Source organism: Dryobates pubescens, chromosome 1 (genome assembly GCF_014839835.1).
Source record: "Dryobates pubescens isolate bDryPub1 chromosome 1, bDryPub1.pri, whole genome shotgun sequence".
NCBI classification, from domain to species: Eukaryota; Metazoa; Chordata; class Aves; order Piciformes; family Picidae; genus Dryobates; species Dryobates pubescens.
In genome coordinates this window covers 39,841,358-39,985,536 of record NC_071612.1, presented here as the reverse complement: position 1 = coordinate 39,985,536, position 144,179 = coordinate 39,841,358, and positions in this window count along the sequence as shown.

Below are 144,179 nucleotides of genomic sequence, written 5' to 3'. Positions count from 1 at the left end.
GTTTTGTTTGTTTGTTTGTTTGTTTTCATGCTGCATTTCCTCTGTTCCTGCAATCCCAGCAAGAATACACATTTTATCTACAGCTTCTTGAATCCCTGAGCACAAATTCTTTTTGTCATTTCTTTATGGTGTTACTCATATCTTGTCTGCCTTCATATACAGCAACAGGTCTTCAACAACTTCTTCTTTTATTCTCTTTTTATAGGAAATACCACATCAATATTTGAGTGTCTTTAACAATGTGAAATAGAAGTGAGAGTCACCCTTTTGAGTCATACTAAAGTGTGAATATCTTCCCAAATATTCCTTTTCTGAATACTGTTAGTAGTGGACATGGAAGGAAAAGCAGAACAAAGCTTCCACGCTGAGCCACCTCCACTGCCTCTCATCAAACAGTAATTTTGGATCTTCTTGACATGGAAGGAAAAGTAGAAGAACAAAGCTTCCACACTGAGCCACCTCCACTGCCTCTCATCAAACAGTAATTTTGGACCTTCTTGATCTATAAATTGCATTCAGGCTTTGATATTTCAGCCAGGGATGGATCTATCCTCCTTCAGTTTCTTGAAAAGCTTTTGAAATACATTTGTGCTGAAGGTTCTCACAATTTAAGTCAACACTGAAAAAAACACCCACAACAACCCTTACATCATTACCAAAGAAGAAACCACCCTCCCTGTGTTTATTTTTAGGGTACTTAGTGGCAATTTAACCAGGAAGACCATTCTTGTGAGAGGAAAGCACGTAATTGACAGAGATGAACAATGGGAATGGATTGGAGCTTGAGAAGGGGAGATTTAGGTTGGAGATTAGAAGGAAATTCTTTACAGTGAAGGTAGTGAGATACTGGAACAGATTGCCCAGGGAGGCTGTGGATGCCCCTTTCTGGAGGTGTTCAAAGCCAGGTTGGATGAGGCCTTGAGCAACCTGGTGTAGTGGGAGGTGACTCTGTCCCTGATGGGGAGGTGATGATCTTGAAGGTTCCTTCCAACCAAAAACATTCTATGACTCTATGAACAACAAACAGTCCATTTCATTAACTGCCATTCTGTCTTGTGTAGAAATGGAGATGCCAGTAATTGTTTCTACTGAGGTAAAAGATTAATACCAGTTAAGAACTAATTGGAGGAGAAAAAAAGAACTCTAAACATGCTTTTAGCTTTAGCAGGGAGAAAGAATTGATGGCTAATAACAACTGAGACTAAAATCTGACCATGTGCAGTCTTGGAGAGAAATGGTACAAGACATTATTTGGGGTCAGTCTCTTCTCCCTAGTATCTGGTGGCAGAACAAGAGGAAATGACCTCAAACTTGCTCCAGGGGAGGTTTAGGTTGGATATGAGAAGAAAATTCTTGACTGAGGGTTCTCAAAGACTGAAACAGGCTCCTCAGCATGGTGGTTGAATTTCTGTTCCTGGGTGTGTTTCAAAGAGACAGAGATGTGGTGTTGAGGGACATGGTTTAGCCCCAGATGTGGTAGAGAATGGTTGGTGTTGATGACCTTAAAGTTCTTTCCCAGCCTAAATGATTCTGTGATTCTAAGTTTGTGATGTGAATTTAATGGCTGTGATGCTGTTGGGTCAGTCGTTGGACTTTATGATCTTTCAGGTTGTTTCCAACTGAAACAATTCTCTGGTTGTATGATTCAGGATTTGGTTTGTTGCAAACCTCCTCACTGTTGGCTGAATCACCTGCATCTGGTGACACCTGGCCTGTCATCTATTTCTCTCTTTATGTTATCACATGGTGATAACAAAGATGATATCCTTCACAGCAATGTTGTGAAGATTAATTAGATTCCAGAGAGAGACAGGACTTCTGAAGTGTGAAGTAACATATACATACAGCACAGAAAGACTTAAATTTGTTGCTTTGTTTTTTTCCCTTTTTTAAGTTATTTTTCCCCCTCTGACACAGACTGTTAATTATCTGCAAAACTCTCCCTGGCAAATATTAGATCTAAAACTTTATAGATAAGGTTATGTAGGGGTTTTTTTACAATTCCCTTCTAAATGTTTTCTCTATTTTTTCCCTCTCCTCTCCTCGAGTCTCCTCTCCTCTCCTCGAGTCTCCTCTCCTCGAGTCTCCTCTCCTCGAGTCTCCTCTGCCTCTCCCCCTTCCCCTCCCCCTCCTCTCCTCCCTCTCCTCCCTCCACTTCCCTTCCCTTTAAACAAGGCAATTTCTAATGCTAAGTTTGCATGATTTTACATAACTTGAAATTAACTTTTAATTAGATCAGATATTGACCTGATGTCTGTGTTGTACCTTCATAATCTTTGTCTGCAATTTGCTAAACATTTATAGATTTCATGTAGGTGATTCAACATGGATTAATTCACAGAGTTCTGTGAGCTGGATAATGCAAGTGCAGATGTTTATAGTACAGTTAATTATCAAATTGTGCTGAGTGTGGGGACAAGAATTTTGCTGTATGCAAAGGAAAACGCAAAGGAAAATTGCTGTACTGGGAAGGATTGGTAACTGTCTGGTATGTTGCTATCTGTCTGGCTTAGTATCTGGAAGAGTTTACTTACATGATAGAATAAGAGAATGGCTTGGGTTGGAATGAACCTTGAAAGTCATTTAGTTCCAAATTTTCTGTCATGGGCAAGGCTCAAGGTGAGGATAAAGTTCCTCACAGAGAGAGTTGTTAGCCATTGGAATGTGCTGCCCAGGGAGATGGTGCAGTCACTGTCCCTGGAGGTATTCAAGAAGGGATTGGATGTGAAGAGACCAACCCCAACCTGGCTACAACTTCCCTTCAGGTAGTTGTAGACAGCAAGAAGGTCTCCTCTGAGCCTCCTCTTCTCCAGGATAAACAACCTCAGGTCCCTCAGCCTCTCCTCAAAGGGCTTGTGCTCCAAACCCCTCCCCAGCCTCGTTGCCCTTCTCTGGACACACTCAAGAGTCTCAATGTCCTTTTTAAACTGAGGGGCCCAGAAATGGACACATTATTCAAGGTGTGGCCTAACCAGTGCTGAGTACAGGGGCAGAATGACCTCCTTGTTCCTGCTGTCCACACTGTTCCTAATCCAGGCCAGGATGCTGTTGGCGTTCTTGGCCACCTGGGCACCCTATGGTGGAATTATGCTGAAAGTTTACAGAACTAAAATCCCAGGAAAAAACCTGTAAAGGGTTTTTTATTAATAAGAAATCTTCCATGAGGGTAAAGATTAATTAAATAACAATTCTTGATAGCCTTTATCTTAACATTATGCATTTCAACAGAATCACTCATAATTTCCTTGCTCTCAGTGAAGCCTTAGGGTCATTTATTAGATAATGATTTGCCATCTTTATCTTCTAACAATACATTTTTTCCTGCTCTCTTACCTTTGGCATTTTCATCCTGAATGATTTGATTATATTAATTAGCTTCTGCTTGAAAACAAGAAGAGCCCCAGAAATTCATCTAACATTTTGGTTTTCATTCTTCTCCAGTGAAATGTAAAACACAGTTCTGTGTTTACTGATGAATGGAGATAAATGTTGACAATTTCAGACTGACAGGAGACATTTGCAGAGAGTTCTGAGTGACTGAAGGGTGAGATCATGCTGGCTCCATTTGCCTGAAGTCAGCAAATAATTAGCAGAAATTAGAAAGAATGGGTCCAGTGAAAGTGTGCTGATGATGCTCTGACTTGACTCTGGCAGAAGACATACTGACATAACTAGTGTATAACTGGAGGATAAACAAAGGTTCATCCTATTTCCATGTGGGAAATTGCCTGATTATCTGCTTCCTGAACAAGAGCTGAATCATTCTGACCTGTTCTGACTTAGCTGACTCATACCTGAAAGGAAGTTGTAGTGAGGTGGGGGGTCAGTCTCATCTCTCTAGTATCAGGTGATAGGACAAGAGGAGGGGGGGCTGGACTCTATGATCTCCAGAGGTCTCTTCCAACCCCTACCATTCTGTGACTCTGTGAAATGGTCTGAAATTGCACCAGGAGAGGTTTAGGTCAGGTATTGGAGAAAATGTCTTTCCTACAAGAGTGGTCAAGAATTGGAACAGGGATTGCCCAGGGGTGTGGTGGAGTCGCTGTCCCAAGAGGTGTTAAAGAAATGTGTGGACATGGGACTTTGGCACATTTTAATGGCCATGGTGGTGTTGGTTCAGTGGATGGACTCGATAATCTTAAGGTTTTTTCCATCCAAAACAATTCTATGATTCTTCAGTTTCCCAACTCACCGGGACATTGAGCTACACTCAATGACATGTCCCAGAGACACCATTCAAATTTCCCCCTTAATCCCTCTAATACTTGAAGAGGGTCCCAGAAGAGGTGGAGAGGCACTTGAACAAAGGCAGGCAGTGACAAAGGCAGGGAGTGACCAAGGCAGGATGTGGGGAATAGGCTTCAAACTGAGAAGCAGGAGGGACATTGAGGTGCTGGAGTGTGTCTAGGGAGGATCAACTAAACTGGTGAAGGACCTTGAGCACAGGTGTTATGAGGAACAGCTGAGGGAACTGGGGTTGTTTAGTGTTCAAAAGAGGAGGCTGAGAGGAGACCTTGTTGCCATCTACAGCTACTACAAAGAAGGGTGAAGCAACTGGGGGTTAGTCTCTTCTCACATGCAACAAAGGACAGCATAAGAGGAAATTGTCTCAAGTTGTTCTGGGGGAGGTTCAGGTTGAATATCAGGAAAACTTTCTTCACAAAAAGAGTTATCAGGCACTGGAAAAGGCTGCCCAGGAAGGTGGTGCAGTATTTAAAAGATACATGGATGTGGTGCTGAGGGACGTAATTTGTAGTAGTGGCTTAACAACAGTGATTGGATTGTGAGCTCCTAGGTGAATGGCTGGACTTGATGATCTCCAAAGTATCTTCCAGCCTCAATAGTTCTATTATTCTAAGCTTGGTTGAAATGAGACATGAGGAGGAAATTCTTCCCCATGAGGATGGTGGAGCACTGGAACAGGTTGCTCAGAGAAAATGAGGAGGCTCCAAGGCTGTATGCGTTGAAAGCCAGGTGGGATAGACCCTTGAACAAGCTGGTCTTTTAGAAGGTGTCCCTGCTCATTTTAAGGGGTTGGAACTAGATGATCTTGAAAGTCCCTTCCAACCCAAACCATTCTATGATTCTTTGATTCATTGATTCTATTATTCTTTGACTCTATGAGTCCATGAGTCCGTGATATTCTCTCTCACCAACAAGCCACAATGTTCATTAACAACCACTTGCTAGCACAAATCAGAATTAACAGTAGGAAGACAGACAAGTCTTTGGCTCTTTGTTTTGTTTTGGTTTTGTTGTTTGCTAATTTACACTGCCTTAAAATTTTAGAGGAGCATGTAAAAAACCTACTCACTCTTGATATCTACCCTCAATCTATGAGCTGAGGCAATGGTCAGTGGAGAGATCTTAGGCTACATCATTCCTTGGGATAAATTCTGGCAAACCCCAGACTTTTCTTGCAGGCTGGGTGCTAATGGTGTATTCCTCTTTTAATTCTGCCAAACCCCAGCATCTGCTCCCATGGAGGGTGTTGACAGCTGAAGCATTTTCCCATTGTGTTGTAACTCTGCCGAGACCTGGCATCTGCTCACAGATAGAGGTGTTGACAGTTGGAGATCTAGCACCCTCCCTTTGTGCATCAACTCTGTGGAAATATGGCATCTGCTCACACACACAAGTTTTGACAGCACCAACTACAGTCTAACACTAAGTTACTCCAATGTAGGGGAACACATGTAGTCATAGTTTTGAAGGAACATGTACAGTCATAGCTTTGGAGGGAGACTTCTTTCTCCTGACATCAAATCCTGTGGGATTAGAAAAAGATGTAGATACAGGGTATGGAGGATTTTTTTATGCACCAGAAGTCTTCACAAGACAGACATATTGTGTCAATGAACTACACTTTTTTTTTCTTCGTCTTCATCATGGCCTGAAATTGTGCCAGGGAAGGTTTAGTTTGAGTATTAGGAAACATTTCTTTCCTGAAAGAATGGTCAGGCATGGGAACAGGCTGCCCAGGGAGGTGGTGGAGTCACCACAAATCAAGGTGTTGAAAAGCCACATAGTTCGGGAGCCCCTATTACAGGAAGGTTCTGGAGGTGCTGGAGCATGTCCAGAGAAGGGCCATGAGGATGATCAGAGTGCTGGAGCTCCTCTCCTATGAGGACAGATTGAGGGATTTGGGGCTGCTCAGTCTGGAGAAGAGAAGGCTCTGAGGAGACTGCATTGTGGCCTTCCAGTATCTGAAGGGAGCCTACAAGAAAGCTGGGGAGGGACTTTTTAGGGTGTCAGGTAATGATAGGCCTAGGGGGAATGGAACAAAACTAGAAATGGGTATTCAGATTGCATGTTAGGAAGAACTTCTTCCCCACAAAGGTGGTGAGACACTGGAACAGGATTTTAAGGCCAGGCTGGATGTGGCTGTGAGCAACCTGATCTAGTGTGAGGTGTCCCTGCCCATGGCAGGGGGATTGGAACTGGATGATCCTTGAGGTCCCTTCCAACCCTAACAATTCTATGATTCTATAGATGTGCTTGGGATATGGCTTAGGTGGACTTGGTAGGGTTAATGGTTAGACTCAATGCACTTGAAGGTCTCTTCCAACCTAAATGCTTCTGTGATTCTATGGTTGTTCAAGAGCCTTCATATAATTTTCTAAGCATATTAGGGGAAGGGAAAATTAATGTATCTTAATGGCACCTCACTCAACAGAACTCTCTTAAGAGCATCATGAAAAAAACCTGCTGACTTCATTGCCTGTAACATAATCTCCTAACACTTTTATTTTCTGCCAGCACTGCAGAGTCAGTAGGTGTGAAGCTGAAAGGTTAGATCTCATTTCCTCTTGTTCATTACCAACATAATCAGTGTGAATGCTACAAAATGAAAGGTAAGATAAGTTGTGATAGCTGATAAGTCAAGTCAAATCTCAGCTGATTAGGTGAAGATTATGTTTTATCTGTCAGTCATTTATCCAGAACAGAATATGTGGGGTTTAACCCTGCTATTTAATCACAGAAAACTGAATGGTAGGGGGTGGAAGGGATTTATTGTGATTATGGAGTCCAAACTCCCTGACAAGGCAGGGTCACTTAGACAAGGTCACACAGGAACGCATCCAGGTGGGTTGGGAATGTCTCCAGAGATGGAGAGTCCAACACCTCTCTGGAAAGCCTGTTCCAGTGCTCTGTCACCCTTAAATTAAAGAAATTAGTCCCTATGTTTAGATGGAACTTCTGATGTTTAAGTATGTGCCTGTTACCACTTGCCCTGTTACAGGGCACCATTTGAAAAAGACTGGTCCCATTCTCCTGCAGTTTACTCCTATGCATTGCACAGGAGATTTGGAAGCTTACAATGGGATTGGTAGGAATGAGAATGGTAGGACAAGAGGTAATAGGCACGAATGTGAATAGCAGAAGTTCCATCTAAACATGAGGAGGAGCTTTAGTTTTGTGGTGACAGGCTGTCCAGAGAGGTGGTGGGTTCTCCATTTCTGGAGACATTCCAAGCCCACCTGCATGTATTCCTGTGTGACCTTCTTTAGGTGACCCTCCCTTGGCAGGGGAGTTGGACTCAATGGTCTCCAGAGGTCCCCTCTGACCACTACCATTCTGTGATTCTGTGTGCTTGGGGAGCTAAGCAAGTATTTAACTAAGTTGAACTTTGCAGGAATGTCAAGGAAGTGGAGTAAAAGGTCAGTCAACATAAAAATAGACACTAGGATGTGGCCAGCTGCACCAGTTTGTTTATTTGGGATCCCCAGGTTGCCAGTTGGCTTATAGTTTGCAAAGGATCCAAGGAATATTGTTCAGAATTCGTACTCTGTGCAGAATTTGACTTCTGCCTGAGTTGCTCTGGTTTCCATGCGGAGGAGTCCTTCTCCCAGGATATTTTTTTTCAGTGTGTCTTTTCTTAACATAAATAATTAAAGAGCTAGAGAATGAGAACAAAATGACTCATCATCCCCCTGCTGAGGGAACCTACAGGAAATATGAATTAAAGCCTCTCCTCCAATGAGTTTTGTAACATCATGCATTTTTCTTCTCTACAAAGCTTACAAGATCTTTGTGAGGAAAAGATAGGCAGTCTTCAGGCACTTTGTTTCCAGCACTCATTGTAGTCTGAATTTAGGGTTAGAAGGAGTTTTATTCTGCTTTTCAGATTAGCCCTGTGGAGGGAAGGTATCACAGAATGGTAAGGGTTGAAAGGGACTTCTGGAGACCATCAAGTCCTATCCTCCTGCCAAGGGTCACACAGGAACACATCCAGGCCTGTTCCAGAGCTCCACTATCCTTACATTAAAGAGTTCCTCCTCATGTTTAGATGGAAATTCCTTTGTTCAAGTTTGTGCCTGTTACCCCTTGTCCTGTCACTGGGCATCACTGAACTTGATTGAACATAGGAAGTTCCAATCAAACACAAGGAGGAACTTCTTTAATTGAACTGTGGTGGAGCACTGCAGCAGGTTGCCCAGCGAGGTGGTGGGGTCTCCATATCTGGAGATATTCCAAATCCATGTGAATGTGTTCTTGCATGACCTTCTCTAGGTGACCCTGCCTTGGCAGGGAGGTTGGACTCAACCTTCAGAGATCCCTTCTGACCCCTACCTTCTGTGATTCCCAGGTATCCATAATGGAATTCAATTTATTGCACAGTAGAGTTCACGAGGAAAATCAGTGTTTATGATTTATGTCTTATTGCAGATTGTCATGGTTTGGGACAGACCAGCACTGATTCTGCTCAGTGGTTTCACTTCCCAGCTCAGTCTCTGCTCAAGGCTGGCACTTCCTGCAACTCAGGGCAGGTTTTCATAGACAGAGGCTGCTTTTAAGTAGTGAGAATCTGATAGTGAGAGCTAATGCCTAGGGCTGAGCTTCAGACCAAGGTCTGTACCTTGTCAGAGTGCAGGAAGTCAGAGATGGCATCTGCAGGGAGAAACTAACAGGATAGGTGACTGGCCTACAGGGATTCCATCCCATGGACAGATGAGGGATCACCAGGGTCAAGTTTCTTCTTCAGTGGCTGGTGTCCAAGGAGGACTTTCTGTTCTACCTTCAATACCAGTTCATGAGTTTCTGAATCCATTTCCAGAATCCAATTCCTAAATGTGTTTCCCATCTGCTGCTGAGTCCAGTGTGGGAGTTCTGCCGCAGCATCAGTGGTGATGGTGACTAATTGCTGTCAGGGGTTGGGTTCCATATGGTTTGTATCTTTTTGTATCTAGTTCATTTTATTGTTATTGTTTCCACTAGAGTAATTTCACTTTTCTTTCCCCAGCCACCAGTCTCTCTCTCTCTTCTTTTTTCCCGCCCTTCCCTTTGTGAAGGCAGCAAGGTTCATGTAGAGCCTCTGACACTCATTTAGTAGCCAGTCCAGTCCTGACCCTTGATGCAGATAGAAACACCTATAATTTTCAACAGACTGTACTTTACTATGAAAGAAGAATTCCTCCCCCCCTAAAATTATGATTTCAGTGCAGTCTTGAACAGACTCTTAAGTGTCTATCCTTGCCATAGAGTGGGTAGCTATGGAAGGTGGGTGGAACTCCTTCAACAAAAAATTTAATGGGTACCAGTGCCTTAGGGAACACCATGAAGAATTTGATAATTATCCTGATGACTTGTAGTTTAATATGTTGTGCTAAAGGGCTGTATTCTGAACTGCTGAAATCTAAGGAATATGTTGTGACTTTCAGTGTATTAAACAAGGAAAAAGTGTTTTACTTGTGAGGGTGCTGGAGCTCTGAATCAGGCTACCCAGAGAGGTTGTGGAGCCTTCTCTGGAGGCTTTCAAAATTGCAACTTGTCAGAAAGCCTCAGCACACAGGATTTAAGGTCTTGTTCCCTCTCTTCTCCCCCTAAAAATAAAAATATTTTCGCTACCCAGTCCTAGGATCTTCATCTGTCTGCATTTTACTCCTATGCATTGCACAGAAGATTTGGAAGCTTAAAATGGGATTGGTAGGACAAGAGGTAGTGGGCACAAATGTGGTCTAGTGGAAGGTGTCCCTGTCTATGGTATGGAGATTGGAAGTAGGTGATCTTTATTGTGCTTTCCAACCCAAACCTTCCTATGATTCTATGACCCCTGATGAACATTACCTGGTTTTTATTGCTGTGGCAATTCTTGGAAAAACACAGGCAGATAAACATATCTAGAAAGGAAAAGAATAAAGAGAAAGACACAATAACTAATATAAATCCTTCCTCTCCTGGCAGACAGCTTTTTTCCCAATTTCCAACTAACTTCTCTTTCTTTTAGGTATCCCTCTAGGCAATAACTCTGACAGATATTGACAGCCTGGGAAAGTCCAGGCACTGCTTTCAGTCTACTGATGTACATTTTATATATTTTTTTTTTCTCTCAGCAGAAATTCTAGGCAATTATGAAAGCTGCTCATAACATTTTATGAATAGTTCATTAAACTGAATTCCAGCAGAATTAATTTAAATATATCCTGTGAGACACATTTGCTGCAGGTCTGAGTCAATGGAACTGCTTCCTGCAAGCCTATCTTTCAAATAGAAAATGGAGGAAGTCAAACTCATTTTAGGTGTGTGGCATTGGCCAGTGCAAGTATTGACTAGTATAGATCTGAGACATCAGAACTCACAGTCTCCAGGAACAAAGTTCAAAGGAGAGACCGTCCAGCAGCATTGAAGTATGTGAAGAGGGCCACAAGTGATAGGATGAGGGGGAATGGCTTTGAGCTGGAAGAAGGGAGATTTAGACTGGAGATTAGGAAGGAATTCTTTATGGTGAGGGTGGTGAGAGAGGTTGCCTAGGGAGTTTGTAGATGCCCCCTCCTTGGAGGTGTTCAAAGCCAAGTTGGATGGGGCCTTGAGCAAGAGCCCTTCTTTAATAGAAGGCACCCCTGTCCAAAGTGGGGGTTTGGAACTAGATGATCTTGAAGGTCTATTCCAACCCAACAATTCTGTGATAGTTTTCATTAATACGTGTTTAGGAAAGATACTACTCTGACTAATTTGTCAAGATGTAACTGTCACTATCTTGTCTATGGACAAAAATAAAACACACCTTTTATTTAAAACCACACCCCTCAGCACTGCATCCACACTGTTGTAGACAGCAATAAGGTCTCCCCTGAGCCTCCTCCAGGCTAAGCAGCCCCAGCTCCCTCAGCCTCTCCTCATAGGGCTTGTGCTCCAAATCCCTCCCCAGCTTTGTTGCCCTTCTCTGGACACGTTCCAGCAAGTCAACAACTTTCCTAAACTGAGGGGCCCAGAACTGGACACAGAACAGAATTGAATTAACCAGGTTGGAAAAGACCTTTGAGATCACAGAGTCAAATCTATCACGCAACACCATCTAATCAACTAAACCATGGCACCAAGTGCCCCATCCAGTCTCTTCCTAAACACCTCCAGTGATGGTGACTCCACCACCTCCCTGGGCAGGCCATGCTCCAGCACATCAGTGTTCTACCAGTGGTCTCTAAAATTTTCTGCATATATCCCATCCTTTGCCATGATGAGAGCAGGGAAACATCAGTTATTGATAAATAACCAAAGAACTGGAATAGATTTTAAATAACCGTGGAACAGATTGGTTACATCCATATGAGTTTCAGAATTATCTTTTCTTTGCCAAGGGTTTTTGGAGCACCTCTTTTGTCCTCTCCATGTCGAGAGATAGTCCTGCCAAATTAATTTTAGAGATGCTCCTTTTTTTGGGATTAAATCCATACTTGAAAAGTGAGAACAATAACAACAACAGCAATGTATTATTTAAGAACAGTTTGGGCATCAAATTTAAAATCTTCCCTTCCTAAAAACCTTTCAACATTGTCCCTTTAATGTGAATTTTCTAAGCCCTGAGGGACAAAAATGATCAGTGATGAGGATGTTCTTTAAAGTAGCTTCTCCCTGTACAGCTGAAAAGGTATCTATCAGTGCCTTTTGCCAGAGTGGTTTTCTTTGATATGGTAATTTGGTCATTAGAATTGTATCACAAAATATTTACTGGGGGGGGAACAGAGCAAAACAGGGAACAAGCACAATTTTTGTAATCACAAATGCATGCAGAGGACTAAATCTTTTTGATGGGGATGTAAGGCCTATATGTGAATGGCACAGCTTTTCTCAGCAGTGCTGTTGTCAGTGGTGTCCTGTTTATAGAATCACAGAAATGTTTCAGTTGGAAAAGAGCTCTGAGATCATTGAGTCCAATCATAATTTAACTCTGTCAAGGCTGTGGCTAAACCATGTTCCTCAGCACCACATCTCTGACACTTTGAAACACCTTCAGTGATGGAGGTTCAGCTACCTCCCTTGGAAGAAACTCCTTCTAATAGTCCAATCTAAACCTCTCCTGGTTCAGCTTCAGGCCATTTTCTCTTCTTCTTTCATCTGATACTAAGGAGGAGAGTCCAACACCCACCTCACTTCAATTTCGTTTCGGGGAGTTGTAGAGAGCAGTGAGGTCTGCCCTTAGCCTCCTCTTTGCCAAACTAAGCAAGTCTAGTACCCTCAGCTGCTCCTCAGCAGACCTGTTCTCCAGACCCTTCACCAGCTTGGTTGCCCTTCTCTGAACATGCTGCAGCCCCTCAATGTCCTTCTTGGAGTGAGGGGTCCAAACCTGATCCCAGGACTTATGGTGTGGGCAGGTTATAGCTGACAAGCTAATACAATGCTGCTGTTTGGTCATGGATGGCAAAAATAAAAGATACAGAAAAGACAAAAAGTCAAATCAACATTTCAGCTGTAAAAGAATAAAAATAAATGGAAGCCAATCACACCAAGGCTGGAGAAACCTAGCTCAGTGTGTATTCTCTCCATGCATACACTGATAAAAGCCCATAGCACTTGACCAAATGAGCTGTGTACCAATTAGTGACAGCAAGCCAAGTCAAGTTTTAACTCAGAGGGAAGTAGCCAGATGGAAATAAATGTAGAAAAATCAATGGCAATGTCAAATGTCCAAAATAAAGGTCAAGATCCACAGTGCAACTGGGAAAGTGTAACAGTCCTTTGCCAATGAGTGGTTCAGATACTAGAACGCTGATGTGAATTCATTGACACATTGGTGCCCCTTCCCCCCAACCAGTGAAAAATCAATGATAATTTAAGTCCAAGGACTTAACTTTGGTTTATTTTGGTGTAATTGGGAGTAATATGCAGTCAGTTTTATTGCCAGCCATTTGATTATAAAGAGAAAAAAAGACCCATCACACTCAATCACTTCCCCAGACTCTCTGTCTCTCATTGTAACTATTACTACAGTGATTAAAGGGAAAACAGTCTCAAGAAGAAATGACCACTGAAGCTGAGAAGGAAAGAGGATTAAATGGACTCAGAAAAAATTATATGGTGTGATAGAGCTGTGGCAGAGCTTTCTTATTCTTGTTAAACAGCAAGAAACAAGGTAACCCCCTGGAGTTCCTCAATGCCATTCCTCACGATGAGATTTGATGCCTCCCAAAGAGTTTTGATGTCTCAGTAGTTCCTTGGGCAATTTAGTGTTGGTTTAGAAGCTGTCAGTCAAAAGAAGATACTCTTTAAGTACAGTGCTTGACTGACACTGAAGATTTTCCTTACTAGAGAAAAATTGTATGCTTGTCCAAAATGGGAAGCAAAAGTCTTCCTAAGGATAAAGCTCCACAGAGAAAAAAAAAAAAAACAGCTGACATGTGTCATTATCAGCAGTTCCCTGTTGAAAGGGATATCACACATCACAGAACAGTAGGGGCTGGCAGGGACCTCTGGAGGTCAGGGTGTCCAACCCCCCTGCCAAGGCAGGGTCACCTAGAGAAGGTCACACAGGAACACATCCAGGTGAGTTTGGAATGTCTCCAGAGATGGCAACACCACAGACCCTCTGGACAGGCTGCTCCAGGGATCCATAACCCTTAAATTAAAGATGATCCACAGCACCACATCTCTGACTTTTTGAAACACCTCCAGGGATGGGGATTCAACCACCTCCCTGGCCAGCCATAGAATCATAGAATTATTTGGGTTGGAAGGGACCTTAAAGGTCATATAGCTACAGCAGAAGTCAAAAAGTTTCCTCTCATATCCAACCTAAACCTCCTCTGGAGAAACTTGAGGCCATTTCCTCTTATCCTATCACTTGTTACTAGGGAGAAGAAACAAAAACCCACCTGGATCCAAGCTCCTTGCAGGGAGTTGTAGAGAGCCAGAAGGTTCCTCCTCAGATTCTTCTCCCTCAGCCTCTCCTGATAATAGTCTGCCATGTCTTAATACCCAAAGACATCCACAGACAACTTTTGGACTTGACTTTGATATCTCCATGGTCTTTGAGTTATTCTCTCACACAGAGCTTAGTGTTAAAATGCTTCTCTTTCAAACTTCTTTTTCAAAAACTTTCATGCATGTGTTTAATTGAATGGGCCTATTAAAGTTAATCAACTTTTAGAGCTACTGAAGAACATGTTCAAGTCTTTGCAGGGCTGTTGTTGCTGCCTATTCCATAGAATCATAGCTTTATAGAATAGTTTAGGTTGGAAGAGACCTGCAAGATCCAAACCCCTGCCAGGCAGGGACACCTTCCACTGGACCAGGCTTTACCTAACCCAGCCTTGAACACCTCCAAGGACTGAACATCCAAAATCTCCCTGGGCAACCTCTGGGCATCTTACCACCCCCACTCTAAAGAATTTCTTCCTAATCTCCAGTTCTAGTGGAAAAGAACAACTTCATCTCTGAAGAATATGTGGTATACAAATATGTGATTGCTTCTGCAATTCAGCTTGATAAATTCCCACCAATTTGCTTTTAATCAACACTGAAGCCTGATGTGATATCTTTCCTGGGAATTATAATCTGATAAATGGGCACATTCTGGTTCCATATTGAGGCCAGATGGTTACAGATCCCTCAATATATCTCCCCATGTGGCTTTGAATATTTGTGGATCTGAGTCTTCCTCTCATTTCCATTTAATGATGGATTGAATCCAAACAATGCAAGATGTTCTTCAGCATGTGAAGCTTCTGCTAAGAGGACTGATAGTCAGGTTGTTCTGCATAGTATCCTCTTTCCTTCAGCACACTCTCTTCAAAGACAATCAATCTTCATTTGAAGCAATTTTAATGATGCTGCTTCGTGTACACACAGATGAGAGCACAAAGAGCCTCCCATATTTCACAGCCTCCCAATTTTGTCAGCTGTCTGACTTGACAGTTGTGTGCAACATCCTTGGTGAGCCACCAGTTTTATCAGATGTCTGAACTGAACTTACAGTTTGGTAAATAGCCTTCTCTGTCCTGCATTTCATCATTAAACCAATCACAGATTCATAGAATCATAGAATGGTTTGGGCCAGAATGGACTTTAGAGATCATCTAGTTCCACCCCCCTGCCAATTATACCAGCTTGCTCAACACCCCATCTAACCTGGCTTTCAACACTTTTATCCTTGAAGACTCCGTAAGTTCTTTGGGCAGTGTGTTCCATGGCCTCCCAATCCTCATAATGAAGAATTGTTTCCTAAATGTCTCACCTTGATCCAGCTTCATCCAGTGTGAAGCCATTACCCATTGGCCAGTCACTTCATGCCTTTGTCAAAAGTCCCTCTCCAGCTCTCCTGGAGGCCCCTTCAAATCCTGGAAGGCTGCTAGAATATCTCCCTGGAGCCTTCTCTTCTATAGGCTGAACAGTGACAACTCTCCCAGCCTGTCTTCATAGCAGAGGTGCCCCACCCTCTGATCGTCTTTGTGGCCTCCTCTGGCCCTGCTGTAACAGTTCTATGTCCTTGTGTTGGAGGTTCCAGAGATGGACACGGGACTCCAGGTGGGGTCCCAGCAGAGTGGAGTAGAGGGGCAGAATCCCCTTCCTCCCCCTGCTGTCCACACTGCTGCAGATGCAGCCTAGGACACAGCTGGTTCCTGGGCTTCAAGCATACTTCGCTGGATCATGTTGAGCTTCCTATCCCCCAGCACCCAGCAGTGATTTCCATCCATTCCTGTCCATCCTGGTTTTGTGTTTGGGATTGCCCCTAGCCAACTGCAGGACCTTGCACTTGGTTTTGTTGAGCTTCATGAGGTTACTATTGACCTATCTCTTAATCTGCAATTTTCAATTCACTTGGAGTGCTCAGAGTATTGCAAAGGTTTTGTTTGATTTTCTTTTGGTTCAATTCTTTTGAGGGAGAGATGAAGAATTCCAGATTGTCCTACTGTTTCAATGTGTCTCATCCTCTCACCTCCATCACCCCTTATTTCTCATCCCCTGATAGCAGAGCTGTTTTCCTTTGGCTGAGGAAATACAAGACTAATTAATTGGATTCTCACCAAAGTATTCAATTAACTTAAATAACAACTTTTTCCCTCAGGTCAGGAAGTCTTTTGAGACATCAGCTGAACTTTGCTCTTCTAATGGAAGAAATATCATATTGGCTTACACCAAGATCTGAATTTGTTGGTAATCAGCAAAAGGAGAATTAGCAAACAATAGCTTTTGTTGTTGCTGTTGTTTTTCTTTGGTGTGTTTTCTTGCCTTGACAAATCAATGTTTCAGTGCTGGTGGGTTCCCAATATGTTATCATTTCCCCTGCTCATTAGACTTCTGCTGTGCAAACACAAGTAGACTCTGCAACCTTGAGTGATGAAGGAATATTTGTTATGTTGGCACTTGAACAATTATTTGTGGGTAGAATTTTTTTCTCCTCAAATATGTCTCAGTGTTGGTTTCTCACTTGAAGCATCCATCATTGCCATCCCACACATCTGTCACTACTCCTGACTTTATGATATTGTAAAGATGAAAAAAAAAAACAGGTTTGTGAAACAGCACTAGGGACAATTAATTTTTATTAATAAAATGTCAGATCTATTGCTAAATACATTTTTTCCCCCATCATGTATATATTTGGAACATGGTCTAGTGGTCATGGAGATGTTGTGTAGAAGGCTGGATTTTTATAAGATTCATAGAGTGATTTGGGTAGGAAGTGACCTTCAAGACCATCTAGTTCCAACTCCCTTGTCATGGTCAGGGTCACCTTCCATTAGACCAGGTTGCTCGAAGTCCTCTCACAGAATCAGTAAGGCTGGAAAAGACCTCAGAGATCATCAAGTCCAACCTGTCACCCAACACCTCATGACTACTTAACCATGGCACCAAGTGCCACATCCAATCCCCTCTTCAATATCTCTGGGGATGGTGACTCCACCACCTCCCTGGGCAGCCCATTCCAATGGCTAATGACTCTCTCTGTGAAGAACTTTCTCCTCACCTCCAGCCTAAACTTCCCCTGTCACAGCTTGAGACTGTGTCCTCTTGTTCTGGTGCTGGTTGCCTGGGAGAAGAGACCAACCCTCTCCTGGCTACAACCACTCTTCAGGTAGTTGTAGACAGCAATAAGGTCTCCCCTGAGCCTCCTCTTCTCCAGGCTAAACAATCCCAGCTCCCTCAGCCTCTCCTCACAGGACTTGTGCTCGAGGCCTCTTCCCAGCCTCGTTGCCCTTCTCTGGACATATTCAAGTATCTCAATGTCCTTTTACATTGAGGGGCCCAGAACCTGCTCTTAAATGCACCCAGATTCATTAATGCATTAAATGCACCCTGTACAACATGTTTCAGTGTCTCACCACCCTAGAGGTCTTCTCCAGCATAGATGATTCTATATGTTTCACTGTTCTTCATTAGGAGAGCATACATGTCCTCCCTGTTCAGAGTAGTCCCAGTTTCAGGTTGAACATCTCCAGCACTAGATCATTAAGTTATGTATCTGACTTAATTCATGCATTTGAGAATTTCAGTGCAAATTTGTGCTATTTTGAGGGAAGTTGCAACCATGTGATTTGTCTAGTTTTTAACCAGATTTAAATAAAAAAATTATATTGTCAGGCATCGTGGTCTGGAGAACAGCTCTGGTGAGAAGCAGCTGCAGGAACTGGGCTTATTCAGCCTGAAGGAGAGGAGGCTGAGACCTCATTGCTCTCTACAACCCCCTGAAAGGAGGTTGGAATGACATGAGGGCTGGTTTCTACTCATAGTACAAGTAACAGGGGGAGAGGAAATGGTCTCAAATTGCACCAGTGAATGTTTAGTTTGGACATAAGGAAATATTCTTTCCTGTAAAAATGATCAGGCAGTAGACCAGTCTTCCCAGGGAGGTGGTGGAGTCACCATCCCTGAAGGTATTAATACAATGAGTAGACGTGGCAGTTTGGGACATGGTCTAGTGGTCAGGAAGATATTGGGTAGAAAGGTGACCCTGATGATCAAGGCCCTGTCCAACCTTAATGATTCTCTGATTTTACGATTCATGTTCAGAAGGATCAGCATAACTCATCAGAAGACCATTGAGATGAAGAATTCAGGTTCCTTTGTGGAAGAGTCCCTTCTGTACTCCTATAGAAGAATTTGAAGGAAAACATTTTGCTCTAAAAACTTCAGTCTGTAATGCTGGAATCTTCTTATATTTTTTTCTCTAATTCCTTTAGGAGCTGACAGCTGTGGAAAAAAATGTCTGATTGACAACCAGTCTCAAAGTACCTTCCAGCTTTACACTGAGGACTTTGTCTCACCATTCCACAAGGTCTTTTATGTCATCTGTCTAAGACATGGGGTTTTATTCTTCTCCTTACAAAGACTGACACTCTACCTACACTCCTTATTCTCCCACTCAGTGGGAAGTCACCTGCATCTTGCCACCTCATGCTTTGTTTCATGGAGTTATGTCTCTCTTACAAGGACAGTTTTTCCTGCCAGAGAACCTTGTGTCAGTGATTGATGCAGAAAGTGCTATTACTGAGTAGGTCAGGGAAAGGAGGAGACATTTCAGTGAGACTATTTGGGTAGTTTGGGGTGTTATTTGAGAAAAACACAGGCCCCCTCCTTTCAGAGAATCATGGGATAATAGAATTGTTCTAGTTGGAGATGACCTCTAAGATCTTTGGGTTCAACTGTCAACCTAACACCACTGTGGCCATTAAACCATGTCCCAAACTGTAATGTCCATGTGTTTCTTGAACACTTTCAGGGATGATGACTCTACCACCTCTCTGGACAGACTGTTCCAATGCCTGAACACTCTTGCAGGAAAGAAATTGTACCTAATCTGCAACCTAACCTCCCCTGGCACAATTTGAGGCCATTTCCTCTTGTCCTATCACCTGATACTAGGGAGAAAAGAACAACTTCCACCTCACTCCAACCTCCTTTCAGGGAGTTGTAGAGAGCAATGAGGTCTGCCCTCAGCCTCCTCTTCTATGGGCTGAACAACCCCAGTTCCCTCAGCTGTTCTCACCAGACCTGTTCTCCAGAATCTTAACCAGCTCCCTTGCCCTTCTCTGGACATGCACCAGCACTTCTATGTCCTTATTTAAGTGAAGGACAAAAGTCCAACCTATCATCCAACACCATCTAATCAACTAAACCATGGCACCAAGAACCCCATCCAGTCTCTTCCTAAACACCTCCAGTGATGGTGACTCCACCACCTCCCTGGGCAGCCCATTCCAATGGCCAATCACTCTTTCTATGAAAAACTTCCTAACATCCAGCCTGAACCTCCCCTGGTGCAGCTTGAGACTGTGTCCTCTTGTTCTGGTGTTGGTTGCCTGGGAGAAGAGACCAACCCCCACCTGGCTACAACCTCCCTTCAGGTAGTTGTAGACAGCTATAAGGTCTCCTCTGGGCCTCCTCTTCTCCAGGCTAAGCAACCCCAGCTCCCTCAGCCTCTCCTCATAGGGCTTGTGCTCCAAAACCCTTAACAGCTTTTTTGCTCTTCTCTGGACAAGTTCCAGCAACTCAACATCTTTCCTAAAGTGAGGGGCCCTCTTTAGATTAAGGAAAAGATGATTGTAGTTCACAATATTTCTTACTGATAATAGAGATTGCTTGAAATAGTTTGCAGATGGTGATGGTGTTGAGTTGATGACTGGACTCAATGATCTTTGAGGCCTTTTCCAGCTGAAACAATTCTATGATTCTAATTCTTGTATTCTCCATCTATTACTTAGCACACATAGCAAGCAGAGCTAATTGACCTGACTAAAGAACATGAATAACAATGGGACAGAAAAACAGAAAAGGAAATTATGTTTATTTCTTATAAATAAATTATTAGCCACTATGTATTATTTATGTTACACAAATCCAAACACTCTATAATACATGAGGTTAAATTTACTATATTTGGAACAAAATTAAGCAAGTTGTCTCTTAGGACCTTTATTATTATTGGAAAATCAGTATTATATTCCTCTGTAATTGATTTTGGAAGATTATCTTGCATCTGTTTTCCTAAATCCAATCACTTAAGCTAGAAAATGTCACATTTCATGTTCTGGGCTGATAAAACCCATGACAAAGGTGTGTTGTGAAGCATGAGTGAGACACTGGAACAGGTTGCCCTGGGAGTTTCTTGATGCCCCCTCCCTGGAGGTGTTCAGAAACAGGTTGGGCGAGATCTTGAGCAACCTGGTCTAGTGGAGGGCCATCCTGCCCATGGCAGAGTGGCTAAAACAAGTGGCCTGGCCAAGTGCCAGATCCTGCACTTTGGTCACAATAACCCCATTGTAAGCTACAGACTTGGGGATGCATGGTTGGAAAGTTTCTAATTGGAGTGGGACCTGGAGGTATTGGTTGGCAGTTCCAGCTGGCCAAAAAAGCCAGGGCCATTGTGGCTTGTATTAGAAACAGTGGCCAGCAGGAACAGGGAGGTGACCATCCCCCTGTACTCAACATCTTGAGTATTGTGTTCAGTTCTGGGTCTCTTCTCGGCGTCAAATGACAGGACTAAGGGACATGATTACAAGCTGCACCAGGGGAGGTTTAGGCAGGATATCAGCCTTTGAAGGGGACTTGAGGAGAGTTGTAAGGGACTTTTGACAAAGACATGGAGTGACAGGCTTCAAAGTGGAAGAAGCTGGATTGAGATGAGACATCACAACCCTCCCCATGAAGGTGGTGAGGCACTGGAAAAGTTTGCCCAAAGAAGCTGTGGAAGTTCCAAACTTGGAGTTGTTGAAAACCAAATTGGACTGGGTCTTAAGCAAGATGGCCTAGTATGAGGTGTTCATGAGCATGGTAGGGGGGGTTGAAACTAGATGATCTTGAAGGTCCCTTCCAACCCAAACCATTCTATGACAATAACAACAAAATAGTTATCTCCTTAAAAGAGTAAGAACTTTGAGGGAAGACACTTACCAGTCTTTATGAAAAGCTTCCTAATGAAAAAATAAAACAAACAAACAAACAACCAACCCCAAAGAAACCATCAGCATGCAATGAAAAGTTGATGAAGGACCCACCTCCCATCTAGTCAGATTATTCATTACAAATTTAGACTCAATATGGCCTTCAGAAGGATCTAAGAGAAGCCTCTTCCTTGTACACGAGGGGTTTAAGTGTTAGACTGAAACATTTTGCTCTCACCACACCAGCTGTTGTTTGCTTTGCTATTCTCGGACCTCACACTGCCAACGTTAAACCATTTAAAGTCACCAGCTTAGCATTCATTTTAAGAACAGGGAAAAAAAAAAAAAGGGCAAGCACAGATGTTCAGTCCAGGTCACATTTGCCTGCAGCCTCTTTGGGGTTTTTTGTTGTTGTTTTTTTGGTTGGTTGGTTTGCTTTGTTTTTTGTTTGGTTTTTGCCTGCAGACTCCTTTTGCATGCCTGCCTTAAAAATAGAAAAAACCTGGTTGGGACATCAGTCTTCGTTGACATCACCTCTTTCTTAGGTTAACCTCCTGCTCCTCAGCTCTGCCAGCTGGACAACCTTGCACAAGAGAAGGCTCCAGGGAGAACTAATAGTGCTCTCCCAGTATCTGAAAGGGAACAGGGGAGAGCTGGGGAGGGACTTTTGACAAGGACTTGTAGTGACAGGACAAGAGGGAATGGCTTTGAGCTGGAAGAAAGGATATTTAGACTGGAGTTAAGAAGAAATTGTTTGCAGTGAGGGTGGTGAGACACTGAAATGGGTTGCCCATGGAGGTTGTGGAGGTGTTCGAGGTCAGGTTGAATGAGGCTTTGAGCAATCTGTTTTAGTGAAAGGTGTCCCTGCCCATGGCAGAGGGATTTGAACTAGATAGTCATAGAATTAGAGAATCATAGAATGGTAGGGGTTAGAAGGGACCTCTGGAGATCATTGAGTCCAACCCTCCCTATCAAAGCAGTATCACCTAGGGCAGGTCACACAGGAGCAAATCCAGATGGATCTTGAAATTCTCCAGAGAAAAATAGTCCACAACCTCTCTGGGCAGCCTGCTCTAGCACTCCAGCATCCTCACAGTAAAGAGGTTTTGCCTCATGTTGAGGTGGAACTTCCTGTGTTGCAGTTTGTATCCATTGCCCCTTACTCTATCACAGGGCACCATTGAAAAGAGCCTGGCCCCTTCTTCTTGACACCCACCCTTCAGATATTTATAAACAGAGATCAGATTCCCTATCAATCTGCTCTTCTTCAGACTGAACATCTCCAGGTCTCTCAACCTTTCTGATCATTATGGTCACTTCCAACCCAAACCATTCTAAAATTCTATAATCACAGAATCAGAGAATTTTTTTGTTGTTGGAAGAGATCCCTAAGATCATTGAGTCCAACCATCAACACAACACCACAATGCCCATTAAACCACTTCCTGAAGCACCAAGCCCACATATTACTTGATGGTAACTCCACCACCTCCCTGGGCAGCCTGCTAATGCCTGCCCAATCTGTGCAACCTCTTCTGATCTGTGCCTTTACATCCTTTATTTCCAAATTCCATCAGGGTTCCTTTCAGCAGTCAGACCATAACTCTAAAAACTGAAAGGCTGAAGCATGCTATCCAGATGCAGAGTACATCTAGGGTAGCTGGCTGTCTTCTCACCACCTCTGCTCGTCAAAGAAAAGGACTTTCTTGTCAGAGGTAATATGATAAGGCACCAAATAAGAGAAGTATGAGAGGAAGAAGTATCATTTTATTCCTACTTGAAGCCTTCAATCCTTCAATCAACCTTAAGAAGCTGACAAAGGTTTGGTTAATTATTTATGATGATGATGGTAGCTATAGCTGATTGACAACTCTTCATTTGAACTTTTGTTGAAATGTAGAAAAATATCTTTGTTCTTTCTCTCTTTTTTTTTTTTTTAAGAAATAGTAATTGCAAAAAAAAAAAAAAGGGAAAAAAAAGAGCTGCATTTTTTCTTTAGAAAATATTAGAAACAGAGAACTTCAGAAAGGGAAAGTTTAGAAGAGTGCAGGGTTCTTCTGGTTCTGTTCTATTTAAACTGCAAGGCAGATTGTGCCTGGAATTGCACATCTGAGAGGGGAATCATCTCAGTGCTGAGCAATATTCAGCCCAAATGCTCAAGTACCTCCCTCTTGCTAAAGAAAGAGAAAAGAGTCCTAAAATCATCAACTATGAACTCAACACTACCATGGGCATTAACCACGTCCCCAAGTGCCATGTCCTCACATTTCTTGACCCCCTCCATTGATGATGACTCCACCAGCTCCCTGGGTGGCCTGTTCCAATGCCTGACCAGTCCTGCAGGACAGGAATTTTTCCTGATATCCAAGCTAAGCCTCCCCTGGCACAAGGAGTGCCTGAAATGATATATAGATAAATAAGGCACTTCTTCTGGAAAGCCTCAAAGAATTACAATGAGCAGAGAACATGCAGGGAAGATAAACACATTAAGAAGAAGTCTCCAAAACTGCTTGTTATGAGCTGTCAATCACAACTGTCACCAGCTGGGGGACAGAAGAATTTTTTGTTCAAAATTCTCTTAAAAACCCTAAGTGCACTCAGACACCTACAGCACAGGATAAAGGATGCAGAAAATAATTGTGAGAATGAAAGAGGAAACTTGTGGGAAGGAGGAAATCAAGACTGTGTTTCTCAGGGGCTATGTCTGACATAAGTCTAATTTTACAAGTTGCTGTTTCCACTTGACATCTTTAACTGTAACCAGCTCTGTTGTTCTCTGTTATTCTGTCCCTACCCATGGCAGGGAGGTTGGAAGTGGATGATCTTGAAGGCCTCTTCCAACCCAAAACATTTTACAATTCTGTGCATGTCAGTCCTCACAGAAGCTTCAGAGACATCCATTGTCCCCCACTCTGTTCATGATGGGATTGTACACAGAAGATGGAGAGAGGCTGCTGTGAACACACTATGGCTTCAGCATTTTAGGGACCTAGAGGAGAGGGAACTAATGCTTAATGCTCTAAAACATTGCCAAAACTTGGTAGAATTGCCAGAGTGCCCTTAATGGACTGAAGATGTAGAAAGCTTCAATGTCTCAAGTTGATGTTTTATTCACAGAATCATAGAATTGTAGAATCATCAAAATATTGAATCATGGAATCACAGAATCATAGAATCATACAATGGTTTGTGTTGGAAGGGGCCTACAAGGTCATCTAGTTCCAACTGCCTTGCCACAGGCAAGGACACCTTCTATTATAGTGAGCAGCTTGCTCAAAGCCCCATCCTACCTGACTTTCAATACTTCCAGGCTTGGAATCTCCACAGCTTCTCAGGACAACTTGATCCAGTGTCTCATCACCCTCATGGGGAAGAATTTCTTCTTCATGTCTCATCTCAATCCAGCTTCTTCCAGTCTGCAGCCATTACCCCTCATTCTGTCACTCCAATCCTTAATCAGAATTCCCTGTCCAGCTCTCCTGGAACCCCCTTCAAATACTGTAGGGCTGCTAGAAGGTCTCCTCAGAGCCTTCTCTTCTCCAGACTGAACAAACCCAATTCTCTCAGCCTGTCCTTGGCAGAAGTGCTCTAATCCTCCCATCATTTTTGTGGCTTCCTCTGAACCCACTCCAGCAGTTTGATTTCCCTCTTGTGCTGGGGGCACCACGACTGGACACAATGCAGCCCAAAACATGGTTGCCTTCTGGGCTGCCAGAGACCATGACTGGCTCCTGTTCAGATTTTCATCAACCAACACATCGAAGCCTGACTGAAGGTGAAGCCAGTGATATTGCAAGGACAAGGAATGTCAGGAGTGACTTGTGAGGAGAAAGAAAGAGTGATTTGCCATTGAAATGGGCTGCCCAGGGAGGTGGTGGAGTCACCATCACTGGAGGTGTTTAGGAAGAGACTGGATGGGGTGCTTGGTGCCATGGTTTAGTTGATTAGATGGTGTCAGGTGATAGATTGGACTCAATGATCTCAAAGGTGTTTTCCAACCTGGTTAATTCTATTCTATTCTATTCTAAAACCAAATTTTGCTTTGTCCTTAAAATAAAAATACTAAAAACATCAAAGATTCCATCCTGGTTTGTTTTTTCTTTTTTCCACAGTTGGTTACCTTAGCTTCAGTTCTTCATCTATTGATTAAAACTTTATTTTAATGTTTTCTTTTTTTTTAATATGCTTTAGTAATTTTAAATGCATTTTCTAGGCATTTTAGCCTCATTGCCCCAAACTTGCAGTTTACTCTACTACATGGTAAGCAAGGGACACCTTGCTGAGTTACCTCGCTTGAAGCTGGGCCAAGTTCATCGAAAAGATTTCCAAAACCAATTAAAACTTTTAGTGAACTCTCTTCATTTTTCTTTCATCTTCTTTTGCACTTGATTATATCCCCAGACAAACCATATCTTCATAGCCAAGTAAAACCACACAGGTTATTTATCTCTGTTCAGACTCTAACTTTTCCACCTCATTTAGTCCCCCATGTCTAACACTACCACAGATAGATTATGCTGGATTAAATTGCACATTAGAATTGCCCAGCCTGGATATGTGCTTGGGATTGTCCCAACCCCGGTGTGAATAGACTAGAAGAGTGGAATGGAATGGAATGGAATGGAATGGAATGGAATGGAATGGAATGGAATGGAATGGAATGGAATAGACCAGACCAGGTTGGAAGAGACCTTAAAGATCATCAAGTCCAACCAATAATCCACTACTATCTAATCGATTAAACCATGGCACCAAGTGCCTCATCCAGTCTCTTCCTAAACACCTCCAATGACAATGACTCCACCACCTCCCTTGGCAGCCATTCAGAAAAGTAACATAGCTGACAAGCTGGAAATAAAAGCCCCCTCCTCTGACTACTTAGAATTTGTTCTCTAAGTGGATTACTGCTCAACTCTTTAATAACTTTGGAAATAGTAAAATCACTTTCTTCAATAATATCTCACACTTTAGGGCAGATGTTTCACACTGTGTTGTGGCACACTGCCACCCAAGCATTATTAACCAGATCTTTTTGTGCCTAATCCCATTACTTTGTGTTCTGTGACTAAGGAGGCTCAGATTTCTTCTACATCTTCCTGATTTCCAATGCATGGATGTTCTGCAGCCACTATGAATCTTTCAGATCCTTTTTTTTTGGAGGCTTCCCACTGTGCCACAGCAGTTTCACACATCATTACTCCATTAAAAGCTGCCTTAAAAATAATGAATTATAATTAGCTCTCAGACATTGAGATGGAGCTTTTGGAGCACATATCTGTGCATTTGAAGAGCACCATGGATGTTTCCTTCTTCAACCAAAGAATATGAGTGAGTTCAGTACCACAGTTAATGATCTTCAAGTAGCTGATGATTGAAGCAAAAAAAAAAAAGGAGGAATTTGGTATACGAAGACTAAAAGGAGATAACCAAAGGAAATGGTGGAGTAGTGGCCTCAGTAGAGTTATATCATGGTTAGATTTGATGATCTTGAAGGTCTCTTCCAACCAAAATGATTCTGTGATTCTGTGATTGTGTAATGACAGAATGGTTTGTGTTGAAAGGGACCACTTCTAAACCTCTCCAAGGATGGGTATTCAACAACCTTGCTGAGAAGCTATTCCACTCTTTGAGAACTTTTCTAATGATAACAGAAAATATCATAGAATCATAGAATGGTTTGGGTTGAAAAGGATCTCAAAAATCACCTAGTTCAATCCCCCCCTGCCACAGGCAGGGACACTTTCCACTAGACCAGGTTGCTCAAGGTCCCATCCAAGCTGGCCTTGAACACCTCCAGGGAGGTGGCATCCACAGCCTTCCTGGGCAGTCTGTTCCAGTACTTCACCACCTTCATGGGCAAGAATGTCATCCTCATGTCTCATCTGAATCCAGCTTCTTCCAGTTTGAAACCATTACCCCTCATCCTGTCACTTCATGCCTTTGTCAAAGGTGTTCTACTGGTCAAAAGAAGGCACCACAGCACCCAGATTCCCTTTCTGAGTAACTTGAGACTACATTCTAAATAGTTAAAATCCCTTATTAAAATACCTACAGCAGTTAAGCCCTAGTTAGTATGGTTTAAACAATTTCTTCCAACACCTTGTATGATATTTCAAAACAGAAATGAACCTTCTTAATTTTAGTACTTTAGTCATCAAACTGAAGTTTAGAAAGGTCCTCAAGTGATCACCTAGTTCTAGCTCCCTGAACTAATTAGGATCAAATTGTTATGGACTTTCCTAAGAAGTTTTATATTCTTTTGTAACGAACTTCCTCTCTTATAACAAAAGGGAAAAAATAATAATACTCACTCATCTGATTGAACAGCAGAATCACCAAGGGGGTGAGACAATGTTACAGGTTACCCAGGGAAGTTATGGATGCCCCCTCCCTGGAGGTCTTCAAGGCCAGGTTGGATGGAACCTTGAGCAACCTAGTCGTGGTGGGGGGGAGGTCCCTGTACAGGGCAGGGGTGTTGGAACTAGGTGATCTTGAAGATCCCTTTCATCCCAAATCATTCTATGATACCCTATGATATTCTAATAATGGGTTTGTCTAGATACACCCAGCCCCAGACCCTAATTCCATTGGAAGTGATAAAAACATGTTTAAGGGAAAAATAAGCATGGAAAGATCCATTTCTTCCCCCCTCCCCCCCTCCAGTTTCCTACTCGTTCCCAATTTGACCAAGGTCACTATGGATTTAGACACTGATGATGGGTTTCTCCTCCATGGATTTATATATAGCCTGTCTGCAACATCCTTTAGATACAAATTCTTGTCATTGTTCACAAAAAAAGGATTTATTTTTTTGAACCTGACTTGCATCTAGGAAGAAATTCTTTACTATGAGGGCTGTGAACACTGGAACAGGTTGCCCAGGGAGATTGTGGATGATTCCTCCCTAGAGGAATAGAATAGAATAGAATAGAATAGAATAGAATAGAATAGAATAGAATAGAATAGAATAGAATAGAATAGAATAGAATAGAATAGAATAGAATTAACCAGGCTGGAAGAGAACTTTGAGATCAAGTCGAACCTATCATCCAACACTCTCTAATCAACTAAACCAAGACACCAAGCACCCCATCCAGTCTCTTCCTGAGCACTTCCAGTGATGGTGACTCCACCACCTCCCTGGGCAGCCCATTCCAATGGCCAATCACTCTTTCTATGAAGAACTTCTTCCTAACATCCAGCCTAAACCTCCCCTGGCGCAGCTTGAGAATTAATATTTCTAGTCAGAGTTAAGGCTTGATGCACTGCAGAAACTTAACTGACATCTCTTTGGCTTCACACACCCATTTTATCACTCAGGAACAGTTTCTTCAGTTGTAACTGATGCTTAGAAGAGAATTGTGACAGAATTCTTGATGACCATCATTGTTTCTGGGTAGTTTGGCTTTATATCGAAAAACACTTTTCAAGCACATGAAAAATACCTTTTATTTTTTTTTTAACTATTTTTTTCTTTCCCTGGTGGCAAGTTTTGCTATCAGATGTCATTTCTGTTGCTAGAATGATGTGACTGTTAGAAATGGAAGCTGTGGCCATTAACTGAAGCCAACCTGCAGGAAGCATATGGCCTCGCTTTTGCAGACTTGTCTTGGCGATCTGCCAGTCTGGATTCTAAACACAGCACCCCACATGTCCTCTGCAGCAAGCCTCACCCTGCTTCCCACTCTGTGCTCCCCAGGCTTCCCTCTCAATGCCTCTCTTCTTCTGGTCCCAGGCTTGTAGAGAACAAAGCCTGTTCATCATGCCAGATTGTCATTAGTTATATCATAAGGCCTATGAGGAGAGGCTGAGGGAGCTGGGGTTGTTTAGCCTGGAGAAGAGAAGGCTCAGGGGAGAACTTATAGCTGTCTACAACTACCTGAAGGGAGGTTGTAGCCAGGTGGGGATTGGTCTCTTCTCCCAGACAGAACAAGAGGACCCAGTCTCAAGCTGTACCAGGGGAGGTTTATGATGGATGTTAGAAAGAAGTTCTTCGTAGAAAGAGTGATTGGCCATTGGAATGGGCTGCCCGGGGAGGTGGTGGAGTCACCACCACTAGAAGTGTTTAAAAAGAGACTGAATGAGGCACTTAGTGCCATGGTTTAGTTGCTTAGATGGTGTTGGGTGATAGATTTGACTTCATGCTCATGAAGGTCTTTTCTAACCTGGTTGATTCTGTATTGCTGTGTTTCTGTATAAGGACAAATGTCCACCAAAAATTTAGGATAGAGCCATGCAGTTGGCTTGAATTGACAGAAGGTTTGAATATTTTTACAATGATAGAATTGTTTTGGTTGGAAAAGACCTCTGAGAGCAAATCCAACTCTAACACAATGCCACCATAGCCATTAAACCATGTCCCAAAGTGCCATGTCCACACGTTTCTTGAACACCTCCAGGGATGGTGACTCCACCACCTCCCTGGACAGCCCATTCCAATGGCTAACCAGGAAAGAAATTGTACCTTGTATCCAACCTAAAACTCCCCTGGATCCAGCATTTGAACGTGGACAACTATTCTCCCGCACTTAAATTCATCCTGCCCAGCATGGCCACATCATTTCTGTTTTATTCCCTGAGGGTGAAGACACATTTGTGCTTTTGAAATTATGATCTTTGCTTGAACAGAACAGCTCCAGGGATGGTGACTCCACCTCCTCCCTGGGCAGCCTATTCCAGTGCCTGACCACTCTTTCTTGTGACCTTCTTAAAAGTCTTTCTTAAATTGCTGTTTAATGCATAGTAAGTAAATGTGAATAATTTGCAGATGTAAGTTACAGGGCTAAAACTTAATCTTGTAGTTTTTTACCAGTCCATCAACCCATAAATTGATCTGGTATCTCAGATATGAGGCTGATACATGACATTCTTCCTCAACTGCTTGACCTGCTTGAACGTTTTTAATGCTGTTCCAACAGCCATTTGAAATATTATCCACCAGACAGAAGTTTGATTCCCCTGTTCTCCATGGCTTGTTTGATCAATAAACTGATACAAATTACTCCTAACAAATTGCAAACACCTCCCCAGAAAGGACTCTTATGAGATTTGCTCTGCATTGTATCAGTGCTTCTCATTTTCCTGTGCTTTTGTGGTGTGCTCACAGCCTAGTTCACTTCAGACTCAGAGTAAAAGAAATTGACTTCTCCTGATTTGCATTTTCTGTCAGTCGATGCTGGTACACTACATTAAATAGTCCACCTCCAACAACCTGTACCCTTCTGACCCTACTACTACTACAGGTATTGATCACCTGCACTTCTCCACTCCAGAAAAATCTCACTTCGTTAAAATTTGTATTTTTTCAAACTAGCAGCTGTAGCCCAAACCCTGAAAAGTGCAGAGTTAACTAAAGAGCTGTGTTAGGTACAGAGGCCCTCAGCGCATGGGCATGGAACTGTTGGAGTGTGCTCCAACAGAGGAGGAAACAAAGGTGATCACAGGGTTGGAGCACCTCCTGTATGGGAACAGGATCAGAGAGTTGGGGTTGTTTAGTTTGGAGTAGAGAAGGGTACAGTGAGACCTTAGAGTAGCCTGCCAGTACCTGAAGAGCTACAAGAGCTACCAATGATAGGATGAAGGGCAAGAGCTTTGAGGTGGTAGAGGGGAAATTTAAACAGGATATCAGGAAGAAATTCTTTGTGGTGAGGGTGATGAAACATGAACAGCTTGCATAGGGAAGCTGTGGGTGGCCCCTCCCTGAAGGTGTTCAAAGCCAGACAGAGCAGGACCTTGAGAAACCTGGTCTTGTGGGATGTGATCCTGCCCATGGAGGGGTTGAAACCAGATGACTTGAGGGTCCCTTCCAACACAAACCATTCTATTAATCTATTATTATATAACCCTACTAAGTCTGATGCAAACCATATCCCTGTTCCAATCTTTGAGAGTCCTTTCAGTGAAGAATTTTCTTCTAAGATCCAACCTAAATCTCCCATAGGGCAATTCAAGCCTAACACTTGTTTTCTGGGAGAAGAGACCAACCCCCACTTCATTCTAATCTCCTTTCAGGGACTTGTAGAGAGCCATGAGGTCTCACATCAGCCTCCTTTTCTCTAGGCTGAACAACCCCAGTTCCCTCAGCTGTTCCTCACCAGACCTGTTCTCCAGACCCTTCACCAGCTTTGTTACCCTTCTCTGGACATGCTCCAGCCCCTCAAAGTCCCTCTTGAAGTGAGGATAACCACCATGAACCCTACAGAGGCATTTAAGGAGCAAAAATTTATATAGATGAGGAATTAACCAAATTCCAGCAGATGGGCTGAGTTATGAGCATATATTGAGAGAAAAGAATGAGTTCATGCAGTTTTTTCTGTCTTATATTAATAATTCTGTGGTTTGAATCTGATCTTTTAATAATTAAACTTAAATATTATGATGTTATTCTTAGCCCTATAAAAAGTTTATTCAATGTTCAGTGATTCCAATTATAAAAACCTTCAGTGTAGACTGAAATTTGTGCTCCCACCATGACTGAAAAAAATATGTTTCACTTTGCAAAATGTCTTCTGAAACCTCAAAGCATCATCAGACTTATCTTCCCATACTGTCACTGAAATGGTTGCACTGTATCAACATTCTGCAAAGCAGTCACATTCTTGTTTGTCCTGGGAGAAAAAACTCAGAATATTCAGGTAGCTCACCAGCAGTTTGGAGGTCTAGCAGTGTCTGAAATCATCCTCAGCAGCCCTAATGAGAAGGATTAACCAGTTGAGGAATAGTCAGGAGTCTGGTTGCAGCTCTCAGCTTAATCACACACCCTCTACTTCCCTGTTCTTGCTGCAAAAGTGAGGATAAGCTGTTAGTAAAGAGAATCAGAATCACAGAGTCACAGAATTGTTTCAGTAGGAAAAGACCTTTAAGATCATTGAGTCCAACTGTCAACACTACATTATCACAGATAATAAACCATGTCCCAAAGTGCCATGACCACAGGTTTCTTGAACACCTCCAGGGATGGTGACTCCAACACCTCCTTGGGCAGCCTGTTTCAGTGACTGATCGCTCTTGCAGGAAAAAAATTGTTTTTCCTCATGTTGAGGTGGAACTCCCTGGGTTCCAGTTTGCATCCACTGCCTTTTGCTCTGTCATAGGACACAACTGGAAAGAGAACATCCTCTTTTTCTTTACATTCACTCATCAGATATTTATTAACATCAGCAAGATCTCCTCTCAGGCTGCTCTTCTCCAGGCTAAACAGTCCCAGGTACCTCAGGCTTTACTCATCAGACAAATGTTACTACCCTATCACTGTCATCATAGCCTCTGTTAAATTCTCTCCAATATATCCCTCTCCCTCTTGAACTGGAGAGCCCAAAACTGGACACAATACTCCAGATGTGGTCTCACTAGGGCAGAATAGAAGGGGAGATGTTGACGATGGAGCTTGGAATCAATACAGATGACCAGTATGATCTAAGTATTGTTCAGTCTAATTAGGGAACCTCTACAGCTTATATAGACACACAGACTCACAGAGCATGGATAGCATAACTTCATTGGGTCCCCACAATTGTCCACATGCCCTACTGCTATAGATTATTGGTTAAACTACTAATATCACACAAAGTTGTTGATTGACGTATGCATCCTGTTATTCCAAGATAACTCTTTGTGTTTACAGCTACCAGTACTTTGTTTTAGTTACATGCTGCTAGCACAGCACTGCTTTGCTAAACTGCTAGTTACTTCTACACTTATGCTAAGCATGGCCTACCACTATATCAAGCTCGAAGCTTATATTACTAGATTGCTCACACTACTTATTGCTGTGATTGCAATGGGGAGAAGAACCTCTCTTGACCTGCTGGCCACACTCTTTTTAATGCATCCAGGAGACCACTGGCCTTTTTGGCCACGAGGGCACATCACTCTCCCATGGATAATTTATTAGTCACCAGCACTGTAAGGTCCTTCTTGGAATCTACATTCCAAGATCTGTATTCATTTCCACATTATTATTCCTTTATTTTAAATTTTGAGGGAACATCCTCCCTTGTTAAAGGAGTGATGATTATTTTCTAATTATAATATAACACAAAAATAAGATCCCCATCTATTATACAACACTAACAATATAATGAAAAATGTAAAATTATGACTGCAAAGCTTGTAGAATTATAACTAATTAAAGAGGGTGATTAAACTGCTATGCAGAATGAATGAAAACAATGCAGTTAAAATGACTACAGGAGATTAATTCAAAGAAAGAAGAATCTAAGGTGTTTGACAAGCTCCTTAAGAATAAAGAGTGAAATAGAGTTCTCAGTAATTATCTTGCATGAGTCTTTTTGGCTATATGAAGATATCAGTCCGCCCTTCCTCATTTATTGGTGTGGTTGTCATAGAATCATAGAATAACTTTGGTTGTAAGAGATCTTTAAGATCATTGAGTCCAATTATTCTCTAACACTACCAAGGCTGAGGCTAAACCATGTCCCTCAGCACATCACTGCATCTTTGAAATACCTCCAGGGATGGGGATTCAACCACTTCCCTGGGGAGCCTGTTCCAGTCTTTGAGAACCCTTTCAGTGAAGAATTTTCTTCTAAGATCCAACCAGACCTGTTCCTGACACATTTCACCAGCTTTGTTGCCCTTCTCTGGACGTGCTCCAGCACCGCCATGCCCTTCTCCAAGTGATGAGCCCAAAATTGAACCCGGACCTCAAGGTGTGGCCTCACCAATGCTGAGTCCAGGGAGAAAATTAATTTCTGGAGTGGGTCAGAGGAGGTGGTGAAGAGTCTGAAGAACAGATCTGGTGAGGAGTGGCTGAGGACACTGTGGTTGTTCAGTCCGGAGAAGAGGAGGCTGCAGGCAGACCTCATTGCTCTCTACAGCTCCCTGAAAGGAGGTTGAAGTAAGATGGGGACTGGTCTGGTTAATTCTATTCTATTATTCTACTCTACTCTACTCTACTCTACTCTACTCTACTCTACTCCAGTCCACTCCACCCCACTCCTATTCTATTCCTAGCAAAAACTTGACAAAAAGTTTGGTGTTTTTGTTTGGGGGTTTTTGGGTGTTTGGTTTTTTTTGGTCGACAAGAATACATTTTCCAGATTCACTTTATTGACAAAACTTTTTTGATTGTGCAGAGCCTTAGCAGCTTTCCATACACCACGGTTGTCTGGAACCACTACGGAGCGAGATAATTCATTAGGGAGAGAGGATGTAAACTGACCAGCTCAGCACATCCTTGGTGAAGATGTTGGCACTGTTGGATGTGTACAATTCTTTTGTTCTTCTTCCTCAGCAGATATCCTCACCCATAGCCTTGGCGTTTCATCTCAGCATGAAATCACATTTAGATAACATTGCATTTTGAGGAAGCAGGGGGAAAATAAAACAAAATAAAAAGGCTCCAGGAATGAAAATGAATTCAAAATGATCCTGCAGTAGAGACCCTGGAGCTGAAAACAAGAAACTGATGAATGTACTTAGGAAGGGACTTTACATAAAACCTTTCTGCTTCTATAAATTTCTGATTCTTCAGCATATTCTGGAGAGGAACAACCTCCTGCACCAGTACAGATTAGGAACTGACCTGCTGCAAGTAGCTCCATACAGAAGGGCCTTGAAGTCCTGGGGGACAATAAGTTATCCCTAGGACAGCAATATGCTCTTGTGGCCAAGAAGGCAAGTGGTATCCTGCAGTGCATCAAGAAGAGCATGTCTAGCATGTCAAGGGAAGTTTTCCTCCCCCTCTACTTTGCCATAGTAAGACCACAGCTAGAGCATTGCACCCAGTTCAAGAGGGACAGGGAGATATTGGAGACACTATGAGGATGATGAAGTAACAGGAATATCTATCTGATGAGGAAAGGCTGAAAGACCTGGGTCTATTTAGTTTAGAGAAGAGAAGCCTGAGAGGAGATCTTACTGATGTTTATTAATATCTGAAGGGTGGGTGTCAAGAAGGAGGGGGCAGCCTCTTTTCCATGGTGTTCTATGATAGGACAAAAGGCAATAGATGCATATTGGAATTGAGAAAGTTCCACCTGAACATGAGGATAAACTTCTTTGCTTTGAGGGTGAGAGAGCCTTGCATTAGGCCACCCAGAGAGGTTGTGAAATCTCCTTCTCTGGTGGCTTTCAAGACCCATCTGCATGTGTTCCTGTGTGATCTGCCCTAGGTGATTCTGCTTCGGCAAGGGAGTTGGACCTGGTGATCTCTCAAGGTCCCTTCCAAGCCCTCCCATTCTATGATTTGATGTTGAATAGTAAGGCATTTCTGCTGGTTTACTCCCCTAATCATTTATTTAGAAGAAAAAAAGAAAGGGAAAAAGTGAAACAAATATTACTAATAGCACAGAAAATGAAGATATGCTTCCTTCTAGTTGATACTGAAATGGCTGTGAAAGAATTTTTATTTTTTTTACTAAATAGAAAAAAAATTAGAGAGCGATTATAGAATAAGAAAAACAACCTCCAGTCTTAAAGATAAACTGGTCAGCCTCAAGCTGAATGAGGTTGCTCAACCCCCTAGTTGGATAGCTGGTTATTTCTTAATTTAATCCCCAGTTATAAAAGTAGAAGGAATTTTTGCTTTCATGTTTTCCTTCTCTCTTCACCTTAATTTTAAACTTAATTATCTGCAAATAATGAAAATTAAAGTTAAGACTGAATTATTTAAAGTAAATACCATGGAAAGTTTAAGATATTAAGATTTTATTTCTCTGTTGCCCAGAGACTTTGGGTAATGCAGAGCATTATTTCTTATTTTTCTCTCTTTTTGCAAATTAATTTTCTGTTAGAGAAGTGCTGGTTTGAGGCATCTCCACATGTTTCCATGAAGGCCACTATGTCATAGTTTCCCTACTGCACAATGGCTCCCAGCTTCTGCCATTTGTTTCCCATGCTGCCTACATTTGTGCCAATGTTTTTCAGGGGGGACAAGCCTTGATTTCTGCATGAACATCCTCAGGTGCTTCCATGTTTTCATAGAATTGTTTTGCTTCAAAGACACCTTCAAGATTATTGAGTCCAAACATCAACCCAACACCACCATTGGCACTAAACCACTTCCCAAAGTGCTATGTCTACAGGTTTCTTGAGCACCTCCAAAGATGGTGACTTCACTACCTCCCTGGGCAGCTTGTTCCAGTGCCTAACAACTGTTTCACGAATGATACTTTCTCTTATATCCAACCTAAACCTCCTCTGGTGCAACTGGAGGCTGCTTCCTCTCATCCTATCACCTGATAAGATCACCTGATAGCAGTGAGAAGAGACTGACTTCCACCTCACTCCAACCTCCTTTCAGGGAGTTGTAGAAAGCAATGAGGTCTCCCTTCAACCTCTTCTCCAGACTAAACAACCCAATTCCCTCAGCTGCTCCTCACCAGACCTGTTCTCCAAACCCTTCACCAGCTTCATTGCCCTTCTCTGGACGTGCTCTCCAGTCCCTCATTGTCCTTCTTGTAGTAAGGGGCTAAAAACTGAACCTGTTATTTGAGGTGTGGCCTCTCCAATGCCCAGTACAGTGACAGGATCACTTCCCTCGTCCTGCTGGCCACATTATTCCTGATCCAGGCCAGGGTGCTGTTGGCCTTCTTGGCCACCTGAGAACACTGTTGACTCATGTTCATGTTTAGGACATATTAGTAATCCTTCTGTCTTTGCTGTTGCATGGATGTCCAAGTCTTGCCTCCATCGAGACTGCAGACCAAAGGGCATTGCAAGCACACCACCCCTCAAAGGTTTGGGTAGTTCTGGACTTATCTCCAGCTTGGATTTCCCCCTTTTTCTCTTCAAATCTAGTTTAAAGCTCTTCCAATGAGCTCTGCCAGTTCCTCTAGCAGGGGCGTTAAACTTGATCTCCATAGGTCCTTTCCACCCCCTACCATTTTGTAGTTAGGAACTGGGTGTTGAAACTTAGCACTTTCATATCAAGACAAGGAGAAGTGGGGATTCACAGACCCGAGCTATTCTTGGCATTTACCTCCATTAGAAGGTAGAAATCAGGTAAAACAGTCATAACACCACAGTTCTGCTCTCAGCATAATAAATAGGTGCTCAAACAAGGTCTTTTTGCCTCACTCCCACTGAATTATCATCTTAGAGACATTTTTCTTGAACTTAAGAGGACAAAAATAAGCTTTAACTGTCCTTAAGTGAACAAAAGAAGCACAGTGCACAAAGCTTGAGGAGAAACACCCACATATTCTTGAGTTTGCTATGTTACAGTCACTTGCAAGCCTTGGTCTTTTCCTTTGTTCTCTTCTAAGCAGAAATTCTGTGATCTGAGGGCAAAGGTTCTCTGCTTTCAGACATGACTGGGTAAAACTGGTTATTAACTGGCTGCATCACATAAGCTTTTTATTTCTGGTGGAAAGGGGGGAAAAAAAGCCTTAAGAGACACACATATAGCACATTATTACCTACACCGCTCCTCAAGCTCTAGTTCTGATAGTCTTCTGGACCAGTGACTCAAAAAAGTTGAGCAGTTGACTGAGCAGAGAAGTAGCTCTTGTCTGTTACTAAATTCTGCTGAGTTTGTTTTCATTCAGTAATTTTTCAAATCCTTTCTTTGGTCATTTCAGTCCTGCTTGGTTGAAAATGGCCTCAGGTTGCTCCACAGATTCACAGATTTCACTGGGTTAGAAAGGACCCTCTAAGGCCATCTGGTGTAACCCCACTGCAATGAGCAGGAGCACTTTCAACTAAATCACTAAAGGAGGTTTTGATTGGATGTTAGAAGCAACTTCTTCAATGAGCTTTTGGCTCTCTACAACAGCTTGAAAGGAAGTTGGAGTCAGGTGGGTGTTGCTCTCTTCTCCCTAATAACAAGATATTGGAGGAGAAGGAATGAACTGTAGTTGCATCAGAGGAGTTTTAAGCTGGATATGAAAAAAAAACTCCTTCATTGAAAGTGTTCTCAAAGACTGGAACAGGCTTCTCATGGAGGTGGTTGAGTTCCCATCCATGGAGGTATTTTAAAGATGCCTGGAAGTGGTGCTGAAGGACATGGTTTAGCCCCAGCCTTGCTAGAGTTAAAGATTGTTTGGGCTTGATGACCTTTTTGCAACCAAAATGACTCCATGATATGGAGCAGATTTCATGCCAGAGACCAAGAAGACTTCACAAATCAAGACAAGAAACCAAACCAAGTCCCAGGAAGGAGCTTCCTTCAATAACCTGGTGGCATATTGTGAGTTAAGAAAATCCTAAAGGTCTTTCCCAGACAAAGTGAATCTAGGATTTTATGATTCTTGTGTTCAGAAAGATCAGTCCAGCCCATCATAAGTCTATTGAGAAGAAGGACCCAGAGTCTTCTATAGAAGAGCTCCTTCTGCATCCCCTATAGAAGAATATGACAGGAAATATTTTGCTCTAAAATCCTCATACTGTGATGCTGGATTGATTTATTTATTTTTATCCAGTTCCTTTAGGGACTCTAGGCTGTGAGAAATGTCCTGATTGACACATTGGTTGAATCCCTATCCCTGAAGGTGTTTCAAAGAGGCAGAGTTTCGGTGCTGAGGGACATGGTACAGCCCCAGATGTCAGAGTTAGAAAATGGTTGGACACAATCTTAAAGCTCTTTTCCTACCAAAACCATTCTGTGACTCTGTAACTTTTAGATTTAATGATTGTAAATTATATGGGACAAGGGGCAATGGTTTGCAACTGAAGCAGGGTAGATTTACATTGGACAAAAGGATGAAGTTCTTCTGAATGAGAGTAGTAAAACACTGGAGCAAGTTGCCCAGCAATGTGGTTGAGGTGACATCCCTAGAGACATTCAAGATCAGACTCAGTGTGGCCCTGGGCAGCCTGATCCAGCTGGAGATGTCTCTGTTGGCTGGACAAGATGACCTTTGAGGGTCCCTTCCAGCTTGATGCATGCTGTGAATCTGTGTTTCTATAAATGATGTCAACCAAGACACCCCATTGGTCACAAACTCAATTCAATTTAAAAGCAATTAAACATTTAAATAACTTTTACTTAAACATTAAGTCATGCCTGAACATCACAAGCCTCATGACCTTACTCCACTACGCTAAAGCCTTTGTGAACTTTAAGTATTGTGTTAACACCTTAATCATGGTTGACAAGGCAATTTCCTGACTGGTATTGGATAAAGCAGACAGAAAGCACCAGCCATGAACTTTTTAGCTGCCATGTTAATTCCTCTGATTATAACTGGCAGCATAATTAGCTAGAATGTGGCCCAAGGAAATAATTTGGTGTATGTATATACTATAGCAAAGGATTTTTTTTTTCATTTATTTGGATTGGTAAAAAATGTTCTTCAAGTTTTCAGTTAATAGAGGTTTTTGGTTTTGACTGTGCTCCATTTAAGTCTTTACGCCCCAATATGTGTATGGTTTACATCCCAACATCCCCATTTTGTCTATTATTTTCTTCTTTAAAAATATAAAAGATTTCAGAATCAAAAGTAAATAAACACAAACACCAGCTTTAGAATCATAACACTGTAGAATGGTAGAGGCTGAATGGGACCTAGGATTGCATCTAGGTAGGAAGAGACCTATGATTGTACCTAGGCTTGGGTAATCCTTGATCTCAGTCCAGGCTGGGGGATGCTGAGATTGAGAGCAGCCCTGCAGAAAAACACTTGGGGGCGCTGGTGGATGAGAAGCGAGATGTGAGTCAGCAAGTGGCACTTACATCCCATTAGGCCAATGGCATCTCAGGCTGCATCAAAAGAAGTGTGGCCAGAAAGTGGAGAGAGGTGATTCTGCCACTCTGCTATGTTGTGGTGAGATTTCACCTGGAGTGCTGTGCCCAGCTCTGGAGTCCCCAACACAACAGAGACACCAGCCTGATGGCATGGGTCTAGAGGGCCACAAAGATGATCACACTCTGGAGCACCTCCCCTGTGAGGACAGGCTGAAAGAATTTGGGCTGTTCATCCCAGACAAGAAAAAGCTCTGGGGAGATTAGAGAGCTACATTTCAATATCTGAATGCCTGAGCTGGGACTGTTTAGAAGGACCTGTGGTGATAGGACACTGGGCAATGGTTTGAAACTGGAGCAGGGTAGATTTAGGCTGGACATCAGGAGGAAGTTTTTCGCAGTGAGAATCGTGACATACTGGAACAGGTTACCCAGGGATGTAGTTGAATCCCTGCCCCTGGAGACGATGGGGCCTGGGGCAGACTGGTCTAGTTGGAGGTGCTCCTGCTGACTGCAAGGGGGTTGTAAAAGATGACCTTTGAAGCTTCCTTCCAGCCTGATGCAATCTGTGAACCTGTGACCTTTGGAGACTGAGTCCAGTAGCCCTGCCAAAACAGGATCACCTATGGCAGGTCACACAGGAATGCATCCAGATAGGTCCTGAAAGTCTCTAGAGAAGACGACTTCACCACCTCTCTGGGCAGCCTGTTTCACTGTCTCAACAGACTCACTGTAAACAATTTCTTCCTAATCTCCAGTCTAAATCTTCCCTCTTCCAGCTCAAAGCCATTGTCTCTCATCCCATCAATACAAGCCCTTGTCAAAACTCTATAATATGTCTGTATGGATCATATCCTTAAGTTTTTACTCAGCTTTCACTCAACCTTTGCTCAGTTAAACTCCTTTAGGCTTGTAATCACTGTAGGATTTCTACAAATGTGCAAACAACATCAGGTGGTTTGGTTTTTTTCTCCAGATATTTACCAATCTTGATTAAAAATTGATCTTCTAGGCCATAGCATGAATTGGACTTTATAGATCTCCCTCTTACCATGGACAATATTTGAATTTCTATATCAGAAGAGTTTGGAAGAAGGAAGGGTTTTAATGTAAGTTCTTTTTGACTGACAGCTTGACAAGAAATAGCAGCAATGTGGAATACTGAAGAAAACTGTCCCATCAGCTAGCTTTTTGTCAAGATAAGCAATGGGAATTTTAAAACAGAAGGGTCACTTAGCATTATTTGTGAAACTAGAACTCATCCAACAGCATCCCTGTGCCACCATGAAGGGCAAAAGGAATCTGTCACTGCTTCTCAGCATGCAGAGACAAAATGTTCATGCTGTCACTAACTGAACTTTAGGAAGAAAGGGGCCTACAAGAAAACTAGGGAGGGACTTTTTACAAGGGCTTGTAGTGACAGGACAATGGGCAACGGCTTTGAGGTGGAAGAGGGGAGATTTAGACTGGAGATTAGGAAGAAATTGTCTACAGTGAGGGTGGTGAGACACTGGAACAGGTTGCCCAGGGAGGCTGAGGATGCCCCCGCCCTGCATGGTGTTCAAGGCCATCTTGGATGAGACCTTAAGCAAGCTGGTCTAGTGGGAAGTGTCCCTGCCCATGGCAGGGGAAAGGAACTAGATGACCTTGAGGGTCCCTCTCAACCCAACACATTCTATGATTCTGTGAATTTATGAAGAAAGGAACTGGCTTATGGGTAAAAGCAGTTCTTTCCTCCTCACTTTCTTCAGCAGGGTTTGCTGCAGTAGCTTCCCAATGCTTCTCCAGGTCTGCCAGCATCAATCATTCAGCTGTCACCAGAGCACAACAATTTGATTGTATGATGGCATGATTCATACACTCATAGATTTAAAAAAAATTATCTAATTAAATTTTGCTCCCAGATGTGATTTTTACCCAAGACATGAAGTCAGTTAATTTACCTGATGAGTTTATATATTTGTAGAAGAATTTGAACTTATTTTTCAGTGATAAAAGAATTGTTAACTGACAGGACATTGGATCAATGGCTTCAATAATATTTTCTTTTTTATTGTTTTTGTTTTCACTGCAGTTCTTAAGATTCCTTCTATTGTTTAAATGAATCAGAAGCAGTTTTACTTAAGCAGACAACAATGGGCATTTCAAAGTCCATTCTTCAAGGATTTCCATATCTGCTAGCAGTGAATGATGGTAGCAAGCAGAGCACATGTGACAGAATAGGTGGTTGTGAGGAGAGACAAAGAGCCAACTAATCCTTATTAGTGATAATTATTCAGGAGCAGAACAAATTAGATTACCCTTGTAGTTTCAGGTTTGGTTTGGAAGCCGGGAAAAATAAACACAAAGCATTTAATGAAACAAATGGGGAAATTGCAGTCAGAGAGAGACCTTTTCTGCTGGCAGACATTTTTCAGATTAGTCATCTTAAGCTCACCATAGTCTCTTGGAAAACAACAACTTTGAATGTTTGAATAACATTTTTTTTTTAAACAACATTAAAAAAAACAATCCAACTGGAAAAAGGACCAGCTTAGAATGGAGCCAGGGAATCATTAAGGTTGGAAAAGGCCTCTGAGATCATCAAATCCAACCATTCTCTAGCACAGCCAAGTGTGGTACTGGAACACGTCCCTCACCACCACACCTCTATAGCTTTTGAACGCCTTCGTGAATAGAATAGAATTAACCTGGTTGGAAAAAACCTTTGAGATCATTGAGTTCACCCTATCATCCAACACCATCTAATCAACTAAACCATGACACCAAGCACCCAATCCAGTCCTTTCCTAAACATCTCCAGGGATGGTGACTCTACCACCTCCCTGGGCAGCCCATTCCAATGGCCAATCACTCTTTTTGGGAAGAACTTCTTCCTAACATCCAGCCTAAACCTCCCCTGGCACAGCATGATGGGGATTCAAGCATCACCATCGGGAGCCTGCTGACTGCAGGGGGTTGGATTAGATGGCCTTGAAGTGTGGCTTACAACCCAACTCATTCTATTATTTTATGAAAATCAGGATGAGTCAGATGTCTATTTGTCAACATAAGTAGATCAGAAACTGACCTCTGCAATCCATTATCTGGTACATTTTTTTTACCCTACTACACTGTCTCAGGCTTAGGTAAGTCACATCATATGAGGTTGTCACTATGGAAATTAGCTCCTTGAATATGTATTTTTCAGAGGGAAATTAGCCTAATTATTCACACACACACAGTAATTACAATTTCTTTCCATCAGATCTCAGTGTTTGCCAAACATTCAATAAGGACAAGTGTAGAGTCCTGCACCTGGGGAAGAAGAGCACCAGGCACCAGCACAGACTAGAGGTTGTCTTCCTGGCAAGGAGACTCATGGAGAAAAACCCTGAAATTCTGGTGGTGAATAAGTTATCTATGGGACAGCAATGTGTGCTTATGTGCAAGAGTGCCAATGTCATCCTGGGGTGCATCAAGAAGTGTGTCCAGCAGGTTGAGGGAGGTTCTTCTCCCTCTCTGCTCTGGAATAGTGTATCCAGTTTTGGGCTCCCCAGATCAAGAGAGACAGGGACCTGGCTGGAGAGAGTCCCATGGAGAGCTACAGGGATGACTGGGGTACTTAACATCTCTCCTATGAATAAAGACTGAGACCTGTGGCTGTTTAGTCCTGAGGAGAAGGCTGAGAGGGGATCTTATCAATGCCTATAAATTTCTGAGAGGTGGGTGTCAGAATGAAGGTGCCAGTCTCTTTTTGGTGGTGCCCAGTGTGATGGGTTGAAGTTTCCCCCCAGCATTAACTTTTTGCCAGACCAACTCAGTTAGAAGCAAATGAAGCTGTATTTCCATGAAAAAAACACAATCTACAATGGAATGCAATGGATACACACAAAATATACAGTGTTTACAATGTTATACAGATATTTACAGTTAGCAAGTAACACAAAACCAACCCCCCCTCCAGTCAAAAAGACCCAGGAAGCCCTTCCACTTCTCCCCCAAGCCACCCTGTCCCAAGAGAGAGAGAGGATTTGAGAGAGAAAGCAGTGGGTTAGACTTATCCCTAGGCCAGCCAGAAGCACGCTATCTCCCTCCTGAGCAATGTAAAACAGCTGAGACCAGAAGAGAAGACAAAAGGAATGGGAAATAGAATAGAATTAACCAGGTTGGAAGAGACCTTTGAGATCACTGCATCCAGCCTATCATCCAACACTAGCTAGTCAACTAAACCATGGCACCAAGCGCCTCATCCAGTCTCTTCCTAAAATGGGAAATGTGAAGAATTGTTCTGGTACAGCTCCTCTTATCCCAGACATTTATCCACTGAATTTGTTTAGACACCCAATGGTGTTTTATTTATAGTTTTCTACTTTCCTGCTTAGAATCTGTAACTGAATTTTAAAGGCATAGCCTGAAACTCCCACACCCAGGGATAGGACAAGGAACAATGGTTACAAGCTGGAATGCAGGAGGTTCCACCTCAACATGAAGAAAAGCTTTACTGTGACAGTGCTGGAACCCTGGAGCAGGCTGCTCAGAGAGACTGCGGAATCTCCTTCTCTGGAGATTTTCAACACCTGCCTGGATGTGTTCCTGTATGACCTGCTGTAGGTGACCCTATTTTGCAGGGGGAATGGACTTGATTATCTCTGGAGGTCACTTCCAAGCACCTACCATACAATGGTTCTGTGAATTTTCAAATCCATTTTGACTCTCCCACTCTGGACTTGTTTATTTGTTTTCCTCCCTGTCTGCAATTTCCCTACAACACTTTTTCTCTTGGGTTTATTGTTTCTTCTGGCTCCCTTGAATTTATTTAGAGAATATAATCTACTATGCTTAGGGTGGATGGCTGTGTGTTAGGGAAGATGGGAGTTGTGTACTGCCTCAGGTCTGTGAAGCCAGGGATAAATAAATAAATAAAACTCAATTGGTAAGTGAAATAAGCATGGAAATACTGCAGCTTTGAGAACTTGTGGTAGCTATTTTTGCTGCTGATAGCAGTTTTATTTTGGGTTTAGGAGCATGAAGAGAAGTTCTTATGGTCCTTCAAATGTTTGTGGGTTTTTCCCCCACGATCCCAACCCCCACATCCAGCCAGTAATAAAGGCAAAAATAAAGGCAAATTGCCCTTCCTTCATCATGACAAAAGATCACAATTGACAAAGTCACAGATGGGACACATACCTGTGATTTGATAGCCACCTTTGCATCACAGAATCATTGATCTATTGGGGCTGGAAATGGCTTTTGGGATCATCAAGCTCAACCACTGTCCTAGAGCTTGCAATCCCTCCTGTGCTGCAAAGCTGCTACCACTACAATGTATCACTCAGCACCACATCTCTGCAGCTTTGAAACACCTCCAGGGATCATTACTCCACCACCTTCCTGGGCTGCCTGTTCCGTGTCTAAGAATTCTTTTTGTAAGGACATTTTTCAGCCCTATGAGGAGAGGCTGAGGGAGCTGGAGTTGTTTAGTCTGGAGAAGAGGAGGCTCAGGGGAAACCTTATTGCTGTCTACAACTACCTGAAGGGAGGTTGTGGCCAGGTGGAGGTTGGTCTCTTCTCCCAGGCAACCAGCACCAGAACAAGAGGACACAGTCTCAAGCTGCACCAGGGGAGATTTAGGCTGGATGTTAGGAAGAAGTTCTTCATGGAAAGAGTGATTGGCCATTGGAATGGGCTGCCCAGGGAGGTGGTGGAGTCACCATCACCGGAAGTGTTTAGGAAGAGACTGGATGAGGCACTTGGTGCCATGTTTTAGTTGATTAGATGGTGTTATGTGATAGGCTGGACTTTGCCAACCTGGTTAATTCTGTATTTCTGTATGAAGGATGAGTTTTTACATGCCACAATGTGCCTTTCTCAGTGATTCTTTCTGTAGAGAAGTGTGACTGACATTTCCAAGCCAGCTTGAAATATTTTTCCTCTGCCTTTACCACCATAAAACATAACCACAATGGAGAAGATGCAGTCTTTTTCTGGCTGTTCTATATGAAATTTGTCTTGTGATTTGTAAGAAGTGATTCTCATTTTCCAACCTGCCGCTCTTTCTGAAGACTTCCTGTTCAGCGTTGATTGATAAGAGAATGCATTTTCCAGATATGCTGTACTGCTTTTTTCCTCCTCCTTTCCTTCCTTATTCGTGAAAGGAAGCAGCAAGGGGGAAGAAATGGTCTGTAAATGAGGCACAAAAGCAGAGCTTTACTGAATGATGAGAGCAGACTCAAGGGGCCTCCAGGTAAAAATAGTGTAATTAGCATAATATCATATGCCTTAAACAGCTCCTGCTCCACCACCACCATTTTTGCACCCATTCCAGAACTGGGGGCAAGACCCTCAGCCAGTCAAGATATCACACAGAAGAGCTTAGTCCCAGTGAGGAGGCCCAGCCAGCACCCATGGATGATATTGGAGTAGCAATCAATCCTAGCCCTAACAACCGGGGGGCCACCAGGCCCCCCGGCCTTTGTTGTCACCACCACCATCACCCAGTGTGCACCATGGGCACTCACCAGAGATGAGAGGAGGATCCCTCAGCCCAGATGGGCTCAGCTTAGAGCTGCTGCCTTTCCTGAGGGGGATTAAAAAGGGGAGTGGGTGGGGAGGGCCAAGTGGCCACACCTGGGGTGGGAGGAGACTTCAACAGAGCTCAGGTGCTCTGGGATTTGAGGGGAAAAGGGGAAAATGGGACAGGTGAGGGACTTGTAGGGTGTCAGGTAATGATAGGACTAGGGGCAATGGAAAAAAACCTAGAAATGGGTCGATTCAGATTGGATGTTAGGAAGAAATTCTTCACCATGAGGGTGGTGAGACGTAGGAACAGGTTGCCCAGGGACGTGGTAGAAGCCTCATCCCTGGGAGTTCTATGATTCTAAAATGTTTGCTGTTGGGATTATACAGCTGTCTAATTCCATGGCATTTGACCATCCTTACATGAGGATGCAGGCTGGGAATATTAGGATTTATTAATATTTTTTTTTTTCTACTGTAAGAAAAGAAGTTTTAGAGAGGTTTATCTTTCTTTTATTTAGAGTTATTTAATAGTGTTTTGGTTTGGTTTGATTTGGTTTGATTTGTTTCCTTGCAGAAAAGAAAGCTTTAAAGTTGTAAAACTGTAAATTGCCCAGCATTACTGGACCTTCTGACAGAATCTGTATCAAATCTGTGTCAGGCACATTGGGTATAGGTTGATGTGGGGGACTGTGTCCCCTGGACTGGATGATAAAAGATGAGAAACTGCAAGGAGAGTTGAAATGGGAACCACCTGCAGTGGCATAATAAGCAACTCCTGTAGATGAGATAAGAGTCACCTGCACTACCTTAATAAGTATTGTCAGCCAGTAAGAAGAAGGAGATGGTTAACCAATGCCTTGCAACCACACCCAGAGGAGAGCTACGAATGCAAGCTGCGTGAAGGCAGTCATGAGTCTTGTGGGCTTGCTGCCACGGGCAGGAGCTCTTGACCTGGGTGCTGCTCTGTTGAACCCTACAGCGACAGGTTGACTATAAGGAAAAATTTCTGTCCTGCAAGAGTGGTCAGGTACTGGAACAGGCTGCCCAGGGAGGTGATGAAGTCACCATCCATGGAGGTGTGCAGGAAATGTGTGGCCATTGCACTTTGAGATGTGGTTTAATGGTTGCGGTGATGTTAGTTTGACAGTTGGAATGGTGGTGTTAGTCTGGCAGCTGGAGTTGATGATCTTAGAGGTCTTCTCCAACCAAAACTATTCTATGAATCTATGAGATAAAACTGATTCCTAAAAAGTCAAGACAATAGTTCCCTTAGGAATAATTTCAGGCTCCTACTTCTCTTGGAATGGTTTGCATTTTCACAACTCTGAAGTTCTCCTTCCATGTTCCACCTTGTAGTTGTAGCATGATTTCCAACCAAAACAATTCTGTAATTCTAATGTGACTTACATTATCAATGCATCAGTCTTCCAATTCCACGTGAGTTACAGGTTTATACACTACTGTCACCTATTTTCTGGGAAAACAATTTGTGACCACTCTTGGAAATGGTCTTTTGATGGATATTGTCAAAAAATGGTCATGGTTATTTAGCACTTTGGGGCATGGTTCAGTGGCCATGGTGCTGTTGGATTGATAGTTGGACTAAATGATCTTAGAGGTCTCTTCCTACCAAAATAATTCTCTGATGCTAAACTGAAGATCTCATAAATAGCTGTTTAAAACATGTGCTTTGCTGATAAGCTTTGAAGTTATCTTGAAAGCAGCAGGTGAGATAGCCAGGGATGTGTGGAGACAGACTTCAAACAAAGCTGTGAGGTGTGTAGCTTCTAAGCAAAAGAAATAATAAAATCACAGGCATGAGCCTGAGAAACAGGAGCCCGTGGCTACAGTTAGTCATGGTTCTGTGTCCTAGGTCAAGATGCACAAAACCTTTGAGAGAGACCTTCTCCTGGTGAGATCAGATCTGATATTGTGTCTATGACAACCGTGTCCTGGACTACATAAAGAAAAAGCATGGTCAGCAGGATTCAGGAGGCGATTCTGCCCCTGTACTCGGCTCTGGGGAGACCTTATCTGAAGCACTTCTTACAGTTTTGGGGCCCTCAACACAAGGACAACAGGTTGCCCAAAGCTACGTCCAGCCTGGCCTTGAAAATCTCCAGGGATGAGGATTCCACCACTTCCCTGGGCAAACTGTGCCAGTGTCCCACCACCCTCATGGTGATGAGCTTCTTCCTGACATCCATTCTGAATCTACCCATTTCTATTTTTGTTCCATTCTCCCCAGTCCTGTCACTACCTGACACCCTAAAAAGTCCCTCCCCAACTTTCCTGTAGGCCTCCTTCAGATACTGAAATGCCACAATAAGGTCTCCTCAGAGCCTTCTCTTTTCCAGACTGAACAGCCCCAACTCCCTCAATCTGTCCTTACAGGACAGGAGCTGCAGCCCTCTAATCATCCTCATGACCCTCCTCTGGACACACTCCAGCACCTCCAGATCCTTTCTGCAATAGGGGCTCCAGAACTGGATGCAGTACTCCAGGTGGGGTCTCAGCAGAGCAGAGTAGAGGAGGAGAGATTTTGAAGGATCTGGATTTTCCCCCCTTCCTCCCTTGCAGTGTTCACCTCTAAAAGGAGACCCATCCTTGCAACGAGACTATTCAAACACTTTTTATTAATGCCAAGTGACAGAATCTTGACCTTTTTATCGTTCTGATCTGGATGTTCATTTCCTTGCCTGTAATCATCAAGAGGGCTTTGGCTTTGTGAGGCTTTGTACCTACAGAGACAGAAGTGTTGTATTTTGTGAAATATCCATGTGTCTCCATACAGAGAGCCAGATACAGCATTAGGGTGCAAGAGATATTTGAGATAAAACTGCCAAGTTGCTTGCTATCTCAGCCTGCTCTCATATGTCTGTTTTTAATCAGCTTTATCTTTTTTATTTTTTAATGTATGTATCTCTTTTTTACTATTATTATTATTATCACAAGCATAGACACCTGAAAATAGATTACATAATTAAAAAGAGAAGATTTGCATCAATTAATAAGAAGCTTCCCTACATTTTCACCTACTGTGTCCCTTGAAATTATGAGAAGCAGGTATCTCATCTGTTGCTGGAGTAAATTTGGAAGAATCAGCATTTCTCCTTTTCAGGAACTGCATTATCTGTTCACTAAAATATGTAAGAAAAAGAAAAAAAAAATCATAGAATCATAGGATGGTTTGGGTTGAAAGGGACCTTAAAGATCATCTAGTTCCAACTCCCTGCCATAGGTAGGGACACCTATTACAAGATAAGCTTGTTCAAGGCTCCATCCAATATGGATTTCAACACTCTCAGGCTTGCACCCTCCACAGCTTCTCTGGGCAATCTGTTCCAGTGCCTCACCAGCCTCCAGTGGAAAAATGTCTTCCTTGTGTGTCACCTTAATCCAGCTTCTTCCAGTTTGAAGCCATTAGCCCTCATCCTGCCACTCCAGGCCTTTGTCGAAAGTCCCTCTCCAGCTCTCCTGGAACCCCATTCAAATACAGGGAAGTTGCTAGAAGGTATCCCCAGAGCCTTCTCTTCTTCGGGCTGAACTACCTCAGCTCTCATCCTGCCCTTGTTGGAGAGGTGCTCCAGCCCTCTGATCATATTCATAGACTGCTCTGTACCTGCTCTGTTCCATGTCCTTCTTGTGTTGGGGGACATGGAACTATGACAGAGATTCCTGTCACTACTTCAATGCTGAGACTCTGAACGCATTGCAAGTGCCCTAGGTAGCTAAACAATTTATAAGATACTCCTGTTTTGGAATTTTATTGAAGACAGGATTCTGTTTGCTCTTTATAGTTGAAATTCAAATTTTGAAATAAAAATTCAATATCCGTTTGGAGAGAAAACTGTCAAAGGACACTCATTATGAAGAAAAAAAGAAAAAGGGAAAAAAAGAAAAAAAAAGTCAAATACCCTTTGATCTAAGAGAAAGAAATTTTAGAGTAGAGCATCCAGCAACTGTTGATCAGATGATAAGGGGAACAGAGCATCTTCCTTTTGAGGAAAGACTGAGAGAACTGAGGCATTGGAACAGGTTACCCATGGAGGTGGTGGAGTAGCCATCCATGGAGGGGCTCAAGAAACGTGTGGAGACTGCTCTTTGGGATATGGTTTAATGACCATGGTGGTGCTGGGTTGATGGCTGGACTTAATCTTGGAGGTCTTTGCCATCAGAAACAATTCTATGGCCCTATGAATTGGGCCTTTTTAGTGTGAAGAAAAGAAGACTGAGGGAGGAACTCATCAGTGCTGATCAATAATCAAAAGGTGGGTGTCAGGAGGACGAGATCCCACAACAGGTCAAGGAGTAGTGAACACAAACTTGGACACAAGAAGGTCCCCCTAAACATGGAGAGGAACTTGAATTTAAGGGTGATGGAGCCCTGGAGCAGACTGCCCAGAGAGGTGGTGGAGTCTCCATCTCTGGAAACATTCCAAACACACCTGGACATGTTCCTATGTGATCTTTAGGCAATCCTGCTTTGGCAGGAGGTTTGGAACTACTGATCTCCAGAGATCCCTTCCAACCTCTAGCCCTCTGTGAATCTGTTAATTCAGCATGTTTCTGCTGCTGAGAGGATTCTAACCCAGGAGAATATTAAATGAAATGATGAAGTAATGGAAAGGATGAGCATGCTAAAAGGGCTGAGGCAGAGACCAAGAGAGACTGATAATGCAATTACCCTTCTTCTAGGCTATGTAGTGCTAATGTGATAAGGGCCCTGCACAGTTCAACAGCAAGGATGGAGGAAGCTAGCAATAATTCTCAATTTGAAGTAGGTTTGCTTTGTGCTGGTTAAAAATACCCTGCATCTCATTGATTAGAATGCCAGGAAAGTTCTACATTGTGTCATGCTCTTTGTAAAAACCAAATGCTAAAAAAGAGGTATTCAAACAGCGTTTAATGAGAAGTGAGAAAGCTAAAGAAAGAAGTGAGCAAACGTGAAGGATAACACCCCCAATACATCACTACCTGCTGAATATTTATAGCAGCAGCAGATTACTCCCTGAAAATCCCTCCCTTGCTCTTTATGGGCAAAATGCACATTTAGAACCTGCCTTGCCCTCTAATAACATCTGGCTTGGTGAGGATTTTTTCATATAAGAGGTAATGTTGCTAGATTGACCACTCACTGACTGTGCCTTTTATAATCTTCTGATTTGTCAAACTGGAGCTGTTTCTTGAGCTGAGGCAGAAGGCAGGGTGCTGGCCAAGGGATGAAAATGATGTGGCTTGGATTGATATTTATCCTGATTTAGTGGAGTGAAACTGAGCACAGAGTTAAATCACTACTCCTTGCTACAGAGTCAACTTGGCCAAGTGTCACAGGAGTCTTTCATAGCAATGGTAAGAGAGTGAAGGCATCAGAATTAGTCTTATTTTGAATGAAAGGCATAGGGAGCTGTTCTGGTTTAACCCCAGCTGGCAACTAAACAGCAGCTAAGAGTTACCACACAGGCAGGACCTGAGCTCCATAAACCACTTACCATAAACCACTTGAGCTCCATAAACCACTGAGCTCCATAAACCACTTGCTTACCCTCCCCGCTCCCCACAAAAGGTGGAGGAGAGAATTGAGTCTCTCACTGCAAGAAAGACATTGAGTTGCTGGAGAAGGGCAATCAAAGTTGGTCTCCATGATCTTGGAGGTCTCTTCCAACCAAAACAATTCTACGAGATGAAAAACCGATTGCTCAAAAGCCAAGACAGTGCCATAAGAACCAGTTCAGGCTCCTACTTACCTTGGAATGGTTTACTTTTCTTTCACTACGCTGATGTTCTCCTTTCACATTATAACTTGTAGATGTAGCACTATTTCTTCAGGAGGAGATGGAGGTAGGCAGGGAGAGAGGGAGGGAGGAGGGAAGAAAGGAAGGAGGGAGGGAGGCAAGGAAGACAGAGCGGGGGAGGCAGGGAGGATGGAGAGAGGAATCAGGCACTCTCTGCTTTATGATTCTTAAGGGAGCAAATTACTTCAGGGAGGAATCCCCAAAGACTCAATGCTTCTGTAGCCAGCCTGACTTGTTTTTTGTTTTTAATTTTTTTTCCCCCCTTCAGCTTCACAATTTGTCTTTTGGGAAAAAGAGGGAGTCTGCAGCAGGAAGTAGCAGGACAATGCTCCAGGGAGTCATGTCACCAAGGAGAAAGCCAAGGGAGACTGCTGGTAGCTAATACCAATGATTTTCATATCCACTTCCTGACAAGTTGAATATCTTCAAAGAGGATTGTGCATTGCAGTGGGGATGGAAGATGCACAGAAGAAAACTTTCCATTCATATTCACAAAATAGGATTTTTTTCCTTTCAGAGAATAACTATAAAATAGCCAATTTAATATCATAAGAAACACTTCATGTTCCTGTGAACGCAACCAAGGATACAACAGATCCAGAAGTTTTAAATCTGTTTTTGTTGGTTTATTCAGCCATGTGAAGATGAGCTGCCATGTGCCTGGGTGGTCAAGGTGACCACCAGCATCCTGGCCTGGATCACCAATAGTGTGCCCAGCAGGACCAGGGAAACCACTGTCCCCATTGTGTTCAGCACTGGTGAGGACACACCTTGAGTCCTGGGTTCAGGTTTGGGTCCCTCACTCCAGGAAGGACGTTGAGGGGCTGGAGCATGTCCAGAGAAGGGCAACAAAGCTCGTGAAAGGTCTGGAGAACAGGTCTGCTAAGGAACAGCAGAGGGAAATGGGGTTGTTTAGTCTGGAGAAAAGGAGGCTGAGGGGAGACCACCTGACACTCTATAGCTCCCTGAAAGGAGATTAGAGTGAGGTAGGGATTGGTTTCTTCTCCTTAGTAACAAATTATAGGACAAGAAATTACCCCAAGCTGCACCAGGGGAATTAATCAATCTCTTGATAATAAAAAAAAGCCCAAGCACTTCAGCTGATAAATTTTGTGTGCCAAGAAGCAGCAGAACCATCACAAAAAATTGAGAGAGGCCTTGAGCAACCTGGTCCAGTGTAAGGTGTTCCAGTCCATGGTGAATGATCTTTGAGGTTCCTCCCAACCCAAACTATTGCATGTTTCTGTGAAACATCATAATTGAGGTGATACTAAAAACTGAAAGCATTGCCAATGCTCTCCATTTAAAGCTCCCTGTTTTGTATCTCTCCATCCTGACCATTACCCTCCTAAAGTATAATTTAAGTTGCTCTCGATTCATCTCCCACATCGAGTGAGTAATAAGAAACTCATTTTCTACCTACAGAAAGATAAATCCAATAAACCACCTAAACAGCAGAAGTTTGATTTTTATTAAACCTTTCCAAAACAGAATCACACTGGATAAATTGTGGATGCACTGCAGATGTGAAACCCATTGCTCTCTGCTTATGTTTTTGTGCATTCTCTAATTCCCTCAAGTTATTAATAACAATTTCCAACCCATAACCTGTCTGCAGTTGTAGGGAGAAAAAAAACAAGACTCACGTCATTTTAGTCTTTTCCCCTTGAATAAATATCTGCCTACACTCTATTAGGAATACTGTTGTTTTTATCATGAGCAGAATAAGCCAGTAATGTACTCAAAAATACCTCAATTTAATAAAAAAATATTAAAATGATAGGGTTTTGACAAGCCTCAAATGAAATATTTGACAGCAATATTGCAACTCTTTTGTGCAACGGCATTGCAAGTGTTATAGGCTTTGAATTTACCGATAGAAGCAGCAGCAACCTACCTGGAGTCCTGTGGGCACCTCTGGTGTTCCCAACACAATCATAGACTTGTTTTGGTTGGCAAAAACCTACAAGATAATCGAGTCAAACCATCAGCTTAAGACCACCATTGCCATTAGACCATGTCCCCAAATGCAGCGTCCACGTGTCACTTGAACACCTCCAGGGATAGTGATTCCACCATCTCCCTGGACAGCCTGTCCCAGTGTCTGATGAAAAAGGACATGGAACTGTTAGAGCAGGTCCAGAGGAGGCCATGAAGATGATCAGAGGGCTGGAAGACCTGGAGAAGAGGAGGCTCAGGAGAGACCTTATTGCTGTCTACAGCTACCTGAAGGGTAGTTGTAGCCAGGAAGGGGTTGCTTTCTTCTCCCAGGCAACCAGCACCAGCACCATCACCTGTGCTGCCCAGGGAGGTGGTGGAGTCACCATCATTGCAGGTGTTGAGGAGAAGACTTGATAGGGTGTGTGGTTGCATGGTTTAGTTGATTAGGTGGGTTGGATGATAGATTGGATGTGATGATCTTGAAGGTCTCTTCCAACCTGGTCTATTCTATTCTATTCTATTCCATTCTGTTCTATTCTAACAAGAGGACACAGTCTCAAGCTGTGCCTGGGGACGTTTAGGCTCGAGGTGAGGAGAAAGTGCTTCACTGAGAGAGTCGTTGGCCATTGGAATGGGCTGCCCAGGGAGGTGGTGGAGTCACCGTCCCTGGAGGTGTTCAAGGGGGGATTGGACGTGGCACTTGGTGCCATGGTTTAGTCATGAGGTCTGTGGTGACAGGTTGGACTTGATGGTCTTTGAGGTCTCTTCCAACCTTGATGATTCTGTGATTCTGTGAAGATGGGCTGCTATGAAGGCGAGCTGAGAGAGTTGGGGCTGTTCAGCCTGGACAAGAGAAGGCTTCAGGCAGATGTTCTAGAAGCCTTACAGTATTTGAAGTGGGCTCCAGGAGAGCTGGGCTATCAACAAAGGCCTGGAGTGACAGGGTGATGGGTAATGGCTTCAAAGTGGAAGAAGTTGGATTGAGATGAGACATAAGGAAGAAATTGTTTCCCATAAGGGTGATGAGGTACTGGACCAGGTTGTTTGGAGAAGCTGTGGAGGATGCAGGGCTGGAAGTTTTGAAAGCTTCACTGGGTGGGACCTTGAGCAGGATGATCTAGTAGGAGATGAAGGATCTCAGTAGGAGGTATTCCTGCCCATGGCAGGGGGTTTGAACTAGATGATCTTGAATGTCCCTTCCAACCCAAACTATTCTAGGATTTTATATTAATCTGAATGAATCATTGTGAGAATTGCAGCTTTTCAGAGGCTGTAGCAAACACCCGCCACAGTTCTATAAAGTACAGGATCTTATTTATCATGGCTTATGGAAGAAAATTCTACTTAGTACAAATTCTAGGTAAATAGTGGAAAATCTTAGGGAATATTAAAAACTCTACTGAGAATTAAGCAATTTTATCAGCAATCTGCTAGCTTGTCAAGCGCACAGGGCTGGCAGCAGCAATCTGTGTCTTGAAGCATCTCCTGTATAAAGACATTTAAATATCACACACACACAAAAAAAACAGCTCAAAAATCTGAGGATCAGAGCTCTTCAGTCAAGTAATAAGTGCATGGCAGGAGCTGAAGAGGAGATAAAGCAGATCTAGGTGAGACACCTTTAGCTGAAGTTGCCATTGGGGAGAGCATTTAAATAAAACTATAAAAAGAATAAAAACAAGAAAAATAATTTGCTTGGCAGAAAATGCATTTAAGAAAATGACCAAATTTCAGTAATAACATTGAAGAATTGATTGGAAGGACCTCAAGAGGTCTCAAGTATAAGTCTGAGGCCAGATCACACTGCTCACGCATGGCCCAGTTGCCTTTTCTACCCCCGAAGCATGGGGACTGTGCAGCCTCTCAAGGTGGTTCCACTGCTCAGCTGTCCTCGCAGGGAAAATGATTGTCTATATGGCCAGCATTTTATGTCTGCTGTCTCTCACCATGCACCACTGAAGAAAGTGCCCCTTCTTGACAACCTTTGTGGTGACTGGAAAGATAACTACCTTGAGGAGTTACTGATCCAAAGCAGTTAGAATCCTAGGAACAATGATAGAATGGCTTAGGTTGGAAGGGACCACAGAGGTCATCTACTCCAACCCTCCTGCCATGGGTAGCGATGCCTCTCAACTAAACTTGGTTGACCAAGGGCTTGCCCAACCTTGCCTTGAAGATGACCAGGGAAAGGGCATCCTGGCCAACCAATTACACTTCCTCACCACCCTCACTGCAAAGAGTTTAGGCCGAATTATTTTTTTCTTCCTAATTATTGTGGGGTTTCTTCAATTTTTTCCCCCTTGGTAATTATTCTTTTTTTCTTCTGAATTATTCTTTTTTTTCTTGCTATTTTTTCTCTCTCCATTTTATTTGTTACATGTTTGTGTTCCTGATCTTCGTGTAGAATCATAGAATTGTTGTGACTGGAAAAGACCTCTAACATCATCGAGTTCAACTGGCAACCCAACACCATCATGGCTATTAACTCATGTCCTCAGGTGCCATGTCCAGATGTTTCTTGAACACCTCTCAGGGACAGTGTGACTCTACCACCTCCCTGGGCAGCCTGAATTGCTGAAGACCCAAGAGCTGCAGCCACTGTATCAGCAGATAAGGATGTCAGTGTTACAGGCTGGGGTCAGAGTGGCTGGAGAGTGGCCAGGCAGAAAGGGACCTGGGGGTAGTGGTTGATAGTAGGCTGAACATGAGCCAGCAGTGTGCCCAGGTGGCCAAGAAGGCCAATGGCATCCTGGCCTGCATCAAGAATAGTGTGGCCAGCAGGAGCAGGGAGGTCATTGTGCCCCTGTACTCAGCACTGGTTAGGCCACACCCTGCGTCCTGTGTCTAGTTCTGGGCCTCTCAGTTTAGGAAAGATGTTGAGTTGCTGGAACGTGTCCAGAGAAGGGCAACAAAGCTGGGGAGGGGTTTGGAGCACAAACTCTATGAGGAGAGGCTGAGGGAGCTGGGGTTGCTTAGCCTGGAGAAGAGGAGGCTCAGGGGAGACCTTCTTGCTGTCTACAACTACCTGAAGGGAGGTTGTAGCCAGGTGGGGGTTGGTCTCCTCTCCCAGGCAACCAGCCCCAGAACAAGAGGACACAGTCTCAAGCTGCACCAGGGGAGATTTAGGCTGGATGTTAGGAAGAAATTCTTCATAGAGAGAGTGACTGGCCATTGGAATGTGCTGCCCAGGGAGGTGGTGGAGTCACCATCCCTGGAGGTGTTTAGGAAGAGACTGGATGGGGCACTTGGTGCCATGGTTTAGTTGATTAGATGGTGTTGGGTGATAGGTTGGACTCGATGATCTCTGAAGTCTTTTCCAACCTGGTTAGTTTTATTCTATTCTATTCTATTCTATTCTATTCTATTCTATTCTATTCTATTCTATTCTATTCTATTCTATTCTATTCTATTCTATTCCTTTAGGTACATCTTTGCTGGCAACACAATGGACAGGAATTTAGCCTCTGAAAGTTCAATAAGATGGTGGTGTACTGACACTACAAACTGCTTACCACTAAACCCCTCTACATCTATCACTCAGCCTTTGCCTGCTTCCCTTTCTCTTGACATGGAAACCTGCAGCCTTTTGTGAGTCATTTATCACACTTATTAAAATGTTCCATTCTGGATTAGAATAGCAATTCACTGCTTGACTTCAGAATGCTGCCCAAGGGCTTCTTCTCTATGGCAGGAAATTCGAAGTCTTTATTGAAACATTGGTTTGGTCTTCTAATAAATGAGTCTTCACTGAGGCATCATGCTTTCAATTGTGAAAAATGATGCTGGCATTTCAAAGCTGACACTAGTGCCCAATATTTATGCAAATCCTCTTACTTGTTACTGCATTTAAATCTGCCCTAAATACTTCACACTTAATATTTTGAACAAGTAGATGTCAATTGGATTATATAGAAAACTGGAAGGAAGGAATGGCTTTCCGCTCTCCAAACTATAAACAGGAGTCCAGTCCTGATGGTTGGACTCAATGGCCTTGGAGATCTTTTCCAACCAAAACAATTATATGATTCCATGATTCCATAATTTCTGATTTTATGATTCCATGAGTCCCATTATGTGATTCCCTCATTCCATGATTTTATGACATAGATGACATTTTAAATACTATCCAAAAGGATATTATTTCCTCATTAAAAATCAACATAATCATAAATATGTTTCATTATTATTTTCCTAAAAATATTAACCTTGTTATTCCTAAAATCCAAAACTCATTTAGAGCAAAGAAAACCCACCAAAGAAATTCTGAAGAATGCCTGAAGTGAATAATTTAATTTGCAAATCATAGAATCACCCAACCACACAATGTAAGGGTTGGAAAGGACCTCTGGAGGTCATCAAGTCCAGCCCCCTTGCTAATGTTCAAGTTTGGGCCCCTCACTCCAAGAAGCATATTGAGGGGCTGAAGCAGGTCCAGAGAAGGGCAACAAAGCTGGTAAAGGGTCTAGAGAACAGGTCTGGTAAGGAGCAGCTGAGGGAAATGGGGATTGTACAGCTTGGAGAAAAGCAGGCTGAGGTTAGAACTCGTAGTTCTCTACAACTCCCTGAAAGGAGGTTGGAGCCTGTTTGGATGGTTGCCTCTTCTCCCTAGTATCAGGGGATAGAATGAGAAGAAATGGCCTGAAATTGCACTGGGGAGGTTGAGGTTGGATATTGGGAATAAATTCTTTGCTGCAAGTGGATGGGTATCAGAACAGGCTGCTCAGTGGAGCAGCCTAGTGGAGTCAACAACCCTGGAGAGGTTCAAGAAATGTGTGGCCATGGCACCTGGGGACATGGTTTAGTGGCCATGGTGCTGTTGGGCTGATGATTGTATCAGATGATCTTAAAGGTCTTTTCCAACAAAACCAATTCTGTGATTGGTTTTCCTGTGAATCTATGAAAAGGAGCTTGTCTCCAGGATAGAGAAGGAATTCCAGGCTGGGCAAGTTATGAATGCTAAGCTGTAAGCCCGTACTTCCTAACTATCCTAAAATATTCTATTGCTGCTTCCTGTCTTCATTTTTTTTTTCTTTTTTCTCTCTTTTTTTTTTTTTTTTTTAAATGCTCTAACCTGACTTTCATTTATTTGCCTCACTCAGCCACTTGATTCCAAGGTCAGGAATTGATCTGGCTGTGATTAGAACACTTCACACTTAACCTATAACAATATATTGCTGCTACTATCTAGGCAGAGACAGCCCTTTCTGCTTTTAACACAAATCTAGGGAGTTGTTTTCCTTTTTAATTTCACTCTGTTACATACAACCTTGTTATTCGCATTTCATTTGATCTTTGAAGATCCTTTATAATTTTCTTCTTTTCTTTTCTTTTCTTTTCTTTTCTTTTCTTTTCTTTTCTTTTCTTTTCTTTTCTTTTCTTTTCTTTTCTTTTCTTTTCTTTTCTTTTCTTTTCTTTTCTTTTCTTTTCTTTTCTTTTCTTTTCTTTTCTTTTCTTTTCTTTTCTTTTCTTTTCTTTTCTTTTCTTTTCTTTTCTTTTCTTTTCTTTTCTTTTCTTTTCTTTCCTTTTCTTTCCTTTTCTTTCCTTTTCTTTTCTTCTTTTATTTTGCTTCTCTCCTCTCCTCTCCTCTCCTCTCCTCTCCTCTCCTCTCCTCTCCTCTCCTCTCCTCTCCTCTCCTCTCCTCTCCTCTCCTCTCCTCTCCTCTCCTCTCCTCGAGTCTCCTCTCCTCGAGTCTCCTCTCCTCGAGTCTCCTCTCCTCTCCTCTCCTCGAGTCTCCTCTCCTCTCCTCTCCTCGAGTCTCCTCTCCTCTCCTCTCCTCGAGTCTCCTCTCCTCTCCTCTCCTCTCCTCTCCTCTCCTCTCCTCTCCTCTCCTCTCCTCTCCTCTCCTCTCCTCTCCTCTCCTCTCCTCTCCTCTCCTCTCCTCTCCTCTCCTCTCCTCTCCTCTCCTCTCCTCGAGTCTCCTCTCCTCGAGTCTCCTCTCCTCGAGTCTCCTCTCCTCTCCTCTCCTCTCCTCTCCTCTCCTCTCCTCTCCTCTCCTCTCCTCTCCTCTCCTCTCCTCTCCTCGAGTCTCCTCTCCTCGAGTCTCCTCTCCTCTCCTCTCCTCGAGTCTCCTCTCCTCTCCTCTCCTCTCCTCGAGTCTCCTCTCCTCGAGTCTCCTCTCCTCTCCTCTCCTCGAGTCTCCTCTCCTCGAGTCTCCTCTCCTCGAGTCTCCTCTCCTCGAGTCTCCTCGAGTCTCCTCTCCTCGAGTCTCCTCTCCTCTCCTCGAGTCTCCTCTCCTCTCCTCGAGTCTCCTCTCCTCTCCTCGAGTCTCCTCTCCTCTCCTCTCCTCGAGTCTCCTCTCCTCGAGTCTCCTCTCCTCTCCTCTCCTCGAGTCTCCTCTCCTCTCCTCTCCTCTCCTCTCCTCGAGTCTCCTCTCCTCGAGTCTCCTCTCCTCTCCTCTCCTCTCCTCTCCTCTCCTCTCCTCTCCTCTCCTCTCCTCTCCTCTCCTCTCCTCTCCTCTCCTCTCCTCTCCTCTCCTCTCCTCTCCTCTCCTCTCCTCTCCTCTCCTCTCCTCTCCTCTCCTCTCCTCTCCTCTCCTCTCCTCTCCTCTCCTCTCCTCTCCTCTCCTCTCCTCTCCTCTCCTCTACTCTCCTCTCCTCTCCTCTCCTCTCCTCTCCTCTCCTCTCCTCTCCTCTCCTCTCCTCGAGTCTCCTCTCCTCGAGTCTCCTCTCCTCGAGTCTCCTCTCCTCTCCTCTCCTCTCCTCGAGTCTCCTCTCCTCGAGTCTCCTCTCCTCGAGTCTCCTCTCCTCGAGTCTCCTCTCCTCTCCTCGAGTCTCCTCTCCTCGAGTCTCCTCTCCTCGAGTCTCCTCTCCTCTCCTCGAGTCTCCTCTCCTCTCCTCGAGTCTCCTCTCCTCTCCTCGAGTCTCCTCTCCTCGAGTCTCCTCTCCTCGAGTCTCCTCTTCTTCTCCTCTCCTCTCCTCTTCTTCTCCTTTCCCCACTGCTGAATGTTTATAATTTGGTATCCTCCTGTGAAAAAGTTGAATTGATGATCAATTTTCCTTTTATTCATCTCCTAGATGGTGAGGTTTTTTTTTTTTTTCCAAGCAGTCTAACCATAGTTTTGTTTGTAAGCTGAAGTGTCAGATTGTTTCTTCAAACCTTTCTAAAGAATGTTTCCGCTTGCTCGCAGACTTCATAGATTCATGGAATGGTTTGTGTTGGAAGAGACCTTCAAGATCACCTAGTTTCAACCCCCTGCCATAAGCTGAGATATATTCCACTAAACCAGATTCCTGACAGCTTCATTCAACCTGGCTTTGAACATCTCCATGGAGGGGGCATCCACAACCTCCCTGAGCAACCTGTTCCAGTTTCTCACTACCCTCACTGTAAAGAAGTGGGCAGGAAAATGCTGGCAAATGCATTTTTCCTATGGCAATATGAAGGTCTGGTAAAATTCCAGTGCTTTTTTGTAGCAAGTTTTGGAATAAAATAAACTTAATGACAGTAAAATCATAGAAAATAGAACACATTGGGTTGGATGAGACATTAAAGTTCCAACACTCCTGCCACTGGCAGGGACACTTTCAAAGAATCAAAGAATCACAGAATCACCATTAGACCAGGTTGCTCAGGGCCTTATCCAACCTGGCCTTGAAAAACTCCAGGGAGGAGACATCCACAACCTGCCTGGGCAACCTGTTTCAGTGACTCACTGGCCTCACTGTCAAGAGTTTCTTTCTAATATCCAGTCTAAATTTCCCATTCTTAAGCTTAATTCCATTCCCCTTTATCCTATCACTACAAGCCTTTGTCAAAAGTCCCTCTCCAGATTTCCTGTAGCCCCCTTCAGGTATTAGAAGGCTGATTTCAGGTCTCCCATGAGCCTTCTTTTCTCCAAGATGAATAGACTTGTCAGATTGCTCAGATGAGGTTGCTTAGAGACCCATCAAGCCTAATCTTGAATGTCTCCAAGGTTAGGATATGAATGTAAGATCTGTAGTTTTGATATTAAAGAGTCGTGCATTGAAATAGTCTTCCAAATATTCACTCTAATACAGAAGGAATCGTGGAATCACAGAATGGTAAAGGTTGGAAGTGACCTCTGGAGATCATGGAGTCCAAACTCCCTGCCAAGGCATGATTTCCATAAAAGGTCACAAAGGAACATGTCCAGGTGAGTTGTGAATGACTCCAGAGAAGGAGACTCCACTGTCTCTCTGGGCAGCTTGCTCTGGGGCTCTGCCACCCTTAAATTAAAGAAGTTCCTCCTCATGTTTAGATGGAACTTACTGATGCTCAAGTTTGTGCCCATTTTCTCTTGTCCAGTCACTGCCACCACTGAAAAAAAAAAAGACTGTTCCCATCCCCCTGGCACTCACTCCTCAATTATTGATCACCATTGATGAGATCTCAACTTAGTCTGCTGCTTCCCAGAATAAAAAGCCTCAATTCTCTCACCATTTCCTCATTAGAGAGATGTCCCAATCCCCTCAGCATCTTTTTAGACCTTTGCTGTACCCTCTCCAGCAAAACCCTGTACTTCATGAACTGGAGAGCCCAGCACTGGACACAATGCTCCAGATATGGCCTCAACATGGAAGAGTAGAAGGCTGGAAGAACCTTCCTCAGTCTGTGGCTATGCTCTTCTTAATTCACCCCAGGATGCTATTGGCCTTCTTGGCTAAAGGGGCACATTGCTGGCTCATGGTGATGGAGTTCACCAGGACTCCAAGGTCTTTTTCCTTAGAGCTGAAGGTGGTGGTTGTTTAGAATCTTGCTGTAAATCACACTTAAAATAAATGTTGAAACCTGAAATTCCTTCATTCGAATGAGATTTTCAGTCTCTGCACAGTTACATTCCAGTTGATTATGACTTTTTACTTTCCTTTTCTTCCTCTTTCCTTTTCTTTGCCTGCTACCTATCACCATCTCAGGCCATCAAATGCTTAATTAGGTCCTTTGGCTTTCTTTGTAAAACAAATAACTACTGATGGCTATAAAGGACAGCTGTAGGACCTTGACTCTTATTTATCATCCCCAGCAGAGTCATGCATCTGTAATGAATGCTTCACCATAATGAACGCTTCAACTCTTGGAATGAAAGCCAGCAAAGAGGTTAGCAAGATGAAGTTGTGGGTTGTTGGGTCCCCCCCAGTGCTTTATGTTTCCACTTCTTGCAGAGCTCATTTTAGGTGAGGAATCAGCCTTTTCCTTGCCTCTTACCCTTGGTTAGATGCGCCATTTAACAGCTCATCTCAAGAAAAGGAGATCTTTATATAGCGCCAGGGGCTCATTAAAACTGGATTTGTCTGAGACTTTCCTTCTAAGTCTTACAATACAGGGCCTCATTTAAATTGAAATGCACACCACCTTCTTCCCAAACTCCCTTCCAAGACATGGTACCATCTAATGAATGATATTTTTTTTTAAAGGGTAGTCTTACCATTTTTAGCATCTAATAGGCCTATATTCTGAAACAAGGAGGAAACTGAAATAACTTTCTTCCCAGCACATGGACTGCAACACAAATCACTGCCTCTTGCCTTCCACCCTCACTTTTGCAACATCCCTGCTTTTTATATTGAAAATGTCTGCCAGATCTCACTCTCAGTGACTGTGTAAATGAAATGTGATTAGAAGAGGGTCTGATGAATATCTTCTCCTCTCTGCCTTGATGACAGGAGTAAACTTACTATTCTATTTCAGATCTTTATTTTCTATGTCTTCCCCTTCTCTCCAAACATCCTTTCAACTGTCCAATAATGTCTCAGACATTCATAGAATCATAGAATCAGTAAGGTTGGAAAAAACCTCTCAGATCAATGAGCCATTGGAATGGGCTGCCCAGGGAGGTGGTGGAGTCACGGTCCCAGAGGTGTTCAAGAGGGGATTGGATGTGGCACTTGCTGCCATGATTTAGTAGGCATGAGGTCTTGGGTGACAGGTTGGACTTGATGATCTCTGAGGTATTTTCCAACCTTATTGATTCTATGATTCTATGAGTCTAAGTCCAACCTTCTACCCAACAACTAGACCTTGTCACATTCCTTGTATTGGTATACCTGCTGATCCCTTTTTTGCCAAACTACTATGTACAGAAACAATCATGATCATATAGAAACATAGAATTGTTTTGATTGGAAATGGCTGCTCCTCACCAGAACTGTTCTCCAGACCCTTTACCAGCCTCAATGCCCTTCTCTTAAAATGCTTCAGCTCCTAAATACCCTTCTAGCAGTGAGGGCCCCAAAACTGAACCTAGGACTCAAGGTGTGGCCTCACCAGTGCCAAATATAGGAGAACAATCACTTGCCTGGTCCTGCTGGTCACATTATTGCTGGTACAAGACAGGATGCTGTTGGCCTTCTTGGCCTCCTGGGCACCCTCTTTTCTCCTTCTTTAGCACAGCTCTTTCTAAAAGGCTTTGAGTAGCTTTTGCATATCAAGGGGAAGTTTTCTCTGTTGCTCCAGATTGGAATGGATAGTTCTGAAATACTTGTGGAGATTTCTATACTCTATTCCAAACTCAGCTAATCAAGGAACTTAAATCCCACATATTACAAGATCTGCTTCGTTATTATCCCCCACTTCTTGCTATCCACAACTGTACAGGTAAGCTGATCTGCTTTCCTTCTTTGCAGCTCCCTGAGAGACATTTAGCAGATTATCTGTGTGAAATGGAATTTCTACCTCAACACAGGAGGGAAAAAAAAACCCCAAACCAACAACCAAAAAACCCAAACATATGGATTGCTCAAGCAGATGGATTTGTGGGAGGGAAGGAAAATCTGTCAGCTCATAAATTCAGGAAGTAGGGACTACATATTAATAAGTTCAGGGGGTAAGAATATAGGATCATGGAACTGTTTGGGTTGGAAATCACCTTTAAGATCATCAAGTCTAGCCTTCAAGCTAAGACCACCATGGTCACCATGGTCATTAAACCATGTCCCAGAGTGCCATGTCCACATGTTTCTTGAATGCTTTCAGGGATGGTGACTTCACTGCATCCTGGGAGCTATGAGACTTATGAACACCTTCATCAGAAGGATTTGTGAACATGCCTAAAAACACATGAAGATGTGTTTTTATATCAATGATATAAAAATGATGATTGGTGGGACATGTGGTAGAGGCAGCACAACAGGGAAGAAGTTGAGTCCCTAACATCACATTTAGTGTTTAAAGCAATAGATGTAAAAATATGTTAAAAACTCATATACTAAAAGGGTTCTCAAAGGCTGGAACAGGCTGCCCAGGGAAGTGGGTGAATCCCCATCCCTGGAGGTGTTTCAATGCTATCTAGATATGATGCACTAAGATATGGTGCAGTAGTGGCCTTGGTAGAGTTAAATAATGGTTGGATTTAAGATTTGTTTGGGTTGGAAAAGATCTCTAAGGCCACCAAGTCCAACCAGCAACCTAAGACCATCATAGCCATTAAACTGTGCCCCAAAGTGTCACATCCACACTTTTCTGGAACTACTCCAGGGACAGTGACTCTACCACCTCCCTCAGCAACCTATGACTATCTTAGGGGTCTTTTGCAACCATGGTGATTTGGTGATTCTGTGATTTCAGCAAATGCCTAAAGAAATATGACATGGAAAGTTCTCACAGCTAAAATGATCACCTCATGTTTATTTCCAATTCATTAAGGTAACATTTCCACTCAGCACTCAGACCAATGTGACCTCAAGTTATACCAGGGGAGGTTTAGGCTGGATATTAGGAAAAAAAAGTGTCCTTTCTGCACGACTGGTCAGGCGCTGGAACAGGCTGCTCCCTGGAGGTGTTCCAGAAATGTATGAACATGGCACCTGGGGACATGGTTTAATGGCCATGGTAGTGTTAGGTTGAAGGATGGAGTCTACGATTCTGGAGGCATTTTCCAACCAAAGTAATCCTGTGCTTCAATGAAAAGAGAGCAAGAAGAAGCGAGAATAAGGCTACAGTGTGCTTGTTGAGATGCTGAACCTAGAGGGAGTTTTCCAATTACCATTCTTCAAATAATGTTCCTGTATTTCTATTACACATCTTTGAATAAAAAGGTCTGAGGCTATGACCCAGATATGGTGTCACAAAAATCACCTTATCTGGCCACTGCCTGTGTGCTCTCTTCTCTTCCAACAATTCTCAATTTATTTTTATTCCCCACAGCACAATTTTTACAGGGATAGAGAATATCTCTCTGTTTCAGAACTGTCTGTGACACTGTTTGAAATAATCTCCAGGGAGGTGGAAGCTGTGGATTTCAATCCCCTTAGAAATAGGAAGGAACTGAAATGGAGTAAAAGAGAAATTTTATAAAAGGAGGGTACTCCTCACCTTCCTACTCTTTTAGAAGTAAATATGGTGTTGTCATTTTGGAGGAATCATTAATTCACAGAAGGGTTTCAGATGGAAAAGCGCTCTAACGGAAGCGAGGCCAAATATCAAGTCAACACCACCATGGCCATTAAACCATGTCTCCATGTGCCATGTCCACGTGTTTTTTGAACACCTCCCTGGACAGCCTGTTCCAATGTCTCACCACTCATATTACATTCCTAGAAATGTCCTAGAAATTGCAAAACAAAATAAAGGAGAAAAGAAGCCATCTTGAGCTAATGACACTGAAATGAGTAAGACGAAATGGAATTTTGCATTGAATTCTATGCTTTTTAGCAAATGCAAAGTTATTCCACAGAGAGTAAGGTTTGCTAAAGACGTGGAAAACCAAAATATTTGGTAATGAGGCATGTCTCCTGTTTGGAATGACTCAAGCTGAACTCCAGAGTGGGGGTAGTGGCAGAGTGGCCATGCAGTGCTTCAGGCTGGGGTCAGAGTGGCTGGAGAGTGGCCAGGCAGAAAGGGATCTGGGGGTAGGCTGAACATGAGCCAGAAGTGTGCCCAGCTGGCCAACAAGGCCAATGGCATCCTGGCCTGCATCAAGAATAGTGTGGCCAGCAGGAGCAGGGAGGTCATTCTGCCCCTGTACTCAGCACTGCTTAGGCTGCACCCTGAGTCCTGCATCCAGTTCTGGGCCCTTCAGTTTAGGAAAGATGTTGAGTTGCTGGAATGTGTCCAGAGAAGGGCAACAAAGCTGGGGAGGGGTTTGGAGCACAAACCCTATGAGGAGAGGCTGAGGGAGCTGAGGTTGCTTAGCCTGGAGAAGAGGAGGCTCAGAGGAGACCTTCTTGCTCTCTACAACTACCTGAAGGGAGATTGTAGCCAGGTGGGGGTTGGTCTCCTCTCCCAGGCAACCAGCAACAGAACAAGAGGACACAGTCTCAAGCTGTGCCAGGGGAGGTTTAGGCTGGGTATTAGGAAGAAGTTCTTCATAGAAAGAGTGATTGGCCATTGGAATGTGCTGCCCAGGGAGGTGGTGGAATCACCATCACTGGAGGTGTTTAGGAAGAGACTGGATGCTTGGTGCTATGGTTTAGTAGATTAGATAGTGTTGGATGATAGGTTGGACTCGATGATCTCTAAGATCTTTTCCAACCTAGTTAATTCTATTCTATTCTATATTTTTACTGCAGATCAAAGGTCAAAAGTCATGGGCATGAAAAGGCTGTGGACAGAGTAGCATGAGCCACAAAGGTGTAATACTTACTGTGGTCAAGAAGCAAAACCCAGCACTTATAATTTGCAAAATTCATGATTGAGTTCTGCAAGATTTTCCCACTGGAACAGGCTACCTGGGCAGGTGGTGAAGTCACCTTTCCTGGAGGTGTTCAAGAAATGTGTGGACATGGCACTTGGACATGGTTTAATAGCCATGGTGGACATTTGGACTTGATGATCTTAGAGGTCTTCTCCACTGAAACAATTCTATGATTCAAAGAAATGGCAGCATAGTGCAGAACTACTCACATCTAGTGCCATAAAATGTTCCATGTAAGCCATAATGGAGGTAATCCATCTAAAGTCATGTTAGAAACTTCTGGCAGCTTAATGAGCCCAGGAATTGCAGCAGATGCAGCACTTGTCTGTTTCTAAACCTCTCGAAAGGAAAATATCTCGTAAATACATTTTTAATGACTCTTAGCTTGCTGGTAGCATCATGGGTTACTTCTGAATGCTTCCTTTGCTGGATTTGATGGAGCAGGAGATTGCCAATTGCATCCAAATTTGCTATCAAATCTCACTGCATTTCCCTTTTTGCAGATCTCCACTGAAACATCAGCAGTAGAAAAGTGCAGAATGCTATTTTTGTTCCCCAGGTATATTTGGATCAGTGTTACTCAGATTAATACATTTCTGATTTGGGAGTGAAATGAATTCAAATGAGTTTGGTCTTTCTTAAAATATAAATTTGGGGGTTAATAGCCTCTTAAATATGGGTCAAGGGATTGAGTCACAGAATGCCAGGTTGGAAGGGACCCCAAGGATCATCTGGTCCAACTTTTGAGTACACCCTCAATAAGTTTGCTGATGACACTAATTTGGGAGGGGATGTTGATCTGCTTGAGGAAGGCTCTACAGAGGGACCTGAACAAGATGGATCAATGGGCTGAAGTCAGTTGCAAGAAGTCAACAAGATCAAGCACTGGGTCCTGCACTTGGATCAAAACAACCCCATGAAAACCCCAGGCTTGGGGCAGAGTGGCTGGAAACTACCCAGCAGAGAAAAACCTGAGAGTGTTGATGGACAGCTGGATGAAGATAAGCCAGCAGTGTGTCCAGGTGTCCAAGAAAGCCACCAGCATCCTGGCCTGGATCAGGAAGAGACTCTGAGATCATCAAGTCTAACCTCTAACCTAGAGCTCACAATCCCACCGCTACTGTTAAGCTGCTACCACTAAACTACATCTTTTAACACCAAATCTACAAGTCCTTTAAAGACCTCCAGCAATTTTGACACCACCACCTCTCTGGGTAGCCTGTTCTGATGACTGATAAATCTTTCTGTGAAGAAATTTTTCTTAATATCTAACTTGAACCTCCCTTGTTGCAGGTGAGAAGAGACTAACCCAGAAGACTGAGCCCTACCAAACATTCTCTAATTCTACAAAGTTGTGTCTAAACCATTTCTCTCAGCACCACATCCCTGGGGTTTTGAAACATCTCCAGAGAGGGGGATTCAAACACCTCCCTCTGGAGCCCCTGACAGTATTTGAGAACCCTTTCAGTGAGGAAATTTCTTCTAAGATCCAATTTAAATGTTCCCTAGTGCAAATTGAGGCCATTCCCTCTTGTTGTATCAATTATTACTAGGGAGAAGAGACCACATTTTCCCTCACTCCAACCTGCTTTCAGGGAGTTGTAGAGAGCCAGAAGGTCTCCCCTCAGTCTTCTTCTCTCCAGACTAAACAACCCCAGTTCCCTCAGCTGCTCTTCACCAGACCTGTTCTCCAAACCCTTCACCAGCTTTGTTGCTCTTATCTGGACATGCTCCAGCACATCAAAGTACTCCAAGTACTCAAAAAAGGTCATATACATGAGGAATTAACCAAACTCAAACAGATTTTCTGAGTTATGAGCATATATTGAGAGAAAGGAACGAGTTCATGAACTATCTTCTGTGTTATATTAAAAATTCTGCTGTTTGAATATGATCTTTTAATAATTAAATTTATTGTCCAACCTGAACCTCCCCTAATGCAACCTGACTTTTCAGGTGTTGAATTTTAAGGCTGTGCAAACAATTTGTAGATATCTTGGGAACAGTGGTTTGAAATTAGATTGAGGCTGGACATTAGGAGGAAGTTCTTCACAATGAGGGTGTCGAGGCAGTGCCCCGGGATGTGGTTGAGGCCCCATCCCTGGAGACATTCAAGGTCAGACTTGATATGGCCCTGGCAGGCTGATCTAGTTGGAGATGTTCTTGCTTGCTGCAGGAGTGTTGGACAAGATGACCGTTGAGGGTCCCTTCCAACCTCATGCAAACCGCGAGTCTGTGAATATATGACTGAGAATATGCTGACAGGAAGAATTCAGGTGATTCAGGTTCCTAGTGGCATGAATTAAGAGCTGCCCAAAAAAAAATCACTGGAACAGCACTAATGGTACCACATGTAATAATGGTCTGGATTTCTGCTGTGTCAAAATCTGTCTCTCTTTTCCCATGACATTTCCTAGAATCATAGAATCCATTTGGTTGGAAAAGACCTCTAAGATCATCGAGTCAAATTAACAACATAACACCACCATGGCCATTAAAACATGTCCTGAAGTGCCATGCCCACAGGTTTCACAGGTACCCAGGCTGGTACAGCCTTCTGACTATTATCCTTTGCTACTTATGCAGATAGGGAATGATGATGTTGTAGTCAGAACTCCCAGGGCTATCAAAAATGATTTCAGGGCCCTGGGAGATCTGGTTGAGGGGACAGGTGCTCAAATAATTTTTTCCTCAATACCCTTAGTTGCAGGAGGGAATACCACAAGGAACAGGACAGCAGCCATAATCAACAAGTGGCTTAGAGGCTGGTGCAGACAAAAGAATTTTGGGTTTTTTGATCTTGGTAAAATTTCTACTGCACCAGGCCACCTGGCAACAGATGGAGTACATCTGTCCCAGAGAAGGGGAAAGGTCACAGTATATGAGAATGGCCTGTCCCCCAAAGGTAAAAAGATTCTGGGGAGGGAACTGGCAGCTCTCATCGACAGGGCTTTAAACTAGTTTCGAAGGGGGGAGGGGCTGAAACTAGTCCCCTCAGGCAAGAGTCTGGGGGCAGTAAGCTAGGGTCAGAGGCCAAACCAGCAGCCCAGCTGAGGTGCATGTACACTAATGCACGAAGCATGGGAAACAAACAAGAGGAGCTGGAAGCCTTGTTGCAGCAGGAAAGTTATGACGTAGTTGCCATCACGGAGACGTGGTGGGATAGCTCACATGACTGGAGTGCTGCAATTGATGGCTACAGGCTTTTCAGGAGAGATAGACAAGGAAGAAGGGGTGGAGGGGTGGCCATGTACATCAGGGAGGCACTAGATGCCATTGAGCTAGAGATTAGGGACAATCAGGTTGAATGCTTGTGGGCAAGAATTAGAGGGAAGACCGGTAGGGCAGACATCCTGGTTGGAGTCTGTTATAGACCACCTAACCAGGAGGATGATGTCGATGAAGCATTCTATAGACAGCTTAAGGCTGTCTCAAGATCTCCTGACCTTGTCCTTATGGGCGACTTCAACCTGCCTGACATCTGCTGGGATCTCAACACAGCAGAGAGGAGGCAGTCTAGGAGGTTCTTAGACTGCATGGAGGACAGCTTCTTATCCCAGGTGCTGCGTGAGCCTACCAGGGGCAAGGCTTTGCTTGACCTCCTCTTCACCAACAGGGAAGGGCTGGTGGGTGATGTGGTGGTCGGAGGCTGTTTAGGGGCCAGTGACCATGAAATAATAGAATTTTCAGTATTCAGTCAAGCTAAGAGGGCCAGCAAGAAGACCTCCACTCTGGACTTCCGGAGGGCGGACTTCAGGTTGCTCAAGGAAACAATTCAGAGGGTTCCTTGGGAGAAAGCCCTTAAAAATAAAGGGGTCCAGGAGGGCTGGACCTGCTTCAAGAAAGAGCTGATGAAGGCTCAGGAGCAGGCTGTGCCAATGTGCCGGAAGAGGAGCCGCCGGGGCAGACGGCCAGCCTGGCTGTGTAATGAACTTTTAATTGAACTAAGGGAAAAAAAGAGGGTGTATCATCTTTGGAAGAAAGGTGAGGCAACCCATGGAATGTTTAAAGAGGTTGCTAGGGCATGTAGGAGGAAAATTAGGGAGGCAAAAGCATATTTGGAACTTAAACTGGCCTCTGATGTGAAGGACAACAAAAAGTCCTTCTATAAATATATTAATAGCAAGAGGAAGGGCAGGGACAACCTCCACTCCTTGGTTGACATGGAAGGAAATGTTGTAACACAGGATGAGGAAAAGGCAGAGGTACTTAACACCTTCTTTACCTCAGTTTTTACTACCTGGAAAGAACGTCTACCAGACAGCTGGCCTGCAGAACTGGCAGAGGGAGCCAGAGAGCTGCATGGTTTCCCTTTGTTCCATGAGCAAGTGATAGGAGCTCTCCTCAGCAGCTTGGACCCCCACAAGTCCATGGGACCAGATGGGATCCATCCTAGGGTGCTGAGAGAGCTGGCAGATGAGCTGGCCAAACCACTCTCCATTATTTTTCATCAGTCCTGGCTCACTGGAGAGATCCCAGCTGACTGGAAGCTGGCCAACGTGGTACCCATCCACAAGAAGGGCCGGTTGGATGAGCCAGGGAATTACAGGCCTGTCAGCCTGACCTCAGTACCAGGAAAGATTATGGAGCAGGTCATCCTGAGTGCAATCACACAATACTTAGAGGATGGCCAAGGGATCAGGCCCAGCCAGCATGGGTTTAGGAAGGGCAGGTCCTGCCTGACCAACCTGATCTCCTTCTATGATCAGGTGACCCGCCTGGTGGATGTGGGGAGGCCTGTGGATGTAGTCTACCTGGACCTCAGCAAGGCCTTTGACACCGTTCCCCATAGCAAACTCCTGGCCAAGCTGTCAGCCCATGGCTTGGATGGGAGCACACTGAGATGGGTTAGGAACTGGCTGGAGGGCCGAGCCCAGAGAGTGGTAGTGAATGGTGCCACATCCAGCTGGCAGCCAGTCACCAGTGGTGTGCCCCAGGGATCAGTACTGGGCCCCTTGCTCTTTAACATCTTTATTGATGATCTGGACGAGGGCATCGAGTCCATCATCAGTAAATTTGCTGACGACACCAAGCTGGGGGCAGGAGTTGATCTGCTGGAGGGTAGAGAGGCTCTGCAGAGGGACCTCGACAGGCTGGGCAGATGGGCAGAGTCCAATGGCATGAGATTTAACACATCCAAGTGCCGGGTTCTGCACATTGGCCACAGCAACCCCATGCAGAGCTACAGGCTGGGGTCAGAGTGGCTGGAAAGCAGTCAGGCTGAGAGGGACCTGGGGGTGCTGGTCGACGGTAGACTGAACATGAGCCTGCAGTGTGCCCAGGCAGCTAAGAGGGCCAATGGCATCCTGGCCTGCATCAGGAACAGTGTGGCCAGCAGGAGCAGGGAGGTCATTCTGCCCCTGTACACTGCACTGGTTAGGCCGCACCTCGAGTACTGTGTCCAGTTCTGGGCCCCTCAGTTTAGGAAGGATGTTGACTTGCTGGAACGAGTCCAGAGAAGAGCAACAAAGTTGGTGAGGGGTTTGGAACATAAGCCCTACGAGGAGAGGCTGAGGGAGCTGGGGTTGCTTAGCCTGGAGAAGAGGAGACTGAGGGGTGACCTTATTACTCTCTACAACTACCTGAAGGGAGGTTGTAGACAGACGGATGTTGGTCTCTTCTCCCAGGCAAGCAGTACCAGAACAAGAGGACACAGTCTCAGGCTGCGCCAGGGGAGATACAGGCTGGATGTTAGAAAAAAGTTCTATACAGAAAGAGTGATTGCACATTGGAATGGGCTGCCTGGGGAGGTGGTGGAGTCACCATCACTGGAGGTTTTTAGGAGAAGACTTGACGGGGTACTTGGTGCTGTGGGTTAGTTGCTTGGGCGGAGTTGGATTGGTTGATGGGTTGGACGCGATGATCTTGAAGGTCTCTTCCAACCTGGTTTATTCTATGTATTCTATGTATTCTATGTAAGGCCTTTGACACCGTTCCCCATAGCAAGCTCCTGGCCAAGCTGTCAGCCCATGGCTTGGATGGGACCACACTGCGATGGGTTAGGAACTGGCTGGAGGGCCGAGCCCAGAGAGTGGTAGTGAATGGTGCCACATCCAGCTGGCAGCCAGTCACCAGTGGTGTGCCCCAGGGATCAGTGCTGGGCCCCATGCTCTTTAACATCTTTATTGATGATCTGGACGAGGGCATCGAGTCCATCATCAGTAAATTTGCTGACGACACCAAGCTGGGCGCAGGAGTTGATCTGCTGGAGGGTAGAGAGGCTCTGCAGAGGGACCTCGACAGGCTGGGCAGTTGGGCAGAGTCCAACGGCATGAGATTTAACACATCCAAGTGCCGGGTTCTGCACATTGGCCACAGCAACCCCATGCAGAGCTACAGGCTGGGGTCAGAGTCGCTGGAGAGCAGTCAGGCTGAGAGGGACCTGGGGGTGCTGGTCGACGGTAGACTGAACATGAGCCTGCAGTGTGCCCAGGCAGCTAAGAGGGCCAATGGCATCCTGGCCTGCATCAAGAACAGTGTGGCCAGCAGGAGCAGGGAGGTCATTCTGCCCCTGTACACTGCACTGGTTAGGCCACACCTCGAGTACTGTGTCCAGTTCTGGGCTCCTCAGTTTAGGAAGGATGTTGACTTGCTGGAACGAGTCCAGAGAAGAGCAACAAAGTTGGTGAGGGGTTTGGAACATAAGCCCTACGAGGAGAGGCTGAGGGAGCTGGGGTTGCTTAGCCTGGAGAAGAGGAGACTCAGGGGTGACCTTATTACTCTCTACAACTATCTGAAGGGAGGTTGTAGACAGACAGATGTTGGTCTCTTCTCCCAGGCAAGCAGTACCAGAACAAGAGGACACAGTCTCAGGCTGCGCCAGGGGAGGTTCAGGCTGGATGTTAGAAAAAAGTTCTATACAGAAAGAGTGATTGCACATTGGAATGGGCTGCCTGGGGAGGTGGTGGAGTCGCCATCACTGGAGGTTTTTAGGAGAAGACTTGACAGGGTGCTTGGTGCTGTGGGTTAGTTGCTTGGGCGGAGTTGGATTGGTGATGGGTTGGACGCGATGATCTTGAAGGTCTCTTCCAACCTGGTTTATTCTATGTATTCTATGTATTCTATGTATTCTTGAACACCTCCAGGGATGGTGACTCCATCACCTCCCTGGGCAGCCTGTTCCAATGCCTGATGACTCTTGCAGGAAATAATTTTTCCTAAGGTCCAACCTGAACCTCCCTGAAACAATTTCAGTCCATTTCCTCTCATTGTGTCACCTGATACTAGGGAAAAGAGACCAACCTCCACCTCCAATTTCCTTTCAGGGGGCTGTAGAGAGCAATGAGGTCTCCCCTCAGCCTGCTCTTCCCTGGACTAAACAACCCCAGTTCTCTCAGCTGCTCCTCCTGCTTTGTTGCCCTCAATCTCAGTCTTTCTCCAGCCCCTCAAGTCCTTTGTAGGGTGAGTGGCCAAAACCTGAACATTCTTCTAACATTAAAAAAATTCCCTTGGTATTTTCAGAATAGAATAGAATAGAATAGACCAGGTTGGAAGAGACCTTCTAGATCATCGCATCCAACTTATCAACCAATCCAACCCATCAACCAATCCAACCCACCTAATCAATTAAATCATGGCACCAAGCACCCCATCAAGTCTCCTCCTGAACACCTCCAATGACAGTGACTCCACCACCTCCCTAAGCAGCCCATTCCAATGGACAATCACTCTCTCTGTGTAGAACTTGTTCCTAACAAATGTTTGGACTCAATGATCTTAAAGGTCTTTTCCAATCAAAATGATGCTATGCTATGAAATTCCTACTCTTCTGAGCAAGCAAAGGAAGAATCTCTGATGCATGTAATGCTAGGTTTGGTTGCTGGTTATTTTTTTAAGAACAATATATTCAACATCCCAAAAGCACATCATGTCCAGAGCCTGAGTTACCACAACATGTACAACATTTTGACAGCCTGCTCTTGTTAAGTGTCAATGAAACATGGGAAGCACTAAGATGAATGGTGAATAGAATAGAATAGAATAGAAGAATAGAATAGAAGAATTGAATCAAATCGAATCGAATCGAATAGAATTAACCAGGTTGGAAAAGACTTTTGACATCATTGAGTCCAACCCGCCATCCAACATTATCTAATCAACCAAATCATGGCACCAAGTGCCCCATTCAGTCTCTTCCTAAACACCTCCAGTGATGGCGACTCCACCACCTCCCTGGGCAGCACATTCCAATGGCCAATCACTCTTTCTGTGAAGAACTTATTCCTAACATCAGCTGGTTTTGAAGGAGACTCCTTTTGCTGCTTGGTATTCACACCTTTGTTATCTGCCCTGTAGTCCCCAAATTACTTGTCTACCTGCTTTCTATGCTTGAAACATGAGCAGGGGGATATTATAGATAAGGAGTTCACTAGGAATGATCTGTTTAGTGAAATCCCAAAGTCTGTAAGCTGCAGACCATTTGTCAGCCTTCCACCACATCACAGAGCTTACATTCTCTTTCTCTTTCTTTCTCTTGCAAAATATAAATCTAACTAAATAATTAAAGAAAGAAAGAAAAATGTAATGTCAAAAACTTAGTTGTAAGCAAATAAATTCAGCAAATTTCACTCTCTGCCTGTCATTAAGGAACTTTAATAGATTTTCCAACTTTAATGTTGGAAAATCTATTTAGGTACAACAGAAGTACAAGGATGATCAGAGGACTGGAGCACCTCTCTTACGAAGACAGACTGAGGAAGTTGGGGCTGTTCAGTCTGGAGAAAAGAAGGCTCTGAGGAGACCTAATTGTGGCCTTCCAGTATCTGAAGGGGGCCTACAAGAAAGTTGGGGAAGGACTTTTTAGGGTGTCAGGTAATAATAGGACTAGGGAGAATGTAAAAAATAAACTAGAAATGGGTAGATTCAGATTGGATGTTAGGAAGAAGCTCTTCCCCATGAGGCTGGTGAGACACTGGAACAGGTTGCCCAGAGAGGTGGTGGAAGCCTCATTCCTGGAGGTTTTTAAGGCCAGGCTGGATGTGGCTGTGAGCAACCTGATCTAGTGTGAGGTGTCCCTGCCCATGGCAGGGGAGTTGGAACTGGATGATCCTTGAGGTCCCTTCCAACCCTAACAATTCTATGATTCTATTTTAGGAAACCAAAGAAGAATATTCACAGATCAAAAGTGGTAACTAATGTGTTACCCCAAGGGGTGTGAATGACTTGAATTTTTTTTTTTTTTAATAAAAGAAAAAAAGTGTGGGTTTTTTTTAAAGAGAAAGGAAGGAAAGAGAAAAGTAGAAGAAGATAGATAGAAAGACAGACAAGACAGACAAGAAAGACAGACAGACAAACATGACAGAAACAAAAACAAGACAGAAAGAAAAGTAACGCAGAAAGAAAAGCAAGACAGACAAGAAAGACAGAAAGGCCATGAGGATAGAAAGCCAGAAAGACTGAAAGACCAGAGAGACAAAAGCAAAAGATATTAATATAACCCAGAAAAATCCTAAGCACAGTTATGCCTCAGATTGTGGAAACTATTCTTTGAATTCACAAGCCATTAATGTTTGTAGAACTGACAGAACTCAGAGCATTTATTATTTCCATTTTTATTAACATATCTATTAGAGGCTGTGCATAAACTCCTAATAAGCTTGCACTGCATCTTACACACATCACCAGCATCAGTGTTTCAAAACTTACTCTGAAAATCTGTTTGGGAAAAATACAACTCCAGAAGCTGTCATCACAGGATCCAGGTGAAAGAAGACTTTTTTGTAATATATTTCTTTATTTATTTATGCTTTCTTCCTTCAAAACTTCTCACTCTACACAAAGCCAGAGGAAAAAAAAGAAAAGAAAGAAAAGGGGGAAAAAAGAGAGAGATTTATTTGTCTTGCTAATAGAGGATACTGAACTTGAGAATCTTTTTTTTTTCAGGAGTAAATGGGGCAAAAGAAACAGCTTTCTCTTCTACTGGTATTTTTCACATATGGCAAGTAATAGAGTGTGGAGAGAGAGCAAATTTCATTATAAAAATTCAAAGAGATGTTTGCAAACATTTTTCCCTTTTATAATTCACATACCTTCAATTATAAGTAAGAAAATTAACAGCTACTGCTCTCAATCTGGACATCTTCCAGATACTATTTATCCCCATGGAACTATTTAAGCTACAATTGATAATGCTCTCAGCACTCTGTTAACCAGTGCAGCTCGTCTCCATGTGCAGTCACAGAATACTCACAGCATGGTGGGAGTTTGGAAGGGACCTCTGGAGATCATCTAATCCCACCTTACCCCCTAAAGCAGGGTGACCTAGATCAGGTTGCCCAGAATCATAATGTCAAGGTAGGTTTCGGTTCTCTCCAGAGAGAATCCAGGACCTCTCTGGACAGCCTGCTCCCCCAGCCAGCTCTGGCACCCCCCAAAGTAAAGGAGTTTCTCCTTAAGTTCAAGTGAAACCTCCTGGTTTCTACTTAGTGTCCATTGCCCCTTGTTCCATCACTGGGCACCACTGAAAAGAACCCAGCTCCATTCTCATGACCTCTCCCCTGTAGCTATTGATCATCATTAAGAAGATCTCTCAGGCTGCTCTTCTCCATGCTAAAAAGCCTCAGGTGTCTCAGCCTTTCCTCTTCACAGAGATACTCCAGTTCCCTCAGCATCTTTTTAACCCACCATTTGCCTCACTTCACCTTAGTACTTCCCTGCCCCTTTTCATAGAATCATAGAATCAATGAGGTTGGAAAAGACCTCAAGGATCCTCAAGTCCAACCTGTGACCCAAGACTTCATGACTACTAAACCGTAGCACCAAGTGCCACACTTAATCCCCTCTTGAACACCTCCAGGGATGATGACTCCACCACCTCCCTGGGCAGCACATTCCAATGGCCAACAACTCTCTCTGTGAAGAACTTTCTCCTCACCTCAAGCCTAAACTTCCCCTGGCTCAGCTTGAGACTGTGTCCTCTTGTTCTGGTGCTGATTTTGGACTGAGGCACCCAGAACTGGACACAATGTTCCAGATGAGGCCTCACAAGGGCACAGCTGAGGTGGGGGAGAACCTCCCTTCACCAAAAAAAGGTTTGATGGCAAAGATGCGGAGTGGTGTGATAGTAGATTGTGAGACAATCTCTGGAGTGAAAAGAGCATCCATTCAGCTAAAGTTCAGAGGCAGTGATGAGTTCAGTAGAAAATAGAGAGACAAAGAGACAAAATAATGGAAGAGTCTGAGTATGGAAGCTGAGTGAGGAGTGGTAAAGAAAAATGTCTGATGGAAACCCAAAGAATCCAGGAAAGCAGAAATATTTAATTGTAATGGATACTTTAGTGCCTGCATTATCTCTTTCCACCCAGTCATCTCTATCTGGATGACAGTTTATGAAATTACACATTTTTTCTACTCCCTCTTCTAGTCTGAGTGTTTCTGTCAGACAGGAACTCAAATGAGACGCCTACATTCAAGTGTTCTAAAAAAGTTAATGCATGAAAAAATACTTTACAGAAGTCTCTAGTACACTCTATCTGCGCTCTTTGAAATGTGTTATGAAAATTCCACTTCATAAATTGTCTGCTTTACTTTTCAGAAAGTCAAGCTTACGAACAGCAGGATGCCCATGAGCCATCAAAGTGCCCTTGGGGCCAAGAAGGCCAATGGCATCCTGGGGTGCATCGAGAAGAGTGTGGCCAGCAGGTTAAGGGAGGTTCTCCTTCCCTCCACTCTGGCCCTCTGAGGCCAAATCTGGAGTATTGTGTCAATTTCTGGGATCCCTAGTTCAAGACAGAAAGGGAAATGCTTGCGAGGGAACAGCAAAGGACTATAAAGATGCTGAGAGGACTAGAACATCTCTGATGAAGAAAGACTGAGAGTTAGGGCTTTTTAGCCTGGAGCAGAGAAGTCTGAGGGGGGATCTCAACAATGCTGATCAATAATTAAGGGGTGGGTGTCAGGAGGATGAGACCAGTCTTCTTTTCAGTGGTACCCACTGACAGGACAAGGGGTAATGGACACAGACTTGAACATAAGAAGTTCCATCTAAATATGAAGAGGATCTGCTATAATTTAAATGTGATGGAGCCCTGGAGGAGGCTGCCCAGAGAGGTGGTGGAGTTTCCATCTCTGGAAGCATTTCAAACCCATCTGGATGTGTTCCAGGGTGGCCTTCTCCTTTGCAGGGGGTTTGGACTAAATCATCCCCAGAGGTCCCTTCCAATCCTTACCATTATGTGATTCTGTGAACGATCACTACAGTAAGGGCTGCATTATCGATTGAAATTCTTTATTTCTATTTTTGATGTAGCCTCTCAAATTTTTAACTTGGAGTTTTCTTTGCTTTGCCTTTGCCTGAAGAGGACTTTTTTTTGAGAAGAAAGGCTTTGAGAAACCTGGTCTAGTAGAAGGTGTCCCTACCCATGACAGATTACAACTAGATGATCTTCAATGTCCCTTCTAACTCATCATTCTTTGACTCTATAATCAACAAAGCTTCAGAGATCTTCTGTTTCTAAAGTGGCCAATACACATTTTTCCATTATTAAAGAAAAAATAATTATTAAGATCTTGCAAGCTCTTTATGAGCAGCTCTAAAAAGCACAACAACATCAGAGGTTAAGATCTTAAATTTGTTTTGAAGTAGAAGATACTTGCAGATTCTGCTGAAAATAGACTTGAAGTCAACAGATATGACTGGAACAGGTTGCTCAGAGAAGTTGTGGAGGTTCCAAGACTGAAAGTGTTGAAAGCCAGTTTGGCTGGGGGGTAAGCAAGCTGGTCAAGATACCATATGGTTACCTCCATTATGGATGAAATGGAACCTTTTATGGCACTAGATATGAGCATTACTGCACTGTACTGAAATATGGGAGGCAATACGGCAAAACTGGTATAATCTGTTTCTCCAGATAGTTGGAGAGGGACTTTTGACAAAGGCCTGGAGCAACAGGATGAGTGGTAGTGGCTTCAGATTGGAAGAAAATGGATTGAGATGAGACATAAGGAAGAAATTCTAGCCTGCAAGGGTGGTGAGACACTGGAACATTACCCAGGGAGGTTGAGGAGTCTTTACACCTGGAAGTGTTGAAAGCCATGTTTGATAGGGCCTTGAGCAAGTTCATCTAGCAGGAGGTGTCCCTTCCTGTGACAGAAGGGCTGGAACTAGATGATCTTGAATGTCTCTTCCAACCCAAACTGTTGTGTGTTTCTGTGAATTTCTCTTCTAAATGCAAATAAATTCCATCTTTTTTACATAAATATTGATAATATTTTTTTAATGTTACATTTCAAAGAAAAGAAAAGAAAAGGAAAGGAAAGAAAAGGAAAGGAAAGAAAAGGAAAGGAAAGAAAAGGAAAGGAAAGAAAAGAAAAGAAAAGAAAAGAAAAGAAAAGAAAAGAAAAGAAAAGAAAAGAAAAGAAAAGAAAAGAAAAGAAAAGAAAAGAAAAGAAAAGAAAAGAAAAGAAAAGAAAAGAAAAGAAAAGAAAAGAAAAGAAAAGAAAAGGAGAAAAGAGATTTTCACTCTTTAAGACATAGACTCTCCCAAAGGATGATTTAATTTCTCATTGACATACAAAGTCCAGTGTGCTGAATTTCCAAATTCTTGTTATAGCTGAGTCTTCCCAGAATTATTAGTATGGAAATGCACACACTTTGTCAGGAAAAATATTGTCCTGTCCTAGCTGTTCTTCTAGCTTATATAAAGAACCTTTGAAGTATGTCTTTAGAACAGGATCTGGGAATAAGCACTGGAAATGGCTTTATAGTTGACTAGATAAATACTTCTTGGGCAACTCAGTGATAGCTTCTAAAAAATCATTTAGATGCAGATGTTTCTTCTCTGGTGTTTCTGATCATACCAAAACACTCAGATTAAATGAGTGGTCAATTACTAACAAAATTGCTGTCTCAAAGGGTAAAGCCACTGGCTTTTGAGAGTTTATTATGTTGCAGCAGTGGGTAAAGAGCATGACAGGGTGTTCTTTTGTTTGTTGGGGTGTTTGGGGTTTTTGTTGTTTGGTTTTGTTGCTTTGGGGTAATACTAAAATAGTAAGAATGAGGCTTTTATTTTCTAGGTAACAACAACAAGAAATAGCAACAATAGCAAAACCCACGGAGTCCTTATGGGCAATAAGTTATCCATAGGAGAACAACGTGCCTTTGTGGCCAAGAAGACCAATAGTACCCTGCTGTGCACAAAGAAGATTGTGGCCAGCAGGTCAAAAGAGATTCTTCTCCCTCTTTTCTCTGCCCTGGTGAGACCACCTCTAGAGTATTGTGTCCAGTCCTGGGCTCCCCAGTTCAAGGGAGACCATGATCTATGGGAGAGAGCCCAACAGAGGTTATGAAGAACTTAAAGATCAGAAAGGCTGACAGTCATCAGGCTTTCTAGCCTGGAGAGAAGTCTGAGAGGGGATCTTAACAATGTTTACAAATCTCTGAAGGGTGGGTGTTAAGAAGGAGGAGTCAGTCTCCTTTCAGTGGTGTCCTGTGATAAGACAAGGGACAATGGGTAAAAACTGGAACAGAAAAAATTCCACCTCAACATGAGGAACCCACCATTACTGTTGGGTGTTGGAGCCCTGAAGCAAGCTGCCCAGAGAAGTTGTGGAGTCTCCTGCTCCAAAGAATTTCAAGACCTATACGGATATGTTCCTGTGTGAGCTGCCCTAGGTGATCCTGCTTTGGCAGGGGCTTGGTCATGATGATCTTCATAGGTTCCTTCCAAACTCTGTCATTCTGTGATTCTATGTTTGCTCTCATGGCATGTCATTTGTTCTTTTATGCTTGAGCCAGGAGAGTAAGACTTTATGAAATCATGGAATCATACAATTGCTTCAGCTGGAAAAGTCCTTTAGGACCACCAAGTCCAACCATCAACCTAAGACCACTGTTGCTATTAAACCATGTTCTCAAGTGTCATGTCCACACAATTTTATGAAAACCTCCGTGGATGGTGATGCCACCACCTCCCTGGGCAGCCTGTTCCAAGGAGCCAAAGTGAAATAATTTGGTGCAGTAATAAAACCACGAGTAGAATGATATGATTTCTTTTTTTTTTTTTTTGCTTACATTTTGAAGAGTTAATATTAATTGTGTTCAATAATGCTTATTTCCTCTTTGCTTCACATCAAGAGGTACTTCTGTGAGATGAAGTGGTCAAGTTAGAGGAAATGAGTGACAAATGAGAATCACAGAATCATGCAATGGTAGGGGTTGTATGTGACCTCTGGAAATTGAGTCCAACCCTCCTAGCAAGGCAGGTTCACCTAGAGAAGGTCACACAGGAACATGTCCAGGGGGGTCTCTAGAGATGCAGACTCCACCAGCTCTCTGGAGAGCCTGCTCCAGTGTTTCATCACCCTTAAATTAAAGAATTCATGGTTCATTTTAAACTGGACAAACTGGAATACTGCTGAAAGCTTTGAGAGAGGAGAGAGGATGTCCAAAGTCCTCAGTTTCAAATTTCATTCCTAAATCATGAGGAGTTGTATTGTATTTTAAACGGATCTTCTCCCAGCACAGATTTTATCTCCTGCCATTTTCATTTGACAGTGTTCCACAAGCATTTCCCTCCATTTTGCCTAATACTCCATCATTTTAGACTGGATATAATTTATTTATAAAACTAGAAAATCATATCCTAAGGCAATGCACTGCAGGGACCTTTCATGTTTAAATGACAGCTATTGAAGGAACAAGACATGCTACAAAAAAATAATGTGAGTGAATAAGAGCCTCCATTAGAAGAATACATTAAACTGATGCATTACCAAGTCTCTTTGATGTTCTGTATCATTTATCAACAACATTAAGAATATGAATTTTTTATTCAGAGTGACTGGTTTATTAAGTCTCTTTCTTAACATGATTCACATAAAATAATAAGAGATGCAAATAATAATGCTGCTTCTTAAAAGAAAAACAAATTGGTATTTTGTTACAACAGAATAAATATAAAGTTTCTTCTAAAATAGTCTCATAGACTGTTAATTAGTCTGCTAGTTGGCCTGGTAGGTGGCCTGGAAGTTGTCCTGGATGTTGGGATTAACCAACATTAACAAAATTAAAACTGACTGTGTAGCACAAGAAGGAATATACTTTTCCAAAGCAGACTTCATAAAACTTAAGTACATCTCATGTCTATGAAAAAGGAAATGCTGTAAAGCAGTATGAAATGATATATGAAGGACTGAAGTATTCCAGCAAAAGGAAACGGTTTTTAAACCCTTCTCTAGCTCTGTGGAAGGTCCCTTCCAACTGAAACCATTCTATGATTCTGTGATTTTTAGAACTAGTAAGGACTGGCATCAAATAAAGAAAAGAGCTTTAAGATCTTCAAATCAAACCATTCTCTAACTCTCCCAAATCTGGGGCTAACCCATTTCCCTCAGCAACACATCTCTGCCTCTTTGGAACACCTCCAGGAATGGGGATTCAAACACCTTCCTGGGGATCCTGTTCTAGCCTTTGAGAACCCTTTCAGTCAAGAAGATTCTTCTAATGTCCAACCTAAACCTCCCCTGGTACATCTTGAGGCTGTTTCCTCTTGTCCTGTCACTTCTTGCATGTGACAAGAGACCAACCTCTACCTGGATCCAACCTCTTTTCAGGGAGTTGTAAAGAGCAATGAGGTCTTCCCTCAGCCATCTCTTCTCCAGAATAAACCACCCCAGGTTCCTTAGCTGTTCCTTAAAGGACTTGAGTTCAAGGCCCTCCACCAGTTAGCTGTCTATTCATCAAACCAGAAGATGTGTCCACTCTGGGATGTGGTTTAACTGTCATGGTGGTGCTGGGTCAATGGTTGGACTCGATCTTAGAGGCCTTTTCCAACCCAAGCTATTCTATGAGTTTATATTTTGTATCAGTAATGATCTCCTTTCCCTGATTTTTAGGAACAATTAAGGTAGTTATCTGCCTTTTCAGACAGCTAAATAATCCCACCTGTGCCTGCAAATAATTTTATGTTGAAAAATAAAACAATCCCTTCAAAAACTGAAGGGCATGTTGCTTAGAGAGTATGTATCATTTATTTTGCTAAGAATGAATCATGATTTTGTGTACAATAAAAAGAAAGGAAGCCCACTGATTTCTACAGAGTGCACAGGCTTGTGGGCAGGAAAATTCATCATCTAAGGTGTCTGAGCAAATCCAGGGGGAATTAATGATCTGCTCTGTTCAAGAAGATCTCAAAAACAATGCCATCTGCTATTAAGCAGAATTCTGGCCAAGAGCTGGTCACAAAATAGGTTTGACAATCTTGACATAACAGCTACTTCCTCTCAGTGCCAATTACACTCTCTTTGCCAGTTCAAAAGCATCACTTTCCAAGAATGGCATTAAGTCCCTACTGGCATCTGAAACACCACATGATCTTTACACCTTGGAGATTGAAGTAAAAGCACTTCTGCAAAGCACTAAACAGAAATAACAAAATAATATGGATAAACACATCACACTGAATTGTGGTTTGAGGAGTCCTGAACAGACAGGATGAGGGATAATGGCTTCAAACTGGAAAAAGCTGGATGGACATCAGACATGAGGAAGAAATTTTTGCCAATGAGGGTGGTGATGGCACTAGAACAGGTTGCTGAGAGAAAGTGTGGAGGCTACATGTCTGGCAATGTTGAAAGCCAAGCTGGATGGGAGCTCTAGAAACATGTCCTTGGAGGTATCCCTGCCCATGGAAAGAGGTTGGAACTAGATAATCTTGAAGGTCTCTTCCAAGTCAAAACATTCTATGATTCTGTGATTTTTAGAACTGGTAAAGACTGGCATCAAGTAAGGATCTTCAAAATCATCAAGAGACACTAACTCTACCAAGTCTGGGATTAACCCATGTCCCTCAGCATCACATCTCTGCCTCTTTGAAACACCTGTAGGGATGGGGATTCAGCCACCTCCCTGGGCAGCCAGTTCTAATCTTTGAGAACCCTTTCAGTTGACAAAGTTTTTCTAACATCTAACCAAAACCTCCCCTGGTGAAATCTGAGGCCATTTCCTCTTGTCCTGTTGTTAGTTACTTGGAAGAAGAGGCCAACACCTGCCTAACTCCACCTATAGATGTTTGGTAATAGGTAGGATTTGGTGATCTCTGAGGTCTTTTCCAACCTGGTTGATTCTGTGTGTGTGATTCTGTGTATAAAAACTTGTTTGTTCCCTTGCTTTTTTCATTATCTGCTTGAAGTGCGTCATCACTAAATCTTCCAGAGCAGAAGTAGGAAAGAGTAAGGAGATAGCAGGGTGGCTGTGCTTAACTAAATTGTAGAGCCCAACAAAGCCTCTATAGAGCCCTATGAAGCCCTATGTAGCCTCTATAGAACCTTATGATGCCCTATGGAGCCTCTAGAGAGCCCTATAAATCCCTGTGGAGCCACTACAGAGCCTGTATAGAGCCCAATGCAGCCACTCTAGAACCCTGTGAAGCCTTATGGAGCCTTTATAGCGGCCTATGCAGCCTCTATAGAGCCCTATGCAGCCTCTCTAGAGGCTCTATAGTGCCCAACGCAGGTGACACCTCTGTCACCTATGAACACCTGTGTAACCTACAAACATCGCTGCAAACAGCTTCTGCTCACAGGCATTTGGTAGAAGACTAAAATCAGGACAGGCAAAAAGTATGTGAAGCTTTAAAAGAGAGTCAGGATTTTAAATAATAATAATTAAAAACTAGAAAAATAAAAGCTGAGCTGATTTGTGACCTTTGATCTGACTTTCAGACCTCAACCCCTCAACCAACAAGCAGAGCTTATTAAAATGTTACTTTGGGTGCTGCAGTATCACTGAATCAGCAAACTAATATTAAGCCCTAAGGAGGGCATCAGACCTGCATAGTTAAAAATACATTAAAAAAATGGTGTCATTATTTATATTCCACAGATGATGTATTTAGTTAAGATGTTGCTGGAGGTGACTTCTCAGCTATTTCTCTCAAGCACCACAGTAAAAGAAGCCAGTAACAATGCATGGTTATTGCTTCCACTCAGAGTATGTTTCCTGGTTTCCTATGATTTCATAGATTCAATGAATGGTTTGGATTGGAAGGAGCCTTCAAGATAGGACAGGATAGAATAGGATAGGATAGGATAGGATAGAATAGAATAGAATAGAATAGAATTAACCAGGTTGGAAAAGACCTCAGAGATCATCAAGTCCAACCTATCACCCAACACCATCTAATCAACTAAACCATGGTACCAAGTGCCCCATCCAGTCTCTTCCTAAACACCTGGACAAGAGAAGGATGAGGGGTGACCTAACTGCCCTCTACAACTACCTGAAAGGTGGTTGTAGCCAGGAAGGGGTTTTTGGTCTCTTCTTCCAGGCAACCAGCACCAGAACAAGGGGACAAAGTCTCAAGCTGTGCCAGGGGAGGTTTAGACTTGAAGTGAGGAGAAAGTTCTTCACTGAGCGAGTTGTTCGTCATTGGAATGTGCTGCCCAGGGAGGTGGTGGAGTCACCGTCCCTGGAGGTGTTCAAGAGGAGATTGGGTGTGGCACTTGGTGCCATGGTCTAGTCATGAGGTCTGTGGAGACAGGTTGGACTCGATGACCCTTGGGGTCTCTTCCAACCTTATTTATACTGTGATACTGTGATACCTCCAGTGATGGTGACTCCACCACCTCCCTGGGCAGCACATTCCAATGGCAAATCACTCTTTCTGGGAAGAACTTCTTCCTAATATCCAGCCTAAACCTCCCCTGGCACAGCTTGAGACTGTGTCATCATGTTCTGGTGCTGGTTGCCTGGGAGAGGAGACCAACCCCCACCTGGATACAACTTCCCTTCATGTAGTTGTAGACAGCAAGAAGGTCTCACCTGAGCCTCCTCTTCTCCAGGCTAATCAACCCCAGCTCCCTCAGCCTCTCCTCAAAGGGCTTGTGCTCCAAACCCCTCCCCAGCTTTGTTGCCCTTCTCTGGACACGTTCCAGCAAGTAGATCATCTTGTTCCAACCACTCTGCCTTTTACAGGCACACCTTCCACCAGACCAGCTTGGTCAAGGCCCCATCCACCCTGGCCTTGTAGTAGATGTAGAGAAGATTTAGAAAAAGAAACATAAAATAAAGATAAATAATGCTTAGTCCAGAATGAACACTCCGTTTCCAGGCAGCTATTAAGATCTAACATGAGCAAAGCACAGAGGGTTGATGGAATTTATTGACATTTGATAACTATATATTCAACTAGAACATTGTTCCAATATTTCATCCCAGCTCATAACCTCATTCAGCACTCCAATTAAATTATTGATATTGTTAGTTTACTTTGACCTTTCTCAATGTCTGCAAGTAAAAGACAAGTGCTGCTGACACATTCCTCCAAAATTAGGTCTTGCTTAACAACAATAAAGCAAAAAAAATCACAGAACTGTAGAATGGTTTGGGTTGGAAGGAACCTTCAAGATGATTCAAGATGTCATTGGACTTGCTGATCTCTAGAGGTCCCTTCCAACCCCTAACATTCTGATTCTGTGACTGTGTGATCATTTAGTTCCAACTTCCCTGTCATGTGCAAGGACACTTTCCACTGGAGCAGGTGCTCAAGCCCCCAGTCAACCTGGCATTGAACACCTGCAGGGAGGGGGCATTCATAACTTCCATGGGCAACCTGTTCCAGCATCTCACCATCCTCACTGTAAAGAATTTCTGTCTAATCTCCACTGTAAATCTCCCATGTTCCAGCTCAAAGCCATTCATCTTGTCACTACAAGTCCTTGTAAAAAGTCCTTCCCTACCTTTCTTGTAGGCCCCTTTGAGGTACAGGAAGGCCACTAGAAGGTCTCCCCAGAGCCAAAGTTCAACCATGTTTTACAGCTCCATGGAAACCTCCCAAAATGTAAATTAAATATGTCTACACAGATGTTCCAGATGCTTAGACATCTCATGGCTGTTCTGCTTTATGTATTGGGCTCTCCAACCAAGCCATCTGCAACACGCTAAAGTCACAGAGCACCTGTGATGCAATAGTGGTATTTCACCCAGGTTATCAACAAAAAGAAAAGATAAGATATGAAATGGACTAGCACACTTTGGCTGATTCAGCCAAACCTTTTTCCACTCTCAACATACTTCCTCATCAAAAAACATTTGGGTTGGAAGTGGCCTTCGAGATCATCCAGTTCCACCCTTTTGACATAGACAGTAGGACATCTCCTACCATAAGACTTTGCTCAAGGTTCCATCCAATATGGCCTTCAATACTTCCAGGATTGTAGCCTCCACAGCTTCTCTGGACAACTTCTTCCTGTGCCTTCTTGGGGAAGAATTTCCTCCTAACATCCAATCTCTATCCACAGTAGCTTTTTGTAGTCATTGATACTTTTCTATACATTATTATTGAAAATGATTAAAACCAGAGTCCTGTACCGTAGAATCATTAAGGTTGGAAAAGACCTCTAAGATCATCAAGTCCAACCTTCCTGCAGCTGAATGTCAAAGGGGTTAGACATTGGAATAAAAATGTTATCATGCTTTATATGAGCAGTAGGGTGGAAAGGCAAGAAAGGTCCTGTCTGGTTTCTTTCTTAATTAACAGTTTTATGCTACCTTTGTACAGCAGCTGAACTTTTAATCTCTGGTGAGTTCTGCTGGATGTTGGATTCCTTATTCCAATCTGACCTATTTATGTATTTTACATTTTAATGATCACTAATGTTATATTTTTCAGCCCATAATGGCCACATTTTATATTAAGTTTTTCTAACAGCCTAGTCCTTTTAGTATCTGTAACTTTAAACCTTTGATATCACATCAAACACTCCAGCTTTGGAGCCTCCCATAAAAGAAAGGCATGGAACTGTTAGAGTGGGGGACAGAGGAGGCCATGAAGATGATCAAAGGGCTGGAGCACCCCTGCTATGAAGACAGGCTGAGAGAGTTGGGGCTATGCAGCCTGGAGAAGAGAAGGTTCCAGGGAGACCTTCTAGAAGCCTTCCAGTGTTTTAAGAGGCTCCAGGAGAGCTGGAGAGCAAATTTTACAATGGCATGGAGTGACAGGGTGAGGGGCAATGGCTTCAAACTGGAAGAAGCTGGGTTGAGATGAGACACGAGGAAGAAATTCTTCCCCATGAGGGCGGCAAGACACTAGGCCAGGTTGCCCAGATAAGTTGTGTAGGGGAAATGTTGAAAGTCAGATTGGATGGGACCTTGAGCAAGCTGGTCTACTATTACGGTCACAGAATCACTAAGGTTGGAAGAGACCTCAAAGATCAAGTCCAACCTGTCACCACAGACCTCATGAATAGACCATGGCACAAAGTGCCACATCCAATCCTTTTTTGAACACCTCCAGGGATGGTGACTCCACCACCTCCCTGGGCAGCACATTCCAATGATGAATGACTCTCTCCATGAAGAACTTTCTCCTTACTTCGAGTCTAAACCTCCCCTGGCACAGCTTGAGACTGTGTCCCCTTGTTCTGGTGCTGGTTGCTAGAGAGAAGAGACCAACCCCTTCCTGGCTACAACCACCTTTCAGGTAGTTGTAGAGAGCAATTAGGTCATCCCTGAGCTTCTTCTTCTCCAGGCTAAACAATCCCAGCTCCCTCAGCCTCTCCTCATAGGGCTTGTGCTCAAGGCCTCTCCCCAGCCTTGTTGCCCTTCTCTGGACACGTTCAAGCGTCTCGATGTCCTTCTTAAACTGAGGCTCAGAACTGGACACAGGACTCAAGGTGTGGCCTAACCAATGCAGAGTACAGGGGCACAATGACCTCCCTGCTCCTGCTGGCCACACTATTCCTAATGCAGGCCAGGATGTCATTGGCCTTCTTGGCCACCTGGGCACACTGCTGGCTCATGTTTAGGCAGCTGTCAATCAGCAACCCCAGGTCCCTCTGTTTGGCAGCTCTCCAGCCACTCTGACCCCAGCCTGTAGCTCTGCATGGGGTTGCCGTGGCCAAAGTGCAGCACCTGGCACTTGGACTTATTAAATGCCATCCCATTGGACTCCGCCCATCTGTACAGTCAGTCAAGGTCGCTCTGGAGAGCCCTTCTGCCCTCTAACTGACCAACATCTGCTCCCAACTTGGTGCCATCTGCAAACTTGCTGATGACTGACTCAACCCCCTCATCCAGATCATCAATGAAGATGTTAAAGAGGATGAGGCCCAGCACTGATCCCTGGGGGACGCCACTGGTGACTGGCTGCCAGCTGGATGTGGCACCATTCACCACCACTCTCTGGGCTCGGCCCTCCAGCCAGTTCCTAACCCAGCACAGAGTGTTGCTGTCCAAACCACGAGCTGACAGCTTAGCCAGCAGTTTGCTGTGGGGGACGGTGTCAAAGGCCTTGCTGAAGTCCAAGTAGACTACATCCACAGGCCTCCCCACGTCCACCAGACAGGTCACCTGATCATAGAAGGAGATCAGGTTGGAGAGGCAGGACCTGCCCTTCCTAAATCCATGTTGGCTGGACCTGAGCCCTTGACCATGCTTCATGTGCGCAGTTATTGCTGCCAGGATAATCTGCTCCATCACTTTCCCTGGCACTGAGGTCAGGCTGACTGGCCTGTAGTTTCCAGGTTCCTCCATCCGTCCCTTCTTGTGGATGGGGACCACACTGGCCAGTTTCCAGTCATCTGGGACCTCTCCAGTGAGCCAGGACTGGAGGAAAATGATGGAGAGTGGCTTGCCCAGCTCATCTGCCAGCTCTCTCAGCACCCTAGGATGGATCCCATCTGGTCCCATGGACTTGTGGGTGTCCAAGTGGATCAACAGGTCCCGAACTAATTCCTCATGGATTTCCAGGGCATCACACTGCTCCCTGACCGCATCACCCAGCCCAGGCGTCCTGAACTCCTGCCTTGCTGTTAAACATTGAGGCAAAGAAGGTGTTCAGGACCTCAGCCTTTTCCGCGTCTTCAGTCATCGTGTTCCCCTCCAGGTCCAGTAAGGAGTGGAGGTTCTTCTTGCCCTTCTTTTTAGTGTTAATGTATTTGTAAAAATGCTTTTTATTGTCTTTGACAGAGGTGGCCAGCTTCAGTTCCAACTGGGCCTTTGCCTCTCTAATTTTTTTCCTACATAATCTAACCACTTCCTTGAACATACCTCGAGAAGCCTTCCCCTCCTTCCAAAGGTGATACAGCCTCTTTTTTTCCCTTCATTCCTCCAGGAGCTGCTTGCTCATCCAGGCCGGTCGCCTTCCCCGCCGGCTCATCTTTCGGCACATGGGGACCGCCAGTTCCTGTGCCTTCAAGAGCTCCTGTTTGAAGTACGTCCAACCATCCTAGACCCCTTGGTTCTTGAGCGTTGAGTCCATGCCAGGGGGTTGCAACTAGATGATTCTGAAGGTCCCATGCAACACAAATCATTCTATCACTCCATTAGTATCTATACTACTTAGCTGCTACAAAAACCTGAGACCAATGAAGGCTATTGAAAGAAGAATTTAAGGAAGACAGTAGGTGAAGATCTGCTAAATATTGCTAAATAAAGCACAAATGATCTGCCTAGAGAAAAGACAAAATGGTACTAAATGAGTTTTATTTCTCTGAAGATCTGGTTTTGCCTGAAAAGCATTTGTTAGAATTTGTATTGATCAATTATAAAATAATAGTTTGAAAGAAAACCCAAGCAAACAAACAAACCAACCAACCAACCTGCCTGTCATTAATATCTGAAATATGGAATGAAATTGTGCCAGAGAGGTTTAGGTTGGACATTTAGAGGCCTCGAGCACAAGCCCTATGAGGAGAGGCTGAGGGAGCTGGGGTTGTTTAGCCTGGAAAAGAGGAGGCTCAGAGGAGACCTTATTGCTCTCTACAACTACCTGAAGGGAGGTTGTAGCCAGATGGGGGCTGGTCTCCTCTCCCAGGCAACCAGCACCAGAACAAGAGGACAGAGTCTTAAGCTGTCCAAGGGGAACTTTAGGCTCAAGGTGAGGAGAAAGTTTTTCACTGAGAGAGTCATTAGCCATTGGAATGGGCTGCCCAGGGAGGTGGTGGAGTCACCATCCCTGGAGGTGTTCAAAAAGGGATTGGATGTGACACTTGGTGCCATGGTTTAGTCGTCATGAGGTCTTGGGTGACAGGTTGGACTTGATGATCTTTGAGGTCTTTTCCAACCTTTTGATTCAATGATTCTATGATATTAGGAAAATTTTATTGATCAAAAGAACGGTCAAACATTGGAAGAGTCTGCCCAGGGAGGTGGTGACATCACCATCCCTGGAGCTGGTCAATAAATATGTGGACTTTGGGAGTGGTCATGGAAGTGTTGAGTAGATGGTTGGACTTGATGATGTTAGAGGTCTTTTCCAACCTTAATGATTCTGTGATTCTATGATGCCATGATTTATCACAGCTTGTTCAGAATTCATGATATCTTTATACCTAGAGATTTCTCCAAATGATTACAAGAAGCTTTCAGAATTCCAGCATGCTAATTTTTCTATGAAAAACCATTTCTCTGCCTAAGCTTTCCAATTCACTTCCCAATTATTTATGAAGAAGGGGAAGAAATTTCATTGTTCACCAGACCAGCAAGTGTAAAATTTGTGTTTCACAGCCTTTGCAGAAGAAATTGTTTTGATGTGGAATAGTTTTTGCTTACCTGTGCAGAACTAGAGAGATACACTCACACACAGAAGCCCACCCTGAAGTTCTCCAAAGGCATTTTCACTTTCATGTTGCTACTGCTCAGGCTGTTATTTTCATTTAGCACCTGCTTGATGTTGATGTGTAAATCCTGGGTGTATTTCAGCTTTCTTTCCATTTGCTTTGCATTCTCTTAAGAGCTATGATTGCCTAAGGGAAGGTTTAAAGTCTTAACATTTGGGTCAATTTAAGGAGCTTTTCCTCTTCCTCCCCTCCTTCCACATCTGCTTAAGCAAATGAGAATTCTTATATTGCTTTTTAATTTTGTCAATTATAATACAAGAGAAAATGTTTTTGTTTTGTTTTGTTTTGTTTTAACTTTCTTTGTTTTTTTGTTTTTTAAGGAGAAATGTCATCCTTTGTGGATATTAACATTAATGTGCAAGTAACCCCTATGGAGTTTATTTGTTTAGACTAACAGCTTACAGACTTGCAGCTTCTACAGATCATAGAATAACAGAATCATTTGGGCTGGAAAAGACCTTCAAGATCAATGAATTCTCTAACTCTGTTGAGTCTGGTGCTAAACCATGACCCTCAGCACCACATCTCTGCATCTTTCAAATAATTTCAGGGATGGGGATTCAGCCACCTCCCTGGACAGCCTGTTCCAGCCTTTGAGAACCTTTTCAGTCAAGAAGTTTCTTCAAAGATCCAACCTAAACCTCCCCTCATGCAAATTGAGATCATTTCCTCTCCCCCTATCATTTGTTACTAGGGACAGGAGACTGACCCCCAGCTTCTCCAACCTCCTTTCAGAGAGCCATAGATATCAACGAGGTCTACCCTCAGCATCTTCTTCCCAAGGCTAAATAACCTCAGTTCCCTTAGGTACTCCTCACCAGAGCTGTTCTCCAAACCTTTCACAAGCTTCGTATCCCTCTTCTGGACAAGCTCCAACCCCACAATGTCCTTCTTGAAGTGAAGGCCCCAAAATGAAACCCAGGACTCAAGGTGCGGTCTCACAGGTGCTGAGCACAGGGAGCAATCCCTGCCCTGATGATTGTATTTGAATTTGCATATTTGATTAATGCTAACTCAAATTGCTGCAGATTTTAGCTCATGGTTTATAAAAGAATCATTTCCAGAGCCTTTAAGTGTCAGACCTCAGCAGATGTTTCAGTAAATGAAAGGAAATTGTGTATAATCTGCATTCCTATTCATAGAGAAGAGGAATGCATTGTAGAACTCTAGACACACAGACTAAACATTATAAACAAGCTTAAGGTACATCACAATAATTACAATAATTATGCTAATTTTACTTATACTCCACATTTTCCATGATAATATCCCCATGATTAGGTTGGATATGGCCTTGAGCAAGCTGGTCTAGGAGGTGTCCCTGTCCATGTCATGGGGGTTGGAACTGGATGATGCCTAAGGTTCCTTCCAAACCCAATCATTCCATGATTCTTTGATTACTGATGAGGAATACAGAAGATCAGATTATCAGTTTATCCCTTCCCCATAACAGTGGGAAGGGAAGGGAAGGGAAGGGAAGGGAAGGGAAGGGAAGGGAAGGGAAGGGAAGGGAAGGGAAGGGAAGGGAAGGGAAGGGAAGGGAAGGGAAGGGAAGGGAAGGGAAGGGAAGGGAAGGGAAGGGAAGGGAAGGGAAGGGAAGGGAAGGGAAGGGAAGGGAAGGGAAGGGAAGGGAAGGGAAGGGAAGGGAAGGGAAGGGAAGGGAAGGGAAGGGAAGGGAAGGGAAGGGAAGGGAAGGGAAGGGAAGGGAAGGGAAGGGAAGGGAAGGGAAGGGAAGGGAAGGGAAGGGAAGGGAAGGGAAGGGAGAAGGAAATGGAAAACAGAGAGAAATATCCTGCCATTTAATTTCTCTTTGTCAAGAAATCTTCATCAGACATCAACACTCTGAGAAAAACCTATTACAACTGCTTTTATGTCGTTAGATGCTAATTGCCAGCTTTATAATTTTCATTTTTAAGGTCTGTTTTACATTTGGGGATGATTCTTACCAAAAGAAGTATTATTCAAGCATTTGGTGGGAATGCTGCTGACAATTTTCTTCTGTGATCTCCTGCATTTTCTAATCAGTAGATTAGAATTCAAGAGTTGTTCTAATGGAAACACAAACAGCAGCTTACAAAAGGCACTTCAAATATTTGTTCAACATGGAAATCAGACCCGGCCTTTCTCAAAAAGATGCAAAGGACAGAAATGTTGTCTTCTGTTATTCTTTGCACTGTTTTTTTAAAGTTATGGAAAGGATGTATTTTAACTTGGAAATAAACAAGAAAATCAATCAGCCCAGAAGGCAACCATGTCCTGGGCTTCATCAAAAGGCTCAAGGTGAGGCTGGGGAGAGGCCTCGAGCACAAGCCCTATGAGGAGAGGCTGAGGGAGCTGGGATTGTTTAGCCTGGAGAAGAGGAGGCTCAGGAGTGACCTTATTGCTGTCTACAACTACCTGAAGTGTGGTTGTAGCCATGAGAGGGTTGGTCTCTTCTCCCTGGCAACCAGCACCAGAACAAGAGGACACAGTCTCAAGCTGTGCCAAGGGAAGTTTAGACTCGAGGTGAGGAGAAAGTTCTTCACAGAGAGAGTTGTTATCCATTGGAATGTGCAGCCCAGGGAGGTGATGGAGTCACCATCCCCGGAGGTGTTCAAGAGGGGATTGGACATGGCACTTGATGCCGTGGTCTAGTAGGCATGAGGTCTGTGGTGACAGGTTGGACTTGATGATCCTTGAGGTCATTTCCAACCTTGTTGATTCTACAATTCAATGAAAAGAAATGTGAGCAGCAGACAAGGGAGGGGATTCCACCCTTCCTCTGTTATGGTAAGACCCCACCGGGAGTACTGCATCTTGTTCTGGTGCTCCCAGAACAAGAGGGACGTGGAACTGCTGGAGCAGTTCTAGAGAAGGCCACAAAGGTCATCAGGGGAATGGAGCAGCTCTGCTATGAAGACAGGCTGAGAAAATTGGGGCAGTTCAACCTAGAGAACAGAAGGGAGACCTTCTAGCAGCCTTTCTGTGTTTCCAGCTTTCCCAGAGCAATATGGTTGACAAAGGTATGGAGCGACAGGATGAGGGGTGATAACTTCAAACTGTAAGAGGCTGGACCGAGAGGAGACATGAGGAAGAAATTCTTGAACATGAGGGTAGTGAGGTACTAGAACAGGTTGCCCAGAGAAGCTGTGGAGATGTCAAGCCTGGAGGTGTTCAAGCCCATGTTGGGTGGGTCTTGAGCAAGCTGGTGTAGTAGGAGGTGTCTTTGCCCATGGCAGGGGGGTGGAACTGGATGATACTGAAGGCCCCTTCCAACCCAAACCATTCTGTAATTGTGTGAGCCTGGTCCAAGGACAAACTGGAGTTATTTTCAAGTTCTTATTTGAGTCTATTTCCCATCTGAAACAGAGATAATATTCAGATACATGTAATCATTGAAAAATAGCACAGAAAAAATATTTGTGAGGAGGGAGGGAGAATTCAAAACATGACTTTGTCATCTAAAACATACAAAAACCATAACAGACTGACATTAGTTGCTTGGCAACAATATGCTTGGTGCTCTTGTGCTGAATTTCACATTTCATATTGATAGATGAATTTGAAAAAAAAGAAAAGAAAAATCAGATTCTGAAAGACACATTTTTGAACCACACTTGAGTGTTTTAAATCAAATAAAAGGTTTAGTTATTACTACCAATTTGGAAAGAGCTGTTATGAATCAGAATACAAAAAAATGTGGATAACTCTCAGTGAGGTGGAATATTGTTTAGGTACCATTTGTACTCAGTTTTTCTAATTTTAATTGTTTCCTGCAAACTTATTATTCCTTAAAAAAGGGGATGGAGATGATTTCAAACCTATGCTTGATTAAAATCATAGACCCATAGGATTGTTTGGAAGAGGCCTTCAAGATCATCTAGTTCAACCCCCTCCCCCTGCCATGGGCACCATCCACTAGTACCAGGTCATTCAAGGCCTCAGCCAACCGGACCTGGAGCACGTCTGGGGAGGGGGAATCCATGACCTCTGTGGGCAGCCTCTTCCAATATCTCACCACCCTTATTGCAAAGGATGTATTCCTAATATCCAGTCTAAATCTGCCCAGTTCACACTTAGGAAGATCTATAACAGTTAACATATTCTACAGCAACTGAACAGTTAGTCCTCTAAATTTGTGTTTGAAATATGTAGTATTGTCTAGTGTCTGGGATAGCTGAGAGTCCATAAATTGTGTAAAAAAACCCCAATAATATTTATTATTGAGTATCATTGGTCACAACAAATCACAGACGTATTTGGAAAAGAAAGAGTGATTGGCCATTGGAATGTGCTGCCCAGGGAGGTGGTGGAGTCACCATCACTGGAAGTATTTAGGAAGAGACTGGATGAGATGCTTGCTGCCATGGTTTAGTTGCTTAGATGGTGTTGGATGATAGGTTGAACATGATGATCTTTGAGGTCTCTTCCAACCTTACTGATTCTTATGGTACTATGATTGTATGAGAGGACTAATCACAGACCTTGGAATCAAGTGGCTGAATGAGGCAAACAAATGAAAGTCAGGTTAGATTAAAAAAAAATAAAAAAGAAGGCAAGAAAATGAAGTCAGGGAGCGGCAATAGAATAATTTAGGATAGTTAGGAAGTCTGGGCTTACAACAGAGCAGTCACAACTTGCCCAGCCTGGAATCACAGAATCACAGAATCACCTCATGATTAAACCATGGCACCAAGTGCCACATCCAATCCCCTCTTGAACACCTCCAGGAATGGTGACTCCACCACCTCCCTGGGCAGCACATTCCAACAGCTAACAACTCTCTCTGTGAAGAAATTTCTCTTCACCTCAAGCCTAAACTTCCCCCGGCGCAGCTTGAGACTGTGTCCTCTTGTTCTGGTGCTGGTTGACCGGGAGACAAGACCAACCCCCTCCTGGCTACAACCACCCTTCAGGTAGTTGTAGACAGCAATAAGGTCCCCCCTGAGCCTCATCTTCTGCTCAGGATGAAGACAATCATCATAGAATCATAACATAAATCATAGAATTATGCAATTGTTAGGGTTGAAAAAGGCTTCTAAGATCATCAAGTCCAACCATCAACCCAACATCACCATGACAATTAAACCATGTCCTGAAGTGTCATGTCCACATGTTTCTTAAACAGCTCTAGAGCTGAAACAATGAAGGAATTTGCTTGTCCCAAACACGCTGAAGTCAGTAAAATCACCATCACTGGAAGTGTTTAAAAAGAGACTGGATGAGGTACTTAGTGTCATGGTTTAGTTGATTAGAAGGTATTGGGTGATAGGTTGGACTTGATGATCTTGAGGGTCTTTTCCAACTTGGTTAGTTCTGGTTAAAAGTATTTAATTTGTCTGTATTAGACCTTACATGCTAAAAGAAGCTAAATTATTTTACAACATATATTAAATCAAAGCGCAAAACCTAAACCAACTTCAGGAAATTTTGAGGCAGAAGCCAAACTTTTCTTACCCTAACAATTCAGGCAAGCATGAATTGTTATATAAGAATTCACACTTTGTTATAATTTATTAATTGGACTTTACAAACCATCTGTGCAGTGTTCTTGGCTCACAAAAAAAAATAAAGAAAAATAAACATCAGTACATATGTTGTTTTATATTCTGTCGAATTGGTTTGTGTGTATTTATAGCAGCCAAGCAGAGTGTTAAGTCATAGAATCAGGGAATGGTTTGGGTTGTAAGGGACCTTTGAGATCATGTAGTCTAATCCCCCAAAAAAATGTTGTAGAGGAGTGTTACAGGTTAAGACTGATGTCTTAATTGTAAATAAGTACTTTTTGTTTTTCCCCCAGAAAATATGATGCTGTACCTGTCAAGACCAAATAATCATGCTGTAAGTTTGTTCTGGATGGATAAGTTCTGCTGAAAAAAAGTGTCCCTAAACTTCTTCTCAGTTGCTTTATTTCTATGAAGATGCTGAAGGGGCATCTAATGAGGAAAGTTTAAGAGAGAAGGGTTTTTAGTCTGGAGAAGAGTAGAGTGAAGGGAGATCTCACCAATGCCATTCAATACCAGAACAAGAAGACACAGTCTCAAGCTGTGCCAGGGGAGGTTTAGGCTGGATGTTAGGAAGAAGTTCCTCATAGAGAGAGTGATTGGTCATTGGAATGTGCTGCCCAGAGAGGTGGTGGAGTCAACATCACTGGAAGTGTTTAGGAAGAGACTGGATGGGGTGCTTGTTGCCATAATTTAGTTGATTAGATGGTGTTGGGTGATAGGTTGGACTTGATAATCTCAAAGGTCTTTTCCAACCTGGTCTGGTCTATTCTATTCTATTCTATTCTATTCTATTCTATTCTATTCTATTCTATTCTATGCTGTTCTGTTCTGTTCTGTTCTGTTCCTTCAAGGGTTGTTGTTAGGATGATGGGACCAGGTTTTTTCAGTGGTGCCCACTGACAGGGCAAGGGGTAACAGGCACAAGGGAAGTTCCGTCTAAACATGAGGAGGTCCTTTTTTAACTAAAGAGAGACAGAGCGGTGGTGCTGTCTTCATCTGTGGAGACATTCCAAACTCACCTGGACACGTTCCTGCATGACCTTCTCTAGATGATTGTGCCTTGGCAGCTAAGCTGAACTCAGTGATCTCCCTTCCAATTTCTACCATTCTATGAGTCTGTGATTCCTAAAGTCTCACACAGTGATAGTAATTTTGAAGAGAAGAGTGAGTGATACTGGAATGAGAGCTTAAGGTAGACAAGATATGAAATATGCTAAGTACAGGTAAAATAAAGCACAAATGAACTGCACAGACAGAAGGCAAAATGATACAAAATGGGTTTTATTTTGGTGAAGATCCTGTTTTCCATGGAAAATATTAGTCAGAAGTTCTTTTGATAAATTCAGTCTCACAGAATGTATCATGTTGGAAGGCACTCTCCAAGGTCATCTTGTGCAATCCCCCTTCAGTCAGCAGGGGCATCTCCAATCGGATCAGACTGCCCAGGGCCACATCAAGTTTGACCTTGACAAGGCCTCAACCACATACCTGAGTTACCCATTTTAGTATTTCACCACCCTCACAGTGAACAACTTCCTCCTCATGTCCAACCTAAATCTATTCCTGCTCCAATTTCAAACTATTTCTCCTCGTCCTATCACTACAGGACCTTCTAAACAGTCTTAAAATAATAAACACTTTCAGGCAAAACAAAACAAAACAAAGCAGCTCTGCTTATCATTAATATCTGATGACACATTCTTGAGATTGCATCATCTGTTCATATCTAGAAAATGCACCCATGAATCTTCCAACCTTCCAACCCGAACCTCTCTACAACTCCCTGAAAAGAGGTTGGAGTGAGGAGGTGTTTGGCCTCTTCTCCCTAGTACCAGGTGCTAGAATGAGAAGAAATGGCCTGAAATTGTGCCAGAGGAGATTTAGTATGAATATGAGAAAAAATTTCCTCCCAGAAAGGGCTCTCAGGCACTGGAACAGGTTGCCCAGGCAGGTGGTAGAGTCACCATCCCTGGAGGTGTTATTTGTCTTAATAACTGCAAAAGCCATGGGAAGCTAAGAAAGTTTTTAAGTGAAACACATCCTGAAAAAAAGAAATCTCACAAAAAATATATCTCCCATAAGAAGGCAGGGGAAAAAGCACTGGCAAAAGAAAAGTTGCATTACATGGCTAGGGGTTTTAAGCCTAACAGGATAGCTGGTATTTACGGGTCTCTTATATCTAGTAAGAAGCGATAGGATGAGAGGAAATGGCCTCAGGTTGCAACAAGGGAGGTTTAGGTTGGATATTAAAAGAAACTTCTTGATGGGAAGAGTTCCTAAAGGCTGGAACAGGGTCCCCAGGAAGGTGGTTGAATCCCCATCCCTGGAGGTGTTTCAAAGAGGCCGAGATATTGAGGGACATGGTTTAGCATCAGATTTGTTAGTTAGATACTAGTTAGACTCAATGACCTGAAAAACTTTCCCAACTAAAACAATTATGAGATACTAAGCAGATTTCATGCCAAAGACCTAGAAGTCTTTATGAACCAAGACAAGATGTTAAACCAAGTCCCAGCAAGGAGCCTCCTTCAATAATCTGGTAGCATATTGAGAACTAAGCAAACCCAGTTTGTATTCCATGTTGGAGAAGCAGAACACCTTTGTTTGCAGTTTGAGCAGTTTTCCCACTCAAATCGTGTGGCACATCTTATGTGTCTCAAGGAAAACGCTAGGAGCACATATCTCAGAAACAAATGGTTCCGCACTCACTGCACCTTATGTAGTCATTTGTGCCAAGAACCAGCAAAGCACTTTAGCATCTGCTTAACGTCAAGCATGTAGGCAAGCTACTTGACACAATATGTTTAGGATGTTTACTGGGTTGTATGAAATCACTGTGAGATGCAATCAGCATTGCTAGTTGAATAGGGCATGGTTGTGTATCAAAAAAAAAAGCCCAATTACTTCCTCACATGAAATAAAAACAGTCTTATCACAGAAGAGTGCATTGCGTTGGAAGTGATCCTCAAAGTCATCTAGTCCAACCCCCATTGCAGTCAGCAGGGACATCTCCACCTAGATCAGGTTGCTCAGAGCCCCATCAAGTTTGATTTTGAATGTCTCCAAGGATGGGGACTCCACCACATCTCTGGCCAACCTGTTTTGGTATTTCACCACTCTCATTGTGAAGAACTTCCTCTTGATGTATAACCTAAATCTGCCCTGCTCCAGTTTCAAACCATTGCCCATTGTTCTATTGCTATAAGTCCTTCTAAGCAGTCCCTCTCCAGCTTATCCATAAGACTGTTTCAGATATTGAAATGTAGTTCTAAGGTGTCCCTGGAGCCTTTTCTTCTCCAGGCTGAACAGCTGAACCAAATAAATTAGTTACTGTCACTGCTGATGCTGTGGCAGAAGTCCCAGACTGGACTAAGCAGCAGATGGGAATCAAGTTCAGGAGCTGGATTCTGGAACTGGATTAGGGAGCTCATGTATGAGGACTGAAGGTACAACAGAGAGTCCTCCTTGGACACCAGCCATTGAAGAAAAGACTTGGCCCTGGTGACCTCTCAGCTTTAAACTGAAGCTGCTATTCATGGCATGGATTCCCTTGTGGGTCAATTGTAGGTCAACTGTCCGGTTTATTTCTCCCTGAAGGAGCTGCTTCTGACATTCTGCACCCTAACATCGTACAGACCTTGGTCTGCAGCCCAACATTTGACACTAACTCTTGCCATCAGATTCTCCCTGCTATGAGCAGCCCCTGTCTGTGCAAACCTGCCCTGAGCTGCAGAAAGTGCCAGCCCTGAGTAGAGACTGAGCTGGGAAGGGAAATCACTGAGCAGAATCAGTTCTCATCTGACTCAAGTCAGGATATCCATTAGACCTGCCAAGGCACTCCATCTCTGTTGGTGTTCAAGAAGAGGAAGCTGGGGACATGGTTTAATGGCCATGGTGGTGGTGGGCTAATGGCTGGGCTTGATGACCTTGGAGTGTTTTTCTAACCCAAAAAATTCTACGGTTCCACGATTTTCTCCCTTTATATAAAGCAAATCATAGATTATCTAATGCAGTTAGCAACACCAAACCCCAAACAACATACATGATGTGTGTTAATTAAATACTGCCTAACAAGGCTGATTGTCCATGTTATTGCAATATTATTTCTATGTAAATTCATAATCCCATTACCAGGCATTAATCACACATTTATTTAAGCAATTAACTAGGGACCTATCTTTATTGTCAGTGATATGATATATGACCTGAAAGTCATTTGGTTAATGAGGAACAGGAAGTCCTTACTAACCAGGGCAGGTATTTTGTTGGCAGCATCACTAATTAAGCTGACAAGCTTCTAAATGAGGATTCTGCCTCCAGATGTTTTGATGGTTTTCCTTCTTCTCCATTCCCAGGGAAAAAAATAATAATCCTTTCCCATTTTGTAGTGGCTGTATTATTGCTGATAGAATCATAGAAAGGTTTGGGTTGGATAGCTCATTTAAAGACCAGCCTCCCTGACATGGGAGGTAAAATTAAAAACGTCAAGTACAGGGTCCTGCACATGGGTCACAACATTACCATGAATGTTCCAGCTTCCAGGCAGAGTGGCTGGAAACTGCCTGGGAGAGCTGGACCTGGGGGTGCTAGTTGACAACTGTCTGAAGACCAGCTGTTATATGCCTAAGAGGCCAAGAAGGCCACCAGCATCCTGGCCTGGATCAGCAATAATATGGCCAGCAGGAGTACGGAAGTGACTGCATCCCTGTACTGGGCACTGGTGAGGCTACACCTTGAATTCTGGGTTCAGTTTTAGGATCCTCAGTCCAAAAATTACACTGAGGTGCTGGAGCAGGTCCAGAGAAAGGCAACAAAGCTGGTGAAAGGTCTGAAGCACAGGTCTGGTGAGGAGCAGCTGAGGGAAGTAGGGTTATTTAGTCTGGAGAAAAGGAAGCTGAGTGAGACCTCATTGATCTCCACACCACCATGAAAGGAGGTTGGAGCAAGGTGGAGGTCAGTCTCTTCTCCCTAGTATCAGGTGATAGAATGAAAGAAAATGGCCTGAAATTGTGCTGGGGAAGGTTTAGGTTGGATGTTAGGAAACACTTCTTGTCTGAAAGAGTTGTCAGTTATTGGAACAGGCTGCCCTGGGAGATCGCAATGTCATCATCTCTGGAGGTGTTCAAGCAATGTGTGGACATGGCACTTTGGGACACGGTTTAATGGTCATGGTGGTGTTAGGCTGATGATTGGAGTTGGTGATCTTAAGGGTCTCTTGTAGCCCAAACAATTCTATGCTTCTGTGATTGTTGTGTGGTATCAATTCTCAGACACCGTATGCCTTGCTTGTATGCTTCTCACAGAAATAAAGAGTCCCAGTACTGAAATTTGGAGGATTCTTCAGCACTCTGTGCATTGTCTACATTTGAAATATTGCTGGAAGAATTACTTTGCATGACAACAGACCTAATGCCTTTAAAGAATGCACAGAAGAATATTTGCTCTTCTCCAGGCTGGATGAAGAGCAATTACATTTTATGGTGTTGGAGATGTAGCACAAATGAATTTAACGAACTAAGGAGGTGGTTAAATGCATAAAAGATCAAGATCTAATTCTGCTCTATATTCTCCAAACAGCTCTTCAAGTACCTGTTTTTCAGGTGGCAAGGGCCTCTTATTCAAATGTTGGTCAAGTCAAATGTAGCTGTTCCATCATGCTGAAAAAGCAGCAATAAAGAAATAAAAAAATAGGTGAGCAAATAGGGTTACAAAGATGTTGAGAGGACTGTAACAGCTCTCTGATGAGGAAAGACTGAGAGCATTGGGGATTTGTAGTCTAGAGAAGAGGAGCTGTGGAGGGGGAGAATCTCATCAATGCTGATGAATTCTTCAAGGGTGGGTGTCAGAAGGATGGGAACAGGGTTTTTTCAGTAGTGCCCAGTGACAGGACAAGGGGTAATGGGCACAGATTTGAACTTCCATTTATTCCATTTGAATTTCCATTTAAATTTGAGGGAAAACTTCTTAAATTTAAGGGTGATAGAGCCCTGAAGCAGGCTTCCCAGAGAGGTGGTAGAGTCTTTATCTCTGAAGACATTCCAAACCCACCTGGATGCATTCCTGTGTGACCTCTAGGTGACCCTGCTTTTGCAAGGGTGTTGGATTCACTCTCCAGAGGTCCCTTTAAACCCCAATCATTCTGTGATTCCTTAAGGATCACTCAGTGGCAGTCATTTGGAGGACAACATTGAAGGCTATTGAAATAAGAACTGAAGCTAGACAATGGATGAAGATCTGCTAAATATTGGTAAAACAAAGCACAAATGGTCACACAGAAGACAAAACAAATCAAAGTAGCCAGGTGGGGGCTGGTCTCTTCTCCCAGGCAGCCAGCACCAGAACAAGAGGACACAGTCTGAAGCTGAGTCAGGGGAGGTTGGGGCTGGGTGTTAGGTTCTTCATAGAAAGAGTCATTGGCCATTAGAATGGGCTGCCCAGGCAGGTGGTGGAGTCACCATCACTGGAGGTGTTTAGGAAGAGACTGGGTGAGACACTTGGTGCCATGGTTTAGTTGATTAGATAGTGTTGGATGATAGGTTGGACTCGATGATCTTGAAGGTCTTTTCCAACCTGGTTAATTCTATTCTATCCTATTCTATTCTATTCTATTCTATTCTATTCTAAGTTGTATTTTGGTGAAGATCCTGCTTTCCATGAAAACATTGCTTAGAAGATGTTTTGATAAATTCCAGGTGGGTTTGGGTGTTTTTTGCAAATAAAGCAGTCATTCTTGGAAGGTCAAAGTGGAATAAGAAAGTTGAGGAAGAGTCAGAAAAGCCTGTGGAAGGACACATCATCTGCATGAAAATGTTGTCTGAGAAAAAAAATCTGTCAGAATGACTGCTAATGAGACTATGCACTGAGAAAGACGCAAGCAGAGGCTGAGATGAGACTCTAGGAATAATTATGAAGGGATACAAGTAGGGCCTGTTCAAGCAATGTGAGGAATGATCAATGAATTAAGCATTATCCAAGACAAGGAAGATCAGCAAAGGTGAGTCCCAAATGATAGCTCAGACTCTCTAACAAGATCTGATAATTAATAATGACAACTGTGGAAGGACTTTCTGCTGTCAATAAATGAATCTTATCAGAGGTTTAGTTAAGAAGGTGTTTCAGAACATGTTGTCTGACTTCTTGAGTTGATTCTTACATGAGACATTGATTTAGACTGGAGATTGGGAAGAAATTCCTTTCAGTGACAATGGTGAGACCCTGGAGCAGGTTGCAGAGGAAGGTTGTGGATGCCCTCTCCCTGGAGGTATTCAGGGCTAGGTTGGATGAGGCCTTGAGGAACCTGGTCTAGTGGAATGTGTCCCTGTCCATGGAAGCGGGGCTTGAACTAGGTGATCCTAAAGGTCCTTTCCAACCCAAACCATTCTGTGAATCTATGAATCACAAGAGAAGCACAGCAGATGCATTGAAATGTTAGTCATAAATATATTACTTAGTAGGTCAGCAATTGTGAAGCAAGGAAAAGCAGAATTTTATTTGATTTATTAATGGAAATTTGTTTATTGCTTTATCACTGCAATATGAGCTCAAGAAACAAATTTATAGGGGGTGGAGGAAGTCCAGAGAAGGACAAGGAAGCTGGTGAAGGGTCTGGAGAACAGGTCTGGTGAAGAGCAGCTGAGAGAAATAAGGTGGTTTAGTCTGGACAAGAGGAGGCTGAGAGCAGACCTCACTGCTCTCTACAACTCCCTGAAAGTAGGTTGCAGTGAGGTGGGGGTTGGTCTCTTCTCACTAGGAAAAAGGGATGGAACGATAGGCAATTTTGAATTCTTTAGATTCAGAGAAAAGATTCAATGGTTTTCAGTGAAGGTGGAATGGTCCCTGATGTATTTAGCACAACAGACATTTGATTGGCACATTCAGCATTAGCACCCTGCAGCCTTATCACATGCCTGGGAATTTAATACTGGCTATGCTTCCCAGCCCTTAGAGAGGAACAGCCTGACAGCTGTTGAATGTCTTCAGCTCCCACCTCTGAAGCTGAAGGGACTTAGGAGCACAGGATTATTTTTGCAATGATTAGAAGAAAAAGAGCAAACTAAATCCTTTAAGGCACCTCAGAATGTTGACAGAAGACACGGTGAGCTATTATGTGCAGACGACATGAAATTAAGTGGGAGTGTTGATTTACTGGAGGATAGGAAGGCTCTGCAGAAGGATCTGGCTAGGCTGGATCAGTAGGACGAGGTCAATTGTGTGAGGATTAACAAAGCCAAGTGCTGGGTCCTGTGCATGGGTCACAACAACTCCATGAATGCTCAATGATTGAGTCAGAGTGACTGGAAACTGCCTGGGAGAGCAGGCCCTGTGGGTGCTAACTGACAGATAGCTTAATATGAGCCAGTGTGTGCCTATGTGGCCAAAAAGGCCACCAGCATCCCAATATGGATCAGCAATAGTGTGGCCACCAGGAGTAGGGAAGTGATTGTGCCCCTGTACTGGGTACTAGTGAGGTCACACATTAAGTCCTGAGTCAGTTTTGAGCCACTCACTCCAAGAAAGACATTGGCTTGATGGATCTGGACTTGATGGCCAGGGAAGGACAATGAAGCTGGTGAAGGGTCTGGAGAACAGGTCTAGAGAGGAGGAGCTGAGGAACTGGGGTGGTTTAGTCTAGAGAAGAGAAGCCTGAGAGACCAGGCTGAGTAGCCAACTGTCTCTTTACAGCTACCTGAAAGGATGTTGGATTGAAGGTGGTAGTGTCCTCTTCTCCCAAGTAACTAGTTATATGACAAGAGAAAATGCCCTCAAGTTGCACCAGGGGAGGTCTAGGTTGGATGATCAGAAAAATGTCTTTGCTGAAAGAGTAGTCAGGCATTGGAACAGGGAAGTGGTAAAGTCATCATTTCTGGAGGTCTTTATGAAACGTGTGGACATGGAATCATTTGACATGGTTTAATGGCCACAGTGGTGTTAAGCTGATGATTGGAATTGATCTTAGACATCTTTTCCACCCTTAATGACTGTATGAGTCTATTATTCTATATTATTTTGCACTTTCATCACACCTGTATGGTTTCCATATGGTGCTTGTGCTTCTATGTTTCAGTGCTGTAGAAACTATGGATCTGTATTTCGTAGAATAAATAAGAATAAGCAGAATAATTAAAAGAAGCAAGTTAAAAATAGATATAATTCCTGCTAGCTGCCCAGCTACACTCTCACAAGTTATTTTAATAACCTTTTCTTAGTGATAAAATAAATCTTGGATAATTAAACTCGATGTATAAATTACATTCATAATTTTAATGGGATTCTGTTCCTACACTCACTTCGAAACTTTCTTCATGTTCCTGTGCAAAAACCTGGAAAATACTAGAACAATCTTCCAATTTCAGATGATACCTCAAAATTTAATAATTTTGTTATCCAAGGTTAGGAAGAAAAAAAAAAGATTTAGAATATGAAACATTAAAAAAAAAATGGTATTAGGAACTCTGTGGCAACTCTTCATGCAATAGCAATTCAATTTCTTATTAATATGAAAAATATGTTTTATAATGCCTCAAGATCACAGAATCACAGAATCACCAAGATTGGAAGAGACCTCAAAGATCATCAAGTCATAGAATACATAGAATAAACCAGGTTGGAAGAGACTTTCAAGATCATCGCGTCCAACCCATCAACCAATCCAACACCACCTAAACAACTAACCCACGGCACCAAGCACCCCATCAAGTCTTCTCCTGAAAACCTCCAGTGATGGCGACTCCACCACCTCCCCAGGCAGCCCATTCCAATGGGCAATCACTCTTTCTGTATAGAACTTTTTCCTAACATCCAGCCTGAACCTCCCCTGGCGCAGCCTGGGAGTCCAAAGATAATTTCTGGTTCATCTTCTGAATGTGAAGAAAGAAAAAAAAAAGTTTAAATAAACCCAAGCAGTTCTTTCCAGATGTCTATAGAAGGTACAAAGGTAGGGAATGTTCACAGAATCACAGAATCAACAGGGTTGGAAGATCAAACATCATCAAGTCCAACCTGTCACCACAGACTGCATGATTAAACCATGGCACCAAGTGCCATGTCCAGGGACGGTGACTCCACCACCTCCCCGGGCAGCACATTCCAATGGCTAATGACTCAGTGAAGAATTTTTTCCTCACCTCGAGCCTAAACTTCCCCTGGCACAGCTTGAGACTGTGTCCTCTTGTTCTGTAATTTTGTGAGGGAAGATATCATCTGAGAACTTCTATTCACTTTTAATGGCCATGGTGGTGTTGGGTTGATGGTTGGACTCAATAATCTTGGGAGTCTTTTCAAACTGAAAACTGGGAGGGAGCTGGGGCTGTTTTGTTTGGAAAAGAGGAAGCTGAGGCAAGACCTCATTGCACTCTACAACTAACTTAAAGGACATTGTGGAGAGGCTGGTGTTGGTCTCACAGGTAATTAGTGATAGAATAAGAAGGAATGGCCTCAAGCTATGCTTGGGTATGTTTAGACTGGGCATTAGGAACAATTTTTTCACAGAAAGAGTGGTCAGGCATTGGAATGTGCTGCCGAGGGAGGTGGTTGAGTCACCAGCCCTGGCTGTGTTTAAAGATGGTTTGGGTGTGGTGCTTGGGGATGTGGTTTAGAATTATAGAATCATAGAATCAATAAGGTTGGAAGAGACCTCGAGGATCATCAAGTCCAACCTGTCACCCAACACCTCATGACTACTAAACCGTGGGTGAACCTTGTGGAGTAGAGTTCTCAGTTGGATTTGGGGAGAGTCTTTTCCAACCTGAATGTTTCTGTGATTCTGTATATCCTACACCATGCTGAGCCATGCTCACTTCCTGACAGAAATGGGGTTGGCCAGGATTTGTGGGACTTGTAATATATCATAGAATTTGAAAAATTCCTTGCTTTAGGTTTTGAGTATTCCCCCCCCGCCCTGTTTCTTCCCCAGTTTCTGGGCTAGGGTTTGTCTCAGTTTCTTCTGGTTTCAGATTCTGCAGGGCTCATGTGGGTTTTGCACCTGGGATTCCTATTGAAGGGATATTTGCTTTCTTTCCTGTTTGTTTTGTGTAATCTGATAGCCCTGCAACAGAGCAGGAAATTGTCTTGAGCTCAGCTAAAAACTGCCTCCCAGACCCTTCTTCTTTTCCCTCCCCATCAGTGGAGGAGTTAGGTGCGGGGGTGTGGGCAGCAAAAGCAGATGATATTAACTCATTACAGCCTACAAATGACAACAGGTTATATTAACCCACTACAGGGTCCCTTTCAACCTAATGCACTCTGTGATTCTGTGCTTACAGAAAGAAATTAATCTTAATCTGTGACTTATTTGTTTTCTTACTGATTTTCATTCACACTATTTTCTATTATCCTCTATCTAATGTGAAGAACTGTGTATTTCCCTTATTGCTAAATGCCATCTAAGCTAATCTAAGAATTATTTTATCTTCTCCAGCTCTTCATTCCACTGCACTTATTTACCTGTAGAATCATTGAGGTTGGAAGAGAACTCTAAGATTATCAAGTCCAATCTTCAACCTAACACCTCCATGGCCACTAAACCATGTTGTAAAGGGCCTTCTTTACACATTTTGGGTTTAACACCTCCAGGGATGGTGACTCCACTGTATGTGTCTATATCTCCTCAGTCTTAGGCCAGTTGTCCTGGATTCACTGTCATCCAAGAAAATGCAATGAATTACTCAGAGAAGGAGCTGATACTTGATGCTGGCAGACTAGCAGGAACATAGAATCTGATATGTTTCTATCATTCTATGATCCTATGAACAAAAAGGACAAGGACTTGCTGGAAAGGGTACAGCAAAGGGCTACAAAGATGCTGAGGGGACTGTAACATCTCTCTGATAAGGAAGGACTGAGAGAACTGGGGGTTTTTAGTCTTGAAAAGAGAACACTGAGGGGAGAAGCTCATCAATGCTGATCAATGCCTCAAGGCTGGGTGTCAGGAGGATATGACCAGTCTTTTCAATAATGCCCACTGACAGGACAAGGGGTGATAGGCACAAACACGAACATAAGAGGTTCCATCTAAACATGAGGAGGATCTTCTTTAATTAAAGGTTGTCAGAGCACTGGAGCAGGCTGCCCAGAGAGCTGGTGGAGTCTCCATCTCTGGAGGCATTTGAAACTCACCTGGACATGCTGCTGTGTGACCTTCTCTAGGTGACCCTGCCTTGGCAGGGCAGCTGGACTCAATGATCCGCAGAGGTCCTTTTCAACCCCAACCATTCTGTGGTTCTGTGGACAAAAATTAGCATCACTTGAAAGTTATCACAGTAATCCAAGAACTTCTGACTTTTGAAATGTCATTTTAAGGTTTTTAACCTGCTGACTGTGGAACTCAAAGCAAGTAGGTGCTGAACTGTCACCGAGAGTGTAAATATTGGAAAGAAGACACTAGAAATCCAGGATAAGAACTCATGCTAACCCCACACTCTCCTGAATTAAACATTAATACAGCTTAGACTGTAAGAGTATCAACTTGTGAGTAGCAAGGTGGAGAGAACTACAGAGCAAAGCCCATCACTTTTGGCACCTAAGTTGCAAATGAGGTGACAGGCAGAAATTGATTTCAGGCAAAAAGGACTGAAGTTGCTCTCCACTCAGTCATTAAAAATCACTAATTTTTAATAATCAGGATTACCTGATGTACTGAGATCTCTAGGAGGTAACAGCTTTTCAGAAACCTGCATCAGGAATTTGGGCAAATCTAGCATGCCTGGTGAAGGTAATGATATGGAATTAGAATCTGAAGTTAAAATTAGTTCTCTGCTTAATCCTAGTCAAATTCTGAAATATGCTTATTTTCTTGGAGGTAAGTAAAGCATTGCACAAACTCAATAGGTCCTTCATCTACCCAGAGACTCAATAGTTCCTTCGTCTACCCAGAAACTCAATAGTTCCTTCAGCTACCCACAGACTCAGTAGTTCCTTCAGCTACCAAGAGTGAGAGTACTAATTGGCATTTTCTAGCAGAAATATGTCCATGATCACTGGAACAGGTTGCCTAGGGAGATTGTGGATGGTCCCTCCCTGGAGGTGTTCAAAGCCAATTTCTTTCCTGTAAGAGTGGTCAGGCATTGGAACAGGCTGCCCAGGGATGTGGTGGAGTCACTGTGCCTGGTGGTGTTCAAGAATCATGTGGACATGTCACTGCCTCCCTGGGCAGCCTCTTCAAATGTCTGATGACTCGTGCAGGAAAGAGATTACTCCAACCTAAAACCTTCCCTGTTGCAACCTGAGACTATTTCCTTGTGTCCTAGCATTAGTTGCAATTCTTTCTAAGTAAGTAGATGTGGTTTTTATAGGTATGTTAATGAATTAACATTACTTTAATATTTAATTGGTATTAGCTCAATTGATATTAACATTAAATTAATTGACATTGATTAATCGATCAATTCCTTTACAGCAATGTAGCAAGCATACAAGACATTTAAAAGCAATGACATACCTAATTTTTTCATTCTAAACTCAACTGCAAACCTCTTGCATCCAATGAAAAACCTTTTTATTTGACTTAAAAAATGCCTGGGATGCAACTTTGCAAGAGGAAATTCAGGTGCAGAAGAGTTAAATTTCTCAAAGCTACTCTGCAAACCTAGAAATGCAGAAGAGGAAAATAAGGGAAGAAAATTGCTTCTTTCTGGTTGTGAGAAAACCAGTGACATTTGCATGCTTACTTGTGCAACCTTAATATCAGCATCACAGCTTCAGCATTCAGCTTCATGAGGGTTGGTTGGTGTGGGTATTTTGCTTTCACATCAAAATTTCAATGCCTGTATAAGAAACTATCCTGGCCATCCTGTGCTGAGAAGGAGCTCATCCATATAATTGGAAACCTGGAGCAGTTTTATTAAAGAATATGTTCTTCCTGAAGATTTAACTCAAGTTAAATCCAGCTCCTAAGACTTAAGATGAAGGTTTTTAAGCTCTTCGCTCTCTGCTGCCCCTTCAAGTGTAACTCCGGGGACCTTTTTATGCATACATAAAATATGATGATGATGCTGAAGCAAACTCAAGATTCATCTGGCACAGCATCCTGGCTCTGAAGTGGACAACAAAGAAGTGCCAAGGGACTGAATTGGGAAATATGTGTCACATAATAATAGAATCATAGAACTCTTTCTGTTAGAAAAGGTCTCTTAACTCCAACTGTCAACCCAACACCACCATGGCCGATAAACCATGCCCCAAAGTGCCATTTCCATATGCTTCTTGAACACCTCCAGAGATGGTGACTCCACCACCTCCCTGGGCAAACAATGCCTGACCACTTTTACAGGAAAGAAATTTTTCCTGATTTCCAACCTAAACCTCCCCCTGGCACAATTTTAGACCATTTCTTCTCCTTCTATTACCTGATACTAGGGAGAGGAGACCAACAGCCAGCCTCCCTCTAACCTCCTTGCAGGGAGCTGTAGAGAGCAATGAGCTCTTCCCTCAGCCTCCTCTTCTCCAGTGGCAACCCCAGTTGCCTCAGCTGCTCCTCACCAGACCTGTTCTCCAGACCAGCTCCATTGTCCTTCTCAGTAGAGTCTCCTTTATCACTATCTCAGGCAGCAGATGTGCAGAGGCTTCCTGTCTTCACTTTAGAACTCCTTCAAAGCCTCTTGCCTTTCATTCAGTATCAGAAATTGATTTGATTTCCATATCACAGGTCTCTGACCTTCTAAATGTAGCCTACTGACTGAACTTTCAAAGCAGAATGCATCATGACAGTCAATCCTTAACAGTGCAGGACTATTTTGCACATCAGACTTTTGCCCCTATTGGAGCCAATATGAACAAAGTCACTCCTGAGTCTTGGGCATGTAGGAAAATTCACATTTTGCTTTCTCTTTAAATAAAGTTCGAAAGATGTGAATTCTTGCAAACAGAAATTTTTATCCATTTTTTTATCCTGATGTGCCTTTAGAAAAGTGTGGCCAGCAGGCCAAGGAAAGTTCTCCTTCCACTCTGCCCTGATGAGACCACATCCAGAGTATTGCATCCAGTTCTGGGCTCCCCAGTTGAAGAGAGACAAGGAACTGCTGAAAAGAGCCCAACAGAGGACTACTAGAATGCTGAGGGGACTGGAACATCTGTTCTATGAGGAAAGGCTGAGAGACCTGGGGCTGTTTAGCCTTGAGGAGCCTGAAAGGGGATTTTCATGATGCTCAGGAAGAACAACAGGGTGGGTGTCATGAGGATGGGACTGGGCTCTTTTCAGTGGTGGCCAGTGATAGGATAAGGAGCAATGGACAAAAGGTAGAAACCATGAGGCTTCACTTGAACTTATGGAGAAACTTCTAAGCTATGAGGATTCTGGAGCTCTGGAGCAGACTGCCCGGATACATTATGGAGTCTCCTTGTCTGGAGCGATTCCATACCCATCTGGACATTATGATCCTGGGCAACCTGGATGGGGCGCTTGGTGCCATGGTTTAGTTGATTAGATAGTGTTGGATGATAGGTTGGACTCTATGATCTCAAAGGTCTCTTCCAACCTGATTAATTCTATGCTATGCTATGCTATGCTATGCTATGCTATGCTATGCTATGCTATGCTATGCTATCCTGCTCTGGGTGATCATTCTTTAGCAGGTGGCTTGGACTCAATCCCCAGAGGTCCCCAACCTCTACCATTCTATGATTCTGAGTCTCTTAATGGACAATTACAGCCAGTTATACAAAACAAAACAAAACACCAAAAAACCACAAAGTGGATCAAAATTGGTACAAAAGAATCAGCTCATGATTCAAGCCTCTGCACTTATTTCTGTTCCAATTCCATCCTTCCTTCATCCCTTGGATTTGTACGACCAAAAGATGGCAGTGCTTCATCAACAATTCCTACAGAGCTGAAGTTTATCCTCAGGTCATCAATTAGGCTACATGAACTCTGTAAGGTATTGCAGAGTTCTACAAGACACCCAGCCTGTCTCTATTTCTTCTCTGATCAGATTTCAAAGAGAATGAGAAGGGTTTCAATTTGTTTTTTTAAGGTGTTTAGGTGTTTCGGTTCTTTGACTTCTTACAAAGCTTACGTGATGAATATTCTCTGGCTTGCTTCTCAAACAAGGTTTTGTGGAATATTTGATAAACATAGATCAGTTTAAGGAAGTTTTCTTCTAAGATTTAACAAACTTTGGCAATTCTCTGTCTGGCAGTGACTCATCATCATAACTTCAGCATTTTCCCACCAATTTATGGCATTACCACTCAGGCACAGTCCCAAACCACTTTAAAAAGAGGCCAAAATCAGAAGTTTAAAAAGATGCAATTTCTAGTTCGCCCCCCCTATATTTAAATAGAAGTCAAAGAGGTTTGGGGGTTTTGATGTGGTTGTTGGGGTTTGTTTGTTTGTTTTGTTTTTATTACGAAAGCCATGTCTCATGTATCACAGTATCATAGAACGGTAGTGTTTGAAAAGAACCTTTGGAGATCTTCAAGTCCAACCTCCCCTGCCAAGGCAGAGTCACCTAGAAAAGGTCACACAGGAATGCTTTGTGGCAGATTTTGAATTATTTCAGAGATGGAGACTCCACCACCTCTCTAGGCATCCTGTTGCAACATTCCAACACTTTTAAAGAAGTTCCTCCTCATGTTTAAATGGAACTTATTATGGTCAAGTTTGTATCAGTAGCCTGTCAAAGGACACCACTAGAACAGACTGGTCCCATCCTCCTGACACCCATCTTTTGATCAGAATTGATGAGATTCCCCCTCAGACTGCTCTTCTCCAGCCTGGAAAGCCCCAATTCTGTCAGTCTTTTCTCATCACAGTAATGTTCCAGTCCCCTCAGCAGCAAGTCCCTGTCCTTGAACTGGGAAGCACAAAACTGGATACAGTACTTCAGATGTGGCCTCACCAGGGCAGAGTAGAGGAGGAGGAGAACCTCCCTTGACTTGCTGGCCACACTCTTCTTGGTGCACCCCAGGGTGCCATTTGCCTTCTTGGCCACAAGGACACATTTATGGCTCATGGTCATGAAGTTATTCACCAGGACTCCCAGGTCCTTTTTCCCAGAGCTGCTTTCCAGCAGGTCAGTCCCCAGCCTCCACTTATCCATGGATTTGTTCTTTAGCAGATGAAGGGCTTTACACCTACTCTTGTTGAATTCCATTGGATTTCTCCCCAGACAGCTCTCCGGTCTCTCTAGGTCACACTGGATGGCAGCACAACCTGACTGGGTGTCAAGCACTCCTCCATGTATCAGGGTTCTGCCTTTTCTTTTCCCCATGTGGTATTTTCCTTGGAACACTTTTCTTTTATTTTACTTTTTTCTTTCCCATGCAAAAAGCTGCTCTCAGCAGCTCTGCCTCAGAAATGTTTTGGCAGGCTCTGAGCTGGTATTGCTCAGCATGCCTGTGACATATAAATGAAACAGATCTACACTGATCCAGCAAATTGAGAGAAGTGATTCCACTGCTCTGCTTTTGTGAGACCTCCCCTGGAGTGCTGTGTCCAGCTCTGGGGACCCCAGCAAAGGAGAGACTTACACCTGTTGGAGGGGAACCATACTGGGCCACAAAGATAATCAGAGGGCTGTAGCACACCTGCCACAAGGACAGGCTCAGGTAGTTGGGTTTGTGCAGCCTGGTGAAGAATAGAATAGAATAGAATAGAATAGAATAGAATAGAATAGAATAGAATAGAATAGAATAGAATAGAATAGAATAGAATAGAATAGAATAGAATTAACCAGGTTGGAAAAGACCTCAGAGATCATCAAGCCCAACCTATCACTCAACACTATCTAATCAACTAAACCATGCCACCAAGTGCCTCATCCAGTTTCTTCCTAAACACCTCCAGTGATGGTTACTCCACCACCTCCCTGGGCAGCCCATTCCAATGGGCAATCACTCTTTCTATAAAGAACTTCTTCCTAACATCCAGCCTAAACCTCCCCAGGCACAGCTTGAGACTGTGTCCTCTTGTTCTGGTGCTGGTTGCCTGGGAGAAGAGACCAACCCCCACCTACCTACAACCTCCCTTCGGGTAGTTGTAGAGAGCAATAAGGTCTGCCCTGAGCCTCCTCTTCTCCAGGCTAAGCAATCCCAGCTCCCTCAGCCTCTCCTATTAGAGTTTGTGCTCCAAACCCTTCACCACCTTTGTTGCCCTTCTCTGGACACCTTCCAGCAACTCAACATCTTTCCTAAACTGAGTGGCCCAGAACTGGACACAGTACTCAAGGTGTGGCCTAAGCAGTGCTGAGTACAGGGGCAGAATGACTTCCCTGCTCCTGCTGGCCACACTATTCCTGATACAGGCCAGGATACCATTGGCCTTTGTGGCCACCTGGGCACACTCATGTTCAAGAGAAGGCTCTAGGGAACCTTTCAAGCAGTATTTCAATATCTGAATGGGACCCACGGGAAGTCTGTGGAGGGACTGTTTTGTAGGGCTTGTAGTGACAGGACAAGTGACAATGGTTTAAAATTGGTGCATGGTAGATTTAAATTGGAAGTTTTTAAAATGAATGTGGTGAAACATTGGAACAGGTTGCCCAGGGAGGTGGTGGAAGCCCCATCCTTGGAGACACTGAAAGTTGGACTTGATGTGGGGCCCTGAGCAGCCTGATCTAGTTGGAGATGTCCCTGCTGACTGCAGGGAGATTAGACAAGATGACCTCTGAGGCTTCCTTGCAATCCATTCTGTGTTTCTGTGATCATGATACTAGATTTGGGTTACTTTTCATGATGCTGTTCATAGTTATATTCTCTTCTATGCAAAATCATTTTTCTGTAACAAAGTAAAGAGTAAAGTATCAAGCTATATTGCTACAAATTCATCAGCAGCCACCTTAGAATCAATTAGAATTTTCTAATAAAGGAGAAAGTTATTATAGATATTTTTGTTCAGCAGTGTTTCCTGTTGAGATGGTTTTCTTACAAAGGTAATTCACCCCTTAATGCTTCATTTATATTTTCCTTAAAGAAGGATAATGATACTAATAGTTTATAATTAATTTTTGAGTTATAATGTATAAACATAACCTTCTCTAATTCAAACAAAGGCAAATCTTCCCCTACAATAATTACAAGAAGAGACATATATATGCAAAAATAAACCTAAACATAAATATGAAGAGGCAGGGAAATAATAGCATATAAAAAAGTTCATAATAATTCAACACCAGCACAGTGTTTGTAGTGATGTCAAGTCTATATTTTAAGAACTGAATGGTCTCACCTAACTGAGTGATCTCAATGTAGGGCAGTCATTGTCCCCCTGTACTCACCACTGATGAGACCAAAACTTGAGTTCAAACTTCAATTTTTGGGGCCCTCACTCCAAAAACACACAGTCTCAAGCTGTACCAGCCTCAATACTGTGACTGTGAGAACAATCCTACCCACTGAAAAATGTTATGGTTATAGAATAGAATAGAATAGAATAGAATAGAATAGAATAGAATAGAGTAGAGTAGAGTAGAGTAGAGTAGAGTAGAGTAGAGTAGAATAGAATAGAATAGAATAGAGTAGAATAGAATAGAATAGAATAGAATAGAATAGAATAGAATAGAATAGAATAGAATAGAATTAACCAGGTTGGAAAATACCTATCATCCAACACCATCTAATCAAATAAACCATGGCACCAAGTGCTTCATTCAGTCTCTTTTTAAACACCTCCAGTGACAGTGACTCCACCACCTCCCTAGGCAGCCCATTCCAGTGGGCAATCACTCTTTCTATGAAGAACTTCTTCCTAACATCCACCCTGAACCTCCCCAGGCACAGCTTGAGACTGTGTCCTCTTGTTCTGGTGGTGGTTGTATAGATTGTGCCCTGAACTATCAATCAGCTCCTTGAGTGCATTATAAGAATTTAATGAAAATATTGAATATATTTTTGGGAGTCTTTCAGCTTTTCTAGTAGATCCATTTGTGAGAAGATGAGTCTGAGAACCAGAAGGGGTTAAATTGGAAATATCTTATTTAAAAAATAAATAATAAAATCAAGGAAGGTGGAAAAGGAATAGCTATCACTGTTAAGCTAAATAGACTGAAATAGTTCTGGGGAAGGCTTAGGTTGGTTATTAGGAAAATTTCTTTCCTGCAAGAGTGGTCAGGTATTGGAAGAGGCTGCCCAGGGAGGTGGTGGAGTCGCTGTCCCTGGAGGTGTTCCAGAAATGTGTGGACAGAACACTTTAGGACATGGTTTAACAGCCATGGCGGTGTTGGGTTGATGGATTTGATAATCTGGAGGGTCCCTTCTAACCCAATGAAAACTGTGAATCAGTGAATCTTAGAGGTCTCTTCCAACCAAAACAGTTCCATAATTCTCTGATTCTAAATTGAGCTTCACAGAACTTGTGACAAATGAACCCTTACATTTCTGTGAAGCATTTTACTCCCAGTTAGTTAACTCAAGATCAGGCTTTATAAACACAACATGGAAATATCCTTCATCCTAGACATGATCAGATACGTTCCATTATTTTTTCCTGAATTCACCACTACCAATTTTTATGCTGGAAAATGGGTGTGCTGAAAAGAAGTGCTATAAGGCACAGTGACATCTGAGAAACCCTTAAGTGACCAAGAATTTACTAATCCTCTTTTAAGAGTATTGAACAATGTTGGAAAAGGGGAAAGAAAAGGAATAACAGCATTTTTTTATGCACATCAATCTCTGCCTGTCTGGATAAGAGAGTGAAGTGAGGATTTCTTAAATGAGATGGAAGAGGATGATGAAAACCAGCATGAAATCTACCCACCATGTGACCAAACCAAAACACATTAGCTACAAAAAAAGGCTTAAACTGTAAATATTGCCCAAAACCTAAAAAGAATTGTCAAAAATTATTGTAGCTGGGAAAAAAATAAATTGAAAAGAGCTTCTTGTGTTAAAATATATTCCATAGAATCATAGAATCAACAAAGTTGGAAAAGACCTTAAGGATCATCAAGTCCAGCCTGTTGCCCACTAGACTATGGCACCAAGTGCCACGTCCAATCCCCTCTTGAACACCTCCAGGGATGGTGACTCCACCACCTCCCTGGGCAGCACATTCCAATGGCTAACAACTCTCTCAGTGAAGAACTTTCTCCTCACCTCCAGCCTAAACTTCCCCTGGAAGTTTCCGCACACATAATACATAAACATAGGGAGAAAGTGGAACAGATTGCCACGGAGATTGTGGATGTCCCCTTCCTGGAGGTGTTCAGTGCCAGTTTTGATGAGGCTTTGAGCAATCTGGTCTAGTGGGAGGTGTTCCTGGCTATGGCAGGGGGGTTGGAACTAAATGATCTTGAAGGTTCCTTCCAACCCAACACATTCTATGAAACTATGAATCTCCAAAGACTTGGTTTGGTTGAAAGGACCACTGGGTCTCCTCTAACCTCACAGGTTTTGTTCTGTTTCTCCTCATCAATCCTGTTTATTTTTACTTTGTTTTTGCTTTCCCTTGGAATTTTCATCATTGGTTTGAAATTTTAACTACTTAGAATCATAGAATACAATCATAGAATCATAGAATTGTTTGGGTTGGAAAAGACCTCTAAGATCATTGAGTCCAATCATAAACTGAACAATACTATGGCCATTAAAACATGTTCCCAAGTGCCATATCCACATGTTTCTGGAACACCTCCAGGAATAGTGACCTCACCGCCTCCCTGGGCAGCCTGTTCCAATGCCTGACCACACTTGCAGGAAAGAAAGTTTTTCTAATCTCCAACTTAAACATCCCCTGGCATGATTCCACACCATTTCCTCTCCTGATATTAGGCAGAAGAGACCAACTCCCACCTCACTCCAGCCTTCTTTCAGGGAGTTGTAGAGAGCAATGAGGTTTCCCCTTGGCCTCCTCCTCTGCAGACTAAACCACCAAGGTTCCCTCAGCTGGTCCTTGCCAGACCTGTTCTCCCGACCCTTTGCCAGCTGAACTGGGTTGGAAAGAACCCTTAAAAGTCATATAATCCAGCCCCCATCCAATAAGCAGAGATCCCCAACTGGATCACTTCTCTATGAGTGAATCTTAAAAAAAGAAATTATCTTTTTCTATTCAAAAAACCAGAGCTAATTTTAGCTGGGAGCTAAATTTAGCCTAATTTATGAACCATTATTCTCAAGAATGATTCATGACTGTGAGGACATATTCTTGGCCAGCAGAAATCCATAAGAACTTTTTGTCTAATTCAGTGCAGAAGGATCCAGAATCTGCTGAGGTACAGAAGAGGTTATAGGATTGGAATTATAGAATTATAGAATAAACCAGGTTGGAAGAGACCTTCAAGATCATGGTGTCCAACCTATCATCCAACACCATCTAATCAACTAAACCATGGCACCCAGCACCCCATCAAGTCTCCTCCTAAACACCCCCAATGAAGGCGACTCCACCACCTCCCTGGGCAGCCCATTCCAATGGCCAATCACTCTCTCTATGAAGAATTTCTTCCTAACATCCAGTCTAAACCTCCCCTGGCACAGCTTGAGACTGTGTCCTCTTGCTGTGGTGCTGGTTGCCTGAGAGAAGAGACCAGCCCCTGCCTGTCTACAACCTCCCTTCAGGTAGTTTTAGACAGCAATAAGGTCTCCCCTGAGCCTCTTCTTCTCCAGGCTAAGCAACCCCAGCTCCCTCATCCTCTCCTCATAGGGCTTGTGCTCCAAACCCCTCCCCAGCTTTGTTGACCTTCTCTGGACATGTTCTAGGAATTCAACATCTTTCCTAAACTGAGGGGCCGAGAACTGGACACAGTACTCAAGGTTAGAAGCAATGGGTGCTCCCCCAGACTGGGCAGAGCTGCTCCTACCTTCCCAACTTGAAAAAGGGCAGGCTGGAGGGGAAACTGTAGCCCTGAGCTTTGGACACTTCCATGAAGATGAAGACAGACCAAAGTCAGGCTGGTCTTGGAACCAGATGGTCTTTAAGTTCCCTTCTAACCCAAATCATTCTGTAACCTTAATAATAATTAAAAGTTTCTAAACTTCTAAATAAAGTCTTCCATTCATTGATTCCTGTTCTACAAGGAGATGTTTATTCTGCTCTTAAAATGCCAGCCAGCAGTAGAAATCTGAGCTGTCTTCACTGCGGAACAACCCAGACAAATCATTTTCTTAGTCAAAGGAGACTGAAATGTAAGAATAAGGTACAGAAGTATCATCAACTTACTGAGTAGGTGGTGGAGTGGAGGTGGAAAGAATGATGTTCTATAACATGATGATTTGGAACCAGAGCATAAAGATAAACTTCTTGTACAAGCAGTTCTTCCTTTGGTGATGTGGACAGCTGGATTGAGTGCACCTGCAGAAAGTTTGTGGGTGACACCAAGCTGTGTGGTGTGATTAGCACACTGGAGAGAAGGGATGCAATCCAAAGGGACTTGGACAGACTGGAGAGGTGGACCTATTCAAGTTCAACAACATCAAGGGCAAGGTCCTGCACCTGGGTTGGGAAAATCCCAAGCACAAACACAGGCTGGGTGAGGAGCTGCTCAAAAGTAGTCTCAAGGAGAAGGACTTGGGGGGTGTCAGTTGGTGAAAAGCTCAACATGAGCCAGCAATGGTCATTTGCAGTCCAGAAGCCAACCATGTCCCAGACTGCATCAAAAGCAGTGGGACCAGCAGTGTGAGAGAAGTGACCCTGCTCTTCTGTTCTCCTGAGACCCCATCTGGAGTACTGTGCCCATACCTGGTGCCCTAAACATAAGAAGAGCGAGAAGGTCCAGCAAGAGGTCACAAAGATGATCAGAGGGCTGGAGCACATCCCCTGTGGGGAAAGGCTGCTGGAGCTGTTCTTTTTCAGCCAAAAAAAAATCTATGATTTTTTGAAAACAAGGTAGGCAGCACATCAAGGGAGGGAATTGTCCCACTCCACTTCAGCCCTGGAAGTGTTGAAAGAGAGATTTGATGTGGCCTTGAGCAGCCAGATATAGCAGGAAGGGTGTCTACCCATGGCAGATGGTTGGAACTAGATGATAAGGTCCTTTCCAACACAAACCATTCTAGGATTCTGTGGTCCTGTGTTTCTATGATTCCATGATTCTACAATATGATCTCACAGACTGTGATGACAATAAAAACAAGGTGCTGGGATTTTTGTGTTTCTGTCAAAAGAATTAAGTGTTAGGGAAATAGCTGAGATTCTTTCCAAGAGCAGAATCACATCTAACTAAATGGGAGAAAGACAAAGAAAAGGATGGAGGTAGAGGGAGCACATATGAAAAGGATGCAGCACTTCCTAAAGGGAGGTGGAAATCTCTACACATGTGCGGATCAGCTGTCCAAGTGAGATGCCAATACTTATCCCACATAGCTTCTAGGTGCTGTCCTAAGGGGAAGCTCAATACAGTCCACACAATTCCTGGCATACATCTCCGTCACTGCACATTGTTGAGGGGCAAACTGTGCTCATGGGTGATCTTAGCCATAGAATCATAGGATCATAGAATGCATAGGATTGGAAAAGATTTTAAAGGTCATCTAGTCCAACATCCCCTGAAGTAAGCAGAGACATTTCTTACTATGTCAAGTTCTTCAGAGCCCCAGCAAGCCTGACTGAATATATCCAGGGATGGGATCTCTATCACCTTCCCTGGGGAACCTGTTGAAGTGTTTTACCACTCCCATTGTGAAGAACTTCCTCCCGGTGTGCAACTTATATCTACCCTGATCCAGTTTCAAACCATTGCCCTTCTAAACAGTCCCTCCCCAGCCTTCCTGTAGGTCCCCTTCAGATGTTGAGATGCAGCTAGAAGGTCTCCCCAGACCCTTCTCTTCTCCAGGCTGAACATCCCCAACTCTCTCAGCCTGTTTTTATAGGGGAGGTGCTTCAGCCCTCTGATCACCATGGTGGCCTCCTCTGAACCCTGTCCATCAGGTCTAAGTCCTTCTTTAATTGAGGGCCCCAGAGCTGGACACATAACTCAAGCTATGGTTTCACCATCACTCTTTGAAGTAGAGAACACTGCCAGTTTATCTCAGTGCAAGATGTTGCTCTTCCATGTTTGAAACACCTTTAAAAACCCTTTTAATTTGGACATGAGGGGTGGAAGCAAGGTAATCTGTGTGTTTATATCCTGCCATTGGTGTTCAGAAGGTAGTTGAAATGAATTGCTTGAAGCAGACATTGCAGGTTGTTTTTTCTGCTGACAGAAGTCAAATGAAATGACCTTCTTTTCATCTGCTCTTCTCTTCAGCTTTTGAAGTGACTTCTTTTTGAAGAGATGATCCATTTATCAGTCCAATCAGCATGAAAGTCACACAGTTATCTAATAAAAATCCCAGCAGTTTGCTGTGAAGTGGAATGTGAAAGCTCCAGTCACTTGCAATATTTCTGTTAAATAAATTAATCATAGGATCACAGAACTGTTTGGGTGGCAGAAGACCTCTGAGAACTTTGAGTCCAACCTTCAAGCCAACACCACCATGGCCATTAAACTATATCCCCAGGGGTCATGTACACATGTTGCTTGAACATCTCCAGGGCCTGGTGACTCCACAACCTCTCTGGGAAGACTGGACAGTCTCAAGCTGTGCCAGGGGAAGTTTAGGCTTGAGGTGAGGAGAAAGTTCTTCACAGAGAGAGTTGTTAGCCATAGGAATGGGCTGCCCAGGGAGGTGGTGGAGTCACCATCCCTGGAGGTGTTCAAGAGGGGACTGGATGTGGCACTTGGTGCCATGGTTTAGTCATGAGGTCTGTGGTGACAGGTTGGACTTGATGATCTTTGAGGTCTCTTCCAACCTTGGTGATTCTCTGATTCTGTTCCAATACCTAACCACTCTTGCAGGAAAGAAGTTCTTCCTAATAGTCAAACTAAGCCTCTCTTGGCACAACATCAGGGCATCTTCTCTTGTTCTATTGCCCGATATGAGGGAGAAGAGACAAACCCCCACCTGGCTCCAACTTTCTTTCAGTGAGTTGTAGAGAGCAATGAGGTCTCCTCTCAGCCTGCTCTTCCCCAGACTAAACAACCTCAGTTCCCTCAGCTGCTCCTCACCAGACCTATTCTCCAGACCCTTCACAAGCTTTGCTCTTCTCTGGACAGTTTTAAAAGTGAAAAGCTTAGAAAAGTTGGTATAAGAGCTGTACTCAGTTTGCAAAAGGCTCTCTGTAGCCAAAAACAGGAGTGAGAGGAGTAAGCATTTTAAGGTGTGGGTTTTGCCCATTTTTTTTGGATTATTCTTTGCTAGATTGACTCTAAATTATAACAACTTTTTGGTAACAAAATATCACTGTGTCTAGTGGTGTTCCCCAGAACTGGGTTGAGTCTTGTTCAACATCTTCATCAATGACATGAAGGAAGTGACGAGTGAACCCTAAGCCAGTTTGCTGATGGCACAAAACTGTGAATAGTCCATGACACCCCATTCAGACTGGGCCGCCATCCAGTGAGACGTGGACAGGCTGGAGAGTTGGACTGAGGAGCCTCCTGAGGGACAGGTGTAACTCCTGCACCTGGGAAGGAATAACCCCCGGCACTAGTGCAGATGAGGGGTGACCTGCTGGAAAGCAGCTCTTCAAAAGAGGACCTGGAAATGCTGGTGGATAATGAAGTCACCATGAGCAATCAATGTGCCCTTGTGGACAAGAAGGCAAATAGTCTCCTGGAGTGCATCAAGAAAATTGTGGCCAGCATCTTAAGGGAGGTTCTATTCCTCCTCTCTCTGTCCTAGGGAGGTCCTGTCTGGAGTATTGTGCCCAGTTCTGGGTTCCTCAGTTGAAGAGAGACAGGGGGCTACTGGAGAGAGTGCAGTGGAGGCTATGAAGATGCTGAGGTGCCTAGACCATCTCTGTGAGGAACAAAGGCTGAGAGATCTGGGGCTGGTTAGCTGGAGAAGAGCAGCCTGAGAGGAGATCTTCTCAGTGCTGACCAATAGGTTGGAGGTCAGAAGGATGGCCCCAGGATCTTCTCAGTGGTGCCCAGAGCCAACAGGTACAAACTAGAACACAGCAAGTTTCACTTGAGCTTGAGGAGAAACTTCTTTACCTTGAGGGTGCTGGAGCCCTGAAGCAGACTGTCCAGAGAGGTTGTGGAGTCTCCTTCTCTGGATACTTTCAAAACTCACCTGGGTATTGCAATCCTGGGCAGCCTTCTGTGGGTGAAGCTGCCTTAACAGAGTGGTTTGGCTTTATGATCCCTAGAAGTCTCTTCCAATCCCTACCATGCTGTGTTTCAGTGATGAAATGGAATTGCTAGGCTGGGGGACTCCAGAGCTAGTAGGCAGAAAAGCTGATCGGAATTGCTAGAGCAAGTTTATTACCAATGCTTGAAGTTTGGACTAGATTGTCTTAGAGGTCTTTTCCAGCCTTAATGATTCTTTCTCCAGCAACTGAAGCCATGCTTTTGCCTGAGCAGCTACATCATATCAGTACAGGAGCTGATAAAGGTCATCTATTTTTTTAAACATATACATAATCAGAATTAATTCAATCCAACAGTATGAATTTTATGCTCCTCTTCCTTCAGAAGAACTGAAGAACTGGGGTTTTAATATCTAATTCAGAATTAATAATGCAGCAGGGGTGGATTCATTATCTCCTGTGTCAAAATCCTTCTTAATAAGTGAAATAAGGAGAGAGAATAAGCATGAATAAAAAAGAAGAGTTTCAGTGACCAAATTACTCCTGTCCTCATCAATTCCAGGCAAGAAAATTTTTAGCTGCTCTAGGAACTGATTGATAAGGTGGCAAAAGGAGAGGGTATGGAAAAGTTCTGTGATTCTGTGATTCTGTGTGATTCTCAGAGCAGATGAAGAGTGAAGGAAGCAAGAAGTAAAATAAATAAAAATGTTAAAAATGAATCCCAGTATACTTCTTTTTTCCTTTTTTCCCCCCACACTGGTAGAAATATTTGCTCTTCATTTACATGTGTGGAGTTGACTGTTCCTATTCAGTGTCCATCCTCTCTGTTATCACATCTATAGAAACTAATTACTCCAGCCCAGCATCCCTCCCTGGAGGGGTTCAGTCCTAGGTTGGATGCGGCCTTGAGATATCTGATATTGTAGAAGGGGTTGCTGCCCATGGCAGGGTGTTGGAAATAAATGACCACAGAGTCACAGAATGTAGGGGGTTGGAAGGGACTTCTAAAGATCATTGACTCCATCCCCCCTGCCAAAGTAAGATCACCTAGGGCAGGATGCACAGGAATATATCCAGGTGGGTTTTGAAAGTCTCCAGAGAAGAAGACTCCACAATCTCTCTGGGTAGCTTCTTCCAGGGCTCCTTCACTGTCACCATTAAGAAGCGTCTCCTCATGTTCAGGAGTGAGAGAGAACAGGGCACCACTGAAAAGAGACTGGCACCTTCATCTTGACACCCACCCCTCTCAGCATTCTCTTCTGAAGACCAAACAGCCCCCAGCCTCTCAGTCCCTCTTCACAGAACAGATGTTAAAGTCCCCCAACCATCTTGAAGTTCCCTTCCAACTGATACCATTCTATGAATCTATGAATGCTTAATACAAGGTAGCTGTGAAGCTAACTTCTTAGTTCCATTTCAAAAGGGACATCTTTACACTTCACAGTTAGCTACTATTTGTTTCCCTGACTTGGAGTGCTAGGAACCATAGAATCATAGAACAGTTTGGGCTGTAAGGGACCTTCAAGATCATTTAGTTCCAACCTCCCTGCCATAGACAGGGACACCTCCTACTAAACCAGATTGCTGAATGCCCCAGCCCAACACTTCCATCCTTGAAGTCTCCACAACTTTTCTGAACAACCTGTTCCAGTGTCTCACCACCCTCATGGAGAAGAATTCCTTCCTAGATGTCTCATCTCAATCCAGCTTCATCCAGTTTTGAAGCTGTTACCCCTTGTCCAGTCATGCTATGCCTTTGTCAAAAATCCCTCTCTAGCTCTCTTGGAGCTTGCTTCAAATACTGGAAGACTGCTAGAAGGTCTCTCCAGAGCCTTCTCTTCTTCAGGCTAAACAGCCACAACTCTCTCAGACTGTCTTTGTGGGAGAGGTGTTGTAGCCCTCTGATCATCTTCAGGGTCTCCTCTGGATCCACTCTAACAGTTCCATGTCCTTCTTGTTTTGGGAGCCCGAGAACTGAACACAAGACTTCAGATGGAGTCTCAGCAGAGCAGAGGGCAGAATGCCCTCCCTCCATCAGCTGCCCAGTGATGCTGCTGGGGATGAAACCCAGGACAGGGCTGTTTTTTGGGCTGTGACCATATATTGCTACCTCATATTGAGTTTCTCATTATCCAGCACCCCCAAATCCTTCTCTTCACCATTGTTCTCCACCTATTCTCCTTCCTGACTGTGATTAGAGAGTGAGATCCTGCAGTAACTTAGACATCAGCCAGAGAATTGCTTACTTCCAGGTACTCATTCCTCTCTATACTGTCCAAAGTGACAAAATCTATTTTTAACTAAAAAGAAAAGAGAGATATCTCTGTGTAACATTTCTGTCTGCCTTAGTGTGCAACATCTGAGTATCCTGAATTTGGGAAGAATACATAGAGGTGTAAACCCTGAGTTTGCATAAGGCCATGTCATATTTACTCCCTAATGTGTGCATATTCTCATTGTGCTATTCCTATAGTTAGCTGATCTATTTATTTATCACTCAGACCTCACTGAATCTGAGCTGTATCAGTAGGGGGAGCTTTAAGACCCATTAACTAAAACTGAGCCAAAATTGGGGTTGTATTCTGCTATTAAAAACTTTAAATGCCCAAGGGCTGTAGTGTTAAACACGTTGCTCTGCTCAGTGAATGGTGGCAAGGAGATTTCTACAAATGTTTGCTTCCAAAGCACTTGTAGGGTGCCTATAATCACCTTGTCCTTTGTAACATTGATTTTTTAATATATATGGGTTAGCCTGGGATATTTTATAACCCAGCTGAACAGCTCCTGGTAGTAAATATCACAAAGGGCTGGACGTGAGTAGTTTATGGATCCAGAAATAGAAAATCATTTGTTTAAATAAACTCATACTGAGCACAGTAATTGATGGCTTCTCTACCCCCTGAAGTTCCATGAAATGACTTTGTCTTTATATAGTAATTAAAATCTGCCAACAACTATTTTATTGTGCCTAGTTGTCAAGCATTGTTCCCAAAAATTGAATCAGAAACAAACATTGTGTTAGCTGCACATTGGAGTCTGTAGGCTTGTAGTAAAGAAAAACCATCTATAGGCCTGCTCAAGGCTTGCTCATCTAGAGTCTTGTATTAAAGACCATCTGAAGGCTTGGATGAGCAGCTGAAAGGTTTCAAGACCCTTTTGTAATGCTTACCTGTGTTCGTCTACTATTTAAACAACAAGATCTTGGAGTTTTGGTTACTAAGTTGTGGGGTTTATTTTAATTTCACCTGTATGCTTGTAAAACATCATTGTAAGGTAGATGAACAAGAACAGATGAACAGAACAAGAGGACACAGGCTCAAGCTGCACCAGGGGAGTTTAGGCTGTAGGTAAGGAGAGATGTTAGCCATTGGAAGGTGCTGCCCAGGGAGGTGGTGGAGTCACTGTCCCTGGAGGTGTTCAAGAGGGGATTGGACATGGCATTAGGTGCCATGGTCTAGTAGTCATAAGGTCTTGGGTGACAGGTTGGACTTGATGATCTTTGAGGTCTTTTCCAACCTTGTTGATTCTATGATTCTATGTAGATTGGACATTAGGAAGAAGTTCTTTACTGTGATGGTGGTGAGACACTGGAACAAGCTGCCCAGAGAAGCTGCAGATACCTCATCACTGGAAGTGTTCAAGACCAGGCTGGATGAGGCTTTGAGGAACCTGGTCTAGTAAGAGGTGTTAGCATTCTAGTGGGGAAGTTGGAACTAGATGGTATTGAAAGTCTCTTCCAACTCAAGCCATTCTATGATTCTATGATAACTGCAATAATTTATTGATTGTACCTTCAAGAGAGAGTGTTCTGTTGGACCACAGCAGGACGAACATCAGAAAATGTGACAGCAATCCTTAGCAGGATAAAGCTACAATGATATTGTTGCTGATGTGGTACAAATTTGAGTAAATGTGTAAAACTAGTCAACAGACAAAAATATGTAGAAAAATGCAATCTCTCCTTAGACAAGAGTATCATTTTTCTGTCCAAACACCTAATTAAAATATGAAGAATATTTTCTAGAAAGGTAAAGGAAAGATTTTTGTAATCATAAAAACCCTATTGATTTGGTCACAGCAGAGAGAAAAATGATTATATATTAATGGAGTTTAATTAGACTGCAACTTCATTAGCTTTTGATAATTATAAGTTTCCATCATAACTGACATTGTGCCAGACAAACTTGTCTTAATAAATGTCCCCTGAGAAAAGAAGAATTCATAAATAATTTGCCTTTAGTCCACCTTCCAGCGATCCCAGATCTTGTTTGGTGGTTGAAGGCAGAGGAAAGGAAAGATGCCCTCCCAGCTGGACATATGCCAGCCTTCTAAGAGTCATAGGATAGGATCAATGAATAATTTTGTCTGGAAAACACCTAAGAGTCCCCCCTATCTCTAACTCTGTCAAGAATGGTGCCACATTTTAGTGTGTTTCAAATGCCTGTAGGCATGGGGATTCAGACAGCTCCCTGGGCAGCCTATTCCAGTCTTTGACAACCCTTTCTGGCAAGAAGTTTCTTTACATGTCTAACCTAAACCTTACCAGCTGCAACTTGAGGTCATTTCCTCTCCTCCTCTCACTTGTTATAAGGGAGAAGTGACCAATGCCCCTCTGATTCCAACTTTCTTTCAGGGAGTTATGGAGAGCAATGAGGTCTACCCTCAGCCTCCTCTTCTTCAGACTTAACAACCACAGTTTCCTTAGGTGTTCCTCATAGGACTTGTGTTCAAGGCCCTTCACTAACTTCAATGACCTTCTCTGGCCCTTCTTGGCTTCTCTTATTCCTAGTTCTCATTTCATAGGTTCATAAATTCATAGATTTTTTGGGGGGTTGGAAGGGACCTTGAAGATCACCTAGTTCCAACCCCCTTGGCATTGGCAGCGACACCTTCAACTAGACCAGGTTGCTCAAGGCTTCATTACATTTAGCTTGAGATCTAAAATTCTTCTAAATTATTCTCTAGTAGACGCTCCTAAAATTGAAACAATGTGGAAGTGTGGTCACATTTCGTCTCTCTATCCAACATTTGTGCTACTTGTGTGGGAAGGAAAAAGCCTCCCTTATTGCTCTGCATCATTTTGTATCTAAAAAAGCTTTTGTGCTAATCAAGAAGGAGGAACTGAAAAGAAGTAATTTTGAAAGTAGGCCCAATTCAACCACAGAATAAAACTCTTTTTCTCACCCTTTGGGTGGAAAGAACAAACAGAGAAATCAGCAGCAGGCTATCACAGTTGTCTTTCATATCTCTGCCTCAACTGATCTATTAGAGCTTCCAGATAGCCTATTCTGGAGCATGAAAAAGGATGCTAAAAAGCTAAATTAAACTGTGACAATTGTCATTTTGCTAAATGGCTGCCTCAAATCTAAGATTTTTCACCTTCACTCTGTCCTATCTGCAAGGCTGCTTGCTACAAAAAGAAGTCCCATCTCTTGCAAGCAGAATTTTTGGGCAGAGATAGCAAGGGATGTCTTGGCCCTAAGGTAGCAAATAAAAAAGGCAACCCAAACCAAAACCAACAAACCCTTTGCCTTTCCTTATGCAATATAATTTAACACAACACCCTCCTGGAGGTGTTCAAGAAATGTGTGGGCATGTGTAAGAGTCTAAATTCCTTGTATGACTCAACAAAGATAAAATCACTTGCTGCTTGCCCAGACAATATGTTGTGGGGCAGAGCAAAGACCAATCCTGGATGCAAATCACCTTGTGATTGCATCGTGATAACACTGGACTGCAGCTGGCCCAAGGACCCAGCCATCACACCTTCAGGACAAGATCATTTCCAGGAAGGGAGGGTGGCGAGACAATGGACTCACCACCTGTTTCTGGATGTGTAATGGGTGTGTGGGCAGGTTAAATGGAGAAGGGGAAGGTGGAGGCCCTCCCTCCCCTCCATCTAGACCCCTGCCTAAACACACGGGATTACACAGAAAGATTTCCTGGGGAATGATACCTGGATATTTACAGGAGGATTTCCTGGCTCCTGAATTCCTGAGGGACAATGCTCGGACACATACCTAAGGACTAAAAACTGTATAAAAGACTTGACCACTACTGGCTCAGGAGGAAGAAAAACGCAGAGAGAAAAACGCTGGAGGAGGACCATGCCTCTGAGAAGGAAGCAAGCAGACTGAACCCTCTCTCCGTGTCCTAAGTCCCGCTTGCTGCCACTCATGGAGCTGACCCACGCTGCCCAGAGGACCTCATCTGTTCTCCAGCCAAAGCCTCAGCACCCTTTCTCTACAGACCCAGGCTGCCCAGAGGGATCACATCGCATCTCCAGCCAAAGCCTCAGCACAAACCCAGCACCTCCTGCAGCACCTTTCCTCCACAGACTCAAACTGTCTTGGGGTGGGTGAGGGGTGTGGTAATATGATTCCTTTCCTCTTCTCTCTCTCTCTTCTCTCTCTCCCTCTCTATCTTCTCCCTCTCCCCTTCTTATTTCCATTTTCTCTATGTAATAAATAGTCTAGCTGTTGATATTTTGGCCTCGTTTGTGCCTATTCATTTCACAACACGGGAATATTCAAAAGAACTAGTCTCCTTCCCTCTCCGGACCGAGACAACATGGCACTTTAGGACATGGTTTAGTGGCCATGGTGGTTTTAGGTTGATGGTTGGACTTTTCTAGCCAAAGCAATTCTGTTATTCTGTGATTCTATCAGGTTGTTATTTTTCAGTTAAGTTTGGAATTTCATTTCTAACTGCCACCTTTCTCAATCCTAGTGAAGTTTGCAGAAGCAGCTGAGAACCAAAGCTATGAACTGGGGAATAACAGAATCACCACAGTTGGAAAAGACCTTCAAGATAATCAAGTACAACCATTATCTAAGATTAACAAGGCCTCAACTACTTCAAGGCCAGGTGAGATGAGGCCTTCAGAAATCTGGTCTAGTGGATGGTGACCCTATAGATGTCAAGGGCTTGAAACAATATGATCTTCACGGTCCCTTCTAACCAAAACAGTCTATGATTCTATGATTCATCTACACCATACTCTTGATCACAATATCTAGATGACTTTAAATAGATCCAGAGATGAGGATCCAACCACTTCTTTGGGTATCCTGTTCCAATTCTCTGATTCAAAAATAAACTTGTTTATACCCTCACATTTTTTATTGTTTGTCATTCTTGATCACATCCATTTCATTGCTTGAAATACCAGGAAAAACAACAAATTATTTGATTGATTTCAAGAAACTGGTTGGATCAGAGGAAGAATTTCTTCCCTGCAAGAGTGATCAGGCATTGCAAGAGGGTGCTTAGGGAGGTGGTGGAGGTCCCATGGCAGGGACACTGGAACTATACAGATTAGAATAGAATAGAATAAACCAGGTTAGAAAAGAGCTTTGAGACCATTGAGTCCAACCTATCATCCAACACCATCTAATCAACTAAACCATGGCACCAAGTGCCCCATCCAGTCTCTTCCTAAACACCTCCAGTGATGGTGACTCCACCACCTCCCTGGGCAGCACATTCCAATGGCCAATCACTCTTTCTATAAAGAACTTCTTCCTAACATCCACCCTAAACCTCCCCTGGTGCAGTTTGAGACTGTGTCCTCTTGTTCTGGGGCTGGTTGTCTGGGAGAAGACACCAACCCCTGCCTGGCTACAGCCTCCCTTCAGGTAGCTGTAGAGAGCAATAAGATCTCCCCTGAGCCTCCTCTTCTCCAGGCTAAGCAACCCCAACTCTCTCAGCCTCTCCTCATAAGGTTTGTGCTCCAAATCCCTCCCCAGCTTTGTTGCCCTTCTCTGGACATGTTCCAGCAACTCAACATCTTTCTTAAACTGAGTGGTCCAGAACTGGACACAGGACTCAAGCTGTGTCCTAACCAGTGCTGAGTACAGGGGCAGAATGACTTCCCTGCTCCTGCTGGCCACACTATTCCTGATGCAGGCCAGGATGCCATTGGCCTTGTTGGCCACCTGGGCACACTACTGGCTCATGTTCTGCCTACTACCAACTAGTACCCCCAGGTCCCTTTCTGCCTGGCTGCTCTCCAGCCACTCTGACCCCAGCCTGTAGTGCCGGATGTGGTTGTTGTGACCAAAGTGTAGAACCCGGCACATGGATGTGTTAAATCTTGAAGATCCTTTCCAAACCAAACCATTTTATGAATCTCTGAAGAAATGGTCATGCTACCTCAAGCATGTCAAAATTCTGCTGTGACAAACAAAGAACTATCCTGGATCAAATAAAAGCTCTTTTAATTGCAGAATTTTTTGTTTCATGCAACTGTACGCTTCCTTAGTATTATAATGAGATCCTTAATGAGATCTGATGTATTGCAGCGAGCTAAAATGTTTGCTAACATGAGACAGAACGAACTTTGATCTTAGTGTAGGAGGGAACATCAAATCATATTAAATTTTTGTTTGCCTTCCGTTGTTTCGGTGCCTCTGTGGCTCTGCTTCACTGACGATCACATTAGTGTGAAATAAAATAGGTTCTTTAATGAAAATTTTGACTTCCCACAAACTCCTCATGAGGTCATACAGCACATTTTGCCAGAAAACCCCTGAAAAGACAAGCAGCTGCATGGAACAATTAATGTGACCTTACTGTGGCCTTCCAGTATCTGAAGGGGGCCTACAAGAAGGCTGGGGAGGGACTTCTCAGGATATCAGGTAGTGATAGAACTAGCGGGAATGGAATGAAGCTGGAGGTGGGGAGATTCAGGCTGGACGTGAGGAGGAAGTTCTTCACCGTGAGAGTGGTGAAGCCCTGGAATGGGTTGTCCAGGGAAGTGGTTGAGGCCCCATCCCTGGAGGTGTTTAAGATGAGGCTGGATGAGGCTCTGGCCAGCCTGATCTATTGTGAGGTGTCCCTGTCCATGGCAGGGTGGTTGGAACTAGATGATCCTTGTGGTCCCTTCCAACCCTGACTGATTCTATGATACTATGATTCTATGTCTCCTAAAAAGAGTAAGCATGATGCTCACAAAGCAAAATGTATAAAGCAAAAAGAAGCAAAAGGAGCTTGGTATAGGACATCTTTAATCTTTTTCTCTCATGTGATTTCTTTGAACTTGTTACTAAAAAAAAAAATCAAAAACTTCAATGGTTTTAATCAGCTCCAAATTCATTAGGGATAGAAATTTATAAATCATAAAAATTATGCAAGGAACACCAATTTTATACATGATTTAGAAAAAACTTCAGAGCCGTTCAGAATGCAGTTTCAAATAATGACATCTGGATTTATCCATGTTGCATACACCTAGGTGAAACAGGAGATATTTTTATTCATGGAATCATAGGAACATTTGGGTTGGAAAAGACTTTTAAGATCATCAAGTCCAACCATTCTGTAAGTCTACCAAGGCTGGGGCTAAACCATGTCCCTCAGCACCACATATCCACCTCTTTGAAACACCTCGAGGGATGATGATTCAAACGCCTCCCTGGGCAGCCTGTTCCAGTCTTTGACAACCCTTTCTGGGGAAAAGTTTCTCTTGCGTTCCAACAAAATTTTTCCTTGTGCAACTTGAGGCCATTCCCTCTCATTCTGTCACTTGTTAGTAGGGAGATGAGACTACCCCACGCCCCCACCCACCCGCCTTGTTCCAACCTCATTTGGGGAGTTGTAGAGAGCAATAAGGTCTCCTCTCTAAGGGCTGGGAAGCACAGCCGGTATTAAATTCCCAGGCATGTGATAAGGCTGCAGGGTGCTAATGCTGAATGTGCCAATCAAATGTCTGTTGTGCTAAATACGTCAGGGACCATTCCACCTTCACTGAAAACCATTGAATCTTTTCTCTGAATCTAAAGACATCAAGATTGCCTATCATTCCATCCCTTTTTCCTAGGGAGAAGAGACCAACCCCCACCTCACTGCAACCTACTTTCAGGGAGTTGTAGAGAGCAGTGAGCTCTCCCCTCAGCCTCCTTTTCTCCATACCAAACAACAGTTCTCTCAGCTGCTACTCACCAGGCCTACTCTCCAGACCCTTCACCAGCTTCATTGCCCTTCTCTGGACATGCTCCAGCACCTAAATGTCCTTCTGGGAGTAGGGTTTCCAACATGGAACCTCCCTAAGAGGATGTTGCAGTGAGGTGGAATTTGATCTCCTCTCCCTAATAACAGGTGATAGAAAGAGGGGAAATGTCCTGAAATTGTGCCAAGGGAGGTTTAGGTTGGCTGTTAGGAAAAATGTCTTTCCTGCAAGAGTGGTCAGGCATTGGAACAGGGTGCCTGTCTTCATAGCAGAGGTGCTCCATCCTTCTGATGGATCATCTTCAGGCAACCTGAAGAATAATTATATCCTGGAGGACAGAAATTAATTATACAATCATAGAATGGATTGAGTTGGAAGGGATCATCTAGTTCCAACCCCCCTGCCATGGGTAGAGACATCTCCCACTGCACCAAGTTGCTCAAAGCTTCATCCAGACTGGTCTTAAACAGGGATGAAGTGTCCCTTTTGTCTTTCTATTTCAATAAAAATAGAGACTCTGAGGTAGAAAGAAATCAATGGTTATTTTCCTGGGATTATTTGCCAACTTGATCATTAATCCTGCAGGATTTGACAAGGTTCATTGTTCTTAAAAACTTTCACTGTAGCATTAGCTTCATTTTAATTTAAAGGAAGGAGTCCTAATCAGAAGTGGATATAATCACTCATTTTGTGCTAATACTCATAATACTCACTCTGGAATGAGATGAAACTCCATCTGTAAGTTATTTAGGCCCCACCAATTAATCTTTAACAATCCTGGTAAGTTTGAAAGTCATTAAGGCGAATAAGGAGTTTTGGTGCAATGTGATGGAAGGCCTAAAAGAAAGCTGAGGAGAGATTTCTGACAAGGACTTGTTGAAATAAGACTAGAGGTGCTGTCCTCCTGTTCAACACTCTTGACCATGAGCTCAGTGTTCTTTCTCTTGGAAACATGCAGACACAGATACCTCAAATACCCTTAGAGGGCAAATGGTATCCTGGGGTGAATTTAGTAGAGTGTGGCCATCAGGTCAAGGGAGGTTTTCTTCCCTCTCTACTCAGCCCTGGTGGGAGTACATCCAGACTATTGTGCGCAGTTCTGAGCTTTCCAGTTCAAAAAGGACAAGGAACTGCTTGAGTGACACAGCAAAGGGTTATAGTGCTGATGAGGTGACTGGAACATCTCTCTGATGAGGCAAGACTGAGATAATTTGGGCTTCTTAGCCTGGAGAAGAGAAGACTGAGGAGGAATCTCATCAATGCTGGTCAGTACTTCAAGGGTAGATGTCGGGAGAATGGGACCAGTCCTTCTTTCAGTGGTTCCCAGTGGCAGGACGAGGGGGAATGGGCACAAACTGGAACATCAGAAGTTCCATCTAAACATGAGGAAAAATTTCTTTAATTTAAGGGTGATGGACTATTGGGAGAGGCTGTCCAGAGAGCAGCTGGAGTCTCTATCTCTGGAGATATTCCAAACCTGTCAGTTCTCCATCCTGTGCAATCTGATCTAGGTGAAGCCCTCTTGGCAGGGATGTTGGACTCAATGATCTCCAGAGGCCCCTTCCAATCCTTACTATTGTATGATTCTTTGATTCTCTGAGGAGTATCTTGCCTGCAATCTGTTCTTACCTGTTGATAACAGATTCTGTAGCCAGGATCAAAAATAAGATATTGTTCCTTTCCAGTTTTTGATTGCAGTGAAGCATTTGCTGGTTTCCAAGGCAAGTTTCTCAAGCAGAGATCCTAAACTGAGTGATAAAGCTTCTTTGAGGACTAAGTGTCTGTCCAAAGATCCAGAGCACAGATGACTTTAATTCCCTTTATTTCTGCCTTTTTAAGATTCACCTCTGCTAGTCTGCTTTGCCTGTTTACTTTTTAAGCTCCTTGAAGCTTCTTGCTGTTTATACACATGGTGCAACACACAGCAGCCTTGGACTTACTTTGGATTGCCAGGGACTTCTCTAATATAAATGCAAATAATGCTATCGGAACTAAGAATCCCAAGGAGGTGTTATGCAACTCAGTGCTTTAAAGCTAGGTAGTGCTTCTCAAAGACCTTCCTCAACAGAATGATGCTCCTTTTTTAATTGTAGAACTTGTCTTTATTTTAAGTTTGGGCATGAATTCTTTGTAGGAAATAAGAAGCCTTTGAATGTACAAAGACCTAAGGTCAAAACAAACAAACACCCCCAAAACCCCAAACTGAACCAAAATCTAACCAAACCAGCACCAACAGAAAAACCACAAGTCCAACAAAAGACAAATCAACCAAAAAAAGCCAAACTGAACCAAAACCAAACCAAACTAACAACAACAAAAACCCCACAACAAAAAACCAAACCAACCAAAAAACCCAAACTGAACCAAAACCAAACCAAACTAACAACAACAAAAACCCCACAACAAAAAACCAAACCAACCAAAAAACCCAAACTGAACCAAAACCAAACCAAACTAACAACAACAAAAACCCCACAACAAAAAACCAAACCAACCAAAAAACCCAAACTGAACCAAAACCAAACCAACAACAACAAACCCACAAAACCAACGAAAAAACAAACCAAAAACCCAAACTGAACCAAAATCAAACCAAGCCAACAAAAAACCCCCACAACACTAACAAAGGCCCCAAATCACAACAATAGACCAATCCACAAGACAACAAATAAAACAAAAATCCTCATACCCATTTAAAAAGATGTTCAATTCTTTGTAAAGTCATGGACTTTGTAGTTAGCTCAATAAAGAAATCTTCTCACTGGATTAGTTCATCCAAAGAGTCACTTGACTCCGTAGATGCCCACTCCAACAGTAAGAGAAGTCCTAACTCAGCAGAGTCCACAGGAACCCAGGAAGTCCAAAGGAACCTATGACAACTACTCTGTCAATAATTGCAAGGCAAAAAATTGTCTCACCACTCCCACTGTAATGAATGTCTTTTTGGAGAAGAGGAGGCTCAGAGGAGACGTTATTGCTCTCTACAACTACCTGAAGGGAGATTGTAGCCAGGTGGGGGTTGGTCTCTTCTCCCAGGCAACCAGCAACAGAACAAGAGGACACAGTCTCAAGCTGTGCCAGGGGGTGTTTAGGCTGGATGTTAGGAAGAAGTTCTTCCCAGAAAGAGTGATAGGCCATTGGAATGTGCTGCCCAGGGAGCTGGTGGAGTCACCATCACTGGAGGTATTTAGGAAGAGACTTGATAGGGTGCTTGGTTGCACGGTTTAGTTGATTAGATGGTGTTGGATGATAGGTTGGGCACTATGATCATAAAGGTCTCTTCCAACCTGGTTAATTCAAATCAATTCAGTTCTATTCTATTCTATTCTATTCTATTCTATTCTATTCTATTCTATTCTATTCTAGTCTTTCTTTCTAATATCCAGTCTAAATCTCTGCTTTTCCACCTCAAAGCCATTGCCCCTTCTCTTGTTACTACAAACCCAAGTCGAAAGTCCCTCTCTAGCTTTCCTGAAGTCCCTTTTAGGTACTGGCAGCCCAGTAGAAGTTCTCCCCAGATCTCCGTAAGTCCCTTCCAACTTCTACCATTCTAGGACTGTAATTCCACCCAATTTATCTCTCTCTTTTTTTTTTTTTTTTTTTTTTTTCCCAATTGTTAACTGCAATCAAGATTTCTATTCAGGAAAGGACTTTTTTGTTTTGATCTATCGTTCCTGAAAATAAAACTTAAATACATAAAATAATTTTAAGAACACCCCAAACCCAAAGAGGTTTTACTTAAAAATTACCTGAAAGCAGCTGGCCTTCATGCAGAAATGAAGTAAAGAATATTTTAGCCACAGAGATGAATATTTGGGGTAGTTATGAGAGAGAAATAATTATGGCACTTATATTTTTTACAGTTTTAGGTCTATTTTTTTCACAACAGTTGCAAGGAAATTAATCCTATGTATTAAGACAAAAGATTTAGTTTCCACAGTTTGAAAGAAGTTTTCCCCCCAGAAGGTTTATAGATTTAGAAGGTGAAATTATATAATAAAATTTTATGGTTCTATAATTCTGGACACAGGTGGTCTAGGGAGAATTTGTTATTGCATTCCCCAATCAAAATACTTTATTATCGATGCCAAAAAGGGAAAGTCTAATAATGAAAGATGGGTTGATGTGAAATGAACATCAGCATTTTAATTTGCTTCATTCATGTGGGAGGTGTTCAAATAGTAGAATGGGAGTGATCTACAGAACCATCTTAGTATAGCAGAATAGATGGGATGTTGAAGAACAAGGACAATGTTGCAGATTCCTGGAGGAAAAAACAAAGTTTTGTTTTCACCAGATGATTCTCATTTTAATACTAACACAGACTCACAGATTGCATTGGGTTGGAAGGGATCTCCAAAGGTCATCTTGGCCAACCCCCCTTGCAGTCAGCAGGCACGTCTCCAACTAGGCCAGGCTGCCCAGGGCATCATCAAATTTGACCTTCAGTGTCTTCAGGGATGGGACCTCAACCACATTTCTGGGCAACCTGTTCCAGTATTTCACCACTCTCATTGTGAAAAACTTCCTCCTAATGTCCATTCTAAATCTACCCTACTCCAGTTTAAAATCATTGCCCTTGTCCTACCACCACAAGCCCTTCTAAGCAGTCCCTCTCCAGCCTTCCTGTAGGTCCCCTTCAGATATTGAAATGCTGCAAGAAGGTCTTCCTGTAGGCTTCTCTCCTCCAGTCTGAACAGCCCCAACTCTTTCCAGCTGTCCCCATAATGAGGGTACTCCAGCCCTCTCATCATGTCTGCGGTCTCCTCTGGACCTGCTCCAGCAGGTGCATGTCTCTCCTTACTTCTGAACCTCTTTCACACCCTTACCTGTTGTACAACTCTTCACAGCTGAGTCTGAAATTACACACAGAAATTAGCTTCTTCATTAAACTTTGATGAATCACAGGTGACCCCAGAATGGTAAACTGACAAATGGTTATTTTTATATCTTGGAGAAGGGATAAATTCAGCACACCCCTAGCATCCTTGGGATTAAATGGAGTCTAGTGAAAGACTGTTAGTGAAATGAAGTGGCACAACAATTCCAAGACAATTACAACCTCCATCAGAGCATGGAGTAGTTACAGAGATTTCTTTCTACCCTGTGAGCACTGACCTAGGAATTGTGGGCACTGCATACTGCGTCATTAAGGACTGCTTGAGACTCTAATTACAAATCCTGCTGCTTGATAATATGGAGTGGAACGGTTTGTGGCCTCCTCTGGACCTACTCCAGCAGGTCCATGTCCTTCTTGTGTAGGGAGCCCCAGAGCTGGACTATGGTTGAGGTCTCACCAGAATAGTGGCAGAGATTGCTGCCAGCAGAATTATTTTGGATGTAAAATACCTCTAGGATCATTGAGTACAATCACCAATCCAACTACACTTCCCTTGCAGCTGGAGTTTTTGGTATCAGCTGAGAAGGGAAACTAATGAATTTATCATTGCAATTATGTATATATATATACACTAATGTGTGGACATGGCACTTTGAGACATGGTTCAATGGTCATGGTTGTGTTAGATTAACGTTTGGACTCAGTGATCTCAGAGGTCTTTTCCAAGTGAAACAATTGTATGATTCTATAAACTATGTTAAAACACTGCATTTTAAATGCACTGTAACTATTAGAAAGTATAAGTCCAAAAATATTCATTCTTGTGATTATCATTATAATTCTCTAATTACTATCTTGATATTCAGATGGCTTACTGTTCAAGGGAATTCTCAGAGCACCTCCCTTATGGGCACATGCTGAGAGAGTTGGGACTGATCACCCTGGAGAAGAGGAGGCTCTATGGAGACCTTAAAGCAGCCTTCCAGTACAAGAAGGACACCTACAGGAGAGCTGGGGAGGGACTTATGACAGGGGTCTGTGGTGATAAGATGAGGGGGAATGGCTCTGAGGTGGAAGAGGGGAGACAGACTAGAGATTAAGAAGAAATTCTTTACAGTGAGGCTGGTGAGACACTAGAACAGGTTGCTCAGGGAAGTTGTGGAGGTTCCAAGCCTGAAGCACTCAAAGCCAGGCTGGATGGGGCTTTGATCAACTTGGTCTAGTGGGAGGTGTCCCTGCCTATGGCAGGAAGTTGGAACTAGATGATCTTGAAGATCCCTTCCAACCCAAACCTTTTCATGAGTCTATAAATTCTTTTCTTTCTAGGTTTGAATGTGTGAATTCCCATTCAAACAGTGGTAGTGGGAATGTCAGGGAAAACACAAGATTCTGTTTGAACAGTACTGCTAGTGACTATTAACTCTTACTAGAGCAGCTAGGTCAAGTCCCTATCCAACCTGGCATTCAGAACTTCCAGGCTTGGAGCCTCCGCAACTTCTCTGGGCAAACTCTTCCAGTTCCTCACCACCCTCACAGGAAAGAAGTGCTTTCTCAAGTCTCATTTCAATCCAGTTTCTTCCAGTCACTCCATGGCTTGCCAGAGTTCCTCTCCAGCTCTCCTGGAGCCCTCCCCAAACACTGGAAGGTTGCTAGAATGTCTCCCTGGAGCATTGTTTTCTCCAGACTGGACAACCTCGAGTCTCTCAACCTTTCTTCATAGCAGACAACCAGACAACCAGACAACCTGGTCTAGTGGAAGGTGTCCCTGTCTATGGCAGGGAGGGTTGAAACTAGATGACCTTGAAGGCCCCTTCCAACCCAAGCCATTATCTGAATCATCTTTCTGGCAAAAGTCTTCACATTATCAAAGGAGACTTTTATTTCCACTACAAGCTGGGACCATAACTTGTAAGAAAAACATTATTCATTCTTCTCAGAATTATGTCAGTATTCTAACTCTTGCTATTTAAGGAAGGGGGAGGGAGGAGGAGTGAGGGGGAGGGGAAAGAAGCAGAGAGAGGAAAACAACTCCAGCTGAACATCAGAAAGCATTCCAGATGCAAATGTCATACAGAAAAGCAGAACAATAATGAAAACACTTTGTAAAATGTGCCACCACAGGGAGAAGGAAATGGCTTTTATGTTTACAGTGTTGATGGATTTCTGCTTACATTTACTCCCCAGTAATACATTTCTGCAAAGCCTCAGTTGATATCCCCATGCTTTTTCAGCTGGTGACAAACTCTTATGCTTTCTCACAATCCTGTCTCACCTCTGGAGAGTTGACCTATGTAGGAGACCAGGCTATAGCAAGCCAAATGGTTTGTTACAAAACATGCTTTTTCCACAGAGGAAAAATCTACAGTTCTTGATAGTTTAGTAATTTCCATTGGTTTCCTGCAGATTCCTTCACCGATTATAGCTATTCACACATAATACTCAAGGTTGGATAAAGTCCACAAACAGCCATAAAACATCTGGACATGTTCCTGTGTGACCTCCTCTAGGTGAACCTGCTGAACTGAACAAAGTAATCTCTTTCTTCATGGTACCCCTCTACTCTTCCAGGTGCCATTGGTGATGTACTGTAACTGGAGCACAGCAGATTCATTCTATCAACTAGCTTGAGCTGACACTTCCCTCCACCCTCTTCCCCAAGAAGGAACAGTCTTCTGAGTCAAAGAGTTACCATGTAATGGTATAAAGAAAAGAAAGAAAATGTGCCGTCAGAACTAGGGCAAGAGAAAGGAAGCAGGGGGTGCAGGGTCAGGGAAACAGTAGAGATCAAAACCTCTCCTTTTATAGGAGATAAGCTCAATCATCATATCCAGTTTGGCCTCAAGTTGAAACTCCCAATGCCATCTTTAACTCATTGTGTCCTATTAAATAAGGGAAAAGATCCCATTTATTGAGTTTTCATCTAGAGGTGCACATTAGAACAGGTTGCCCAGGGAGGTGGTGGAGTCACCATCCTTGGAGGTGAAAAGTGTTAGCATGGCAATTTGGGATGTGATTTAATGGCCGTGGTGGTGTTGGTTTGATGGTTGGTTAGAGGTCCTTTCCAACCCAAACAATTCTACAATCCTGTGACTCTATGATTAAAATCTCTCTTAAACTCTACACAACCTGGTATCCAAAACTGACTTGATAAACAACTGAAACAGCTTCTGAAACTGAAACACTCCTTTGTATGTTCCACTGAACTGGTGTCAGGGTATCCTGTTACTCATCTTTCACAGCATTTTGAGTTAAGATTTGAAAATTAATCAAGTATTTTGGGAATGCTCCAGGGAGACCTTGTAGCAGCCTTCCAGTACATGAAGAGGGCAACAGGAGAGCTGGAGAGGGACTTTTGACAAAGTCATGGAGTGACAGGAAAAAGGATGATGGCTTCAGATGAGAACTTGGATTTAAGTGGGACACAAAAAAGAAATTCTTTGCCATGAGTGTGGTGAGGGAATGGAACAGGTTGTCCAGAAAAGTTGTAGAGGCTCCAATCCTGGAAGTGTTGAAAGCCAGGCTAGATGAGAATGTTGGTCTCTTCTCCCTAATAACAAGTGGTAGAACAAGAAGAAATGACCTCAAGTGGAGTTCCAGGTCAAGTAGGAGAAGAAACTTGTTGCCACAAAGACTGGAACAGGCTGCACAGGGTGGGGTTTCCCCATCCCTGGAAGTGTTTCAAAGCTGCAGAGATGTGGTGCTGAGGGACATGGTTTTGCACCAGCCTTGGTAGGGCTGGATAATGGCAGGACTCAATGATCTTAAAGGCTATTT